Source organism: Melozone crissalis, unplaced genomic scaffold (assembly GCF_028551555.1).
Source record: "Melozone crissalis strain CALT ecotype California unplaced genomic scaffold, PUWL_Pcris_2 ptg000016l_1, whole genome shotgun sequence".
Taxonomy (NCBI): Eukaryota; Metazoa; Chordata; class Aves; order Passeriformes; family Passerellidae; genus Melozone; species Melozone crissalis.
Window position 1 is genome coordinate 37,614,851 of NW_026535794.1, and position 144,179 is coordinate 37,759,029.

The following is a 144,179-nucleotide window of genomic DNA, read 5'->3' on the forward strand; positions in this document are numbered from 1 at the left end:
AAGTCTAAAAACATGTCATTGAATTCACATATTGGGAAGTCAGACAGACATGAAATAGAAAAACCTGCACCAAAGCTCTGTGTATACAAACTGTTTCACAAAAGGAAGCAAAAGAATTAGGGAACTCCTGAGAAGTCACTGTGTCATAGTGATTAAATCTTCCAGGGGCTTCCTAATCAGTATGGTGATGAAAAACAAGCACCTACAAGCAGAATTTACAAGTCTTTTCAGTAATTTATCTTTTCAAGCTTCAGAGGGGTAATTTCAAACCCAAACCTGAAAGAAAATCTTTAGTCTGTGGTTACAAATATACTCACAAAAAATGAAACCATGATTTAGCAGTCTTCTTTACTCAGAACTTATTTAGCAGACTGACCAAGAACAACATTAATTCAATTTCATTGACAAAGGAAAGGATTCTACTGAAAGAGGAGTGCGAGTACTTTATGGTAGAATAAAAAAAAAGTTCACAGAATTTCAAGCTGCTGAACGAACAAAACAGATCTCATATGTATACACATACATAAATACATACACACAGATACAGTAAGTTTATTTCCATTTTCCCCCGACATGAGCTTGAGTATTTCATCTACAATCTTCTATTGAGGAGGAAAAATATTTTGTTTTTTCTAAAGTAATTCTCTCCAGAGCTTTTGAAAGTTCACTGCCACAAAGGTAAAGGATCCTTCCTTCCCACATAATATGAGCAGAAAATAAGCTTTATAGGGTTTCACTGAAGGTGGTAAAATTCTAACATTGTAAATTTGATTGTAATCAGCTGGACATGTATCTTTCTTTCATGGTTCCACTTGGGACAGTCAGTCTGCTTCCTGCATGCTTCTGAGTGCATGCAGAGAGTTCCAGAAGGATGGGGAGGCAAGGCAGTGCAGAACATTCATTCACAGCAGGAAAGAAGTTGCCTTCATCAAGCAGCATTTCCATCACCTGCTCCTTGGAGATACCAGAAAGCAAATTCTCCCTACTTGATGTAAGACAGTTGCTGTTAATGCTACAAAAATAATGTACAAAAGGGTCTGGCTTGCAGATTTCATGTAACAAGCTAGTTACATGTAAATGACAGCGCCTAGAACAGAGGCAAAAGAGGAATCTTAAACACAACAGAAGAAGGAACTAAAACATTAAGCTGGCATTACATGTGCATTTCTAGTATTTAACAAAAGAAACCTTTACTTGCGTTGTAAAACTCAGTAACGCTTTTGGCTGGCAACATTCTCCAAATCTTACTAAGGTATTTAAAACACTAATAGGTGACAAAATAGCATCCTTCTTTAAATCCTGTATATTAAGATTACATTGGGCAAGGCTCTTTCATTTGAATTTGAAAGTCTAGAAGTAATATTTCTCACTGTTAATAGCAAACAATTTCCATCTGTTTTACATCCAAGTTCCATACTGTAGTAGAAGAGTGAACATTCCCACTCACAGTTGCATGTTTTCATATTATTTTCTTTCCATTATTTATTCTTATTGGACTTTACATCTATTCATTGAGATTTGCATAATAATCTTTAATCTTTTCTATTAAGGACTCTCCCTCTTTCCAAGAAACCACACTGGTCAAAAATGAAATGAAATGAGGGCTCTCTGAAAGCCCTCACAAACTTTTCTGATATGCAGCAACGTAAGGTTTATTACACAAACACCTCTCAATATCCATACTTTTTTCCTCATTATGAAAGCTGAATACTATTAAGTAAGAGTCATAAGGTTGCATAAAGAATAGGAGCCCTCTACCACAAACTGTACATTCATTTCTGGCACTTCTTAACCTATAGGTTTTTATAGAGCCTATTTAATGACAACACTTCAGATCCCACACCTATTGCTATTTACCTTTCTTACTATTGGACTGTAAAGCACTTTCTCACATGAACGGTCAAACATCTCAAATACTTTGCCACAACCAGATCTCTGTTGACAAGAATTATGGAACATGAGAAGAAAGGGAAAATGCCATGATATGATAATAATCTTTGACAGGCCTTTAATATCTGAAACATTTATTTTTAGCACTTTTAAAAGGGTTTTTCCATTTATAAGAGAAAAAAAATAAATTTAAATAAATGAAAAATGGGATATATTTGTAAATATTGGTACTACATTTACAAGCATGGATACCAGTTCCTACCAAATGCAATGATTCATATATGTGGTGAACCCACTACTCAGAAAGACTATACACATAAATATTTTTTGTTTATTTTTTTTATTCAGCACCAGAATTATGACTAATGTTAAATAAAAGCAGTGCCCAGAGACTAGAATTCTATGCCTGATTCATGTATCTTATTCAGTATATTCCACATACTTTCTTCACAATCACAAAGCTCTTTTATCTCATGTTTTGTACACACTTGCTTCCATATTTCTTCAAACCTTTCATCTGAAGTATTCATGCCCATATTGTGGAGAATTTGTTTAATCTACAAAAATAATATAAAATAATGCAATTAATGTAATTCTAGTCAGCATTTTGTTAAACTCTACAGTGTCTGGCTTTGACAAATTTAGCAATCTCTATTTGCCAAAGAATATTTTCCCACTCTTAAGTTAAAACTACAGACCACATCCTGTATCCTAAACAAAAGAAGTTTCTATTTAAGTAAATCTGAATCTTATTGCAATGAAAGCTGTACAAAATTGTCTGTAATTAATGCAGTAATGCTGATGCACTACTTCAACGCTGGGACAAAAATCAAATGCAGAAGACTAAGGGAAAAGTAAATGTTTTTCAAAAGCCCTAAGTAAAGTTCTGTTTATCCACTCTATTTTTGCTGTCTACAGTTACCAACACAAATCAGATTCTATTATTATCTGCATTTCACAGCAACAGTACTACACACAAGGTCATCAGCTGGTATAGATAAGTGGATGAAGTGACTAAAACGAAATGGTTCACATCAACTTTGAGCCTTGCTATAATTTTACACCAAAATAATTCAGCAGAAGGGATTTTTTCCACGTTTTCTCACTTGGATGCTTCCTGTTGCATGCCTCATTACACTGACCTGTTGACTCATTAGAGGAAGGTAACTTTAGAAGAACATTTATGCACTCTGTGCTTCTATTAGTATCAGCAAACATTTGGCCTTTTCACTTGTATCATATATGTCTGTGTACATGTGTTATATTTATGCTATGGAGACTTTATGCATGCTTTGATAAAGACCTTCAATGCAGTCAAATCAGCCTTATTATACTGTCTTTTATATTTTTGTATAAATATAGGCCTGATCCCCAGTACAACAAATCTTCAGCTTCATCTTAGCCAATAAATCTATGAGTGTTTCTGCAAGGTGAAATTGCAGGAGGAAAGAAGGGACTGAATTTTGTTTCTTTAAGCATAAGTGTTGTTTCAGTTGCATCAATCATACTACCCACGAGTAAAACAAACCAGATCTGATCCATTGTCTTCAACAAGCTAGTGAAATATGGGAATTAAACTAAAAGCAATAGTCCTTCACAGGACACCACTGCAGGGAGAATAAAGGACTACATGCTCTCATAATTTGGCTTCACCAAGTTAAGAGAGAGCTCTGTCCTGACTCATCAACTGCTGTAAATTCATCACTGACCAAACCACAGACTACTGTCTGCAGACAGGATAAAACTCACTCTCACCCAAGATCAACATGCTGCATACAAATTACACACTATTCCTCAACTACATAACTTGTATCCTCTTCAACAGACTGGATGAAGAAAACAGCAAGTCCAAGAACTATTTTGTTCTTTTGTTACAAGATGAGTCACCTCACAAAACTACTTCATAGTCAGAATTTGCATTCATTTCTACCACACTATACAAAAACAGTATTAAATTACTCTGAGCTTTCATCTAATAATACCATATAATCATAGAATAACTTCATTAACCATGAAATTTTTGGAAACAGTAATTATACATATCAAAACAATAATCATAAAATTGCTAAATATCCCATTTCCTGAACATAGGGGGTTTCAACAGACTCAAAGGTGGTTCTGCCCTGAATTCTATATAGCTGGTATAGTCTACAATAGAGTATGACATCTCAGGACAATAACCTCAAAGAACAGCTCTATCTAGTGCCTGACAGATGTAATTGGCAGATGTAATTGGCTTCTCAATGAAGCATGAATTGCATTTACTGTTAGCTGTTTGCTGCATGCACTCATTTCCTGCTTTCAGAGCTAGATTATAAAGTGGTAAAAGCTCATGTACATAACATTCTAACAAGGTGTTTGATGAGCATGACACCACACCTTCTACCCCCAATCAGCAACACTATTTTTCCTAAAATATTTCAATTTCTAGATCCACTTTCAAACATGACTGCTGAATATTTAATATAATGATATAATGAGTAGAGGTCATTAATGTAATGAAGAAGAGGTTGCCACAGCTTCTTTTCTCATTTTAGACTGGAATTTCACATTTCATCACAATTGTCCAATAAACTGTTCTCTCATAATATTTTTTTCCAATGAATTGTATACAAATGTAAAAACAAAGTGGTAAACAATACTGAAGAAGAAACTGCAAAGTTATTTTAGTATTTACGTGAGAGAAATTCTGGTCTGTGAGAGAACAGAGTGGTAGGAGGCTGCAGATGTACCAGAGAAATCATGGAGTCCCCAAGTAAGTCCCTAGAGTCTCATGTCCCATCTTTGTCTTCAGAATTATGAGACAGCACAGCATTGCTGTGTGAGTCCCAATGTCCTCCATCACTACACAGACCCTTTGTAGACCTGAGCCTACAACTGTGACTCAGCAGAGCACTTAAAAGGTACTTTCAAGTGGTTTGGTGAATTTGTCATTAGCAAAACCTGCCAAGTTTGTCTGAGGAGAGACACTACCGGTAAAATTTTCCATTAAACACCCCTATGTGATAGAAATTACTTGTATAAGCCTTTAAATATCTCCTTGTGGGGCTTTTTAAGACATTTCATGGAATACCTTAGATTGGAAGAGATCCTGGAGATCATTCATCCAATCACATAATCAAAGTGGGGCTAACTTTACTATTAAACCACATTGCTTGAGACCTTGCTCAGAAATTTCAATAGCTTGGATCACAATAAAATTACTATCTACCATCTTTATTAATAATTTAGAATGTGAAGAGCACATATTTTTCAGATAGCTGAATGAATGTAAAGCAAGATGGTAATGTTGTACTATGAATTTTACAACCAGATAACTTGATGACCTCCCACTCCCATATGGCTAGCAGAATCATTATCTTGGAAGAATATTCTGAAGAAATTCACTATACCTCTGCCTTTGGTCTCTTTTTTAAAAGATGTTTTTCATATACTCCCTTTTGACTGAAGACAGAAGGGTACAGAAGCGAAAAACTACTGCCCTGGTCACCATAATTAGTTGTGTCACTGAGGCGACAAACTTGAGGAGCAGGAATATCTGAACGAATACTTGGAACACCACACAATGGATAACCTGTGAAAATCAATCAACAGGTAGCATGGATAAATAGTGCCAGGGAGGAGAAAACATTTTGTATGAATTAAGAAGAAATGTGATGCTTGTTCAATAATAAGTCACATAATTTTCTTCCTCATATCTTTTTTCACAGTTTTAGACATTCTGGCTTCAGCTACATCATGAAGTGTGAAAACAAGGAATCTTGCAGTAATATACTAGTACTTACTTAATATTCCCAGCTGAAATTATTTTTAGGTGATTATGTTATCATCATATTGCAAAGGTTTCATATTGCTGTCTCCTTAGTGTAAGAGTTTCACACCTCCTTGATGTTTCTTGTGGACATCTCCTCCAAGCACTGACTCTTTCTTCTTGCAGTAGCCAACTGACTCCAGCACCCCTCAACCAACCAATCCACTCTTTTATAACACTCTTCTTATTGGCTACAGCTGTGGCCTGTTAACATCAGGCTTGCTCCTAATCTTTAACAATTAACCCAGCTGCAACTCCTTAGGGGGTAAGATTACTTTCTATACTACCTTTATTTTCTTATATTCTATCCCCCTACATCATCGTAAGGAGATATGGTTCTCCCAAATTTACCAGCATAATTTCTCAAAGACATCTAGATTAATTTCAATGTTGAATAGGCCATCCCTTCCAACTCCTAATCATAAAAAAAACTCAGCTTAAATAAATAATTTCACTACTTTACATTAGCAGAACCTGTAACAATACTTTTTAACTTTGCTCCTGATTTTGTCTTAAATAATGCTCACAAGTGAGCAGCACAGTCCACTGTACTTACAGGATGCTGGGATACCACCAACTACAGCATTATACTGAGAAGATGATGTTTGATAATTTGTATATACACGGTCTGTTGATCTTGTAAGTGGTTTTGGCATCTTTTCCGAGCTTTCTCGTTCTTTTAACTCAAGATCTTTCTTTTCTGGCAGTGGTTCATCCTCTTTCTTTGTGTCTTTGGGAAGATATGCATCTAATTTTTCCCCTACAAAAGGGAAAAAGTTATGGGACAGCCAGATATATTATCAACATATTACAGACTAAGAGGCAAAAAACTTTGTTTGAATAACTGTAAAGGAGTTAACATAATTCATCTACATTTCTGATAATGCTTCTAGGAGATATTTTACTTTCTGTTGATCTGTATTACTAAGGAAACTTCCCAGTGTCAATCTCAGCATGCAACATAGGACTGCAGGATTCTGAAACACATCTGTACCTGAGATGCTGGTAGTTAAATCAGTCTCTAAATCCTACTCTTCTAAAGGATCACCTAGTTTACAACAGCAATGTCCTTTCAACAGCTATCCTAAGAACAAGATCATCCCCATATTTTCCCAGTATTAAGGCATCTACCTTTTGTAATTATTTTTTCTTCAAACTCTTTAACACCCATTTTATCTTTCCAGTTCAGAAAGTTTGCAAAGTCCCGGTAATTAATCAGACCATCCTTATCCAAATCACAGCAGTCAAATAAGGTTTCCAGGAGCTCATCATCCAGATTCACATTCAGCTGAGAAAAGATCTTTCGTAGCTTGTCCTTGTGTATCATTCCATCACCATTCTATTACAAAGATGGTGTAATAGTTGTTAATAACAGTTGTTAATAACAGTTGTTATATTCTATGATTCTCTAACAGCCATCATAAAGTAACTTCACCAAAAGAAACACATGCACGTGTTTATACAGGTATGTACACATATTTATACATATATATAAATAGCACCAGACACACTATTTCAAGACAAATAATATTGCTGAGTAAAAAAAAAAACCCTAAGTATTGTAGAAATCTGAAAAATGTCAAAAAGTAATTTTCAACTTAAAGAATACAGTGATTTGAGAGTAAAAGTGTGACAAGCTATTGTGACAAGACTGCAATCTAATCATAAATGTTGAGGAAAAGCAAAGATATCTTAAAAAGTAAGACATCAATCATTCTGTATACATTACAATTAATGTTACATATGAAATGTCAATTACAATTTTTTTTCTAGAGAGAAAAAAAGAAAATACCTGAAATTCTGAGGCTTGCCAACTCAGCCAAAAAGTACAGCTTGGAAGAAAATATGAACGTAACTCCTTCTACTGTTTTCTCTTTATGAAGGAATGCCAGACTTTGAAGTCCAAAAATGGTTAAGATTACTCCTGCTTGTGTGTCCCTTGCCCCCTCTAACCTGGATATTCCAAATAACATTACAAAAAGCTCCAAATACTATTGTGTCTAATTCCATAGCATATCACAGTAGATGAGACATTCAATAACTATGAAGTTATCTTCACAGTTACAGTCTTCATCCATATTTACCTTGCTATGTTTGTGTTTCTTCTCGTCTGTATCTCTACAGCAAGAAGCGCTAATATCAGACATTCCTTTACATTTATACCTTTTGAGAGCACTAACCTTATCATAATGTCTTAATGCTTCTAGTAACACATCAAAATTCCTATAGTCAGCTTTCTTCAGACTTTCTCGAACTGCCATCAAGATAACTCTTTCTCTGTCCTTCCCACAGAGGAACTCACACGGAACCCGGACATGAAGAAGATCATGAACGTCTATAAAAATGAACAATTCCTCAATTAGTTGTGCATATACCATAATCAGACATTTACAAAAAAAAAAAAGCTTGCATTCATTAGGAAAAGGAGAATTTCACTTTCAAGATGCTAACTTTCAGCACTGCTGCACAAGTGATACAGCCATTTCATTGCAAGATCAAACAGTCCACATCATTATTTCTCCACTCACACACAGTTAATATCAAAAATTTTGGAACATGATAATGTAGATTCACAAATCTATCCACTGCTTTCAAAAGCTTCTAAAAGCAGTATTTTTTACTCAATGTCCAGATAATTGAGCAAAAAAGAATATATATTATTGATCTACCACTTCTGTCACCTTCCACATACTTATGAGATATAAGTATATACCTATATACTATCAAAAATTTATATATCACAGGTTTCTAGAAAGACAAAGAAATATTTTTATGTTACTGTTCCCATTTTTCATGTACTGTTCCCATTTTTCATGTATCCTAACTTTATCAGTATTTTTAAACACTTTAGCACACTGAGCTACAATCTTCATCCAAATTCCCAAGGTGCCAATGTCACTTTCTGGAATGCAAGAAGTTCATTCACAGTACAGTAACAAACATGAGTAGCTCACCTAATCCTCCTCTAACAGCAGTGTACAAGCATTATTTCCTATTTGTTAACTATGTACTCTTTTGTTCAGTTCCTTCTGCTCTTCCTTACAGCATGAACTTTATTACACTACATAGTAAAGCATGTAAAAGATTATTCACTGTTTGAACTGAATTTCTCTGGTCCAGATTAACTGTATGACTGATCCACTTCATTTTTTTGCTTCCCAATTATTGACTGTATTCTTTAATTATGAAACACAACGCTAAAACATCATCAATCCCATTGACTATTTGAGTTGAGTAGCTTTCAAAATTTTGTCATAATGAAAATAAAGACTTTTTTTGTACTCTGCTTTCTATCTCCTTGCAACCTTCAAAACTTATTCTTATTTATTACGTGTAATTTTTACTCTTTTTAGAGAAGTGCTTGAGAAATCATTGAAAGGGAATATGCATGATTGGTTTAAATAGCCATTTTTGTTTGTCATTTTGATGTCAATAAGGGGTTCCTGCCATTTCCCATTTTGTTACATTTGGATACAAAGGCTTTAAAAAAGAAAAAAAAAAACAGCATGACAATCCTAAACCTAAAGCTTCTTTATTTTTGACATTTACTTTTTTCCCCTCTAGCAACTTTGAAATGTAAACCAAATTTACATTTCAAAAATTTACTGTCAACAAATTTTTGTACCTTGCCTCTTAAAATTTTAGGAAAATTGTATATGCAACCAACAGTTATTACTTTAGCAGAGTTTCATCAGCAAGGTAAGATTTTATTCTGCTCCTGAACTTACCATATTCATCTAGACGGGCCGCCAATCCAAATGTATGGTCTGGGGGAACATTCATAGTATCTGCTATACTGTCAAAAACAACATTTTTTTGTTAATTGCAAAACAGTTTACTAATAGCCAAAATAAAATCTCAGCTACTGTTTAAAAAAAGTGATTAATAATAGGGATGATACTCATAGTTTACCTGAAATTTGTTTATCAGGACTTTGTTCAACATTACCATTCCAGAAAAGCAACCCTTTACAAGCTGATTAGAACACTCAGTGTTTGTAACATAAAACAGCCAAATGTAAACATTAACTTTTTGAGCACTTATGCTCATTAAAAAGAAAAACACTCTATGCCATTTTTCCGAAGAAAATGATAGAAACATGCAAGAAAAGTCCTTGTAGTCAAAGAATGGGAATATTTTGACAAAATATCCAACTGAAATATCTGAAATAAACTACTTTTGCATAAAGTGGAAAAATTGAATCACATCTCTGCTTTTCCAAGTGCAATTTTTTGTCTACCAAAACCAGCAACCAAGTCCATATCCATGTGGAAAACTTTTCTCAGTTCTATTTTCCAAAAATTGAAGAATTTCCTTTTGACATTAAAGAACTGTTTCCTTTTTTTTAATTTTAAAGATACAATGCTCATTTTATTTTTGATAATTAAATAATTAAAACACTTAGCTGAATCAAAAATCCCCATCAGAATTTAAAAGATTATCAGTGCTTTGTTCCAAAGCACAAAACAAACAGACAAAAACCCACACACAGAAATGGAAATACCACAATCTAAAAACTACTATGTATATTTTTCTTTTATCATTTTCATATCATACATAGGACATGGATAGCATAAAATTCATTAAATAAGATTAAGTTTAGCCTGTATCTGTCTCGTAATATTAGTGGCGGGTTTCAGCCAGGAAACCCATCCCTGACTGATCACACTGCTTCATGCTGCTCATGCTCCAAGTCTGTCTCACAGTAAGTTGGGACACAGTGACAGGGAGAGAAGAAACTGACTTGTATTTGTGCTCACTGCTCACATTCATTTATGAGAACACTTCCCCAGATCAACCTAAACCTGCGATCTTGAGTTTAAAATTGTATTTTGCCACCAAAGTCCACGTTAGTGAGCCTTCAGACATATTTTTTGCAGAAATCTAGAGCATCTGTAAAGACAGCCTTTGGATACATTCAGGAGCCCTAGATCTGCAGCACACCTGGATCCTAACCCCACTGTACCTTATGACTTCTGTGGTGCTTCTTAAGCGCTGTTCTGTAAAATTACAAACTGTTCCAGATTGCTTCATAATCAGTCATTCTAATGATTCAACAGAGATTGGTAAATGCTGCTAGGTAATAAAATTTAGTTCCATGTCCTTTTCCAAGGAGGTAATACAGTGAGATTACAGATGATGTAACAAAGAAAGCCAAAAATTGTGTGAGAGTAAGCAAAATGGCTGAATCCCAAAACATTAGGTGATATGTGTCAGTCCTTTCAAACCTTACTAATTGCAAAATACTGGGGGAAAAAATGTCTTAAAGAGTGCTTGACCACTCAAACAGTAAGATCTAACTTCACTACGTGGACACAGTACAGCCCTTACTAGAAACTTGTGTACTTATCAGCGTAATTAGGGCAGGTAGGAGGTCCTTTTCTGTTAAATGAGTGCTGCACTGGAAGCATTAAGCACACAGTTATAATTTTTATCCAAGACATAAAAAGATATTGGAGAAAAGGCAAAAGTGAGTGAATTTTGTGCTTGATCTATTTGTAACAGAAGGTATCTTTGCTTACTTACGGATCAAAAACTTTTCCAATCAGAGGCTGGTATTTTTCCTTGAAATCATCACTTCGTTTTGACACAAGGTTTGGTCCTCTCTTCCTACAAATTACAAAAATAACTCTTGCACATAATTTTTAAAATATTCAATACTTTTTCAATAATATTTTAAAATATTATTATATATTAAAAAAAACCAGCAACTCCTTTCAACTTAGTGATTAAACTATCTTGCTACTTAAAATCAAAGGGCTTTACATAATGCTTAAGACGTGCCAAGAGTTGTTATATGGTAAAAGTTATTTGGATAAACTGTTCTGAAAATCACATCTTGCATTTTCTATTCAGTTCAATACAGCTAAGGATTGTGAGATATACAATTTTCTTCAAATATGAAGACTCACTCTTCCTGATCATTTTTAAATTAATTCATTAGTTAACTCATTGCAACTTACGAATCCAGGTCAAAGGCCCAATTGAAGGTCTTGGCTGTATTTCGCCCATCTTCATAGTGAGGGGTTTCCATTCCATAAACAAAAGACTTGTCAAAGTGTGAGTTATACTTCCTATTGACTGACTCCCCTGCAGAAAAAGCAGGCATTTCAACCTGTGTAAAACACCTAAGGAAGAAAAATGTACCCAGTATCTTCATTCTTAAGACAAAATAATGAAGAAACAAAGGCAAATAACTAAAAAACCTGTTCAAATAAAGATAAATAATTTGCATTTTCCCTGTTTATTGAGTAGTTAGGAACAATCTCATTGTCAAAGTGAAAACACAAAATAAAAAGCAAAACTGCTTCAGTTGGATGTTCTTCTATGTCTGATTAAAGACAAGCCCAACAGAATAAATTAAACCATGTAGCCTAAGTGGTGAGGGTCAAGCAAACATTGCTTTATAATATCTACACTTGAGCAGAAATGTGCACTATTTGATTTATTGTTTTCAAAAAATGCAAAAAATGTTTTTGATGTGCTGCATTTTCAGATATACTCTTGCTATGTCTTTTTGTCACAGAAAAAACAGTCATTCTTTTTCTTCAAGGTCTCTTCAATCACCTTTTAAAAAGCATGATAATTAGAACTTTCAAAAATATTATTCACTGCATGTTTTCTAATAAGGGCTCCATATGGTTGTATGGCAGCATGGCATTTTTTACACTATTAGTGGGGCACATAGTTGACTTTTTTTCTGTCAGTCTGCTTCTGACTTGGCCTCTCCATGGTGGATAGATGTTACAAGAGAAACAGAAACAGATTATGAATAATTTCACTGAAACACCCAAGAAAAGCAGAGAAGAGAGGAAATGAAGTTACAGGTCTGGTCAATTTATACCAATACTCTTTATAGAATAATTTCTCAGTGAGACAACAAAGTACTATAATTTCACATCTATGTAATAGTCTTCACATAAAATTTACATTTTCAGCCAAAGTGAAAGTCATGGAAGTGGGAAAAATAGAAGCGGCTGCAAAAAAAATTAAATGTGCTGCATTTTAGAGCGCTACTTGTCACTCTGCTCCTGTGCAGACCTGTGAAATAAAGGGTAACCATCCCTGAGCAGACCACATCACACAGGTACAGGCCCCAGGGGCTGAAGCAATGCAAGCACAGCCTACAGCCCCATGGGGAGGATTCTGTAGGCTGAGGAACCTGCATTCCAGAGAGCCATCCAGCAGCCTGAAATTCTTCACAACCAGATCTTAATGCTAAGCTCCTCATCAGAAAGTCTGCCTGCTCTGAAATTCTGATCCTGAAAAAAGACAGGAACTAGAGGAAAAAGTACTGGAATGGGTTGGGCTCACAGTGCATGACTTCAAATCTGAGATTGCTTTCAGTGCCATAGACAATGCCAAACTCAGTAAGCAACCAGGGCATCTGTGCGTTTCTAGTATCCTGGAAATATTTTGCTTTTCAAACAGCACCCAAAAGAAATCAGGCTTCCAACCCCTTCATGGAGTCCTTATACTGTTTTAAATGCCCATCTTGAAGTGATTGACAGTTCTAGAAACTGAGATCATGCTCTCTCACTTGCTTTTTGTTCACATAATTTTTAAAAGTAATATATATTGTATTAATACAGTGATTAAAATTAATAGTTTATACCTCAAAAAATAGCATACAGTAGGCACTGAACATAGAGGAACATTTTCTGTGGTTTCTTATGAGCCTTTTACCTTACCCACATAATAATCCTCATGTGAGAGAACATATAAATCATGTCCTTCTCTCGCTTCTTTATCCACTTCCTCAAAGGTTTTTGGTGGATTGACAAGCTCTCCAGCTGTTAAATCTGGAAACAAATAGAGAATGTATGTATGGGGGCGCTAAGGAGGGTGGATATCTTGTTTCATTCATTCTTAACTGTAAACAATACCTTGTTAGAGCATTTGCTAATACTGTGGAAGGATGATACTTCTTACCACATTTCTAGCCAATCTATATTGAATGGATGGTGAATGATCTAATGAATGGATGAATAAACATCTAATTCATTATTCACATAATAACATGGGACTAGGGAGAAAATCACAGAAACCCAGATGAACAGAACTTTTGCAAGAAAGCTACATGGGCAACACAGATGTGATTGCCTCCAGTCTATGGAGGAAAGCTACATATGTCAAGGAAGTTTCTTCCATGAGACCTATTAGAGTTGCTGGGAAAAGGAAGGTAAGTTGACAGCTACCCTACAGTTCTCGCAGGAAATCTATAAAGACAGAAGGGAAGAGCGCAAAAAGCCCTGGTAGTTACCCTAAGTTCTCAGTTGCTTGTTTCTGCATCAAAACTGAAAAATTTTTAGGCCTTTTGGTAGCTGTTATATAACAACTCTTCTCTTAAAATGGAGTTGTTGGAATCATAGAGCATGTGATAGATACTAAATTGCAGACCATCTTGTATTTACAGGAAATATGTTTTAATAGCACATTTTCCTACCTTTGAAGACTTTAATTCCAAATGTAGTTTTTATTATATCCAAGCCCTCAGGTAACTTCAAAGATTGATCATGTGATTTACCCAAAGGTGTTTCACGATTACTGGAGTAAATTGCTTCTTTCATGTCCTGCATCTTTTCTTGAAATTCACTTTTAGAAACTGGACTTATCAAAGAAGCTACCTGAAGACATCACAAACAACACCAGAGGCAGGAAAACAAACAAACTTTGATCATTCATGCATCACTATGACTACTCACACAAACAAAAATTTGCTCATAAGGGTTCTAATGAGATCTTCTGTGGTTACACTGACATAATTTTGTTCATTGAGTTGCAAACCAAAACTGTATCTTGAGAGAAGACCACTAATAGCCAATGCTATGCTAAATTTCCAGCTAAATAAAATACTTATTGTGAGATATTTTTATTTTTATGCGAGCTTTTCCACTTTTTAATATATACATTTTCTGACTGTAGTCTTTCTTTTCTTAGCACATATTAGAAACTATAGTCAAATTACAACGTCACCAAAACTAAAGTAATTTGATTTTTCAGGCTATTAAAGTAATGGAGATTCTAGAGGAGATTTATTGTTAGACTGTCAATATTATATAAAGAAATATTGAAAAATTAGTAGCAAATACAATTGATCCAAACCCATGCTTAGCAGACTAGGCTTCCAACCCTTCCTAGAGATAATATTTAACTAATAATGCAAAGACTTCAACAGACAGTATTCCAGTACAGATCAATCCATTCAACAAAAAACTTCTAAAGAAAGACACCAAAACTTGGTTGTCTTTCATTTTGGATAGGCCTAATAAATGTCCTACTCAACATCCTGGAATACTAGGACTTCCTTCCTAAAATACACTTTACTAACACAACTGCTATTTTTAGAGTCAGGAACACTAACTGTGTGATAAAACTACTAATGATCTCATCAGTTGTTTGATTACAGATTACAAAATTATTTCTAAAGAATACACACAAAATAGGCTGACATATGCAAGCCATCACTTTTTGGCTAAAAAATCAGTTTCTAGCCAAAGGTAAGAAAACAAACAGAATGATTACGCCAAACTGTAAACACACTTGCAGATAACAGCTCTTTTGCTAAGAGCTCAATTGGTTTTATCTCTGTAAACCACAAAAAAAAAAAAGAAAAAAAAAAGGGAAAAGAAAAAAAAAAAAGCAAGCAGCAAAATTTGTGGGCAGAAGACTGTTCATTACCTTAAATCTTGAAATGAAATTAACAATTTAATAGTCACTATGAAAAGTTACATCACAGATAACAGTCACTGAACTTCAAATAATTTCCAGGTTCAATAATGCTAAGTAAGTCCTATGATTTGACCTCAGAACTCAGATAATTCACAGCAGCGGAGAAATGCTGCAGTATAAATCACTCACCTTTATCCCTGACTATGAAGACATCAGTTGCTTTTATTAAGAACACTCTTAAGAGGTTCATTCTTAAACAAGAGTAAAGGAGTCACATTCTTACACTGCATTGGGAGGTTGACTTTATGCCATGAGTCAAGTCTGTTGCAATGTCAGGATCATCTGCACTGCCGTAGAATATTATTTTAGCACCAGGAGCTGGATCTGTTGTTTTTCGAAACTTTCGTACAGCAGTGGGAGTAACAGGCTATACGTAAGGCAAAGCAAAAACAAGTTTACACAGACATTCACAAAATGTTCATGAAAAGAAAATGCACTGCAGACATTTATATTGTTCCAGATATAAGAACAAAATATGAGGATGCTTTAAGGCTGCAGTACATGCACATGCTCCTGCAGATGCTGATACTGTGAGCATAAGCTCAACACAACCCAGACTAAATTTTATCAAATCAGCATTGCTAAGTTTCAACACTTCCCATAATTTTTATTTCTTTTTTTAATTTGGGTAACAGCTACTTCACATGTTCTTGATGAAAACTAGATGTTACAATTAGAAACCTTTAACCTGACTCAACATTCCACCATCAATGAAGCAATTTTGGAAATTATTTAGAGTGTTGGGGTGTCTTTAATTATCATTTAAAGGGAGACCTGCTGTTTACAGGATCCATTTGTGTCTCAGTAGCCTCTGTCTCTTCTGGCCATGGGTAAGGGTCAGTGAGATACCCAATTCTGGCAGGCATCCTTGGAAAGAACCTCCATCAGAAGTAATAATAATTTCCAATAATTACTTTAATTGCATTACCAGAGGGAAAAGCCACCTAAAACAATTATATTTAGTCCCAACTAAGCAAGCATGGTGACTTTTGTAAAACATGTGGAATGGAAATTAACTGCCAGAAGTGTTTTCCAATCTTGCCAGCTAGTCTCTCTAATTCCATGTGATAAAAAACAACACTGAAATAAACGGTAGTTTCAAAAGTGAAGGTATGTAGAAAAAAAAACAAAACAGGAGACTCTACAAAACCAACTCACCTTGGGTGTCTCTTTGAGACAACTCGCAACCGTGTTGCCCGCTGGACTCAACTTTCCAGCCTAAACAATCAAAAAATAAATAACGTATAACGAAACTCGTAATAATACACACAACTAGTCAAACTGGGATCTGGCACTATGTACAGGACGTTGTCCAATTGTCCCCGTTTCGATGATGGTGGGTAGGAGCCACCCTCATTCTGGGAGAGAAGGAGCTCGCAGTGAGATGCGCCATCCCCTCCCACACGCTGCCCTCCTCCAGCCCCTTCCCTCGGCGAGACTCCGCCCCTGAAAGGCACAGGAGCGGGGTACAGAAGGGGGGCGCAGCTCCGGGGCATCGGTGAGACCCCTTTGGCGAAGGGACTCACGTTCGGCAGCTCTGGAGTCCCCTCTGGGAGCGTCTCTTTGGGGCATGGCGGTGGCTGCTCCGCCATGGCCACCGCTTACTCTGCTCGCTCGGTAACGGCGCCAGCGGCGGCGCCGGCAGCGCTCGTGCGAGATGCGCGGTGCGGCCGGCGCTCACAGTGCTCCGCCACCCCCTCGCACCCAGCGCCCTCCATCCTGCCCCTCACAGCGCTCCGCCGTCCCCTCGTACTGAGCGCCCTCCATCCTGCCCCTCACAGCGCTCCGCCATCTCCTCGCTCCCCTCTCCTGCCCTCACAGCGCTCCGCCATCCCCTCGCTCCCCTCTCCTGCCCTCACAGCGCTCCGCCATCCCCTCGTACCCACCGCCCTCCATCCTGCCCTTCACAGCGCTCCGCCATCCCCTCGCACCAGCGCCCACCTCTTCTCCCCTCACAACCCTCCCTCTACCGCCCTCAGCACCCGCCACCCCCCTTACATCTCACATCCTTCCCGAAAAGTCAGGAAATAAATCACATTGGGCTGTTTTGTAAATGTCATGATCTAGAAAAATAACTAAGGCCCGGCCGCAGAGGTCGCACATTCCTTACACGGACTGTTAAATCTTTGAAAATCTACCAGCTTTCAGACAGGCGGGTTGACTCCTGAGTTTGAAATGAGGTCTTACATGGTCAAAAGTTTGATCAAATTTTCAATCTTTATTACTGTAATAAAAAATACTGCCCCTTTCACAAGTGTTGTCACATGCTATTAAAATATTGGGGCTGTTCCTCTAGAGAAAACTGCAGCTCACCCACCCACAGCTTGGAGGTGGGTGAGAGAAGCCACCCAGCACTACCCCATGTATCAGCCACGTGAGTGCTCTCACTGTTTGTCTTAAATGAGTCAACACCTCGTATATCTAACCCACTGTACTTGCCTTTTAGAAACAGATGTGGATTTTTTTCAGAAAAGCAGCATGGGTAAAACTGAACAAGTTTCACCGCTGTTTAACAGACCCTCAGTTCTTACAAAGACTTATTCTCAGATGACATGTAGCAAACCATCCTATTCTTCCCAGCAAAATATCTCAATTTAATCACATCCTGCTCCATTCTCTATAGTCCTTCAGTGGCAAAACCAATGTTAGATAAATATACAGACCTTAACCGTAATTAATCAAACATTACCAGGGGTCACCATTTTATTCTCTGTTCTAACATTTGTTTGGTAAGGACTTTAGATGAATGATGCTAAGTTAAAACTAAATTTCTTTTCTACAAATGGAAGGTGAGAGGCTCAGGCAGTCCCTGCTGTCTAATGATGTGCTCCAGCTGTCCAAGTCACCCGCAGTACTTGTCGGTGAACTCCATGAACTTCCAGCACATACACACAAATGTATCTTGGTGTTCACCAGGCAAGAAGCATCATGTATTGCATCAACTATGATCTAGCTGTGGCAATGCTGGTGCCCTTTTTCAAAAGACATTATGTGTTTTTCTGCTGTAGATGTGGCTGCACCACATCCCTAATATGGAACATCCATGTCCACTTGGGAACTAAAGAAGATCTTGTAAAGTCTTAGTGTGTTCAGTTCTTTCCACATTTCAGTCATATTTGTTGTTGCTTGAAGTTTAGAGTTAATCCTGCAAAATAAAGCAATATTTTTGGTAGTTTAATAAATAAAATGATTGGTTATGTCTTGCCTTGTGATCCATTCATCTGTAAAGTTAAATTTCTATCTAGTAAAGTTGACAGAAGGGAGAACTATTTATAGAGAAGAAAAGCAAAGTACAGTAATGTAAAAATTAGATGGTAATAATAGGGCACAGGAAACTGGGAATTATTTTTTATCCCGGGATAAAATTCAGGAAATGGAATTTTTGTTCTAGTGTTTGTTGTATGTGATGGTTCTCTACCTGTGCTCAAGGTGGTATCATTTTTATACAGTCTGTGCATTGCTGATTTATTTTTACCTTGTTTTTTCCCCAGTAGGTGGCCACACTTGCTAATTGAAACCATCCCCTCAGCCCGATGGAGTGGGTTGTGTCAAAGGCATAAAAATAGGACTTGGACATGTAAGAAGAGTGCCTATGGCAGAAACAAGTAGAGCAGAAGTCCTTTTTTTTTTTTTGCCTCTCTGTGCTCCTTTACTTTTTTTGCAGAAACATGGGTCCCTATAAATCAATTTGAAACCTACTGACAATACATTCTTTCCTATAATTCCTCTAATTCTGGAACCAGTGTCATATCCATTCTTTCCTATACAGAAAGTTATTTTGGCCACAAAAAGTATTTGTGGAGTGGGAAAGACCTGTAATTTTAAAGGTAAGATGATGAATTAAGAAAAAACAATTGAACTCACTTTTAAGGAAAAAAGGATTAAAACTTTCTTTACTTCAGCATGAATTTGTCATCTCCTATGTCAAAGGTAGAATCTCTAGAGAAAACTATTTGGAAAAAGTTGAAAATTTTCCATTCCACAGCAGCACTTTTTTTCCTCAACAGTACTTGACATTTCACTAGTTTCTGACATCCAATTCCCACAACCTAATGCCTTTTTCTGTCTTGATTAGGCTAAAACAGGAATGGAAACTGTCCAAAACCCTGCATTTTACTTTCTTTATGAAGTGCAAGCGCCCCATGTTCTGCAACACAGCTCTCACTCTGACTATGGTGCTGGCACAGACTGGAGCCAAAGCACTTAAGTTTGTATATTCCTGAAGGTCTGTGAAGGCCAGAGAACTCCGTGTAAAACACTCAAAATGTTGTGAAATGTCTTAATTATGTCAGCCATGCTGATGCACTTTGCTGTTACTGCATGGTTGCTTTCATGGTTTTTTATTCAGTTCATTTATGGATAGGAAATTACTGTTTTCTATGCACTGCACACTTTCTATGTGCTATGGTACAACCAAGCCAATGTAGGTACAGAGAAAATGTACACAAGTAGAGATGGAGACAGAAAAAAAGAATGTTATAGCAAAAAAAAAAAAAAAAAGGGAAGTTCAAGCACAATAAAGAGATTCTGCACATTCTCTAAAGTCAACTTCCACTTGTTATTACCCATCTAGCATTAAATTTAAACACAAAAAGGCTGAGCAGAACATAATATTAAAACTCTACAGAGAAATGCTAAAATAGATGGAATGCCACCTGGTGAAACCATGACCCACTAATATAAATTTGTTAATATCAGCCAGCAGTTTCACTTTTGGTATATGATCTATGAACCACGATGAAATAAAATATGAAAACATGACCACTGGTAGGGGCTATCTGTGTGATTTCAGAGCTTTCCTTCCCCATCTTTTTGAACAGACTACAACAGAAGAAACTTGTCTTCACCACTAGAACCCACAGAGACTTGTCAAGCCTGAAATACAGAAAAACAGTAAATACAGGAACTTGGTAATTTGATTACTGCCACATTCTCTCGTGCCTCTATTTCACACATTCACAGTGAACCCTTGGTGTTTGCTGTCCCACTCTGTCAGCCTCAGCCAGCTGTGAACAATTTGGGCATTTCACAAAGCAAGAGAGATGTGCTGCAGCTCTGCCTTGCACTCAGAGAGTTAAGTTAGCCAGCAGGAACCTCCTGCATATAAAACAGGCTTCCTAACAGCAACTATACAATGTGAATAGAGTTCCTGCATCAAAAATTCCATTTAGCCTTGAACTTCAGATACATCTGCTAATCTGAAAGATTATTTCAATTTTATGAAGTATTTATTTATATCAGAAGCATAGATAATGATCCTTACATATGGAATAGTATGGTTCTTTATTAGATAAGAGGAAGTGAAACACGAAATGTCACATATGACGTGTTAAATCTCTAAATTGAATTCAGTTCAAGTAATTCTAAAGTGTGTAAATTCTAAAGATTTGATGTAATATTTTTCCACATAAATACTTGATGTAATATTTTTCCACTACTCATGTGTGTACTGTGTCTTACTCAGGTGGAGGTAATTTTCTTCATAGCAACCTGAATAGTGCTGTGTTGTGCATTTGTGATTAAACTACTGTTGATAACACAGAAATACTTCAGCTACTGCTGAACTGTGCTTGGATAGGGTGAGGACTTTCTCTTTTTCCCCACTTTGTCATCAGCCCCACCTAGGGAGAAATGCTGCTGATGGTCCAGAAAAATTGGAGTGGAATACAGCCAGGACAGCCGACCCCAACTGATCAAAGGGATATTCCATCTCACACAGCATTATGCTCAGCAATAGAAACTGGAGGTACACAAAGGAGATGTCTTCCAAGTTGGCTGCTGCTTGGAGACTGCCTGACACTGGCCTGTTTATGGGAGGTAGCCAGTGATTTCCTCTGTATTGCCTTTTCGCTTCCACTTTCCTTCATCTATTACATTGTCTTTATCTTAACCCACAAGTTCTCCTGCTTTTGTTCTTCCTGTTATGTTCTCTGTCTTGCTGCAGGGAGGTGAGTGAGTGAGTGAGTGAGTGAGCAGCTGCCAGGTTGACTGGATGCTGTCTGGTGCTCCAGTGCATGCCTGTCAGGTGTGTAGTAAAACACATTTGGTTATCAGGAATCTGCTGTTTGCTCAGTAAATCCTGCAATCTAGTTGAACATATTGAGACCAGTCAGAGGGTTATGGCGAATAAGCAGTGTATTAGGGCAGGATTACATGATTTAAAGGACAACTCTTACAATTAGAAAACTCATAGCTCAAAAAAGTTTGTATACTTTACTTACACAAACATGTTTCTCTGGAGCTAGTCTGGCATTCTACATCACTGATGAATGCAAAGACTATTTTCCTTTTTTTGAAGTTACATATTGGCCTACATATTCACAAAGCACTTATGTAAGTGATTAACTTCAACTTAATAAAGCAGAAAGGGGAAATTGTTTTTTTAATCTTCATCAGTTCTTTTTTCCATACACTTTTCCATTGGTACCAATTTGGTCTCAGAGTAACAATCTGTTTTCACTCCATTCACTTCATTACGTTCAAGTATTGATAAATCATACTAAGGAAGGGGAAAGTAGCATAGCACTGACCACAGGCTTTATATAACTTGATTTTTGCCTCATTTAAATGTATGTGGTTGAAACAAAAAATGTATTTTGAGAATGCAACTGCATCAACTTGATTATTTCCTGTGATGGAGTATCCAAACAATCTTCATTAAATTGTACCAATTACTAAATACCATTATTGATACACTTACTGTCTTACCAGTTTGTTTGTTTCTTTCTTTCAAATGCCAACTCTTAGACCTTGTTGAAGCTGCTATACTGAAGAAACACTTATCATGATTGTTCTGTTTCCGCTGCAACCCACTTACAGCCTGTGGCCAACTGGCCTTTATCCTGCTCTCTCGCAAGGCCATGCTTTGTGTTATGAAGCAATTGAGACTTGTTCTGAGCTTTATCAGTGGCTGTTCAAAAAAGGCAAATTCCCGATGGCAATTCAAGTTTTCCCATGTAGTTCCTCCTTTCAATTCATTTGACTAATACCTTTGAAACTGGTTCTTTTAAATGATTAAACCAAGACTTGTCTGTGTGTGCAATGCCCAGCTCTCCTCCCTGGCTCCTCAGAGGCCTCCTCAGGCTGCAATGCAGTCCCTAGAGGACTGGCAGAGAATCACGGAAGAGTTTAGGGTGGGAGGGACCTTAAAGATCATCCAGTCCCAACTCCCCTGCCTTGAGCAGGGATACCTCCTACTACAGCAGGTTGCTCGGAGCCCCACCCAGCCTGGCCGTGAACACTGTCAGGGATGGGGCATCCTGAATTTCTCTGAGCAACCCATCCCAGTGCCTCACCACCCCCACCGTAAATAGAAGCTGGAAGACGCGCGGGTCGCTCGCAGGGACTGTTCCCCCGGGCGCAGGAGAGAAGCGGGAGGTCGGGAACAAACACCCTGCAGCCGAGAGCGGCTCGGCCGCGGTGGGAGCGGCCGGCAGGGAGGGGAGGGAGCGGGAACAAAAGGAGGAGGGGAAAAGGTGGGAAAGAAAGGGAGCCACGTGACGGCCGGCGCGGGCGAACCGGAAGGGCACGGCGCGTGCGGGCGTGACGTGGCGGCGGCGGAAGTGCGTGTTGTGTGTGTGTGAGTGTGTTTTGGTCGGGGCAGAGGCGGCGGCGGAAGTCGGCGGCGGGGCTGGGTGAGGCACGGCTGCGCCCCCGCCCCTCGCCCCCACCGAGGAGCCGCCTCCCCTCTTACCCCTCCTCCGCCCACCCTGCCCCGGCGCGCCCGCCAGCCCCGACCGACCGACGGACGGACGGACGGACAGCGCTGCGCCGCCGCCCCGGCTCCCCCACCCCGGCCAGGTGAGGAGGCGGTGGCGGCGCGGGGGGGTCCGGCGGCGGCGGGACGCGCCTTGTCCGCGCTCCTGGCGGCGGCCGCTCCCCCGGCGCCGCGGGAGCGTCGTGCCGCGGCACGGGCGGCCGAGGTGGGCAGCCCGGCGTGCGGGGAGGAGACGCTGCTCTCTCCTTTCCCGGCTCAAAATGGCGCCCCCGGTTTTCCCACTTCCCCTTATTCCTGTGCCTGGAAGGGAGCCGCGGGGGAGGGGAGGTGGCGGCGGGGGTTGGAGGGGCTGGGCCCCGGAGAGCGGGGATCCTCCCCTGCGTGCGGGCGCTCCTGCAGAGCGGTATTGCTGCCCGGGGCCGGCCGGGAGGGCTGTGCCCCGCGAGCTGCTTGTGGGATATGGAAGGGGCGGCCGGGTGATGGGTCCCTCGCTTTCCCTTTCGCTTGCGTCTGGAAGAAGGACGGTGAACTAGGTGGGAAGTAAAACGCTCCCGACAATGCGTCGCCATCGGGGGGATCGCGACAGGCCTAGTGTGCTGGTATCTTCTGCATCGCACGGAATTGGAGCTAGACACAAAGCTGGGGTAGGGTAGAGGAACAAACCTAAGCTTTTTGTGTTTTAGAGGAGAGCTGACTTGCATAAGAACTATCAAAATCTTCCAAACAGGGCCATGAAAGGCTGTTCTCTCGGCATTTTTAATGACTTTTTTTTTCTACCTTACTCCTTTTTCAGAGCTTGCGGGTGGCAATGAGAGGCTAAACAGCTATTTAAGCAGCAGAAATTAATCAGTTTCTTTCATGTAACGTTCAGGCAAAGTAAAATTCATGGATTTTTAAATTTTTTTTCCAGTTTTATAGTGTCTCTTCAGAGTTACAGTCATGCTTACCTACGGATTGCATGTAGGTATTGTTCTTCCATAATGGGAAAATTGGAAAAGGTAGATGTTGGCTGAAGTGAGGTGGCTAGAGACAATGGTATTGTAGTCATCACTTACATTTCCTGTTTGATAAACCAGTTTATCTGAAAGCAATTGGTACCATTCATCATTCGGATGAGCTTATGAGGTGGCTATTACCTTTAATTGTAGGGCTATGATTTTTTTGCAGCAACTGTGTTGATTCACTTGTTTAACTTACAGTCTCATTGTGTTTCAATATGGCTTACATATGATGATCATTTTGCTGATTATCTCTGTCACTGTCTGGAACACTGCAGTAAGGTGCCACACTAATTCTGATGAACCTGGAAGGAAAATTGAGTTAGTAGGAGTGGCTAATATATAAGCCTTTGTAGTTACTGCCTTTTAAAACGTTCAAGAAAGTCCAGTATCAAGAAATTTCAAGTAGATAATAGTTCAGCCTTAGCACTGTATGCTTTGTGTCCGTTGATGCAGCATACAAAAGTTTATTAGTAAGAAACAGTGTTGTTTGCTGTGAGATATAAAAGTGGTGGAATGTTCCAGTTTTAAATTTATCGTGAATTTTTTTGTGTAGCCTTTCCATTTGATAATACACTTAATCACATTAATTGTAGGAACAGTGCTCACTGTCTTAATCTCTTCAGTAGGCTGGCTTTTGTCATCAGTGTTACTTTGATACTTCTGTATTAGCTGTATTGTAGTTGAAAATAGTCCAGTGCTTATGCTTACATGACTGAATTATGCCATTAAATTGAGAGTTTGTAGGTATTGGTATTTTGTACACAGACTCAAGCATAATACGACTTGTGTTTGATCTGTTAAAATACTTAGGACCCTTTCATAAATAAAACTCAGGACTATCCAACAGCATACAAATTTCTCTTCTGGAGTGAGGAGAATACCCAGCATCCAGTAAATTAGTTGGTGGGATTTCCAGGAGTACTTGGCTAATAATATACTCCAGGCTTTGTGTTCTGGCATTTCAGCATGGATCTGCTCTGACATGGGGGGAATATTCAGAAGAGTGCAAGTTCCTACTTAGCAGAGTGACATATGTATTTGTACTGCCCAAGACTGCAAAGTGGAGTTTTTATGTTGAACTCGACAAAAGTAAGAAAATCTCCCTCATTTCCATCCATGTGAAGCCATACATCTCAAAAAATTTTATAGTGTTTTCTTTAGCAGATTTTTACATTAGTAGGTCACTTCTGTAACTCCCATATGTATCAGTTTAAGAGCTTGTTTCAAGTCAAGCAGTTGAGTACTTGCCTTCGTGTAGCTGAATGAAAATGTCTTACCCAGGTTTTCTTTCTTTACGTATTCCAAACTTATTGATTAGATTGCATACAAAATTGGAAGGGGAGCAGAAAGGGAGCCCTATCTGTGGATTTTTTTCCCAGGAAATTTTCACCAGATCTGGGTTTGCAGTGTATGTGTAGGGTATTGAGTGTACTATTCCTCCTGGGTTCTCCAGGTTTGTATTTTACTGATGAATTAAGAAATAGTAGAATGAATGTGACCTGAGACTTGGAGTGTGCACAGGGGACTGTAGTATTGAAATCTACTTCTGAGTCTTGGTGAGGCACTGTGTGCTCAGCTCACAGATGTGAAAAGACCAGGCCAAAACCATTCTACAGGGGCTGTGTCAAACTGCAGTGCTGCTTCTCTTCACATCAAGCAGGTGCTTCTCTTGTTTTTTGTGTAAGTATGCTGCCATTGGTATCATCTGAAACCTCAAAAGATTATGATTTCCATATACACTGATAGAAGGTGTTAGTGACTTTTTTAATATGTCACAATCATCTAGATGTGCTCTATCATCAGGTTTTCAGTCTTGCATTTTCTTTTATCCTGAGCTGTTGAAAAGTGGGTGGTATGACTAGTAGGATTCATTATTAATTTATTAGGTGTATTGATGTGACTGTTGAATGAATGAGGTTTGCAGTATGTTTCTTAGATGGCCTTCCTGTCAGGTCCTGTGGTCTGCTATCAGCTTGAGAGCTGGTTGTCTTTGTACATGATATCTGACTGTCTAGAATGATTTCAGAGGAGGGATGCTGTAAGAATGTAAACTTTGAAGGTCTCTGATAACTACAGCTTCTGTAGCTTGGACATCTATAAAAATAAAACTAGATATTCTTCTTGACAACCTGTGTCAACTTTGTAGTTTTGAAGTAGTTTTGCCAGGGGTAGTAGTTACTGTTTCATGAGTGCTAAAAATCTGAAATAACTACCAGCCATAAATGCTCAGGTGAAATTGATAAATATTATGCAAGTTAAATGTTCTTTTTTTATACCTCATTTTGCTCTCAGTATGGGAAACAACAAGCAAAAACATCAGTCATAGGGAGTAACCTGTGCAGTGACTTGATTTCCTCACTGTGTGTCATCTAGAAGTCACTTGCTCCCAGGAGTACCAAGTCACACAGTCATTGGATGCTGTCCTTATGTTTTTATGAATGCTGCAGTCTGGAAGAATATGGGACATATTAAGATTAAAGGGTTTTAAATTATTTCATGGTTGTCCAAACACACTGGAATGCTACAGCAAACAGATGGGTTTTTTTCCGTTTTAAAACAAAAATAACTTAATTGTCTTCATTACTTTTCCAGAGGAAAAGATAAACAAATGGCTGACAGTATTCTGAACCACCTATATTTTGGTTATGCCTTGCTGCATTCTCTATTGTAGTACAATTAGGGAGAGATCCATTTTTATCCAAATCACTCCACAACTTCTGAAGCATATTTCCACAGCTTGGAGGGGGGAAGAGTCCTGCCTGAGAGCCAGCACACTAGTAGTGCAAAATCGTTTTATGGTTTAAGGATGAAAGGTCTGATATTTTTAAAATAACTGGATCCATTCCCATATTCTGAAATACTACCAAAATTAGTTTAATGAATAAGAGTTGTAGTATAGAATTAATGTGGTAGTTAATACAAACAATTGTAAGATTTGCAGGGGCTTTTTTGCTTCATTCTTTCACTGTGGAATACTTTCACATGTTTCCAAGAATATACAGCTAAAAGGTAATACTTGATAGATTATGCTGCACAACTGAAATTTTTAAAATATGTATTTTTTAGTGTAATGTAATAGTGAAATGGAACACCAACTCAGGACAGAATGCCAAGTCGTTATATTCTACCTCAAAGAAAGGCAGTTATTTTGAGAGAGATGAGAAAAGGAGGAGCATGAACAAATAAGTGTCTCTAAGATGCTGAAAATATTTTTTAAAACCTGTGTTCTGGATACAATTGGAAATAAAGTACCTGTTTTTCAGGTGTTACGTTTTTCCGTAAATAATGCTAAGATTTTTGTTCTTATTTATTCCATGAATATTAGCTTGCAAGGGAGTATCTTCCTGAAGGGTAGGGTTCTGCTAGACTGCTGAAACACTTTCCGGGAAAGAAGGTTCTTCAGGACTTGGGCTGAGGGAAGGGGAGAGTCAGGAAGGAGAAGGGAGGCTTGGCATCTGAGCTAGGCCTGTAGCAAAATGGAATGCTCAAGTGCCTGATCTGTGTTTGAAACAGGAAGGTGGTTAAAGAATACTGCTTGGTTTAAAATGTAGTTGCTTTATCACAAGGAATGAAGAACAGGAAGTGATTTGAAAGTATTATGTTTGCTTACTTTTTTGCAACATATGAATTTATGCCATTTTTTGCATTAGGAGCACATACTCCAACCTAACTCACATCCTAGATGTTAGAAAAGCTGTATCCCTGCAAAGTGTGCTTAATTCAAATAAATTATCAGCTGGAGCAGGACAAAATTATGAGCTAATTTTGAGAGGTCTTTTGTTTTGTATCTACTGTTAAGTGTGTAAAAGCATAAATATCAGGGTCAGAAGTGGTACCAGCAGAGTCTAAAGTATTTCCTTTCTATGTGAATAAGTACTGTGGGTGGGGTTAATTTAAGCAGCTGGAAAGAAGAGTAAGCAGACTAAGCAATACACTGTTCATACTTGTCTTTACCAAAATCTCTGTTGTTTATGCTGATCTAGGACATGTGTAACTATTGGAAATAGAAATTTATCATTGTACAGTAGTTGTCTGGTAGTTTGTGCAAAGTGGCCTGGAATTCCTACTGGTCAATTGGTTTTCATATGGAAGGGTTCACTTTTGCTTCCCAGTACAGTTGTTAATTAGAGAGGATATTAATGGTTTGCGTGTGAAGATCTGTACTTTTATGTAAGGAAATTGTATTTGATAGGCGGGCTAGAAGTGAATTGATGAGCTACACTTGCTAAGAGGCTGCTGTGGTGTCTGAGTTTTCCCAAATTGCTCAGTTTTTTAGCATCCTTGAGCAGTGCTGACTTTGGAATATTGGTTAGCAATAGTATAATTATGAAAAGTTATTCCTGCTTGTCATTTGTTATTTTACTGACAATTTGAAAGTCTAAACCTGTTGTGTTATACATCAGTCCTGATTTGTTAAGAAGTAACAGGAGACTGAGGTCTTGCAAAAAGCAGCATAATTGAATTTTAATGTGCTGATTTGAAGCTTTGACGGGAAGACTAGGTGTTGAAGAAGATAACTGGTTCATGTATCATAAATTCTGGCTATAGTTGACAACTTACAAATGATAGTACCTGTAGTCTGGACTGCTGAATTTGGTAAATACTAGGTGAAGTTAAACATAATACATTTCATTAGTGAATGAGACTTGTCTTACTTGGTATGTAAATCTAATGCACCCACTGTCTTTTCACAAAATAGGTTGTTACTGGCAGAAGAACCAGGATTCAGATCTCAGTGGAACTTGCTTTCAAAGGCTGTTGAAACAAAGGACTGCTTTCTAATTTGGACATGGCTAATCGAGGAGCGACAAGGCCCAACGGGCCAAATGCTGGAAATAAAATTTGCCAATTTAAACTAGTACTTTTAGGAGAGTCTGCAGTTGGCAAATCAAGTTTGGTGCTTCGTTTTGTAAAAGGACAGTTTCATGAATTTCAAGAAAGTACAATTGGAGGTGAGAAAATTACCCTGTTAATTGCTTCATGTTATGTGTTTATATCGTCCTTGCCCTTGAAAGCCTTTAATGTAATGGCACTTCTAGAGTGATCCTTGACAGCAAGGCTCAAACCTGTGTCAGTAATTGAGAACTGTAACTTTGAGTTAAACATAAACATCCTTTTCAAATGGAGGTAGTAAAGGTGTCTTGAACTGCATAGTTTTGAAACCTGGCCTAATTGTTACATTTTGTTTGTAAGTGGGTGTGTGGCTCTTTTAATTGTGCTGCATGCTTAATGCATAACATAATTGCTTAGTAAGAATTGAGCTTAGTTTCTATGAAAAAAACCGAGCATTGCATCTTGCATAAAGCTTGTGTTTGTCACTTAGGCATTCTGACTTTGATTTTGGAGAACTTGCTACATCTTTGGATATATTTCTGTGTTAGCAATCACAGAATTTATTGTGCTGTTTTTCCATTTTGTGACTTCAAGCAAAACAGGTGCTGGCTACCAGAATTTTTTAAAAAGATCTGTTTAGCTTTAAACAGCTTTTATCACACTCTTTCCCTTGACAGATTTCTTAAGTTATATTGTGTTTTGGAGTTACTTGTGCTTTGAGCTGTATTCCTCCTTGGATAGATTTAAATGTATCCTAAAACTGCCTAAGAGCATACAGACTCTACAAAGTTTGGATTTTGTGTATTGATAAATACTCTCCAGTAGCTGCTGTTGCAGCTTGCATGAGTCAGCCTGTTCCATTGTAATATTTATGTGAAGGCCTTTCAGTGGTCTGTATGTGTCTTCACACACCAACAGTTGTTGAAATGTAAAAACGCTGGAAAGCTTACAAAATAAATGCAAGCTGAATTTCATTGCATTCTTCTTTTGCCCTATTTCTAGCTGTTACATGTGTTTATTTTTTCTATCTGTCAGCATAAATAGACAGCCACATATTTTCTGCTTTAGCAGTCTTGCTAGTGCACACTTTTGGCTTAGTGCATTTTATCGTGGCTTGAGGGTAGGTGTTGGTATGAAAGTTTCTGTATGCTCTGATAAACAGCTGTGTGGTAATACAGAGAACTTTCTCAAAGATGTGTTGTGAATTAACTTTCCAATATCACCAAGGTCTTTAGTTTAGAAAAACAGTTAAAATTTAAGTAAAATTCATTGTTCCATTTCAATGATCTCAAAATTCATTTAACCTCTGTTTAATTTTTTCTTGTTTTAGTGTTTGGAATAGCCCAAACCCTGTTACACTGATCAAAATCTAAGCAAAGGTTAAACAAGAGCTAAGTTCAAGTTCAGATATATAAAGTTTAGCGTAATCTGTGTTAACTTGTGCTTCTTCTATATCAAATAGAAACAAGGAAATGCTATATAATACAGCTGAGAGCTATTACATGCAGCAATGTTGGGATTCAGAAAAGTTTTCTATAGAGAAAGCTGTCTAACTCTGTGGCTTGTAGTTGCCTAAGGCATAATTTTCTTTGTATACAGAAGGGCCTTTTAACAAAGAGAGGCTTATGTGCATTGTGAATCTGGATAAAAACATCTGAAAGGGGTTGCAGTGAAAGGCAGACATGTTGGATGGTGGTGGTGTGGTTTTGCCACTTCAGACTAGTGTAGCAAGGCCTGTTAGTTGCTTAAGACAAATGTATGGCTGTTAAAGAAGATAGATTTTCAGATAATTAACAGATGATTAATTGTCAATTTACTATGGCCTTGGCAAGGTCGAAGAAAGTTATCTTTTTTGCAGAAATTAACTTTTATTTTAAAGTGGTTGAAATGTTACTTTTGACAAAAACAAGAGGATTACAAAAAATAAACCTCTTGTTTAATTCTCTTTCCAAGTACATACCTTCATTTATGCAATGTAGGTGCATTTTTTTTTGTTAGGAGAATAAAGTCTGTGAGAACTTGAAAATCAGCTTGCTTAACATCTTGTCTCTGCCTTGGAGAAATATAATATTGAGCTGGTTCTGGGGAGAAAGCACTTAGTTTAGTGCAGGATGCATGGTGTTTTTCCACTCTGTTTTGGTTCTGGGCTGCTTAGGGAGCTGCCAAGTGGAGCCTGTTCTACCAGTGTTCAGATATGTAGCATTTAGAGAGATTTATGTTGATTTAACACTGGAACATCAAAGCTTTTACCTTCTCCAGCCTGCCTGCTCATCTGTGATGGATGCTAATACCCCTGAAGCAGGAGCACCTGACCACTTAAGGAGTCAGCTTCTGGTCACGGTTTAACCCCAGCCAGCAGCTAAGTACCATGCAGCTGCTGCTTACAGCTGAGACAGGGACACTTCTGTATGCTAGTTACAATGTCCTTTACAGAGCAAGAGTGGCTTCATTTTGGTTTCTGTAATGAGATGAGTTGAAGGTTGGAGCAGTTTTGGAATGATTCATACACTCTCAGAGTATGTAGGACAGGATGCAATCCCAGGTATGCAAGTGTTAGGGATCAGTGTCTCTTCATCCATTTGATTTAAATTGATCACAGTCCATCACTGTGCCTAGTGATCAGAGCTCCTGCTTCAGCTAAGTAGTGGGCCTTTCCTTAGTTTAATTTTTAATATGGATTTCTATGCTGTGTGGGCACTCACCTCCATACTTCTGATTGCACCTTAATCTGAATGGAAAAATTTTACTAGTAGTAACTCTTTGAAGACTTGGAATGAGTTAGTATTTTCTCTAACTGGAAGACCATTATTTATGGTAATGCATTCAGCTGTAGTAGCAATGGCTGCAAGTTTTCCTGAAACTGCAGGCTGTTGAAATTGTGCTGAAATTAATTCTTGAGATCACTTGCTAAGTCAAAAATACAGCTGCTTTGAGAACAGGAACTTTAAAGAAGTGCCTCTTTCTTCCAGACCTGTTAGCTAAGGCAAAGTTGTTAGGAGCTGAAAATCACAGTTTTAAATTGCAAATCAAGTAATACAAACATGTAGAATTAAAAATATCTGAACTTTAGGATTATAGCATGATGAGATGCTGTTATTGGTACTCTAGTATCCATCCTGCTTCAGCAGACCATATCTAGAAGCTTTAAGAGAAGGCTTATGGTTACTCAGACTCACTATAATGAAAAAGGGAATTCTTTCCAATTTTTGCTTTTTTATGTCTAACTTGAGGAAAGTCCAGTTGTTTAAATAACTCCTCTGTGTTGATCAGAGTCAGACTGTCAGCATTTTGTTTGAATAGATAGTAAATAATGATTGCATCAAACCTGTTGTATTTTAATAGTAGGCTACAAATGTTTTGCATCTCTGTCAGCATAGCTATATATGAATAGAGAGATACAAGCAAACTTCTGGTTTCAGCACCTCTGTCTTTTTTGTAGCTGCTTTTCTAACCCAGACTGTATGTCTGGATGATACAACGGTAAAATTTGAAATTTGGGATACAGCTGGGCAAGAGCGGTACCACAGTTTAGCACCCATGTACTACAGAGGAGCACAAGCAGCTATAGTGGTATACGACATCACAAACGAGGTAAGTGCTGGAGCAGGGATGCACGAGGGGGATTGGGGAGTTCCCAGTCTTGCACTGATCTTTACGTGTTTTTTTCCTCACTGACTTGTGTAAATCAGTTCATCATTTTGTAGAATCATAGAATGGTTTGGATGGGAAGAAGCCTTTAAAGGTCATCTAGTCTGACACTGCTGCCGTGGGCAGGGATGCCTTCTGCTGGACCAGATTGCTCATTTCATACTGCACTATGTAATGTCAATTTGTGTCTAAACTTTTCTGGCTAAAAGACTGTTTCTAGAGTTGGGGTTTTGTTTGTTGTTATTTTTTTTTTTTGTTTTGGGGATTTTGTTGTTGTTGTGTTTTGGTTTGTTTGTTTGTTTTGGGGTGGTTTTTTTGTTAAAAAGAGGGAAAAGAAGATGAGAAATCCTCTTGTAAAAATGTTTCTAACCCACCCTTAAATCAGTTCATGGAGTTTGCGCTTTTACTCTCATCACATTGCTGGTGGCACCTTTATTTCTGATAATGCAGCCATTATTTTAATATAGTATTTTTGCAAATTTTGATTAAGGATTGGAAAGGTAGCACAAGCTATTGAGACCAAAACCAAAGGTTATTAGATTTCTTTTTATTTGAACTTGGATGAGATAAGCTTCACTAGTTTCTGATAAAATTAGACTTAAAACCCAAGTCTCTCAAAAAAACCACAGAAATCATGTACCATAATGAACAGTCCTCAGTAAATAAAAAGTAATTTTGAGGCCTTCTCAATGTAGCTGTTCATACACTTGAATCTTCCAGAGAAACTGAATTTCCCGTTTTCTCTCTTAACCACTTCTTTCTTTACTCTGTCTACACAAAGATCTTCCTACCTATTTACTTCATCATTATCCCAGCTAAGCACAGTTGAGAGCTAAGGTAGGAATGTTTCATTTTAAAAGCTCAGTTGGCAATTTGGAGTGTGCCTTTGGACTAAGGTAGCAGCCTTACATTGGCATTTTGTGCTTGAAGTGTGGGTAACAGAGATGGGGATAATAGGTGAGTACAAAAGGATGATAAAACTCAGTTGCATCATTTATAATCATTAACAGGAATCCTTTGCCAGAGCGAAAAATTGGGTCAAAGAACTTCAGCGACAAGCAAGTCCTAACATTGTAATAGCTTTAGCAGGAAACAAAGCTGATCTAGCTAACAAGAGAGCTGTGGATTTCCAGGTATGTACATAATTTTGTTCATAGAAATTGCATTTTGTTTGAACAGATAGTAAATAAACCTACGGGGAGCTTATATGCATAGCCTAGCTAGTTATTATGGAGGTCATGCTGTTAAATATAAATGTCAAGTGAGACTAATTAAATTATACATGCTACCAAAAAACCTATTTCTGTATAAGTAATATGGAGGAATAGGCTTTTTGGAATAATTAATTTGACTTTGAGGAATAATTAATTTATTTGCTTATCTTTAAGGCTAATTGAGTATCTGTTCTTTGATGTGACCTCTTTCTTTCTCCTACCCAAAATTACCAGTAACTAGAGTTTCAGTGGATGAGATAGGAGTAACTTCTGTCTGGCTTGTCAGCCAGAGAATTTTGATTATCGTGTGATACAAAGCTGATTGATGTGCCTAACTTGCTTAGGCTGTACTGTTGAAGCAGTGTTGAAATTTTAATTGAGTTTTTCCTGGCATTTCTTTTGGTTTAGTGATTACAGCTGTGCTCTTACTGGTGTATTTTATCTTCTAGAAAGTTTAATCAAGCCATCAGAAAATAGCCTTTAAACTGAATTAAACTAACAGCAGGTAGTTTTGGTCCATTCACGATTGACTGAATATGAATTAAGATAGTATTTGTTAGTCAGTAATTGATGGTTTTTAATCTGTGTTTGGGGTCACTGTTTGAGATACAGCTGCGTATAGTAATGAATCCTTTTGTAATAGAGAGTTGAATTAAAAGGTTAGCAGTGGTTTAGGTGTTTTTCTGCTAGTTTTTAATTTTATACTTCTGTGACAGTTGACAGATGGCTTTGGTGTTTTTTGAAAAATTGTGGTATTTAGCAAAAATTTCATACATGACTGCAGTCAATAAGGCAATCACATTTAACTAACAAAGTAGACCTTCCTGTACTATTTCTTGAACAATTACAGTCTTAATGTTTTTCAAATGTTAGGGGGTTTGCTACTGTGTATTTGTGGGCTCCTTGTGGGCTTGACAGGCCTTTCTCATTGTGAATCAAATATTAATTTCTAAGTATTTGTTAATGTGTTGTTTCAGATAGAATTACATAGATCTTAGCAGGTGTCACTTAATTATAGAGTCGTCGATTATTCTTATGATCATCAAAGGTGTTCTGTAGTTCAGCTTTTTCATGGATTTCTTATTGAATGCAAAGGTAGTTACATAATCATAAGAAGCTGCAGATTCTCAGCTGAACTGACTAATAAGAAGTGGCAGAAATAATATGGTTCTTAAGAGCAGTGTATCAGATTAAAATTCATACTGAAAAGGGAGGTAACATGGCAAATTACTGATTACTGCTTATTTGCTGTAATTGTGAATTTATATCAGGATAATAAAACTGTTCTGATCCATCTGCCTCAGTGGTTGAAAGATTCAAGATAGTTCACAGACTCCCTTTTTCCAGGGTAGTAATGGACTTGCTGACATTTGATGGCACTTTTGAAGCTTATTTGTTCTTACTATCAGAGCTAATGTTCTGCATCTCTTTCATAAATAGTTTCATTTATGATTTGGTTTTTTCTGAGATTTTTCCACCTGGATATTTTTAAGATTAGTAGGGATCTTTAAGATTCCACTTATAATTGTTTAACTGATTGGTGAAATTGTAACTTCTTCATAACTGGTGTATAAATTTGTGAGATGAGTGTTTCCACAAACTGTCTTTCTTTCAAAATGCTGTAGAGATTGTTTTTCTGTAGCAATTAAAAGTACAGTCTGTAGTGATTGTATGAGTTTACTTCATAAGAAAAAAATAGAAATGTATTCTTATTTTAACTTTCAGGAAGCACAGGCTTATGCAGATGACAACAGCCTATTGTTCATGGAGACGTCTGCCAAAACATCTATGAACGTAAATGAAATATTCATGGCAATTGGTGAGTTTATGAACAAAATGAGAACTTTAAAGGGAATGGTTTTCATGCGATTCAGACCGTGGCAATCTTGCTAACCTCTTTGTCTTTCATGTGAATGAAAAATGTGAATTATTTTTGGTGTTGAAGTGTTCTTACTCCCTTTCATTTGTTTAATTTTATTTAAGCTTTTATCTGAAATCCAAAAGCTGTGCCAAAGATGGCAATGTGTGCTTAAATTCAGTGTCCAAGTTAGAAGTAAAGGACCCTGCATGTGAAAAGTAAATCTACTCATATATTTTTAATTTAACATAATCGTAGGGATTTCTGTAAAGATGCTAGCATGTAGTAGTAAGTATAAACCAAGAACTTTTGTGTTCCATTGATACCCAAAATTCTATTTAATTGTTAATAGACTTATGAAAGTGGAGGAAAAAGAACTCATTTTTAGGCTGGCCACTAATCTATTTAGTAGTTATCTTAATTATAGTAGATCCTTTGATAGTGAGTAGTAGTAATGTATAGCATCAAATAACCTCACTCAATCTGTTTTGTCTGTTGCACCTCTCTAACCTGCTTTTTGTGAAAAAACATCATTCATGTTAAAGTTAAATGTTTTTTTAAAAGGTCTTGATCTTCTGCTTTCCAAGCCAGGGGAGCAGGAGGTAGTTTTTGGCGTCTTTCAAACTTCCAGCAGATGCAAATTAAATTATCAGCATAGCAACACTTTATAATAAGTACTTGCTTCATATTAACTGTAAATAATTGAAAAGGGGGATAGACACAGACACTTAACTGTCAGACAGGAAAGTATATTTTTGTCATAAATGTTCAAGATAGGCCTGCATTTAATGATACAGAAATGCTCAACTGTACTATTCGGGTGAAATGTCAAGATTATGTTTAATAGTGCAGGTTGCTTCCTGTTCAAAAAAATCCCCAAAATCTGATTTTTTAAAAAATTTGATATATCAACGATAATTCTTGCCTCCATATTTTAATGAAGCCTATAAATTAAATTTGAGGGAAAAAATGCCCAGTTAGTAACTGCGTGTTTTGTCTGCAATGTTTTTTGAAAATTTTACATCAGTGGGGTGAAATTCAGTTTTGTTCGTGCATCAGAACAAGATCTGTGCAGCAGTAGACTCTGAATGGAAATTCTGATGAGGTTATCAGTATTGCATGTAATTTGGAATGGCCTGCAAAATATGGATGCAATTTTCAGGACCGTGTATAAATATGATCTTAAAGCTGAGAGAAAATTAATAATGAGAATGTTGAAAGAATTGTTGGATGCAAGCTGCAGCTGCTTCTAAATTGACTGCTTCAGCACTCATTCAGAACTCCCAGTTAAAAAAATCCCAATGCTAATTCAGTTCTAGATACAGTTCTAGAATCCAAAACATTGCTCTGAAGACATTTTTCTGTTGGTGCATTGACCCTTTGTACTGGCTCAGCAGCTTAGTACCATGTGGATCCTTGGGTTTTACCGCAGAACTGTAGAACAACCCAAGTTGGAGGAGATATCAGAGGATCCCTGTGGCCCACCCTTTTGCCCAGCACCCTGAGGTTATCTGGCACCACAACATGTTGATATCTGCTCTGTGGGGTTTTTTTTGGCTAGATTTCATTCATTTTAGAAAAAGTTCTTTTAAACACTGACAGAAGTAATTACTTTGGAGTGAAACCATTCAGCCAAACTATAGAACAAGGGTGGTTGTTGGGCCCTGGTAAGATAGGCCCATGGAAGTCCTTTTGTGTAGAACTTAGCAATTTTCTGATGGAGAGAAATCCAGGAGAAGCTACTGCTCAGAAGGGTGACAGCTTTCACCCTTATTTTTTGTGTTAAGACTGAGGAGGAACCTTGGAGCTACAAGGGCAACAAAGAAATTACCAGTCAATTGACTGATAAGAACTGGAGAGAAAAGATAGCTTGAAAAAAAACAGGAGTAGCTTGGTCTGTTGTTGAGGGTCATTTTATATGTTGTCTGCAAACACTTATTCTGGCTGCATATCTGGGAACTGTTTGACCCATTTCTGTCTGTGTTTTGTGCCTTTTCAATGTTTCTGTATCTTTTTGCACTAACATCCTGATCTTAAAGCCTGTTCTGTGTGGGTGGATTCCCACAAGAGCTGTCATTTACTGGCATAGCACACCTGTGCAGATACATTTTACTGCTCAGGTTACCAATGCCATTTCACTCCTGGAAATCATCAAGTAGCTAATCATTAAGAAGTGTCTTCACTTCTTTTATTACCAGTGCATCAAATCAAATCAGATTATACAATGAGTACACTGATATGCCTATAATGTGTTGTTCTGTTTACTCAGGTGATTTAATCTTAGTAAAATCTCAGGTTTAACTCTTACTTCCTGTTCACCTTACAGCAAAAAAATTGCCCAAGAATGAACCACAGAATGCAGGAGCCAGCTCTGCCAGAGGAAGAGGAGTAGACCTTACTGAACCCACACAACCACCCAAGAGTCAATGTTGTAGTAACTAAAAGATCAATTGCTTTAAACTGTTCTGAATATTCTTCTGCTTCCTAACTGTTAATAACCATGGAATTGGAGTGCTTAACCTGGTCCAGTACAGCTTCCAAACAGCGAAGAGACTTACAATAATAGTCAAGTTCATGATACAGAGTTTTCTTTTCACCTAAAATTTTAACATGCATGTATCCACCACTGGCTGTAATGTTTCAGCAGTAGAGGAGAGATGGAGGTGGAATAAACTTCCTTCAGTTGAAAGGTTTTAAAAATCAGTTGTTATTATTAGAGGTGTAGAAGAACTACTTTCTGTGGACCTAATTGGCCAGTTCCTGTAGCCTCAATACTGATCACTGTTATAATAAATAGAATTGGGTCTTTTCATAATTCTCAATTGTGCTTTAAAACCTCCTTAGAAACAGGGTCTAAAAATTACTTAAACTTATTTGCAGTATTGATGCAACCAGTTGTTTCTGCAGGTATCCATTGTTCAGTTATACATTCCATAGGTTAATAATTTTATTACAAATAATACTTGCATTAACAATTTTAAGAATCCTATGCTTGCCAGAAAGTGGAGTTTTAGTTGGTACACTGTATGTAAATTATATCAACCCAGTTAGTTATCTTAATGAATTAGTGATGAATCAAGTCTAACTTTATTTCTAATCTGTTCAGAGGGTACAGACCAGTAAATTCAACTCTACAACTTAGGATATGGGGTTTTTTGTCCTCTACAAACTGTAAGAGCTCTTCAAGTAAAACCACAACAAACTCGGTGTCTGTGACTTCTTTCTTGTTTCTGATCATTGCTGGCCATTACAGTTTGTTTTTCCCCTAAGGAAAAAAAATAGTGCACTAACGATTATGTACATCCAACTTGATTTTAAATTTGGATATTAATGTACTGTAAATAGGTACTCTGCATTGTAGTCTACATTTGTTTAATACTTTCTGTAATATTTAAGAGTTGCTTAAAGGTATACAGAATGTACAGTTACTTAAAGCTAACTTTTTTCCTCTCTAATCAAAGGGGGTTCTGAGTTCTTCCTTTATGGCTAGAACAGTAATAAATGATGCTCCTGTATCTGTAACATAAGTACTGCTGTCTGTCAGTAATGAACTTCGCAACTTTGTTTTCCAAAGTACATTTTATTTTGATCAGTCCAGTATATTGCACTAATTCTTTTAGTTATTTTCATTATATGAAATCTACAAAGTGTGTCAGAAGAGATGAATTAGTCTATTTAAATGTTGAACTGATAGAAACTTACTTGTGCAGATTTTAAATTTGCGGTAATCTGGGTTTAGCAAGAAAAATGACAGTTCACCAGTGTTTAGTTTTATATTGAGGTGCTCAGGTTTGAATAAAGTGGTTTAAAAAAATTTTGATTACTGGTTCTTATTCAGAGTTTCAGGAGGTTTTACTGCATTTGTACAGTTCCAGACAAGATGTCTGATTCACTGTATGGGTCAGCATTTAAGATGCTTACAATAAATTCATGGCACAGCTAAATATAAGCTTGTCCTATATATATTGTGGCACTCCAGTTATCCTGTGATAAATCTTTAAATGTTGAGGTAATTGGGTATCTTATCACATCCATTTAGAAGTATGATCAAAATAGTAATATTGTCTCTTGAACCTGCAGCTAATGCAGTCTTTGCCAGTTGTTCACAAGGTGACTTGTTGCATTGCAGTGTCTCTGAGCTGACTCTGTCTCCTCTGCAGCTTGTGATTTGCAATTGATTGGCTACATTTTTGTGTCTTTTTCAAACTGTGGTGGTGGTTTGGAACCCAGTGGTGATACAGTCTTTAGCAGTTCTTGACCAACGTCACCTGCAGTTTGTCACAAAATGAATTTGAGTCCATTTTTTTTCTGCCAGCTGTGTATTTGAGTCAGAATTAGATGGCATGGTTTTGTCTATTTTGAGGGCATTTTCATTGCTTTAGACCTTGATGCCAGCACATTCTCTTGCAGCTGTTTATAGCTGTGACTTGGACCTGTTGCACAGAAAGTGTTGGTTTCTTCCTGCTCTGAAATCTCACTGTGGATGAAAACTTGGATAAAATTTTCTGTCGTCAAACTGAGTTCTTCAGAGTCACCTTGTGTGTTAGAATTGGAGCAGTGTATCTCTATTCTTTGAATTTACTTCATTGTTACTAAAAAGAGACAGTTCTGGATTAGGTTGATTTTTGTGATCATTGGTTTCCTTATTAAGAATTCAATTTTTGCTATGCCTGTAATTCTTCCTGGAACATTTTCACTGATTTTGTTTCAGGTTGCCTTTTTTAGTCACTCTGAAAAATATTTTGGTTGGAATAAAATAGCTGTATTCTATCTTGCAGATGATTAATAGTGTTTGAGTCAGTTAAGTTGCCTCCAGTGAGGGATTCTAGATACTGACACACGGTGTCCTCTTTTGTTGAACAGCATTCATGCGTTCTCAAGTAATGAGTGGATGTTAAGAGTTGGTGCAAGTACTTTAGGTAATCCAGAACCCCTCAAAGCCCATTAGAAGTCAAAATAAGAAACTGGCAAGTAACATTGATAGGGACAGATGCAGTATGAAGTACAGATATAACACACGTTCTTTGTACTGGAGCTCTGTCATGTCCAAGAGCCCTTGTAGTTCTCTACAAATCTGGTTTATTAGTGCTGATGTTTCCACCATTCTGAAGTGTTTTCTCTCACATTAGAAGTGCTGTGCTCTTGAGAGACCTGGCTCCATTTTTATGTAAGACTGCACATACATCATCTGAAGTTTAAATAGTATTTATAGCATGCTGGGTGTTTTAAAGATACTGCTGTTACAGTATCAGCCTTTTGTTAAGGACTGGGAAGAAACCTGAGATCATAGTTAATAATCTGCTTCACATGCAACAATATGACCATCATCGAATCTGTTTCTGGTTTTACAGCAGAGTTGTCTGTGGATTTTCCCCTTCCATTCTTAGAAGACTGTTCTGGAATCTTCATCTCTTGACTGCGAATAAACTCTTACGAGGAGACTTAGGTGACATTTCATTCAGCTTAAAGTGCAGTCTAATATGAAAAATATGCACTCTAGTTTAAAAGCCAGTCAATGTGCAACTTCTCTATTTTTCTCAAATACTTTTTCTTCTATGAGAACATGTGCTTTCAAGTGTCTGAGCTCAACAAGAAGTTTCAGCTCAGACTGTTTCTGGCAGCCTACAAATTCTAGTACTTGAAAATACTTTGTACATGATGTAGGATTTACTGTTTACTTACAGGATGCCTTAAATCTCTTGGTTGAGGCACCCAACGGAGCAAGAATTCTTAGTCATTGTGGGAAGTTGAGGACTAATTTCTTGGCTTTAGTAGGAAGAGGTATTTTCCCTGTCCCTCAACATTTCTGAAATCTGAGAATTAAAAGTGTTAGTAATTGCAGCACTGCAGGAGGCTGGTCATGTCAGATTTGAATGCAGAGCATAAAGGAAGGAGCTCTGAACCCAAGTGCTGTGTTGTTTGAGATCCTCTGTGGCTGCCCTGGGAGACCATTTCTTGTATTAGAGGAGTTGTTCAGTTCCCTCCAATGTGTTGGCATTAGGGGAAAAGCAATGCCAGGCAGAAGGAACTTCCTTGCGATGTGGTGACTTTCTAGGCATGAAGCTGGCTGTAGTATGTTCATTTATATTGTATTTTTAATATCATCTGGCTAGACTGGGGCCCAGACCTCTGGAAAGGGTGTATGAGTAGGCATTGCTTGCACAGTAGTTGGGTTTCTTGGGCAGCATTGGCATCATCAAGTGTAGGAGACAGCTGTGTGTAGTCTGTGAAGGCAGATTTCTTCTGCCCTAAATCAGAAAGTGATTCAAAATACCAAACTGAAGGATGCACCTTTTTAATTAATTATAAATTCTAGATGCCTTAAGTTTTGCTCTGTATGTTTCCTTGTGCTTGTTTCCCCCTCCTTCCTCTGATTTCCATGGAGAGCTAGAAGAATGTGTAAAATATCCTTTAAACCCTTGGAGCCAGACCACCAACTGTAAGCCTGACCAAAGCCATAATATAACCCATGTGGAACAATCTGACTGCAAGAAAGAGTAAAATCCATTTCCCTTTTGGATGCAAGTCTCTCTTGTCTGCAAACCAGAGACAGGGCAAAAGAATCAACAAAACTTAGCTGACCTGTCAATGTGGGACTAAATGAAGAAGATAGCCCATGTTACCAGCTCCTGCTCCTTGTATCTGACCATCCTCTTTAGTTGCTTACCTGGAGCTGAAGAAACATGTCTGTACTTCTGTAAGAATGCACTCCTTGGGGAAAAATGAGAGTTCATGTTGTGTGAATGCTTTCCTTTGATGTGGTACATTTGGTGGAAAATTAATTGTATTAGATTAAATAAATGTGTATTTAGCAGTGATTCAGAAATGTGAACTTGAATCATAAAAGATTTAAAGTACCTCTGATGAACTCCAAACCTTAACTTGTTAATAGAGCTTGAATTTATGTTATCCTTAAGTGCAGCCCGCATGAAACCCTCTCTGTAAGGAATGGATGAGGCAGGTAACCAGACCCAGAAGCAATTTTGGTAAAGAATTCACCCAGCCTCAGTTCTTGCCTTAATCAATCTCTTTGAAATAAAATGTATTTCCAATAAGGTGGAAACAAATTCCTCTGAAAACACTGCAGCCTTTTTTGTGAGTTAATGCTGTATTCCAGTAAAGGTGTGACTGCATTTCCTGAAAGAACAGCTGAGCTAGTGCTGAACTACCTGTTTTGATACCTGTACCAGTCAAGGTCACATAGCTGCAGAAAGCTTATTTGAAGTCCAGCTGTAGCAGCAAGTGTTGAAGAATGGAGGTGATGAGATATACCACAGTTACCTAGGGCAGTGTCAGTGCATGATAAAGTTGGTTTACAGTGTTTCTCAGGCTGGCAGATGACTGCAAGTTGTTGTTAAGGAAAAGTATTTTTTCAATATCTGGAATTGTTTTTTTCAAATGTAGAATTTTTTTTTTTTTTTTTTTTGTCTTGACCACAATGAAGTCTCTCAAATGGTTCTCCCTTTTTCTACTGATATTTGACCCTCTTCATTAATTTTGGTCAAATTCCATATGGAGAAATATGAAGAAGTCTTACAAGTTGTGTGAATGCACACATCACAGAAGAAAGAGTGCCTCTGATGTCAGCTGCAGTGTCAGGCCACTCCTTACTAATGCCAGGGAGAGTAAGAGAGAAGTGGTGTGGTGCTGGGCATGTGCTTCAGGCAGAGGCTGGAAGAGAACGTAGCTGCAGACACAAATCCATTTGGAACTCTTCCCTCGCCTGCTTTTTTTATACACTGCTTTTTTTTTTTACCCACTCTGCTTGTGTACTTCTTTGTGGGAAAACAAGTATCTTGCTTGTAATCTCACAGCTGTTTTACCTATAGGAGAGGGCTTTACTGGTAACAAAAATCACCAGGTGGGAAGATAAAATGACTGGAGTTGCCAGTCTGCAAAAGCTTTTGTAGTGTCCCTTGTAGCAGAAGTGGGTGAAGAATCATTAAGAATGTATCATTGTTTCTGATTGTAATAAATTACTGATTCTGCACTAAAGAAAAGCAAGGTTCTACTTCATAAGGAAACAGGTCTGAATAGTTCTTTCATAAGAGTAAAATACAACAGATTCCTATTTCAGAAAGTAATAATTCAGATTATTCCTTCAAATCGTGTTTTCAATTTGCTGGTAGCAAAATGTGGTGACACTTAGTCCAATGAAACAGATTAATTTAACTAATATCTTGACCTTGTTTCATTGACACAAGGACTTGGACACATCAAAAATCAGAAGCCTATCCTAAAGTGATGACACTTTAAACCTCTTGATTAAAAAAAAAAAACAAAAAACATACTATTCTTAAAGAGGTCACTTGTGTATTATGGAATGTTTCCTAACTCTGTCTTTTACATTAGTAAATTGAATTAAATGCTTTAATTCAAATATTGTGCTTAGGCTACTTATCTAATAAGCTGAATACTATGGTCTGATAGCAGTATCAGTTCTGAGGGAATTTATCCTGTACCCTTCACATTGTCAAGCTAAAGGAATTGCTGCTTTTTATCTCCAGATACCAACTGCCAACAAATCTCTAGATTAATTTAGGCTTGCCTTTTTTTTTTTTTTCTTTTTACTTAATTGGATGATGGGAAAAAAAATCCTGGTATGGAATATACTTACCTGTAATAGCAACATGCACGAGCCCAGCAACACCACCTTTGACTGTCCTGGCTAATGGGCTGTGTGTGTTGTTTTCAGGATGTTTTCTTTGGTGCCATCCATCTCTTCTCTAGGAATTCTTTTTCCAGCTGAACCACCACTCCAGTGAACTTTGGAAACCTCATTCCTTCCCAGCTGTAAAAATCTGCATTTTCCAGAAGGACTTAGCATACACTTTCACAATAGACTGGTCTTGTTGGTCTCCTCATTGCTTGGTTCTTCTCTTTTTTCCTGTAATCTGCCTTGATTAGTCTGGCAAAAAATTCTAGAATTTGCTCTTTGTCATTTTTATTTTTGTGGGAGGAATCTATGTGAGAAAGCTGTTCAAGAAATAGAAGTGGAAGCTTTGCTACAATTGTTTCTGTAGCTGTCACACCGTGACAACCATCATGAATCTCCAGAAAGCATGTATCTGACCTACTTTTATGGTTGTCCAGCACAATAAACCTGTCTTCCATGTCTCTCTGCCATGTGGAATTTTTATCTTAGCAAATCAGTAATGCTTTTATTAAAGAATCATTTACTTTCTGAGAAGTACCGGGATTGTTGATATTGGCAAGATCACAAAATGGTGTGGGAGTGGGATTATCCACAAGGAATTCAAGTGAGTATGAGTCTCAGGGAATTTAGCGGTGTAGAATTTCAGGTACTGCAAGGACCTGACTCTAGTCAGCACCAGCTCCTCTGCCTGTCCTCCAGGCAGAGCTTGTGGCTTCCCCCTGCCCCTGTACCTCCAGTTCTTCCACTGCAGCTCCTTGCTCCAGTCTCCCCCATCAGCTCAGTCTCTCTCGCCTCACTGTGCACCCCCAGTGCTGTTCCAGGCCTGGCACCTGATGCTGCAGAGCCAAGGGCCAGAGCTGGAGAGCCTCTGAGCAAGGTGTTTCCTGACAGAGCCCTGCTGGCACAGAGGGACCTGTCTGAATTCACTACCTGCACATTGGCATGGCTCTACCTGGCATAGGCAAACTGATGCTGCTTTCTAAATATTGTAACTTGCTCTGGTTTGGGCAAATTGACAAGAATGAAAAGAAGCACTGCTGATGCCATTTCAGCCAAATTGCCAAGTGGTAGTTTAAAACCTGACCGTCTTGGAGCTTCTCTAGAAAAAAAACCTTTTAGCTTAATACATTCAAAACAACGTATTTTCCAAATCCTATTCTCAGGAACAGCTAAGCCATTTTACCTAGAATTTTTTCCCAAGTGATTTCTGCTTCAGGCTTGGAAAATTTCAGTATGAACTGCTGCTTGCATAACATCCTCTCCCCCTAAACCAGCACGTGACGTACATGCACAGACGCCAAAACACAAAATCCTGACACCATGTGAGCAGCTAAGCTTGCCAGCCTATACTTCATGTATCTACTAAGTACGAAAACACAGTCTTTATATTCAAGTTGATTATGTTTTTTTTTTTTTAGTATCTAGCATTTATGGATGAGAAAAATCAGACAAAAATGCATGTGCTGTTGTATTCTCTGAGATTTCTGTTTCAGTTAATCTTTGTTAATTGCTGATAATTCATCACCAGGGCAAGGGAAGGTAGTTTAGCAGCAGTAGTACCCCACAGCCACATTACAAGAGCAGCCTTTGGGAATTTCATTCTACTTCAACATCATTCCTTTGCTGGGACTCTCTCTTTGCATTCCATACAGCCACACCTGAATAAACTATTTTGCACCTGCTTTTTCCTGCAGGATTTCAGCTAGGAAGTACTTTTAGTACTTTTTTTTTTTTTTGGTCTTACTACTTCTCTCCATCACCGGTGTATTATAAGGATTTCTGCAATTTGTATTTCAATGCGTGCCTCTTTTCTGTCATGGCAGTTAGATAAAATGTTAAAGTCAAAGCCCTAACCTCGTCCAGCTGAAATTAATCCTAATACATCTTAATGAATCAAGTACCTCTGATCAGCTGAGGTAGATCAATTACAACATATCTTCTGCAAAGGCTGATATTAAGCAGAGCCACTTGAAAACCCCTTATGACAGTTTAGATAGCTTATCCTTTCAGAGGTGGCTTGCAGCTGGCTACAACTCTCAATCTGCTGTAGGACCAGTTTGTGGGAAAGTCTGTCTCTCTACAAGAGGTGAACATCAGACTCCTGTGAAGATGCTGCACCACTCCAGCAGGGAAAGGTAAGGAGGTGCATGGGTAAAGCTGCTTGTGCAGATCCCTTTTCCTTTATTCTGCATAATTTGAATTTGAGACAGATATGTCACAAGCCTTTTCAGTGCTTTCATTACAATGATGCATTCAAGCCTGAGAAGAATTAGGACTAATGTATACAAAACACCTGGTAAGCTATTTTTTGTCAGTCTTTTAAATAGTAACCCATTTTATGTGTCGTGTATATAAAAGCCCCTTGGATTAGAGACAGGAAATTGATAACTTTCAGCAAAATGTTAGTTTGATCTCAGCAAACTGAATTCTTAACACTCACATACGTTTTACATGGGTTTGTATCACCATAAGTGGCTGTAAGTGCTAAGAAATCACATTTTCAAAGCACCAAAACAGTCCCAGTTAATTACAATGTGTAAATAACCAGGAGAATATACATAATAATTCATGTAGCAGGATAGGCTGTAACTCTTTAGTTGCAATAACTTTGCTCATAATTATTAAAAGGGCAGCCCTGATGTTCATTTTTATGCTATGCATAAATTGCTTATGTTAATAGCAAAAAACCTTGTAAAAATATAAAAAAAGAAACATTTGCTTTGCTGATCTCTAATGAAGTAAAAAGATTCGTCTGGATGTCCTTCTCTCCTTGTATTTCTCCTGTTTCATCAGGAACAAATTTGTTCCTGTTTCATCAGGAACAAATACGGACTGGGAGGTTTTTTTGCTGTCACGTTAAAGGATAACAGTGAGATACTGACAGCACAATACAGCAAGCTAAGGCACTGCCAGCCTCACAGTGAAAGATAAAATTCAGCTTTCTAGCTCACTGCAGTTTCCCTGTGCCTATTTAGGGAGCCAAAACCCAACACAGTTTAATGTTCTGAGATGAAAATAGAAGCAGATAAAAAGAAATTAGATGTAGAAGAATGGGGAGTGAACCACAGCTTGAGATTATGCATGTTTTCAAGGGCAAAAAAATTGTATTTACTGTGTGTCATAACAAGGAGCCTCCTGGTCAGTGCTTAGTCTGCCATACACTGGCCTGTCTAAAAGGGACAGAATGATGCAGAGCATGAGGCTCATATGGGAGATGATACCATTGTCTCAGTAAATCTCATATTTCTGGAAAACCTTTCTAGCTATGACACTCAGAGCTGCTTGCTGTTAATAAGGTAAGGCAAGATTATTTTCTGTTTCTGCAGTTTGGCACTACAACCATCATTTTTTTAATTACCAAAGATGGAAGATGTTCCTGAGCTTGGAGGATGGAGGATCTGAGCTGTATCTGAGCAGACAAGTCCCATATGCAGTTATCTCTCTTTGACACATGTTGTTCCTATCTCCACCCAGAGAGAACTTCTTCCTCACTTCCCTTTGACACAGTCAGAACTTAGCTTGCACAATCTCCAGGCCTGAACTCCTTCCTCTCTTAGGTTTGGGGGTTTTATTATTTGCTATATACTTGTGGTCTTAGAAGATGGTGACTGTTACTGATGCTGAAACCAGTGCTGGAAAGATGCCTGCCTGTGGGTGATGGGACAAGGCAGGGAAGGACTGTGGGATGTAAAATGGAGGTCATGGTCTCCCTGAGTTTCTCAAAATATTATCAGCTAGTACGTATAAACAAATTCTTGCTGAATGAGCACCAGCTTCCTTGCCTGTCTTTTCCTGCTTCCCTAATGTACCTATTTACTTATTGCTCATGTCTCAGGTTGTGCTTCCCTCTCAGTCCTCTCCTTCCCATGAGCCTGTGACACTAGGGCATGGCTTCATTGCATGTCACCTTCAGCACAGTTCCTGCAGCAGCTGGAAAACTGTGAATGCATCACACCCACATGCAGCAACCACGGCAGAGACTCTCGGCATGGCCAGGACTGTCCCTGAGCTGCAGGGTTCCTGATGCCACCAGCATGAGTCAAGGAGCCACCCAGGGTGGGCAGCGAGGCATTGGCTCTGGTCTGGTGCAGTGTGGCTGTGCTGTGCAGCTCATGCCCTGCTCACAGCTGCAGCCAGCCTCTGCTGGGGGTGCTGCCTTAACATGTCCCAGGTCCACGTGGTCACCTTTGGCCAAAGCAGCAAAGACCAAATATCTTCTGTGAAAACCCGTACAAAGCCTTCCTTAAACTCATATAAGGCCTCTGAAAAAGTCTTCACCTGAAAAAACAAACTAATTTGCTAACCCAGGAGCCATGTCCTATACCTTCCATTATTTTTTTATCAGAGCTGATCCTCTCATTCTCTAAAACCATCTGCAGAGGGAATGGTGCAGAAGGAGCAAGACATCTTCTCCCAAGTGAGTCAACTTGGGTGTGCATGTATAGCCTACTTACTGCATCCCCAGAAGCAGTGATGCAGCTTCAAGAAAGTCTAGTTATGATAGGTGTGGGAAGAGATAAAGACAAACTTGTGAGTCAGAGGAGAATGCCAGGGGCAGAGCCTGCATTCGGGACTTGGAATCCTGTACTCCCACCTGTAAACCTGATAATAGGTAAGAAAGAAGGAAGCGATTGATAATTAAAATAATTATGGAATAAATTAAGATAATTAGTCTCCTTATTTATCTCCTAAAGTGTTGTCCAAAACTGGAATCCCGGGATTCCAGGCCCTCTGGTTTTGTGCCACCCTATAAAATAAGAGTCCCCATCATTAGGTCTTCTTGGGCAAGAGTTATAATTTGTGACACTGTCCGCTTGTGCAGAGCTGCAGCTCCTCAGCTGGGAGGAAGCATCAAAATGAGAAATGGGAGTAGTGAAACAACGACAAACCAGCTCTTTCTACACTCCAGATATTTTGCAGCTCTTCCTCATAGATGGGTCAGTCTCAGTGAGGCAGAAGTAGCAGTTTGCTATTCCCCAAGGGCCTGTGTGGGGCAGAGAGGCTGTGAAACAATGAGTGAGGATGGTGAGCCTGCCAGCCTTGGCACAGGAGGTGAGGGATGTGAGGGTTTGGGGACCCACAAAGAAAGCTGTGGCAGAAGGTAGAAGATGGGTGGTGATAACATAACTGTGCCTTCTGCAGTCCCAGTGACATCCTGCCTCCCTCACCCCACAGATCCCATCTGGGGTTGGTGCTGCACTCCTGGGGTTCCTCTGCATTTGTCAGCTGTACACACCACTGTTACAGTCGGCCCAAATGGAAGGTTTTAGCCTGTCTAGTTTCTGCTTCTTGGCTGAGGGGTTAGCAGTGGTGCCTGTGGTTGTGTCTCTAGTTCCAGGAAAATCCAGGATTTCCAGGTGGTCCCCCACACAGATATGTGGAAGGCTCATGACTGAGTTTGCACAAGTAGATGTGCTTAGGCCACTGAAACTTCATCTTACAGAAATAATATCCATGTCAGTGTTGTATCAAGGGTGCTGGCTGGCACCTGGGGAAAGGAGAAAGGAGGCCCTTTCTCTCCCATCCCTGCCAGCACTGCCTGGGCCAGTATCCCAGGGGTATTTCAGGCTTCCAGCACCAAATGACCTGCCCTACATGGCACAAGCAGTCAAAATGCACCCAGTGGAGTCCCAGAGGTTTGCAGGGATCTCTGCCACGAATTAAGGAATAGAAAGAACAGAAAAATACATTAAAGAAAGGAATAAACTAAAGAATTGTGAGGAGTCAAAGAGAAGGTAAGGGAAAAATAGGTGTTACATCCCATGTTTGTGAGAAGAGATCCAGAGCTATGACTGCCACAAAATAATACACTGTAAGCCTGTGCAGTGACTGCTGATGGCTAAATAACTTCAACAAACAACTGGACCTCACACACACAGCTCAAATGGTGCAAAGGCAGGAGTGACTCCAGCCTTTGGTTTTCTCACTTGGTTTGGATTAAATCAAAACTCTGCAGTCAAGAAGAGCATCCTCTGGGTAAGAAGCATATAAAAACTGCTAAATGGTCTATCACCAACGAGAAATTTGTGCGACTGGAGCAGCCATGGGTGTTGCAAATGACATTTTATCCATTTATTTTTCTGCATTTTTTCCTTTAGAAACTGGGTAATTGGGGTGTGAGGTTTCCTATCAAAGCAAAAACCTGATGGGAAGGTCTGTGCTGTTGGAGTCACATGTGAGCACCATGGGAAGCTGACGAGATGCTGGAGGCGGCCTAATGAGAAAAACTTTACTATTGTTAATACTTCCAGTGATTCATAAATTATTGATAGCACTCCTGAATGCCTGCTGGCCAGAAGGGAGGCCACTTCACCCACAAGGAATGCACTAATGAAAGGACACAATAGGATTTCATACTCAGTTCCCTGGAAGAGCAAGAGCTATGCTTTTCCTATTGGAATTGAAAGTAAAAACAGGTGGGAGCACTGGAAGAAAATCTCACTTGAACAAAAGGAGGGAGACAAGGCTGGGTTGGGCATGCTGGGTCAGACTGGGCTGTGAGACAGGGATGAGGGTTAGGGGTAGACTCCCAGAGCTCAGCTGTGGGCTGGGTGGTCCCTGTCAGAGCAGTAGCACTCAGCATTAGGCTGCTATTAACTGAGTCATTCTTTAATTTATGGGAGCAAGATAGGCCCCAAAAGCCCTAAATGACAACTTGGTAATAACCAGGAGTCCGGCACGCCCTGAACTGTATTTTGATTTCCTCTTTTGTGACTCAAGAATGCAGCTGCCTCCTTTGCCTCCTTGGAATAATAGTAACACAAAGGTTCTTGCATTTAAGCCTGTCAGGTGTTCACGGTGAATTCAGGCAGGAGCAACAAATGTGAAATGCATGTCTGACCTGCTGGGAGCATGGGCTCTGGGCAGGGATCTGCTCGGGGCTATCAGCAGCCTGAGAGAGACCTGAGACCCACATGAGCTGGCACCTGTGTCTCACCTGGCTCCTGGCTTCCCTAATTTGATGCAGACCAGTAGCATTCCTGAAGTCACCTGGCCACTCACCTGAGCTTGTGAGCTGAGCAGCACAGGCAGGATCATCTGCTCCCACCTGGGCTTCCTAACTCGGGTTTCAGAGTCAGCTCCACTTGTGCAAACCCACTGACACGCCCCAAAGGACAGAAACTGAAAAATGTGGTGAGGGTTTTTCAGACAATACTGTGAGTTTGAATCTAATTTAATATATTCATGTTTAATGATGAAAACCAAGCAACAGAGGGGTTACATGGTGCTCAGATTTATGCATGCATTATAATTGGAAAATTAATATGTGCTGCACTTCTGAATTCAGCCAACAGAAGAAACCAGCTTGGATATATACAACAATGACATGAGTCCACTCCTATCTCAAAGCATAAGGCGTTTGTTTTTTGTCTTTTTGCTCCTTAGTCTTGTTAAAATTTTAAATGTAATATTTTTCTTTTCACTACAGGAGTTTCAGACAAAGTAAAGCTTTTTTTCATTTTGTTTTTAACAACATATTTGCATAAAGTTAGAATGTGAGCAATGATCAGGCTTAATGTTAAAAAAAAGAAGAGGAAAACTTACTTATTCACAATTAGAGTGGTTTCTTCCTAAGCAGCTTCTAGCAGGCAGCAGTTCTGCAAGTGTGGTGAAATTAGTGTTTATAAATGTTACTATAGTAACTGTATCTGTAGCCACAAGCTGGTAGACTTGCATTTCTGGTTATCTGGCGAGCATCAAGGTATAATGGAAAAAAAGAGACGTGGCATTGTAAGCCAGCCATGCTCTTGAGGATTCGAGAAGGAACTGCAGTAAAATTATTTGCTTCCTGACAACTTTCATCTTTGATTTTACTTTAATGGAAGTAACAAGTTTTCAGGCTTTTAAGGTTCCTAAAGAATAAGGTTGTTCACCTAGGCTGTGATCCTGTGAGCATTCACCTGTGCGGCTTCAGACATAAATGCCCACCGAGTGGCCTCGATGCACATCGGTGGAGTTATTCATCTGTGTGAAAGCACTAAACGTATTTTCAGTACCAAAACTGTAATTCATTACATGCAAGTGTGCAAACTTAATGCTGGGTTAAATATCATTATCTACCTGGTTAAAGGAGAACCTGGTATTTGGGGGAAAAAAAACCAAAAAAGGAAAAACATACAGGGGCATGTAAAGGTACATCTACTCCCGGGAAAACTAGGAGTCGATGTTCAGGCGGGGATATTAAGTGGTCCATTGCAGCCAGCGTGTTGTTCCAGATGTGCTCTTTGCTCGTAACATTTGCTCTGCCGAGGAGGAGTCGTGGGAAAGCTGAAAGCGAAACTAAGCAAGAACAGTTTCATTTTCAAGTCCGAAAGAAGAAACCTAACCGGCATAAAGAAAATGCAAGCAAAGAGCTTCTTAGGGGCCGCTAATACACACCGGCTATTTGTTATTTTAAAACGTGATTCGGACACTTACAACAAAAATTTAAAAATAAAAGACGAAAATAATTCTCTCCTAAATTACAGAGAAACTGGATTTTCGTATCACGTTTAATTTCCTATTAATCTTGAGGCTGCTGCCGCCAAGGGCAGCGGCTCCTCCACCTTAACCAGTCCGTCTTAAACCGGCGGGGATGGCAGCAGCCATCTTACGGGTCGCTGTCACCGCTGCGGGAAGCCCGAAGCCCGCCCGGCTGCTCCCGCACGGCCCGGGTACCCCGGCTCGGATGGCAGCGCTGACCCCATCCCCATCAACACCCTGCCCATTTTAAAACCTCACCTCAAAATAAAAATATAAATAAGCAAATAGAGAAAACCAACAGATCTCCCTGCTTCATTAAATGCTTCATTTTATTCCATTCTGGTTTCCTGTAATTTCGTGAATATGCCAACTCGCTGTGTAACACCACGCTTGAAAATATCCCCAGGAGCTGCGAAGGGAAGAAGGACGCCGCAGGGTTTTGTCATCCACCTTTCCCCCCAAATATTACTTCGCACAAACCGAGAGTTATTTTTGCTTTCCCCATGCAAGCTGCCAAGGCCCTGTGCCTGCAAAGCCCTCTCTGTGCGCTGGGACTACCCTCCAAACTCACACTGCTTTTTTGATAGTTTAGCTTCACACATCAAAGAACCGTAAATCCCACGCAAACGCCCAGCCTCAATGCCAACCCTTCAAGCCGTGGTGCCGTAGTACGGAATTGCCATTTGTGGTTTCTCACGGCTCAACCACGGTTTTACATACGTGCAGCGGGGCAGAACCGCCTCGCAGCCGCTGCACTTGCTGCTGTGCACGGAGCGCGCTCGCTCTCTGGAGCAGGGCCATTTCCTTAATTTAACTTTCAATTAAAGGGTAATCCCTTTAAGGTATAAACTGACCCGCTCTCAACGCTTGTTTCTGGACACAACAAAAAACCAAGCCCCAGAACCGTGACACGAGAAACTGAGCAGAGAGTTTTTGAATTAGCCAGTATTTGAAATTGACCCATACTTTTACATTCAATTAGAAATGATCTGGGGAAGAAGACGGAACCCTTCAAGGGTGGCCGCAGAGGACACAGTGTGGGAAGGCAATGGTTAAGCCAAACAAAGTAGCGGCGCTCCGAGGGGCCACGGCGGCTGTGGCAGCACCGCGGGCTCGCCGGGCTTCGGGACCGTGCGACACCGCCAGCGATGCCGCCTCTTTTCAGGGCAACTTTCCGCGCAGCCTCCCGGAGGGCCGGGATGGCTCCGTAGCGGCTCCGCACGCCGCGGGTGCCGCCGCCCTTCCCGCGGGGGCGCCGCCCGCCCGCGCAGCCCCCGCGCAGCGAGCAGGGAGGGCGGGCGGGAGGCGGGCGCGCCCTTGCGGTGCGCAGCGGCGGGAGGCGGGTGCCGGCCCCCACCCCCGCCGGCGGGGCAGGAGCCGCCCGCGGAGCGGCGGGTCCCTCCTCCCGCCCCCCCGGGAGCAGCCGCCGCCGGCGGAGCGGCGAAGGGGAGGGTCCAGGGCCGGGCGCTCCGCGCCGCGCCGGCGGGCCGGACGGACGGGCGGCTGCCGCCGCGCCGCGGGCATGGCGGAGCCTGGCGGCGGCGGGGCCGGGGCGGCGGGCGGCGGCGGGCCGCAGCAGGGCTCCCCGGCTGCCGCGGGGGTGGCCGCCGGGGGGCCGGTCCGCAGCGCCGCCGAGAACCCCGGCGGGGCTGGCTCGGCGCGCACCGCGGGGAAGAAGGCGCAGCTGCGCGCCGCGCCGCGGGCCAAGAAGCTGGAGAAGCTGGGCGTCTACTCCGCCTGCAAGGTACCCGGCCGGGCGGCCGCGGGAGCCCCCCCGCCCACGGAGGGTGGGGATTGACGGGAGGGGAGGGGAGGGGAGGGAGGAGGTGGTGGGGAAGGGCCGTGCCCTGCCGGGGGCGGGGGCGGCCCGGCTGCCGCCCGGCGCTGCCCGAGGAAGTGGTGGCTACGGTGGTGCCGGTGGATCCTGCTCTTCTCGGAGCTTTTCGGCCGGTGGCCACAAGAATTAAACCCGTGCGCACCGAATACGGGACCGCGCGGGTAGCGCCGCCTTCCTCCCTCCCGCTCGCCGATCCCGCTGCCCGTCCCGCTCGCCCGTCCCTCTGCCCGCCGCTCCCGCCGCTCCGGCCGTCCCTCCGCGGGAGGCGGCGGCGGGCGGGGCGGCTCCCGGTGCCGGCGGTGAGCGCTGGGTGAGCGACGCTGCTGCAGCGCTCTCCGCGTAAACATCCCGGGCGGGGAGCGCCGCTTCTCTGCTCCGCCCGCAGGTCCCGGCCCCGGGCAGAGGCTGCTCCCGCCCGCCCTGGCCGCGGTCTCGCAGCGCGGAGCTGTTGTCACCGCTGAGGCCGCTGCTCCGGGCGGGAGCTGACACTGTCGCTGGCAGAGGGGCGAAGGGGCGCGGCCTCCGCGCTTGGGAAAGTTGTGTCCCCGGCGGTCACGTAGCGCCGGGCCGGTGTGTGGTGCCCGAGCGCACGGCGGGGTCCCCTGTCCGCCTGTGCCCTGCCCCAGCGGAGCTCTCTGCTCCGTGTCTGCCGGCGCTCCCGTTCAGGAGTGCTGCTCCTGGTTTCCCATCACAAGCACTTTCTGTCCACCTGCGATTTTCTTCTTGGTGGGAGAAGCAGGACTGGCCTGTTTATTATAGAGGGAGGGAGCTGGGTCAGAGCTGTCGCTCCCGCCTCTAGAGCTCAGGCCGCGGGCATTGTCGCCTGTGCTCAGAGCACGGGCCGCTGGCTGCGCTGCCGCTGTCAAGGCAATTTGTGGATGCACAGCGGGGCTGACATATTTAGATTGGCAGTGCTGATGTCAGATCCCCTAGTAACGCTTTCAGCTTTGAGAGTGGCTGTTTGTGAAAAAAGTGCATCTTATTTTCTCTGTTCTCCTACTTCGGCAGATGTTAAGTGAAAGGCCAAGCTGACAAACGAGACGAGGCATCATTGCACCACGGCTCTGTAGTCCTGGCTGGCCGTGCGAGGAGGTTTAGCTGTAGGCAGAGGGCATGGCGCAATGCTGCCATGGGAGGGCAAATTACGGCAGCCACACATTGCAATGCCTTAGCTGTTCCCACATGTGCAGGCACCCACACTTCAGCTTTGCAGCATGCACGGGACAGTGTGAGATTACACCGGTGCCAATAAGGTTAAAGAGCAGCTGCTGTACTTGAACTTTGCAGCACTAACTGTGGGCAGAATGATATGGCTTGAAGCTTTCCCAGTGATAATTCCCCTTTGCACCCCCATATTTTAATGTTACCAACACTTGCTAATAAATGAAGCTGGTTGTGAAGTGGGTAAATTTTTCGTGGGCTGTTAAAGAAGTGTGTGTGTGTATTTAAATTGTTTTTTTCTTCCTTGGTTGGTGCTTTTTTTTTTTTAGTTTTCCTCTGATGCACCTCCAGAAGATGTTTTTGAGGGTGAAAGCCTTCTCCTGTAGTGCTCTGTCCCGCAGAGGTTGCTGTGCTATAGAGAAGCCTTGTCTCCTCTGAAACTCTTTGCTTTTTTGGGGGCTCACCAGCCTCTCTCTTGCAGGTGCTTTGTGGTAAGCACCATTTGGAGGGGAGGAGGGCACACTCTGGCCTGCTGTCAGCTCCTCTTTCCCTCTTGCAGGACTCTGGTGATGGGGTACAGAGCAGGAACAGCTCCTCTTGTCAGTGCTCTGCTGGGTGTCCTTCGTCTGTGACAAATCTTGGATGTGTGTCTTGGTACTGATAAATGGAGCAGGACCCATGGTCAGGGGGTCTCCCTCCTGCCAGGATGTAGGCACAGTTCCAGCACTAAACACTGCACTGTATTCAGGTTAAAATTGCTGTTTGACTTCTCTACAGTGGCATCTACATACTCATAGCAAAAACAAGTAAGCAGACTGGAAGCTCCTTGCAAGCTTCTATGAGATAAGGTGGGAAGGATGGTGCAGGGTGGAAGAATGTTTTATTTTTTCTCCTGAGCACCTGGCAGGTGCTTCAGAAGGACACTTTTTGGCTTCTAACATCGCTGGAAACTGTAGCCTGGAGAAGCTGGTTTGCCAACTGTAGCAGTGCAGTGTGTAACTTTAAACTTTTTCTTACTTTGGGTTGCAACTTCTCTTTCATTGATTTTGCATTTGTGTGTGTGAGTGCAAAAGAGTGAGAGGAGGCAAACACACCATCTCCAAAGGGGACATCTGTTCTCATTCAACTAGTGACTGTACATGGATCTTATGTAAATCTATATGGAGCTGTGCAAGTTGGAGTGCTAAAATATGTAACAGCATCCTTAACGCCAGTCACCTTCTCCCCCAGGAGTTTCATTGCAAAATTCAGCACGCAGAATTCATTAGGAGCTCAGCCTCAGGCATGTTTGGAGTAACAGCCAGGGAGCACCTGTCTGCTGGGGATAAAGTCAGAACACAAGCAGGTGGAGAGGTCAGTGGCTGTGCAGAGGGTGTCTCACTGGTGACAGCAGAAATGCTGAGCAGAGAGTCAAGGGCACTGCTCTAGGGCAGGGTGCTTGGTCCTCAGGAAGGATCTCCTGGTCCCTCTCTACAACCCATCCCTTTTCATCATGGGAAACATGGATAAAGACTGCTGGTAAATACATATTTGGTGTGCCCGTATCCTGAGCAGAATGAGCCTGAAGTTTAGGGAGCTGAGACTAGACAAATGTGGAGTTTGGGTTTTTTCCTGATAAAAGAACTGGACCAGGAGAGTTGTAGCTGTTGAGCTGCTCCACTTGACTTGTTCCTCTGTGAGAAAAGTCTGGGTGGAAGGCACAGAACAGGCTCTTCTTAGTAAAAACCTTCTTAAAAGCCCAAGTCTGAAGGAGGAGGGTGGCATTCTGAACAAGATATATGAGAGGAGTTGGCACAGTTTTCATGACTTTTGGAGGTACACAGTAGTGCTGTGTGCTGTGGGGGGTTTTGTATTTGGTACTTGCTGTGTCTGTATGTGTATGAATGGCTGCATACATCGTTTTGGTTTTGTCCACTGTGAAATTGAGCATTAGGCATGTGAGCTTGCAGCATTTTATATAAAAGCAGCACTGTGTGACTTACACATATAAATATATTTAATGAAGATGTAGGAGGAAGCCTCCTCTGCAATTTTTTCCCCCTATTGGTTTACAATATGTGAAAATACAACTCTCTCTCCTGTCTCACTGGGAGCTTTTTTTGTAAATAAGGTGAAATATGAACTATTTTAGTACACTAAGTTTTCTGTAAACTCATTTAGTTTTCATTATACATGTCTTACAGTAATGCCTGGGTGTTTACAGATATAATTAGAACCCAGTAGTCTAAAGCACGTGCACAAAGAATAATGCCTCCTTGAAGAAAACCTTTTTGCTTTAGATAAGCACAGTAGAGGGAGTGAGAAGGGTTGTGGTGAGATGGCTTGGCCAAGGCCCTGCAGCAGGTGAGCAATGGGCAGATGTGGAAGTAAAATCCCAGCCCCAGGCTCCAGACCAGCTGCTTATCCTTTCTGGAAGCACTTCTTCCCACTTCTCATTCTAGAGCGGCCTCTAGTTTTCCCACACATAAAAAAAAAAAAAAAAAAAAGAGTTCATAAGGTAAACTTGTACCACCTTTTCCATAAGAAAATATTTTATTTCCTGATTTTTATAAGGCAGATTAAGAGGAGGCCAATTTGGCCATGTTACCGCTGGGCTCTTTATACGGAGAGTACAGCTCCTTGAAGCTCAACTTGAAATGTGTTATTTTCTGCAGAAGTGTTTAGGAGACAAAGAAGTCATCTAAAGCTTTCTTATCTTATCCACTTTCATTGTGGAGTGAATCTGTTTTATAATGTCTTACAGGGCCAATTAAAGCATCTTCCTTTAAATAGGAAATCTACCATTAACTTTACAAGGTAGGAAGTGGTTGCTTATTATTGATAAAAGATTTATATGGTAACCTACTTCTCTTCTGTAAGTGAAACTGGAAAGTACAGGGAATAAAATAATTGGATCAATCAATAAATTAAGAACATGCCCTTTAAGCTGCCCATTAAACTGCTTATTTTGTATTGTTAAAGTTAAATGGGTCAGCTAATTTCCTGATACGTATGAGTGGCTCTTTGAGTAGTGTCCAGCTGTCTGGTTCTGGGGTACTGGACATATGAGTAGGAAAAATACATGTTTTAAATTCATCAGTGTATTTATTATAGTTTATGTGATACTTTTTGATAAAGTTATCATTTTGAGCTTGCTGCCAGCAGGAAAAAGCTTATAAGGTATTTTGGTCTGCTTTTGTGTTGAGAGGAAGAAGATGTTTTCTAGAGTAATTATGCTTGCTGGAAATAGAGAAGATCTGTAATGTTTGTGCATAATCTGTTGAGCCTGTTTTGCATCTCAATTACCAAACAGGGTAACCTGTATGATTTTTAGCTGGAAAGAAAAATCCTGCACAACAGCTATTTGAAACTCAGATTTAGAACTGTTGGGGTCTTTTGCCTTATTATTAAGTTAGCTTGAAGTTTGCACCTTCACTATCCAAAAGGGGGAGGGATATTTTAGTCAATAGGTTATTGTAACTTTCTTATTTGTTCTTATTTGCAGAGCTGAAACTCACCTAAAAGGGGCTGAGATATGTACAATATTGTAACTTTCAGGTGCTTCCTTTTTTAATACAGTACTGACAATTTGTGTTAAAATGTGCTGTATTTTTTATGGTCTATTCCTATCAGTGCATTCTTATTCAGTATTCTAAGGGAAATGATCACTTTAGTTTTCCTAGAGATATAGTTTTCACTGCCCAGAGTTACTGGACAGTTTGATTTCTCCCATTGTAACACTCCACCAAACATGGAAGGAGTTAAAAAGAAAATTGAAATTGTGTCATGCAGTGCAAAATGTACATAATTTCTGCATTTTTTTTTTTGCTTGTTTTGTGGTTGGCTTCTTTTGTTTGTTTGTTTGCTGGGGGGGGGGGGGAGGCAACAGCATGTAGTTGTTGTGTTTTATTTTATTGCACTCCTCCAATTTAATTAAAAACCACCAATGAAGGTGTGGTGTTCATGATCCCTGCAAAGATGATGGTCATTATTTTTCAGGCCTCATTTAGGCACAAGATCTACAGGGGATTTATCAGAGCTCTGCAGATGTCCCAGAAAATAGGGCTTCAAGGAGTGGATGTGCTACTTCAAATACTTTTCCTTCCTTCCCTCAAAACTGTTTTGATCTTACATTAAGTTTTTGCAGAGGTGAAGTCATACTTTATTTTCTAATGAAAAGCAGATGAGTGACATTAAAAAAAAAGGAAGAAAGGAAAAAGCTGAAGATAGTCAAAGAAAGGATTGAACGAGCAAAATGCTGTGGAACATTTAAAACAACTCAGCAATTTAAGCCACTGAGGAATGCACATTGCATATTCACTGCAAAATACTTGCACTGTTAACGTCTACAATAAATGCTAAGTTTTAAAGAGGACCTTTTTAGGTTCTGTTTTGCATTGGTTAACAGAACATTAATGCTGATTCTGGTATTTTATTGAGATTAACCAAAAAAACCCCACCCTAGTGGTTGGTTGGTTAAGGTCTCAAGAATAATTTGAACAATACCAATTAACAGCTGTTGCAAAAAGATCTGGAGAGGAAATACCAGCAAGAGGAGAAAAAGATTTGTCATCGAGCATGCTGGTTTTGTTCTTCTGTGGGTGGGTTGATATTTATTTTTGTCAGTTTAACTGAGCTGTTATCACGATTCGTGCATCTGTTTGCATCTTTGCTGTTAATTATGGTGTGGCACTAAAGTTTGCATAGTTACTCACTGTTTATGGTTTTTTGGCTTGATAGTAAACATTGTTTGGTGAGCTTCTGTGACATACTGCTTCCACTCAGAGAAAAAAAAATCTCGAAAAGCTTGTGCCTATTTTTAGGAAGGAGTTCTGGATATGCTTCGTTGTGGCATGATTTAAGGCAATAAATAATAAGCATGGTGATATGTCAGTAATTTACAGTGCTGAACATTTGTCCAGACAGCTGCATGGGAAGGGTCAAATCTTACTTCCCTAAAACAATATTCAATCTTTTTTTTTGTTTGACAACTCCTTCAAAATTGCTTCTTGCGTTTTCTTTGTCAATAATCTCATTTTCAGACTTTTTTTTGTTGACAGTTTCTGTAGCCTTATGTTAAATGCAAAAACTTTCATGGGAACATTGCCTTTCTCACAAAACAAATGTGCACAGTTTATTTGGCATTGGTTTTGCATTGGAAGCTAGTTGAAAATTAGGGGTTTGTGTCATCTCCCAGGTGTCCAGAGTCCTTGCAGTCTGTGCTTCACAGGTATCCCCCAGTCTCTGATCCCTCAAGTCCATTTAGCTTGGAGGGCCTGTAGGGCTGGATGAAAACACAACTGGCTCAATGCCTGTGAAAGTGCAAGTGACGGCTTCTGCCATAAAATTACACTTCAGTTCTCTGCCAATCACATTACTCACAGAAAACACGATAGGAAAAGAACATAAACTTCACCATAAATGTTCTCAGATTGCATTTTATGAGACTTAGAAAAAAAATTTGTTTTCATCTTCCCCTCATTTCATCCTGAAGCCTCGCTGATCTCACTTTATAAATGCACGGGTTGGCAGGCGGTCTGCACCCACTCAGGGAGTTTGGAGAGCCAGGAGGTTCAGGCCATGCAGGCTGTCCCTTTTTCAAGGGAAATAATGCAGAGATGGTTTTGCTGGGCACTTGCAGGTGGATTTCTGAGTCACCCCGGTGCCTGCAGAAAATGCTGCTCACTGGCCTTGGTGCCAGCCAGACTGCCCTGGGACAGGCCGTGGCACCCAGGGCCAGGAGCCCAGCTGGGTAAATGCTTAAGCCTCAGAGATGGTAAAAACATCATGTGGTGCTCAGCATACTGCAGGCAGCAGTTTTCTTGGTTCTCAGGTTACTGAATATTGAAATGAGTTTAAAAGAACAATTTACCAGCCATTTACAAAGCTGTCAGTGCTAGGAGCTGTCAAGCTGTGATCCTTTCTGCTTCTCCTTCGTTCTTCTTCCTTCGGTAGGATGGGATTTGGAAACTTAAAAGGAAAATGAAATAGGTTCCTGAAATAGATCACACTAAATGCATGCAGAATCAGTTTTGAAAAATGATACATTAGTGCTGCATATATTACCATCACAATTTTTCCTACTAAGATTGTTTCAGCCATAAATATTATGCAGCAATTGGCATACTTTCCTCACTGAGGTCTCGGCAGTGCAATTTCGTGAGTATCTTTTTACAACCCGGTGCACAGATATCTCTGAAGAGTAGAAAAGCAGGCTTTCTTTCCAATTAGATCTTCAAATAGGAGTACTAATGATGTTAGAATAACCAAGATCTTTTGGATGTGCAGAAGAAAATCCCCCCTGTGAAGCTGCTCTTTAGATAACTGGAATTGGTACTTTGATCTTCTGAATGATTTGAGACACGATTACCAAAGTCACAACCTCTCCCTTCATGGTCTTCCCTTTTAGCTGCATTCTCTTGCTGGTTGTTTCACACTCAGTGAGTGTAAGTAAACTTCCTAGGGAAAGCAGCAGGTTGCAGTGGAAGTGTCACTGTCTTTGGCATCTGTTGCTTCAGGAGCCAAGCATTCCTTGCCTTAAACAGCCCTCTCCAATAGTGCATTTATTGCTTGGCTATTTCAGCATTGGTTAGCCCTGCCTTTGTTGACATGGGCTTGGTTTCAGCTGTGTGAGATTCCTTGGTGCCAGCGCAGCTGATGGGGCAGTGACAAACGTGCTGCCTGTTGGGTGACCCGTTTATGTTTAAATAATTAAATCTGTCTCGGTAGCAGTGATAAAAATGAGAGCAAGCTCCTGGTACTAAGCGATTTCAGCTTTTATTATAAGAAAAATAAAGGTTTAAAGCATGGGGGCCCGAGGGCCGAGCAGGAGCGGTCCCGTCGAGGATGCTGCAGCGCCGGCGCTGGGTCTTCTTTTCAGCAGCGATGTCCCCGATGTCCCAGGTAGAGCAACAGACGTTCACTGGGTCAGATGCCCCTTTTTATCCTGTTTTTTGTCCCTTTGGATTGGTTTCTGTTTGGATCCTTCATTTGCATGAAGATTTAAGGCGCTTGAGAGGCCCATTACAGTTCTGTCCAGGCTGGCTCGTTTCGCTTGGGGGTGGTGCACTTTCCTTCGGTATACGATGGTACATTGAGTACCCTATTTCTTAAAAGTACCCTTTTAACCCCTTTTACAGTATAATAACCAAACGAACAGAACATGCTAATGATCTATCAACGATTTTACAGCAGTTTCTAAACTATTTTTAACAGCAGGATCTGCAAATGTTGGTTTACTAGTAAATATTCGAATACATTTTTCAGTAGAGTGAGGGCTGTCTGTAAAGGAGCTAGGCAGGGTTGGTTATGTATGCTGTGTTAATTGCTCTGTTTGAGACAATATTCTGTTTCTGATAATTTCCAGAAAAGAAGGAAATAAGTAATGTGGGAGATAAAAATGCTAATGAAACAACAGCAAAACTCCCCGAGTCCCCTCTTCTCATCCTCCCCCTCCAAAAAAAAAAAAAAAAAAAAAAAGATTATTCCTTTTGAAATAACACAGTTCCAGCAAGTTCCTATGTTCTGTGGCGTTGATTGATATCCCTTTGCTTTGATTTCAGGCCGAGGAGTCCTGTAAATGCAATGGCTGGAAGAACCCGAACCCGCCTCCCACGCCGCCGCGAGCCGAGCTGCAGCAGGCAGCGGTGAGCCTGGCCGAGCCCTGCCGCAGCTGCAGCCACGCGCTGGGTGAGCTTCTGCTTCTTCTTCTTCTTCCTCCTCCTCCTCCTCCTCTTCCCGCGCTCCGGGCACCTGAGCCCCAACATTTCACGTCAAGGCCTAGAAATGGGAGTTACGATTAGGCGTAAATGTCAATAGCTTCGATTGGAATATGTTCGATATTTTAATAATATGGTTAATGTGGAAATAATCCTAAAATTAGTTTTAAAGAAATACAGCTAAGTTGCAACTCCTAACCTTCAAAAGTTGTTGAAGTGCAAAAGCACCATTAAGCTACCCGCCACAATTTTAATACTTTGTGTTACATATGCCTTAACCTTACACAGCTCTATCTGCCTTTGTTACAAGGTGAATGACTCTCTCCTGTAGGCTGTATTATGTTTCCTTACTTTAGAACAAAGTATAAAATATTCTTTAGCATCACTAAAACAGGTAATCCTACCTGCAAAAAAAACTGTGTCTTTTCTGAGTCACAGAAAATAAAACTAGGTTTGTACATCTTAGGATGGTCTGAGTTGTTGTGCAGACAGCTTGCATGTCTTGGAAGCAACTGCTCAAAATCCATTGTTAAATGCTGTTGCGGTTTTTGATTTTGTTTTTCAGACTTAGAATAAATAACAATTTGTTACCCACAGAGCCTGAAAAGCAGTGCTGAATCACTGTATTATTATTTTAAGAATTTATACTTATCCAAAATAAAAGCTGATGGCTGTTTCTGCATATATCAGAATCACAGTTTGATTTGGGAGGGACCTTTTAATGATCATGTAGTCCAGCCACCCTGGAGTCAGCAGGGATACTTTCTGTTAGATCACATTGCTCTGAGCCCCAGCCAGCTCTAATTTGGATGTTTCCAGGGATGGGGCATCCATCACCTCTCTGGGCAACTTGTTCTGGTATTCCACGATCCTCAAAGTAAAAAAACCCTTTTTCTGAAATCTAATTTGAACCAGTCTAAAGCCACCACCCCTTGTGCTGTCACTACATGTCCTTGGAAAAGACCCCCTTTGGTTTTCTTGGGGCCACCTCTGGGTCCTGGAAGGCTGCCTTAAGATCTCCCTGGAGCCTTCTCCAGTCTGAACAACCCCACACTCTCAGCCTGACTTCATAGGAGAGGTGCTCGAGCTCTCAGATCACCTTCATTGCCCTCCTCTCAACTTGCTCCATCATAGATCCTCGTCCTTCTTAACAAATACTGAATAAAAATTCAGCTAAAATAAAATTCAGAACTAATTTAAAAGAAGCACTTAATATTTAATTTTTGTTGCTGCCCAAAACTTAGGGCAATAAAAAAAAAAAGAGAAATTTAAAACCTTCACAATAGATATTTTATTATTTTACTTTAGAAAAAGATATTGTGCTTTGAATTGAATACTTTTTCTTTTTTTGCATGGGATTTATTTCTATTTCTTCCCTCCTCTTTTTATGGTCTCATTACATGTCATTTATTTCTAGGCTTTTCAGCAGGATTTTTTCCTGGAATTCCAAATCTCTGGGTTTGCTTTCAGGAGAAGATTAACAAATGCATAGTATCACAGAAAATTCAGTCACTTTAGCCAAGTTAGTTTCAATTTTTCATCACACAGCTTCTCTGTGCTGCTTCTGTTTGTGCAATTAGGGTGGCTTATGTTACCTGTCCCTTTCAATCCTGGCCTTTGAAGAAAGAGCTATTTCTTTCTTTTTTTTTTTAACTTGCAAGATGTGCCTGTCAGTTCTCTGTTGTCCAGCAGAACTTATGGATGCTTTGTATTTTGTAGAAAAACTCAGCTCTTCTAAAAGCTAGGCCTGGTTTTGGTCTATTAAATAGTATTAAATAATTCTTTAGGCAGGGAACCAGAGAAAACCAGAACTGTAAAACCAGCAAAAGTATTCTATGAGGAAACTGTATTTTTATTTACTGTTTTTTTAAGAAAAACTGACTGCAGCTAATGAGGAAGATGTTTAATTTAAAATAACTCAAATTAGTTGCTCTGTGCTTCCTCATACTACTGGAAAAATATGTCTTTCAGCTGTGTTTTCCTAGATAATTTTCCTATTCATCTCTTCTAAATTAGTGTGTTTCTGCTGAATACCTTTAAAACCAGATTTACCACAAGGTGTGTGGGTTTCACATTAGCTGTGCTGCTTTTCCTTTTCAGAAAGCCATTGAAGTAGCAATACAGATATGTACTGCTTAAAGCTGTACCTGATGTAAAAATGGAGGATTTTTTTTCCTTTTTTCTTTTCTGAATTTATTTATTTCATCTAGAGGTGAATTCAATCCTACGTACTATCTTTCTTGAGATGTCTCTTTTTGAGGATGTTGTTTTATCTTCAAGCCAGTGCAGCTTTTGGTGCATAAATCTATTTGATTGTGTGTATTATTGTCTACTTATCTACAACATAATAGATTCATCCTTTTGGTGCTCAGCCCCACAGTTTGGCTCAATGTGGTTGTTTTAATGAATATTTCTTTTATTTGGGTGATATATTTTCTGACACTGTGGCTGGATTAGATGCTGGGACAAGTCACTGTCCACCAGCCACAAGACCAGGTGTTGCATGGTCAGAGACTCTTTTCTATTTTATTATTTCTCCTGTGTTGCAGGGTGCATTTTTAAATTGGTAAATGCTGTCAGTCTTGAATCACTTTTAAAACTAGATGATTAATGTGCTAATACACCTTATAGGCATTCAGTCTCTTTTTTTTTTTCTCCCATCACTGTCTTTGGTTCCTGCTGTTGTTGGTTTCTCTGGGTCTGGATTGAAGGCACTTGAGACAGTAGTTCATGTTTGGACTCAGCTGTTTATTATTTCTTATCAGTAAAACAATCTCACCGCTGTGAGTTCGGCAGCTTTTCATTAAAAGGCACAAAATGGCCAACAATCTCTTGTTCCAAGGTCTTTTAAGACTAAACTGACACCTAGATTACTTTCCCTTTTAACCCAATAACTGATCCCACAGAGCCCACCATGCAGACTTTTCTGCCCAAATACAAAATGCCACCCAAACCCACGAAGAAGAAGGAAGAGGAAGCATGAAGAAGAAACCCAGGACAATACCCTGTGCCCTCCATCTTTCTTCCATCCGCTACATACTAAAAATCACAAAACCTAAATTTCTCACCAAGTGATACACCTACACTGCTCTCTATAATCTATTTCACACTTTTGTGCGTTCTAGTCTATCTTGAAGTCCAGGAAACTTTCTCCATGAATGAGGGTCAAAGTCAGTGCTCCCCTGGGGATCAGGGCACCCCAGAGCAGACAGAGAAATATTCCCACTGCCCTGGGTTTCCACGTGCTGTGCACCTTCACACAGCATATTTGGGTATTTCTTGGTTGTAGTGTTTTGAGATAGGCTGGACACATTCCTTGTTAATCTGTGTTTTCACTGTTCCTAATTTGTGCACTCCAGTGCTTCCTTCCTGAAGTTGCAGGTCTTCCTGTCACTGAGCCTGCTTCTTTCTGCTTGCTTTTCTGTGCATGCCCTAGCAACCGATACATGAGATATTTAATTTTTTTATCAGGCAGAGCAGCAACTGAGGAAGGGCATACCAGTTGGGCAGGGCATGTGATTGGGACTTGTAACTCTAGTCAAGAGTGATGCAGTATTTGATGTCGGTGTACCAAAGCTTTAATTTTAATAAACTACTTACTAACAGCCACAGAGTTTGGGAATGGGCAGTGAACATCTGAGTAAAGATAGTTTGTTGGCCTGGAGTATAAACATTGGTGTCCCTTTGGCAAACACATGCTGGTAATACACTTAACTTTTAGATTTACAGAATAGGTAATAATTCTCTAGTTTAATAAAATGTTTAAACACCACTAAGTAGTCAAGGTTCAGTATTGTTATGGAAACTGCATAGAAATGTCTTCTTATGCTGATGTTTTATTCATTTGTTGAAGGCAAGGTTTCTTTGGTATGTTATCAGTTTCTAATGCAAAGCTCCTCTAGAAGGATATTTATTACTTGCAAATGATCAAGACAGACTGCTGGGGTTATTAACCCTTCATACCTGTCTTAAAGACAGAAGTTAAATGATTTTTTTTTATTTTTTTATTCTGCCCAGAATATTTATCCTCAAAGGAAGCTGATGATGGCCATGTGCCTGAGACACTATATTATAAATTTTCATTTAAGTGGAAACAGTTGCTGTCATATTTTTAAGGTTCTGCATTGCAGTGTACTTTGTACTTGAAGCCAAATAAAAGTATTGAATTTAAACGTTTTGGTATCACACTAAACTTCTCAAAACAAACCATCTTTGCTGCATGGCAAATAAATGCGATCGTTTTCAAGTCAAGTGTTATTTTTCCTCACCAGCTCCCCAACTAAAGAGTCAGATTTCTATTGAAAAAATATGTTAATCTTAAGAAGTAAATATAGATAAAATTTATTAAAATATAAAAAGCTAATATACCTGAAACTAAAAGTATTTTTCTCTTTCTTTGTAAGGATATTTTCTCGTACTTTCAGAGGAAAGGATAAGCATACTATCTACATTGGCCTGGAGTCAGCTAAAATCATTGCTTTTTGTAATGCAAATATCTTCTTTCTGGGAGTTGACTTTTTGTTTTACACTGCCTTCCTTCTTCCCGGGGCCAATTCTTCAAACGAGCTCGAAATGAATGTCCCATTTTACAGGGAAAACCTCAAGCTTTTGAACATTACAGATGTGGAACTGTATTTACCTTTGGAGATGATAAAAGGGAGTTTGTCACTTGGAAATGAACAAATGAGCACGTACAGTCTGCAAAATCTCTGTTAATATAGTGTGCACAAAGCACAGTTTGATCTTACATGATATGAAAGCAAGGGACTTAGCCAATAATGCCCAGTTTAAAACAAAAAGGCATATTTTTGGAACTGGGTTTTTTTCATTCTTACTGAAATAAGGTGCTGGTTACATCTGGATTACATAATTTATGGAAATTCTGGATTTATTTTCTTAAGTCAAGAAACCTTGTCTCAAATGCATAGCTCTAGGACAAAAATGTATGTAGTTAGTTATATAGTGCAACATATTCATACAAGCAGGACTTGTGTAGTCAGCCTTAAGTGTTAACAGATGATGTGATTCCAAGCAGCTGCCATTCCTCTGCTGTGGAAGTTGCCTCCCCTGGTCAACCTTTACAAACTGCTGTGATGTGACACAGGTTTCAGGTACCTCTGATAAGATGTGTTCTGTTTAAGTGGGTTATTACAGGGTCAATGCCTTTACAGTTAAGGCTTAGGTGGAGATCTCTTGGGGTACAGTTGTGCTATGGGTCCTCTCAGTAGCCTTTTACAAGTTTGGGTTTTTATTTTGTTTAGCTGCTCATGTTTCTCACCTGGAGAATGTGTCTGAAGAAGAAATGAACAGGCTCCTGGGGATTGTATTGGATGTGGAATATCTGTTCACCTGTGTCCACAAAGAAGAAGATGCAGACACCAAGCAAGTTTATTTCTACCTGTTCAAAGTAAGCTGAACTTGTGGGGTATCTTCTCAGATTTTTCACTTTCTCACATATAAGCCAATTTCATTGCTATTCAGGCATGCATTGACTTTATCTGCTGAGACAGTTTTTCTCTAGGATGATTCCCTACTGAGTAACTGTGGGCTGGATGTTCTGGTTCTTGCAATGTACTGATTCTTACTCCAAAAAGCCATCCAGATGTTGAGGAATTGACCCTGAGTCCCATGTATAAACTGCAGCCTCCTTCCCTGACACACCAGGAAGAGTCAGTAGACATGAATGGTAACTTGGCTGCCTGCATTTCCTCAGAGGAGCCTCTTGTGTGCATTTCAGAGAAGGTGATTTCACAGGGAAGTTTAGTAATTACAAATTCAGGTGATTAAACAAGCAGATATATATATATGTATATATAGCCAGGAGAATTCCAACACTGCTCACAGTGTGTTGTGCCCTTGTGACTTCCATTGACTCTCTGTATGAAAATACACTAACTTTTAAAAATTTGTGTGTTTGTAACAGCTTTTGAGGAAGTGCATTTTGCAGATGGGAAAACCTGTAGTAGAAGGATCTTTGGAAAGTCCCCCATTTGAGAAACCTAGCATTGAACAGGTAAAGAGTCAAAATGTGGGTTTTGTTGGTGTGTGGTGGGTTTTTTTGTTGTTGTTTTTTTACGTATTTTAAAATCTTATTTTGGTAGGGGCTTGGAGGCTTTGCTTGTTTTGAGATTATTTTTGTGGTTTGTTTTTCTTTTTGTAAATGTAAGCACTGGTTTTGAAAACATGGCATTTTTTAAGCACTTTGCAGATGTTTCTGTGTTCTGCTCAGGACCAAATAGGGGGCTATAGGAGATTGCTCTTGGTTCTCCTTTTAGTGTTTGTACAATAGTTACATTATTTGTATTCTATTTCTCGTCATTGGTCTTAGGCTTTAATGAAAGTGACTTTTTTTTGTGGGTTTAGAGAATTAACTTGAAATGCTACTTTTGTGTGGGCAGTTCTAATCTTTCTTTGTTTCAAGTGATGAAAAATGCTGTTGAAGTTTTGAAATCCAATATTAAAATGAAGCTTGCCTTCTGTATATCAAGAAAAATGTTACAGTCCAATTCAGTGAGATCATAGCCTTCTCTTTCAAAGGGTACACAGGAAAAAAACAAAGCTGAAACCAAAGAATAATTGAGGCTTTTGTGACTCTCCGTAGATAAAGAACATATGACAAATTCAGTTTTTGGTTAAGCAAGCTCCTAAGAATGCACTCCTGGCAGAGAAGTGGGCCCATGAACTCCAGTGAGACTCCGGTGCAGAGGCTCACACACCTCGCTGAAACAGGAGCTCCATGTTTTCCCATCCCTGGATGAATGGGTGTTCTGTTGTTAAGCAGGATAATTTAAATGTGAAGACTGTTACTTGTAGCAATTATTTCTTTGCCGCTCTCACTTATCATGTAGGAAGATCAAACCACTTTATTGCAGAATTTCTGAGAAGTCTTCACTCTAATTTCTCCTTTAGTTTGACTATAAACAAAAAATGTGTATGTAATCCCCCATGGCTCCTAATCCTTAAAATACACTATTAAAAAGGTTTTGTACAATGCAATTTTTTGTCAATTTCTTCATAATGTTCAAGTTGCTTAAGAAAATAAAGCATAGAGATTAAAGGATAGTTCTTGTTACATCTTACTTTGAAATAATTTTCGCTATTAAAAAGACCAATATTTTCAATTCTGTTTTTGGCAGCTCAGCCACTCAATCAAACAAAATTATTTGCTAAGCCCCGATATTATAAGGGATTTATAAAATATATGTGTTGCAGCACTTTTAGTCACCCATTTTAATCGTGTTCAGTAGATTTTTCTTCAAACTGGACAGTGTCCAAAGTGCAATGAGGAGACATGATTGTGAGGTATTAAGACTTCTTGAAGAAATAATGTGGTTTGTAGACCTAAACTTAAGTAGAAGTCCATAAGCCCTAATCTATTATTGAAAAGCAGCTGGTGAGTTTTGAGGGTGATAGTTGATTTATGTTTGGATTAAAGCCTACCAGAGTTTTCTCTGTTTGCTGACTTTGAGAAGGAAGGAAAAAAGGAATTTCTTCTTTTCCTTCCCATCAGCTGCTGAGAGCAGGTTGAAAATACCTGGATGTACCTCCTGCTGTCTACACAGGTACCAGCCTGTGGCATCTGCATGAGTAGCTGAGCAAGGAGCTCATGGTCTCCAATATTTCTTTTCTTTCCCATGCAATGCAAGCTCATGATAAACATAAAGTGAGGAATGTTTGAGGATGCTTCTGTAAAATTTATGGCTAAATTATTAAACAGTTTTTTTTAAATTTTTTTTTACTTTTTAAGGGTGTGAATAATTTTGTGCAGTACAAATTTAGCCACTTACCCTCGAAGGAAAGGCAAACAATAGTGGAACTGGCTAAAATGTTTCTGAACCGCATTAACTACTGGCACCTGGAGACACCTTCTCAGCGAAGACTGAGATCACCCAATGATGATATTGCGGGGTATAAAGTGAATTATACCAGGTAATGCTGCTTCTGCTTGTTGGGAGACTTCCTTACAAACAGGGCATGTAAAAACTTCAGGAGTACATCAGTATCTTTATGCCATAGATGGACCTTGTGAATTCTTGCAGCCATGGATTTAACTTGACGACCTAAGGGTTTTAATGAGACTGTATCAGTTTCACATGCATCCTTGGGTCTTGAGAGATATGCTCTTATCTCTAGAGCCTCTTACTCTACTTGGAGAGTAGAGGCTGGAACACTTGGAGAGAGTGTCCCAAGTGTTCCCATACTCCAAGAATGGGGAGTAGAGGCTAGAACACTTGTATCTAACAATGCCTCTGCAAGGTTTGTATTTGTCAAGTGCTCTTGGTCTTAATATTTGAACCTCATGAAAGTTCCCTATTTATTATTCAACTTAAAAAAAAAGACAGAAGATAACATTTAGCATTGTAAAGCATCACTGTTTGAAACCAAATCACAGAGGAGTTGAAAAATCAAACTAATTTTGCAAGTGCTTGAACACTAAATGGGGAACAGATATTACTAGGTTCCTTAACATTACAGTTCTTGTTATGACCATTTAATGCATTGTTAGAATTTAAAGGAATAACTGAGTCGTTGGAGGATGAAGAGCTAGGATAAAAAAACCTGTCTCTATTTATTTTCTTTTTCTCACAGGACTAGTGCAGTGCCTTTTTCAGTGAGCAGTTCAGTGAGGGCAGTTCAGGGTCCTGCAGGTCAGGCAGCAGGTAGTTAACCTCTGTCAGCACGCTGTTCTCAGGAACGCCCCGGACATCTCTGCTGGCCCAGGGTGAGCACCACCTTCTGGCTGCTTTCCTGGCCTTTCCTCTCACACACCTCCTCTCCATGGGGGAGAGCAGCAGCAAACATGGTGTGAGTTGAGACTCTGGCTGGTGACAGAGCAGACTGCGCTGTGTCTGACTCAGATGTGCTGTCACCATAAAGGACACTTGTAATTCATGGTGCTCCTAAGACCACGTTTGGTGGGTGTTTGACCTCCACTTGTCTGTGATAAGTGGGGTCAGCCAGGGGTGGTAGGAATTAAATATTATTAGGAATTGATAGATAATTGGTTCTGGTTGGTGGTTTTTTGTTGTTAATTATTTTGTCACTTGTGTTTTCTCAAACTATCCTGCCCACAGTCCCTAAGGTCCCCCCACGACCCAAAGTGCTCTTCCCACCAAATCTCACTTGTCATTGTGAGTTCTCTCCTCTGTGTTGTCCAAGGCACTGCTCAGGGTGCTCCTGGGCACCGTGGGCACACCTGAATTTTTTGCAGTTCTAATTTCATTTGAGAACCTGAGGATTTGAATGAAACTTCATCAGAGTTTCACATGCATTCTTGTGTTTTGAGAGCTGTGCTTTATCAGCCAAGAACAGGGAGTAGAAGTCTGTGAACAGCTCTATCTCACAAGTCTTTTGCAACACATGTTTGCAAAGATTAAGGCACAAGAGTTTGGGAGAACATTTCGAGAACAGGCTGTACTTTGGGTCTGGATGAGGAAATGTGTGCAAGATCCAGCATAGTATGTTTGCATCCAATTCCTAATATTTTCCTTTCATTGCTGGAGCTTTCAGAGTGGTTGTGGTCTGATTCTGCTAAAGCTCCAGATTCCAATGACTGTTCACTTACACAGATATCAAAATCTTGTTTATAGAATTAACAGATATTGTGATGTACATAGGCAGTGTACTCCTGAGTTATCTCTTTGGTACCATAATCTCTTTTCCTAGAAGGGAAACATGACATGCTGTAATTTTCCTCAATGCAAAGTTTATTACGGATGGAGATACTGGTAATGAAAGAGTAACAAGGCAGGGTATGATGGGAAGAAGCCAACTGGTGGAAGACCAGGGCAGGAATCCAGTTGGATTGGGATGGAGCTAGTTAAAAGTGTCACCCATTTGGTCTCTATGTGGGTAAAGGTAAAAGTTTAGAGGATAAAACAGGCTGTGCTGAGGGTCTTTGGAGTCAGAGGCAGGAGATGTGTGAGGCTGAATGGATGAGCTGTGGAGAGAATCCCTGACATACCCATGAATTGTCTGTAATCTATGATTATTCTCTGGAACAAGACTACTTTGTGTAAACTCAACTGCGGAGAAAAATAATATATGGAAACTTAAAAGTACTTGGTTGTCATTTCTGTAAAAAACTGGGCAATATAAATGCTGCTTAACTCTGTCCAGCCTTGTAGTGGAACTGATTTATACACTCATATAGCTCTCAGCTGCATTATAAATTATGTGGGTAGTGGTTTTATTGCATTAAGTCCTATGTTAGGTGGTGATAAGTATCTGGCTTTTTTCCTCTTTACAGGTGGCTTTGTTACTGCAATGTCCCTCAGTTTTGTGACAGTCTACCTCGGTATGAAACCACCCAGGTGTTTGGTAGGACATTGCTTCGCTCTGTTTTTACTGTAATGAGACGACAACTGCTGGAGCAGGCCAGGCAGGAAAAGGACAAGCTTCCTCAAGAAAAACGAACACTAATCCTCACTCATTTTCCAAAGTAAGGGGTCACAGTGTGCCTGCATTCAAAGTTAACCAGCAACTTCATTGTGGAAAGGGAGAAATTACCTGCAGCTTTAAATAATTTATCTTTTTATTCAGTAGCAACTAGATACTGCAGCTTTCTTTACTGCCATAACTTAGATTAGTGTATTTTATATAGAAAATTGCTTGCTTTGTTTTGTCCTAGGGTTTACTTTATGAGAGTAAAAACATGAATATATATTGAATATATATGGATATATATATATGAATATTTATAAAAATATGAATAAAAGGATTATTGGTATTGCTGAGGGATTGTACTGTTTGCCTGTTAGCAGGTATTGTAGGTCAATTACTTTCTTTTTCTGTAGTCCTTGGAAAGAGTGGACCTCCAGAAACATGCTTACATCTGCTTTGGTGATGGAGCATTAAAAAGGGGCAGTGTTGTACAGAGTTTATAAGAATTTCAGTTTAATTTAACATTGTAATAGTGAACAAAGTAGTCACCCCACCCCCAGAAGAGATGGGGTGATTAGAGAGGAGTAAGTATAAAACTGCATCATTGAATCCTAAACTGGTAAATTTCACACTGGGTATCTTTTCCAGTACTGGAATGTTGATGACAATCTCTCACAATAAAACAGCAATAATTACCTGTAGCGGTATTGAAACTAGCTCAACTTCGATAGTTATTAATTTCAAACACTTTTACTGGTGATAAAGAGGGGTAGTGATGATGACAGGATCATTCATTGTAATGAATTCCTGTTAAAATAGTGTATCACTTTAAATATATCCTTATTTTACAAGGGTAGGTTTGTTCTCCAAGTCATACTTTAAAAGCCTGTCCCTCCTAACAACAAATGAACTGAACCTACAGAAGACTGGTGGCACTGATGCTATCTATGCAAGCTACTGTGTTGGGCCAGAAGATGGGTTAGAGCGCAGGGGAATGAAAAACAAAATGAACTTTCCTAAGCTGAGTAGAGCCAGGATTTGTTGCTCCTCCTATAATTAATAATTTATTTTACCACTTTGAAGAATGCACACTGCCTTTGGGGTAGAGCGGATACAGGCCCTGAAACAGATATAGAAAAGGATCTGACACCCCATTGATGCAAGGAGCAGACTTGTGGAGGAAGCAGGTGTGCATGTGCCCCTGATTCCACTGCCTTTTAAAGCCTTTTGCAGTAATTTAGAAAGCATTATTATTCACTGCAATTCCTTTTGATATTCTGCTGGGGGAAAAAAAGACCAATACTGTTTGCAGATGATCTGTGGGAATATGAATAACATTTTAAATCTTTCATGGGCTGCACTTATCTGAAGCATTTGTCTTTCCTCTGGCGCTGTTCTGAGTGAGCCCTGCAGAGGACCTGTGTCTCAGAGGATGGAGCCTGGCATTGGCACAGGGCTCTCCTCTGCCCTGGGTCTCCTTTTGGGCAAAAGGAGCACCCAGGGGTTGTGTCTGTGCATGCCTAGGAAGGAGTTGCTAAAGGGGCTGAAGGCAGAGCCTCTGGGCTGCCTGGAAATGGAGCTTTGGCTAAAGTTGAATTTGTCCTTCTGCTCTGTCACAGATGGTCAGGTCACTGTTACAAACTTTTTTAGCCATTATCAGCTGTACAGACAGCAGCAAACTCTGCACATTGCTTAGGTATGGCTGTCCTATATGTCCAGTACAAGAGTCTGACTGGATCCTGAAAATCCCCATCCTGTTCAAGGAAGTTTTGCTCAACAGTCCTGGACAGTTTCTATACATGAGATGACTCCAGAGAGTAGCAACGTGTACAACAGCAGTGTGCCATGTCAGCTTCTGGTCTGAAAACCCCTTTTGTGCAACGTAGGGTAAACAGCTGTCTTGCTGCTGGGAGGGAACTGTGTATTAGCCCTGAGAGGGTGAGGGTGCTGGAGAGTCTGATCTGTGGAATTCAATGATGCTAAGAGAGGTTTAACATGGTGCTGTTTCTGTAGCTGTACCAAAGTAAGGTTAAAAATACTGTGATGCAACCACAAACATGCAATTAAAATTTACAGTAGGACACTTAAAGGAATGAAAATATCTTCCTAAGAGCATTGTTAGTAACACTGGGATTCTGTCAAAGGCAGAAAGCAAATGCATCTGCAAAATACTTATTTATCAAAACAGACTTATTTGCCATCATTGTATAACATCAATCAACTCATAGCTTTCTCATTAGCGGAATTGTGTTCTGTAAAAGTAGTTTGTAACTGTCTTCCTGCACTTGCAAATTAGATTACTTGCATGTAATCAGAGGTAAGGTTTAGTAAGTGAAAGCATTCTACTGAATTACGCTACTTCATGTCTACTCTGGCTTGTGATTTTTGCATGTATGGGGTTTTTTTTAATAGCACTGGCCAACAGCATTTTCTTACTGACTTAGTAATGTTTTTTAATTTAAAAACATTGCAAGTGCTTATTTTGAAAAAGAACCTGTTTGGAATGATCCCATTAGTTGCTATTTTGCCTGGTTTTGTACCTAGGTTTCTGTCTATGCTGGAAGAAGAAGTGTACAGCCAGAATTCTCCTATTTGGGATCAGGATTTCATGGTGTCCAGTTCCAGAACTGGCCAGCTGGGAATCCAGACAGGTAATTTGCATTTAGTGATGGGTAACACAAAGGAAAAAACTGCATGATTTAGAACTAATCTGGGGCTTTTTTTAATGTATATATTAGAGAGAGATAAATGTTCATCTGTGACCTTTTAAAATAATAGTTTCATTCTCTTAATTGGTGAAACTCTCCCTTTCTTGAGTTTGATTTGTCCAACCAGTCTTAGAGCACTGTAAATAGGATAGATGGAGCTGAATGATGAGATTTAGCTTTTCAATAGAGCCCTACAAAAAACCTTTTCATGAAGCTAAGTGCCAGCAGGCTTGGCAGGTATGTGAAAGAAGTTTGTTTTCTTAGCTTCAGCTCAGCACTGTGAACTGATGAAGCCTGATGGTTGCAATCCCTGTTATCCAGCAGTCCCTCCTTAGGTAGAATTCAGTTTAGAAAAATACAGCGAGATAAAGCTTTAATGTTTCTACTTGGGAGCTGGTGGCATTGCTCTGTTGCACAGTGTTCACTGTTACTTTTTGGGTGGTAGGTGTCCATCTTTGGGACAGTCTTTCCATCAGCACCAGGATGGATTCCGTGACCTGATTTTTTCTGGGTTTGTTTTTTATGTCACTGCAGTTATCAGTCCGCCTCCTGTTGCAAGATCTGTTGCATACAGTGCAAGTCCTTCATCTCTGGAGCAATCCAACAGTGGGAATATGAGTCCAGCTTGTAAAGTTTCTTCTGCCCTTGACCCAAACTTAGGTAATGGAGAAGGAACCTTGCCTTTTGACTTCTGTTGATATTATCAGTAGTTGCAGTATATGGTAACCTTTGCCTTCACTCTACATCAGCAAACTTGAGGTGTTTTTGCTGAAAGATTTACACAGACATACCTTTTTCTCCACTATGGTAAAATTTCTGTTTCATTACTAACAGAAATCACAACTGTATTTGCAAAAAAACCCAATTGGTTTGTTTAAATTAAATTAAAATGGGGATAGGTCTGGTGGTGTCAGAGGTTTTTGAAAAATACTTTCTTTGGAGTACATCTGTTGTAAGTCATGAGGAGAGGTTTCATTTAAATGATGGTGGAGCAGAAGGAGCCATCACATTTGGGTTTTTCAATCTTTCAAGGTACTGAAAATGCATACATTTGAGCAGTGAAGAAAAACACAGACATACCAACTAGGTTAAATTTAAAATCTGAGGTTAGGTCAAAGAAAATGAGGTTAGGTCAAAGAAAAAAAAAACCCTTTTAAGGAAAAGAGTTGGTAGATGCATAAATTCTCCTAATAAATCCTTTTTCAAACATCTCAGGATTAATGAGCCTGTCAAGAGAGGTTGTTAGGTCAGAGAGATGATCCCAAGCTTATGTAAAGTGAGTCCTCAAAGAAGGAGAAAAACCAAAACCAAAGTGAATTTTGAGTCTCAGTGTTCACTACAGAGAAACGTAGGGCAGCTCCTAAACTGCAGTTTTCCTTAAGGTCATTTCTCTACTTGTCCCTCAGAAGTGGGAATGAGTAGGATAATGAGTGGGAAAATCCTGAGCTAGCAGCTGGATCTCTGTTGCTGTACCTCTGCTAGTCCTTGGTGGACTGTTCTTCTATGAATTTAACTAGTTTCTTTTGCTATATAATACATGTGGCTCTGCAGTCAGAAGGGAAGTTAATAATTAACTTGGTATATTTTGATTTGGAAATTTTATATGGATTTTTTAATATGTATGACACATCAGACTGTATGGGCTGCTTGGTTTACAGAAGAGGTGAAAGAATTTTGTGATGGATATTTAGTTCCAGTGAATTCTAAAAGGGGATTTTGTGTTATCAAGAAATAGGCACTGCAATTTGTGTATTGAGCACTGACCTTCCAAGACAGCTGCACAGAGGTTCCCTGCAGAGGATTTTGAAGCAAAAAGAAAAAGCAAATGGTTTAACTGTGAATTCACAGAGGTGTAGTGGAAGGAGAGGTGTATTTTTCCTGCTTCATGCTAATACCCCAGTGCAAAGTGGAAATTGAGAAGTGATAAATATTTTCCAGATTTCATTTATTTCTCTTTGTCTATAGAGATAAAAAACCACCAAGAAACAAACAACAACAGCAACAACAACAAACCAACAAAAACACCCCAACCTCAAACTTGTCATATAAACTACAGGATATGACAGAAGTGCTAGACTTCATAGTGCTTGTTTGTGACATTTTGGTAAATTCTAATTTGTCCGAGTTTTGTTTCATAGGGGAAAAGAGAAAAAATAATGAACCCTATTCTCTGGAGGATTCGAAGAGACCAAGGGTTGTAGGAGATATCCCCATTGAGTTAATCAATGAAGTAATGTCAACAATTACAGATCCTGCAGCAATGCTTGGGCCAGAGGTGAGATATAGGCTTGGTGTTGCAAATGGTCTGTTTGTGAATGGTCTGTTCTTAGTAAATGTTCCACATGGGTAGAATGTGATAAGCTAAGAGTCCTGTCAATAAAAATAGACTTTGAAAGGGGATGATTTGGGGAACAAAAAAAACATCATTAGCATGAAAAATTCTTCTACAGTTTTTTTAATGCTTTGTGTACAGTTAGCAAAGAGATGTGTAAACTATTGAGAGTAAGAACATAGATCTCATGTTATCCTGCAAGGTGCTTTTGTTACAGAATAGTTAAAAAAGGCAAATTTGTTCAACCTTAACAAATTTTTACAAATCAAATCAGAATATGATAATGAGAAAATAAAAACTATATCTTAAAATACCTTTGCCCCACGCCTCCCTTCTTCCCAAACTCAGCTGCATTCATGATTCTCTGCCTTCTCCCCCAAGCAGTGCTGGGGGATTGGGGATGGAGGCCGTGGTCAGTTCCCATTGTGGTGTCTGCTGCTTCTTCCTCCATAGGGAAGGACTTCCCACACTCTCTCCCTGCTCCAGTATGGGGTCCCTCCCATGACAGACAGTTCTCCATGAACTTCTCCAGCTTGGGTCCTTCCCACAGGCCGCAGTTCTTCATGAACTGCTCCACCAGTTTAACCTCAATTTTTTTTAACCTTAATTATTTTTTTTTAATTTTTAAATAAAAATTTGTTAAGGTTAAAAAAAGGTGATTTGTTAAGGTTAAATAGGGTTCAAGTATTGCAGCAGAATGAAAGATCCAAAGTTAAAACCTCTCTCTGGTGCAGGAACTGATCTAAACAGTTATTTGCTCTGTCTTCCCCAGTTGCTCTTTTTTTTTTCGGCTGGAAGAGAAAAATAAACAGAATTGCAGAATTGTGCCATGCACAGAATTGCACTTTTTTTTCCTTGGCTGGCTTTTCCTCCTTCTGTTCTCTCTGCCAGGCTATGTTTTGCCAGCACCGCATTTGCCAAGATTTAGCTAGAAACTGCTGAAGATTTGGAACCACCTACATTTCTTATTCAAACTATGCACTGTGACTGATGGCTCTGCATATTACAAATGCTGTGCCAGCCTGGCTGTTGGGGCTGGCAGTGACTAGAAACCCAGCAGCCAAACTTTGCTCAAAAAAGTAAACAGTGTGTGCATACAGAGATGTTTTGGCATTGTAAAATGATCTTGAAAAAAATAAGCTAAATACATTTTCTGTATTAATTTAATCTGCATTTAGATATGTACATGCAATTGCTAGATATGTAACAGCAAATTCTGTAGGAATTGAAATATTTTTTTAAGCTCCTAAAGTGGTGGCAGAGATAGTGGAAAGCACTAATAAAATGAAAAAGACCTACTTTTCCTGTGCTGCCATTAAAATGTGTGATTTGCAGTATGTGTAGGCGAATCCACAAGTCATGCCCAAGCTGGCTAAGAGTAAAGCAAATATGAAGACTTAGTGGCATAGGCTTCAACTGGATGTATGCTATCCCTCAAGGGGTTTTGGAACTTTTTGAGTCATAACCATTGTTGTTGTTATCTAACCTGTATCAATATAAATTCAGACTGGCCTTTGAAGACTGTAGTGCAGACTTACATCTGGCTTATTTGATGGTGTCCCTTCTGCAAAGCTACATTACAGAGGCAGTCATTGGCAGTTCTGTTGGAAAAAGAGAGTGGGGTTTATTTGTTTGTTCATTAAGGCTGCTCTGTCAGAGGATGTGAAATCCCAAAACTGTGATTCTGTTCCTCGTTTGTGTGGCACAGACCAACTTCCTCTCGGCACACTCGGCCCGGGACGAGGCCGCCAGGCTGGAGGAGCGCAGGGGGGTGATTGAATTCCACGTGGTCGGCAACTCCCTGAACCAGAAGCCCAACAAGAAGATCATGATGTGGCTGGTTGGTTTGCAGAACGTGTTCTCCCATCAGCTGCCTCGGATGCCGAAGGAATATATCACCCGCTTGGTCTTTGATCCGTGGGTATCCTTGGACAGGGGGCTGCCCTGTGAGGCAGAGGGAGTCTGGTGCTGTTTGCAGCAGAGGAGGGATGGAGAGCAGCTCTGCCTCTGCTGTGCTTTTGCCATCTTTTCAAGCCCTCATAACTCCTGGTCAATCCAATTGGGTTGTACCCAAGTGCCTTCTTTGTGGCTGTATTAATAATAAGTGGCTTCTTGTGGAACGGTGGAGGGTTGACATTGGCTGGATGCCAGATTCCCACAAAACCTGCTCCACTGCTCCCCATCTCAGCTGGACAGGGGATAGAAATTACAAAGTTCTTGGATAGAAGGACAAGGAGTGATCACTCACTGATAACTCTCACAGGCAAAATAGACTCAATTTGATGAAATTACTTTAATTTTTTACAAATCAAATCAGAATAGGATAATGAGAAAATAAAAACTGCATCTTAAAGTACCTTTGCCCCACATCTCCCTTCTTCCCAAACTCAGTTGCATTCATGATTCTCTGCCTTCTCCCCCAAGCAGTGCTGGGGGATTGGGAATGGAGGCCGTGGTCAGTTCCCATTGTGGTGTCTGCTGCTTCTTCCTGCACAGGGAAGGACTTCCCACACTCTCTCCCTGCTCCAGTATGGGGTCCCTCCCATGACAGACAGTTCTCCATGAACTTCTCCAGCTTGGGTCCTTCCCACAGGCTGCAGTTCTCCATGAACTGCTCCAGTAGCAGGTGGATGCCTGAAGGAAAGCTGTGGTCCTGTGGGAAGCCCACCCTGGAGCAGCCTCCTGGAAGATTCTGTGAAGAGAGTTGCCCACACTACCTGCTAGAGCAGCTTTGCTGGCAGGGCTTGTGTCCCTATGGAAAGGGACCTGTGCCACTGCAGTTCCTGGACCCCACACTGGGGCAGGGAAGAGCTCCTCTGCCTGAGGAAGAAACTGTGGCATAGCATGTGGTGAACTGACCATAACCCCATTCCCCTGCACTGCTTGGGAGAGAAGGTAGAGAATCAGGGAGGAGGAGGGGAAAGGTAGTTTTAGGATTTGTTTTACTTTCTGTCATCCTGCTCTGATTTTGATTGGTAATAAATTCAGCTAATTTCCCCAAGTGAAGTCTGTTTGGCCTGTGGTGGTAATTGTTGAATTATTTCTCCCTGCTCTTACCTCAACTCATGAGTCTTTCATTATATTTTGTCCCCGCTGTCCAGCCGAGGAGAGGAGTGATAGAGCAGCTTTGGTGGGCACCTGGCATCCAGCCAGGGTGAAATCACCACAAAAGCTCAAGCTGCTGCATGGCTGCTGTCATTCCACAAGTAAAAAAAAAAAGAAAAATCACTAAAATATGTACCAGAAAAAAGAATATATAATATGTATAAAATCTTTTCCAATGGTGGCGTGTATAATATAACTACTCTGAGCTTTTTGGCAGGGGGTCACTTTTGGCACCAACTGTTTTCCCCAAAATACATCATCTGTATATTGACTGTATCATTTATAAGATTTATGTGATACTGTGTATTGAATAATCTAAAGGATGGTGCACTGTTTTCACACGTTGAGGAATGTACTAAAATTCCTTATCCTTGACATAAGAGTTGAGATTGCACCTCGCTGCATCTTTCCTGGCAGTCACTCTAAGTGCAACAGAAATGGATATTTATTCTGGTCTTGATTCCCGGAGGAGTGTGTGATTAGAAATAAGAAATGTCCTCTCTTACTTCATCAGCTGTATTTGAGACTGATAGGTTAACTATGGAGATTGCATGCAAGGAAACAGGAATCCCTTAGAAACTACTTGCTCTCCTGTAACTCCATTAACTTCTAATTTACTCAGGATAAAATCACCCTGAGAATTGTGCAATGGTGTAACTATCAGCAATAGATTCAATAAAAGCAATAAAACTTTTATTTATTGGACATTACCTGAGTATCTCAGAGTACTTGGCAAGGCCAGGAGCTTGCTCTGTGATGATCACCTTTATGGTACATTGAAAGCATGATATTAAAGTAAGAATTCTTCTATAGATACAGTGGCTAACTTAGGAGGCATACAGAATTGCATTATCATCATGGAAAGAAGTGAATCAAGTTTCTGAAAAAGGAAGGTTAATGGCACTTGATGTACTATGTACATGAATTAGAGTGATTGTTATTTTTGTCTGCTCAGGAAACATAAAACCCTTGCATTAATAAAAGATGGTCGTGTTATCGGTGGTATCTGCTTCCGGATGTTCCCCTCCCAAGGATTTACAGAGATTGTTTTCTGTGCTGTGACTTCCAATGAGCAAGTCAAGGTAAAAAGAATTCTGTTTTACTACTGTTCATTAAATATATTTGAGTCCCATTCACCCACTGCATGTGCTCCTAATACTTTTAGTCATGTTGAATACCCTGCTGAGTTGCCAGACAGAAATAGATTTTGAAAGATACAGCAATTCTGAAAACAATACACAAAACCCCAACTAAAATGTGCAGATTTAGCATCATCATCGTAATAGTAGGATTATCTGTATTTAATTAATTAAATAAAATTTTTCTCAGCAGAGCAATAGTGGCCTGCCATTCTTGGTATTTTCATGCCTCTGTCCCCAGTAGTTGTGTCTCAGTCTAGTGTAACATTTTGTGGTTGACTGAAATATGTATTGCTTGTGTGGGGCAGTACTTTGTGTTCAAGCACTTTGTGACATTACATAACTTCAATCCAAATGAGATATAATAAAAAATTTAGGTGTAGTTTTACATCTCAAAATAAGCTCTGGATCAATTCTCTACACTCTTTTTTGAGTTAATGCCACATTTTCTCAAAATTTTGAGAATTAGCATCTGTGTTGAAAGGATGCAGAGCAGTATGAATACATGAGATTCCTCCAGCTTTTCTAGCTGCTCAGTATTTGGTTCAGGGTTTTGCCTTTAGATGGTGCTCTAGCTTCATGATTTTAATTTCAAGAAACAAGAACTGAGATGTGGGTTAATTCAGGGTGTATAGCAGTTAACATGCAAAAATTGTACACCCTGGTGCAAAAGAGTAACACAGGGGGATTGAAAGTCTGTAACAACTGTTAATACTCAGGTTATATTTGATTTTATTCAAGTCTGGTGTTAGAGAGGAGCATTTCTCTGCATTAAGCAATGACCTGTCAGCATTCAGAGTGTTTTACCAAATGCAAATCCTTACAGAATATGCCTAAGTTGTGCTTAACTGCGCTACACAGGTGAGGCTGCCAAAGGTGTGTTGTGATTTTATAGGAATAATCTTTCAGAATAATAGAGCAGATAATTCTGACCCATCAGATTGTCCTCAGGGCTGCATAGCACACTATTTATTCTTTTATCCTCTGGGTGCTTTGAGTGCAGTTGAGTGTTTCTGAAAATTTGCCTTCCCATTTCTTGCTCTGAGTGAGCTGACCCTGTCAACAGGTAACTGAGAAAAAAAAAATGTTCACACATGGGTGACCTGCCAGGTCTTTGGAAAAATATATTCCTATTTTAATTCAGTTTGAGGCTGGAGTAAAAAAATATAGGAATTGTTTTCCCATACAAATTGAATTGGTTTTTAGGTAGTTTGGTCCCCCGTTACAAAATAATTTTAAGTATTACTGTATGTGGCTTAGTTTCCTATCTGGCACTTGCCATATTTGGGTCTATGAAATCATAAATTAAATCAGAAGTTTGTATTTTCTAAGTAATTTTTTCTGGCTTTTTTACATAAGTAAAAATTTTCCCAGTTTTGAAGAGCAGAGTACCCAAAAGGAATCTGTGTATGTTTCTCTAAGTGTCCTGTTAGTCTGCATTTTGAGAAAATGGAAACATTTGCAGGAACAAAACATTATTATGGGATTACCTATCTATTTTACATTTCTTCATATCACAGCAGAAGGAGATGACTATAGCTTCCTTGGCAATGTGAATAAATGCAACCTGTTGTTTACTTTGGGGCTGAATTTAAATGGAAATCATACCTGTGTGCAGTCAGAAGGCGTAGCTGTTTATTTGATTGTGGACTCTATAATTTTCTGCTCCTTATTATGGTAATTGTTCACTGTTCCTTTTTATGCTTATGATAAGCTTAGATAATAAATCCTTTGAGGCTTTTTTGCTACAGCTGCACAGAACACTGGAATAATTTCAGTATTGTTACTGCTTTGTAGTTTTGAAGTGATATGGCTCAGAAAGGATGCTCTATTGTTACAGTATGTGCAGTTTTGTTATGGGTGAAGTATGTGATTTTAATGGTTGAGATCTAATTTAAAAGAGGAACAAAAAAAAAAAAAAGAGGTGGGCACCTTGAATTACAACTTCCATGCTGGGTCACAAAGGTACCCCTACAAGGCTCAAAAGAGTTTGCTCTTGAGTGTGCAACACCCACTTAATTAAGAGAAAGTCTTTTAAACAGGATCTGAAGGAAAGTTTGCATTTTGAAAAACAGTGTGTAATAACCCAGGGTCCACAGGTTCTAATATGTGCAGTCCCCAGAGGCTTTGTCATGGCTTTTTCCTGCTATGTTTCACCCAGGGTTATGGGACTCACCTAATGAACCATCTGAAGGAATACCACATCAAACACAACATTCTCAACTTTCTCACGTATGCAGATGAATATGCTATCGGCTACTTCAAAAAACAAGTAAGTTCAATGCAAGAAATTACTTCGTGCAAGAAGTTTTATATCTAGCAGGTTGAACTAAATAATTAAGCATCACAAAATAATTGGATAAAATGTATTGTACAATTTTATATGTGTATTTTTTATCTATAAAATCTGCTCTGTGTTCATCTCATGTAATGTTTTTGGCTTCTAATACATTTGACTTTGCTAGAATCATCTGAACATAAGTATATGGTATAGTCTATAATTTGTCTAGTCTAAAAACTAGTAAAATGTCAGTTCATTCACTGATTCTATAAGAAGTATAAATAAGGACTAGGCATACCTGTGATAGATGAAAACTTACCTGACCTGCGCTTACAGCTCCTCCTGATCTGAAGCATGAGGGTCCAATTCAGGAAAGATGGCAATGTCTGTTCTGTAAAATAGATTTGATAAACAGGTGTCAACTGTCTGGTCAGCAAAATGGAGTCAGATTTTTTTCAGAGGTGTACAGCATAAGGCAGTGAAGATGACCTTAACAGTGGGAAATTGCAACCAGGTAGAAGGAAATTGGTTTTTTCCTTTCCTGTCCTGAGGGTGGTGAAATACTGAAAAATGTTGCTGAAGGAGGTGGTGGAATCTCTGTCCTTTTACAATATTCAGGACTCATCATGCCCTTGATCAGCCAGATATGATGAGACCTGTTCTGAGCTGAGATGGGGCTAGATGAGCTCCTCAAGTTCCTTCCAGCCAGTTCTATGGTTTTGTACATAAAACTGGCACAATCTACTCTTCACACATTTAAACTGAGTACAATCTCCCCAGCTGCCCTTCTTAGCAATTAACTGTTCTTTTATCAAGTGCCTCCCATGAGAAGGTTCATGCAACACTGAACCATGGTATGTAACTCACTGTTGTATTTTAACATTATGATGAATTTGGTTCTCAATCCTCTTTCATTTCAGTTAAAACAAAAATGTAAAAGGAAAATGGCATAATGACAATTTAAGTTATATTTTTTTCTTCTTTTTCAGGGTTTCTCCAAAGATATTAAAGTACCAAAAGCAAAATATGTTGGCTACATCAAGGATTATGAGGGTGCCACATTAATGGGATGTGAATTAAATCCAAGGATCCCCTACACGGAATTTTCTGTCATCATCAAAAAGCAAAAAGAGGTGAAGGTTGAAATGAAATGTTGAATGTTACTCTCTATTCAGATGTTTAGAAAGAGTTCAGTGGGCGCCAGGTTAGCTCTCTTCTTTGCTTTGGTGCTTAAATTTGAGTACATACTTTTATTAGTTAGAATAATCCCTTCATTCAAGTCTCAGTGCCAAAATTTTGTAGTTGAAGCATGAAATTCTAACTTGCTGACTAAACAAGAGCAAGACTGTTAAAGTACTGGTATTTTCAGGAGTAATTCACAGTTCAATTTTGTGGTAGTTAACTAAGCAAAACCTTGCAAGATTGATTTTTTGTAATGACTTTGTCAGTTCCTTCCCTCCCATATCAGTAGTGTTCATTAGAGTGACATTTAAATGGAGTGTTTATATTGCATGGCCTATTTTACTTGAAAGAAAGAGGATTCTTTTTTTTCTGCCATTTTAAAATTATATAAATCAAGGGTGGACCGTGTTAATTTCCAGTCTGTCCCTCTTTGGATTTTATGTGGGTTGTTTTTTATTTAGTCCTTAATAATATTCTATATAATAAAGCAGTTTATTAGCAAAATAATTATGACATTCCCGATTGTTTTTAAATACTTCCCTTGGTTTTTAAAGAAATACTATTTATAATCTGTTCTTTCAAGATTGTTCAAACCTGACTTTTTAATTTTGGTAAAAAAAAGTCTGATTTTAACTTTTTTCCTCTTCTTTGAGAGGAAATACTCTGTATGAGGGAGTGAAGGTCCTTAAAAATAAAAATATGTCCATTTTTATTATTTCCAAAGAAATTATTCTATCAGACTGGCAGTGTGCATAGCTGTGCATTTGTTTACTTCAAGTTACGAAGTTTTGAAAGTCACATATCCAGGACACACAAAGCTTAGATAAGTATCTGAGTGGGTATCAAGAGCACCAAAACAAATTGCTTAGAATTTGAGGTAATAAGATTGTAAAGAAAACCAGAGTGTACCCTGGAGTGGGAAAAGCCTTTCCCTAGCATTTGCAAGAGAGAGTAGAATTTTGGTTCTGAAGAGTCAATCATTCTGACATCCTCCAGAGAAAGTCTTTGATGAGTATCTTTGATTGATACATAAACAACTCTTACAGATATATATGTGGAGATTTTGAAATGAATGGGTTTCTAATTTCTAAAATATTGGAATATGAATATGTATGTACATAAAAATACATGCATTCACTATGTGCCTTGAAATTTTTGACCAGCTGTGCTGAAGCATTTCAGAAGTTGCAGTTGTTAAAATTTTACAGCCAGTTCTCAAACCTTTTTCCAGAAAATTTCCTTCTCTGCCTCTGCTCCTGTCTTCCTAAGGGCTGTGCAGCTTGTGATCAATAGAGCCAGCAATGACTCCTTTCTTTCTAGATTTGTGCCAAAATAGCTGAGAGACTCAGTAGCTTCATTTGCAGGATCAGTGTTTGCTCAGGTAGCTCAGCCCCATTTTCAGCTTCATGGAAAAGGACTGCAAAGTTAGGATGTGCGAATGTTTCTGTTCACCACAGTTTTGCATTAATCTTCTGGGTGACTTTAGACCAAATCAATTATTTTTTGTTTTCTCTGCTGCTTTATTACAGATCATTAAAAAGCTCATAGAAAGGAAGCAAGCTCAAATCCGAAAAGTTTATCCTGGCCTTTCTTGCTTCAAAGATGGAGTACGGCAGATTCCTATAGAGAGCATTCCTGGCATTAGTATGTATCAAACTCTTTTAATGTAGAACAGAAGCAGAATAGCCCAAGAAAGGTCCAAGACTAGAAATACTAATGTAGTCACATAGTTCTTTTTGATTAGAATGTAATTGTTTTGGTCTGCTGATTTGATTTTTGTGAAGATTATTGTATTTCCATTACAACTGCTGTCTTTGAGATTTCCCCAAGGCATCCCAGGCTGATCCTCTTTTATGTATGTGTGTATAATTTTACTTACATGTGATCCCTCTTTGATTTGTATCACAGTATAGGCAGCATTTTCCCTCTGGCACCATTTTAATGCACTGTACTCCTGAACAACAATGATTTCTGTGCTAGGCATGAACATACAGGACAAAACAGAATTAAAAATAATTAAGTATCATATTTTGGGGGACTTTCTTTTGGCTATGCTTTTCTGCAATTTATTCATTGTCCCTGGGGAATCAGATTGGATAACTTTGTCATGATTATTCTTTAGAGGAGTGGGTTGTAGTAAAATATGTATTGAATTATTGAAAAGAAATGTGTTTCATATAGAAATATTGTAGAATCTTTTCAGCAGTCTGGTGGAAGAATCATGTAGGAAATTGAATGGAGCTGCGGGCTAGATGGAATAACTTTTATTAAAACCAACCCATTTTACTGCAGTAGTGCTTAAATGGCTTTTCTTCTTTGAGTTGCAATAATTCAGTTAATGTTTTGACCTACTGTAGTTCCCATATAATATCTCATGTTGTTGGTGTACAGGAGAGACTGGCTGGAAACCAAGCGGAAAAGAAAGAGGGTAAGTGCTACACAAAGTAAAGTGTTGAAGCAGTTGGGATATTCCTTTGAGAAAAGTCTTTAAACAATGTCACTTAGTATTTCCTTCCATCCACTGGAAATCAAATAATCTACAAGTGGCTTTTTGGTGGTATTTTTTATTTTATTTTTTATTATGGGCAAGAGTGGTTTGGGTAGTGGGGTTCTTTTTTGAGGATTTTTGTTTGGGTTTGGTTGCTTGTTTTGAATTTTATTTCTTCCATAAAATGCTTGAAACTTTGGAGTTGCTTTTAGGTAAGATGCAGATTGTAGGAACAAAGATAAAGGACTCAAACTAATCTTTTTGTATTTATATTTTCCTTCAAGTAAGGAGTCCAAGGATCCAGATCAACTTTACAGCACGTTAAAAACCATCCTGCAGCAAGTCAAGGTGAGTGCTAGCTCTAGTTTACTTTCTGTAAAGATTTTTAAATTATTTCCAATATCTAGTTTCCATATTAGATACCTTACTTTTTTCTTTACCAAAGAGCCATCAAAGCGCTTGGCCCTTCATGGAACCCGTGAAGAGAACAGAAGCTCCTGGATATTATGAAGTTATAAGGTTTCCCATGGGTAATGCCATTAACATTTTTTAAGTAGAGTTTAAAAATCATTATAGCTGCAGACATAGCAGATAAATTTTATATCTGATTGTTTTATGGTAAAAGATATATGTTACTTGCAGCTGAATACCTTGCAGCTGTGAAGTGTCAAGAGTGTGATGCTGTTGTTTGAAATTGATGAGTGCTCTGTGACCTCTGTGAAACCTGTGGTGTACCTATCTGAAATCTTAGTGTGCCCTAGAGAACTCTTAACAAGCTCTTAAATGGCGCAGTCAGCTGGAAGCTTTCAGGACTCAGCTGGTGTAGGTGAATTGTAAGGATATATTCCTGTGTGTGGTAACTGGTCATTGCAGATCCCACTCATTTGTTAAAAAACCTGAAGGCAAGGCAAACTTTCAGGAACAGCTGAGCATTTGAGTTGCTTTGAAATACAGATTTAAAATTTCTAAATCATATAGAGAAAATATTTTCAAAGGTCACAGGGTTTTCTAAGTAAGTCTTAATACTTTGCTCCAATTTAAGTTTAGGAAAATGCTTCATGCAACTAATTTTAAGCTAACTTTTATCTTTCTCTTTTAGATCTGCCACAGTTTTCTGAGGTGTTACATTTATTTCTTTATTTATTTTTACTTCTAAGTAACACAGCTATTGTTTGTGTAGGATTGCTTGCAAAGGGAAGTACACAACTGCTAATGTTTTTCTTTTATGACTGCTTCTCTTATGACCCAGCTTTTGACTTCTGGGACACATAATTTCAGTGATAATTCAGTGATACTCTAAAAGAATGCTTGATTTGTACTGCACCAGATTTAAAACTGAATTCTGGCACTCCTTCCTCATTTGTGCAATACTCACCTCTATCATTTTGATTACAGTTTCTGAACTCTTTAATATCATTAGATAATGAAATACAGGTTCATGGCAGGCTATTAGGTATCCGTTTCTCAAAGAATAAAAGTATTTGTTCATGTTGCTTTGTGCATGGGCTCCAAGCCCATGTCCATCAATTTAGTTTAATTATTTTTTAATATTCAAATTACCATTCCCAAATAGCAGATGTTTATATACTTTGTAAACCAATTGCTGGCTTCCTGTACCCCCAACACAAATTTATTTTCTAGCAATGAAGAAAAAGAATGTGAATCCCCTTCTGTGTCAGAAGGCAGAGTTTTCTGTGTCTGCTTTTCTCAGCAGGTCTAGCTCAGAAATCTGTTTAATCTGAACAATGGCTACAAATAACTTACCTAAGTTGGCAAACCCAAAGTAGGAATGTTGCCTGTCCTTTCCTTGTTCAGATGCATTACACTAGAGTAGGGGCAGCAGTTTACTTTGAGGATTGAGCTGAGGTCTTTGGTTTAGTTTTGCTTTGTTTTTTTCAGCTAAGGAACCCAGCATGACTAAACTGTGTCTTGATTTGTGATAAATTCAGATTTCTTTCTGCTCTCCCTGTTAGCATGCTGAAACTGTAAAAAGTTGTTGAGACAAGATAGAACAGTTGCATTTATGTTTGTATACAGACTAAATGGTACAATTTTTGAGACGTATGGCAGTAATTTTTTTTTACTACCTCCTAAGGTCAGTTCTCATGTAGAAATGCTTTTTTACCCTGTTTTAAGTGCTCTTCAGGTGCTGTATCAAGCAATACTCTTTGGGGGTTGTTTCCCCCTTTCATCTGCCATTCAAAAGCTGTATGGCTGAGTGACAGATGGAACCAAACTTTCACTGTGCTTAGAGGAGAACAGCTTAACTCTCCAGCCAGGCAACGTTTGCTTTAGGGTGAGCTGAACAGCCTTCTCAGCTGGGTGCTATAATTAGTCCATGGATATCTACTTTAGGTATAGGCACCTGAATTTCAGACTTAATGAGAGCTGAATGAGCCTTTACTTTTGCAAAATATTGTGCAAAACTAGGGAGTAGCAAGTTCTGTACCATTAGAAAAAGTATTTGAGAGCATCTGTTAAACTTTCCTTAAATAATCCCATCTTGTCAATTTGAAAGTGTTTCTTCTCCTTTAATAAATTCAAATTCCCCCTAAAAAAACCCAACCCACCCCCCAAACCCCCTGAAACCATTACCAAAACAAAAATACAACCATATTTTAAAATCTGAAGTTAAAAAGTTTAATTCCTTTGCATTGGAGGTCCTTGGTCTCTGGTGTCCTTGCAATACTCATTGACATTAAGTCTTCTTCAATTCAGCTAATCCTGTTTCAGTTTCACAAAGGTGCTGCTGATGCCTGGCTCAAGCATTGCTAAAAACTAGTTAGAGCATCTGAGGTGAGAAAAGCCAAGGCATCCAGCACACCTCCCACTACTTCTATTCCTGTACTCACTCCTAGAACACTTGTAATGTAGACAGAATTTTTAAATGCTTGATGAGAATTACTGGGAAAGTGAAAAGTGACTATGTGGAGAACACAGATGATTTACATATTTTATGGATGACTGATTTTAGTATAAAGGAGAACACTTCTTAAAGGAGAACACTTCTTAAAGAATGTTCTGTAAGTAAATGTTTTGCATGATGCTCTGAAAGCAGGGGAGATCAGTTCTCACATGGTTCTTAAAAAGGATATGCAACTATAAACTCTGAAGAGGTAATAAAAATATATGTACAGAGTAGAACAAATTTTATCTTTTTTTTTTCCAAGGCTACAAATCCTGCTTGTAGTGTAGACAAACCAATGTATCTTCTCTGCTGTGTTTGCACAGCAGTAAGGATTTTAGTTTAACATACATGTTTTGTGATGTTTGAATTCTTTGCCCATATACCCCTAAGGCCTCCTCCAGCAGAGCTGAGAACAGGTTGTCTCAGGACAGTCAGAAGAGGATTAGGGACATCTAATAACCACAGAAAACTCAGAGCTCTAAGTATGAGAACAGAACAAAAAAAGCTTTAATGTTTTAAAGAATCAAAAATAAATGCTACATAAATTCATCCTTACAGTGAGGAATTGCTTAGTTCCAGCAGCTCACTTACTTTTGAAGCTAAAATACAGACCCTGCCTGAGATGAAGGCAATTTCCATTCCAAATCCTAGCTTTGCCAGTTCATGTTAAATGGCAAATCAGTCTGAAGGGACACTGCACACAAAACGTATTTGAATCCAACGCTGTTAATCTATTTTTCTTCTGTGCAGATCTCAAAACAATGAGTGAGCGCCTCAAGAACAGGTACTACGTGTCTAAGAAATTGTTCATGGCAGACTTGCAGCGAGTCTTTACAAACTGCAGAGAGTACAACCCCCCCGAGAGTGAATACTACAAATGTGCCAATATACTGGAGAAATTCTTCTACACAAAAATTAAAGAAGCTGGATTAATTGACAAGTGACACTGTCTTTTTTACAACCAAATAGTGTGCCTATGTTATGGACAGGGAAAGCCGTTCTATATCTGAGTTGTGGACTTTTAAGAAACTTCTGTTTAATACTTAGCACTTTTAAAAACCCTTTTAGTTTTGCAAACATGTATTATACTGAAGTTACAAAAATTATTTTATTAAAATGCTTTATAATGTATTTAATTACGGAATATTTCTTTTGTGTGCCGATTACCTTATGTTCCTAATAAGTTTATCAGCTACAGCCTCAGAAACCCCACAAACATGGGGGAAGTTGCACATGTTTGGGAAGATGAAGAAAATTCCCAGACAACAGATGTTATAGCTTACCTAATGTTATAGCTTACCTAATGCAGTACCTATTTGATAAAGTTTTATTATTTTTTCCAGTAAAAAAGAAAATTGTAAGGGAAAACAACAGGTGTGGGGGGGTTCTGAAACACTTGTTTCTTTGTAAAATCTTTTTATAAGATATTATTTTTTAAAAGAAACACTCAGCTGGTTGAGAAGCTGTGAGAGAAGAGCAGTCAGTTCTGAAAAAGGACTGCCTGTGATCTTTGATAGATGCAAGTTTTTCTATTCATTTTCAGTTTTGATAAATATTTTACCTGCAGATTGTAATCTCATAACCACTCTTAAAAGAAAAAGAAAAAAGAAAAAAAAAAATCTGGCTAGATGCGCAATGTCATAGTGACTTGGCTTATGCAGGACATAAGTACCCAAAATAACTTTAGAGACTACTTCGCATCTACTAGACAATTCTAATTGGCTCAGTAGAGTTAAGGTTTTGTGCACTTCATGATCCACCCTGCTTACTACTCCTCACTGCTAAATTCTTTAGGTTGTTCAGCAGAAATAAGACTATTGTACACAAAGGAAGACAACATAGGACAGCTTCGAGCTTAGATACTTGGCTCTGTGGTAAACTGGATTTTCTACCAAGCTTTATTGTAAATGCATATTAACTGTGATTATTTAGAATCAGGAACATATTAACATTATACAACTCTTAGTATACCTTCCAAAGGAACACACACTCATATATACATAAAATATATATACATTTTGCTGCTTACACTACATTTAAGAGGTACACTTAAATCCTTAATGGAGATCAGTACAGGCCAAAAAGCTGTCCCTTGACATTTTCTAATTAGAGTTTGTAAGTTATAACTGCTTTTGTGAAAAACAGATTAAACTTTCATTCTTGGTGTTTTATATTTACAGATGTTATACTGGTAAAATTCAAGTTATGAGAGAGAAAACCAATGCTGTGCTGTGTCAAAGAATCTATTCCTGCAAAATGCCTGTGCAATGTTAGATCACAGATCAATTCAGCAAGGAGATGTCAGGAACGATCTAGAAGTAGTAAATGTGGTACCCAAGGTATTCAAAATGTTAATGCTGGACTTGCCATCGTGTTTTGTATGAATTTAGTCTGACCTACATTGGGATCTATAACAAAGGTACAGTGAGTACTTTTTCTTTAATAGCCAGAACAGGATACTATAGACCTGTTTTGTAGATTGGGCCTACAGATGCACCTGTTAAGCTTGGTAACCTGTGAATTTTTGTTATTTTCAGAGTAGATTTTCTTATCGTCTTTCAATCAGATTGTCTCTTCTATATTGAAACGTGTTTTCTAATTTAAGAATTAATATTTTCATAGATACTGTGCAATAAAGTTATGGTAGGATATGTGGTTTTGCAAATGCTTTAACAGCTGATGAACTTTACATTTGTCAAATTAATATATTGTACTGGTACAGAATAGTTTTAAATTATATATGTACAAAACCCTACTTATTTTGGTCTCTTTTTTTCATTACTTGGTACTACATCACTTCAATTTTTAAAGCTTGCTCCAGTAAGAAAAAAACTACCCAGACCCACAACACCTGCCTTGGGTTGCTCTACAATGACCCTATCTTTTTTCTCTCCCTGCTAAAACAGCTGTTGCAGATTTGTCTCCTTAAAGAGCACCTGGGGTTCACAGAACACCCTCAAGGATCATTAAGTGCACCTCTAACACGAATGGCTGATACAGGGATAGGACCCACAACCTTGGCCTTAGGACGAGGCTCTAACACTATAGTTCAAGCACTCTGCTTAAGTTCCTCTAGTCCTAGAATTCCAGCCTGAGATGGTGAGGCCTTGTGGCTAGAATTTTAGGATACAAAGGTAAAGCAAAGTTTCCATTCAAACATCCAAAGGCTGTGTTGTGAATGACTATTTTCAAAGGCTTAGTAGCTGAAGCTAGTATTAGTATTACTGAGAGCCATGGAAGAAGTTACAAATAAAATAATAAGTAATAGCTTTATTACTGAAAGGGAGAGGTCTTGCACCTATTGAAGTGGGACAGGCAGACTTACAAAACAAAGGAAGAGCATGTAGTTTTTGTGTTTTCCCATTAGATGTTTAGAATGTAGCTTTCTTTTGGGTATTCACAAACCTATTAATACTTCAGTGTGTCTCAAGCAAAGTGAAAGTAGTGTGAGTGGTGGACAGTTGAGAATACTGTTGTTCTCATATGCAGCCTAGTGTGGCACCAAATAGCACAAGCTTAAATGTGGCACTCTTCCTCTGGGAAAGGCACTGGGCAAAGCAGGGACAAAATTATTATAAACTGTTATGAATGTCCCACAACAGTTGGGATCCAAGTAGAGCCTTCTTCACCAGGAGAAATTTGCTTTGTTTCTGTCTGGTTGACACTAACTTGCACTCACTCAATGCAGGACCAACTAAGCCTAAATTGCTGCTTTTGAGAGCTGCAGCTACAGAATCAAATGGCAGCTGCAGAACTGCTTCTAAACAGTGCTTATGCCACCACAGAAGATGGGGACAGAATACACAGGCCTGTAATGCCCACTGCTGACATTATTGTCCTTGGAGCAACTACAGAAACTGCCAAAAGAGCAGCAATTCACTCAGAGCTGTTTCAAAAGACTAAGATGTTTATTGTACAATTCTACACGAAACTACAGCCATCACATAAACAAGATCTGTACAGTTATTAAAAATACTTGCTGCTCAAAAGATTTGAAGTGCCTAAAGTTCACCCATACAATGACATTCACCATCTTATCCATCAGATTTCCCATATACTCCCAGATCTGTTCAAAAGGAGCTTGAATAGAATCACTTTAGTTATAAAAGTAATCAATCTGTATCATTAAAAATAAGTCACTAGAATAAATCCAGGCCCCCTTAATCTGATGTCTTTAATACTAGACACACAAATATTTACATATTTATAGAACATATTGTGCAACAAAATACTTCATCCAGGAAAGTATGAAGTGTTTCGAAATGAAATTATTTTCTTCATGGCAGAAGCATGGTTTTGCTGAGGACCTCAAAGACAACTAACCAATTTCTCACTGGATATTTTCATAGAATCTTACGAGAATGTCGCTTAATGTCTTTTTTCAGCTTGAAAATTGGAGAACACAGGAACTTTGTATCTGTAAATGGATCTCCTCTCCTGAGTTTCCTGTTTGAAAGAAAAAAAAAGGCAAAATGAGTTCTGTTCCCTACATCACTCAAAACAATAACTTTTAGCTAGTAAGGTCCATTTCACACGAAATAGGCTGTATTATTAACTTTAGAATTTGAGTTCTTTGAGCTCATTTTTTAAGGTCTTGTTTTCAAGATCTAAATAAGCTTTTCAAATCCTCTATTGGATAGAACATAATGAACTTTATGTCAAACTGAAAAGTCAAGACACCTACGCTACAATACTTGGTTCTTTATAGTTCACAGTAACACTACAGCTTCGCCGCTTGCGTTTTGGGGACTGAAGTCCTTCACCTTCAGGGACAATTTCTGCATCCCCAGTGCTGGGGAGCACTGCAGCTGTATTGGTAACATCACAGAGATGCCCACGAGATGGCTCAGGAGGCTGCTCTGTGAAGAAATTAGGAAAAGTTCAGTTCATTCAGATAAGCAAGCTTTAAAGAAAATCTAACCATTCTTAAAACATTACTCTTTTAGTTGCTATTAAAAAACACCAAACACTAAAATAAAAAACCCTAAATCTCCTAAACAATGTTATCTTTCAAGAAAACAAAACCAATTACAAAACACTTTCTGTACTTACTAATGGACTTATCACTTGATTTGTTTTCAGTCTCTTCTTCATGACAGAGCTTCTGCTCACGCTGTGCCAAACATCTTTTAGACCTTGGCCTTGGATGGATTGGTGACATAGGGCTCTCATCCATTGAACTTTGCCTTTTCTTTGATTTACTCTTGTAAGGCTCATAGAGGCTGTCATCTGAGTCCCCTGCAGTACTGCTTGACTCAAGGGTATTGGTTTCACCTGAGTCTTCTTCATCCTCCACTTCAGTATCACTGTTGTTCACCTTGTTTTGTCGAAAAGGTGTAAGATGGACACTCTCTTCCAAATGAAAGTCATAAGCATCACTGATGCCACCCACGAAATTCTGCTTTTCTTTAGAAGCCTCTTTACCCAGTTTTCCTGGTCTTTGTTGGGAAGTAAGTGGCCATTCCAGTTTTCCTTTCTGATGCTTTTCTTTCCTTCGTTGAGGGTTTTTTCTGCTTTTACACTCTGGTTGTTTAAGATCAGAATTACGTTTCAATTTGAACTGTGCAGTTTCAGAAGTTTTCTGCCTCAACACCAGCTCTGAATCAACCTTGCTTTCATTCAAGTGAGGAACAGCTGCCTTTATATTTTCTGTAGCACACTTCTCTAGACTTTCCTCAAGCCTAATTTCATCCTGTTCAGAAAGTTCTTTTACTGAATCAGGTGCTTCTAAACAGTCCAAGACATCAGTACAAATTACATCAGGGTTCCTCATCGTCGAAAAGTGACGTCTGGTGGATACACTTTTTGGTAACACGCTATCACATCCAAACTTTACACATGAAGAAACATTTTCTAGCTCTGGCTCCGTGCTGTTCAGATGAAAATCAGATGGCTGTCCTTGTAATTGAAGGGAAAATGTCATATTAAAGGCAAACAGAAAAACCTGAAAAAATTCTGAACCTGTCAAAAATTCAGACTATTCTCTGGGTTTTCTCCACAGATTTTTATAAACTAGGACTTGGCAATTGAGATAAGCTCTGCTTAATATAGGCTCCATGCAGAAAGCAGGTAATATAACACTGGTATTTTCCTCTAAACTGTTCCTTTTGGAAAGGTTATTTACAGATCATTTATTTTCCTGAGTATTTTGCTTTGTTAACAAGTTTTATTGATTTCATAAATGCTAATGACTGTATAAAGGCAATTTTACTTGGTTGAACTGTTTGATAGATAATGAAACTGGACTGCAGCTATAGAGAAGATAAAGCAGTTTCAAATTCCTCCCCATTTTGCTGGACATCTTCATTTAAACAGTTTAGCAGTGGACAACATTAGTATTTGCCCTTTATGACAAGAAGCAGAAAGATACTTATCAGTTCCTTTAAAAGCAGCAATTTTTTAAAACTTGTAATCACACATTGTTTTCCTAATTCAAAAATAGAGCAATGTCTGATACTTTGATTTAGTTACCTTCACTTGGAATTATTTTGGTAAAGGAAATGTCACTGTCAGATTCCACACAGATCTTTGACAAAGAATTTCTGTCACCACCAGCTTCCATCCCACTTGGAAGGACAGGACTGTCTTCAAGAACACACTTTAGAGGTCCTCTAGAGAAAACACCAAAGGTAGTATTTACTGAACAGCAATGAAGTTTAACACAAGGAACAGTTTTCATTACACTGGGTTGCTTCCCTTTTTCCAGTCAGAAAATTAAACTTCCTGTAACAGATTTTTCCAAAGATAGACAGGCATTAATCAACGATACTTACATTGAATGTGTTGGTTCTGTGACACTGCAACCATTTCCAGGACCTGAAGAAAGCACTCTTTGATTCTGTCAACAAAATAAATCTTACTGTGATTATATGGCTGAAACAAGTTTGCACCATCTACAAATTTTAGACAACAGCCAAGTTACCCCAAAAGCACCAGAGACCCTTGACTCTCTTTCTGTCTAGCTAATACCAAGTGCTGTGGGCGTTAGCCAGCCAGCTTCTCAGCCTCTCTGCACATCAGCACGTTAATCCCCAGCTCAATCCTACAGCCAGCAGACAGGGGAAGGAACTGTGCATAAAACCCCAGAAAATCAGGGTGCTCCAACCACTGCCTAGCACAGCCTCAGTCCCACTTATCACTTACTGAGACACCCCCACAGTGTGCACCCCGGGATGCTGGGAACTGTGGGACTGGTCCTTGCTCTGAACTAGGGCTCAGATCTATAAGTCTACGAGCAGCTGTGGTGGAAGAAGTGAAGGCCATCAGAAAGAGAAGTCCTGCTCCTCAAGACAAAAAGGCACTTACTACATCTGTGGAACACAAGTCCTTTGCTGGGCCAAGGAGAGCGACTGAGTCCAGTAAATTCTGAGAGACTTTGGAAATTATCTCATTCAAGGCTGACAGTCGGTTCTAATGGACAAAGAAAGGACAGTAACACTGTTACTATCATCCTCTGGTATTAACTACAAACTTATCAGCATTATAACTAAAATCTGAAGAAACCTCTGTCAGGTGCCTTCACATGTGATAAGCTCCCTACAAAATTTACAGAAGATAGACTTTAATTTTTGTTAATTAAGATTTTATCGTTACTCTTTCTTATTTTAAGTAAATGAGAAAGAGTAGTGAGAAAAAAAATTCATTACCATGTGTCAAGGTACCCAAACCAGCATACCAAGTTAGGTGAAAAAAACCCCCATTGAACATACTGAGTTAATGTTTTATGAAACATTTAAGATCATAAAGATATCTATCAAGGGATTGGTACAGATTCTCATGTTCAGCTTCACCAGCTCATATAGTTATTATTAAAAATACCTCCACACGTCCTTGTTCTTGCTGGAACCTATGATTTCTTTGCAAGTCAAACATTTGAGCCTTCAAAATGTGATACTCTTTTCTTAGCTGAAGAATGGTAGCTTCAGCTTCCCTCAGTTTGAGCTTGTGTTCTTGCAAGGACAGAGCCAGATCTCTGTTGTTTGCTTGAATGATCTTCATTTGGTTGGAGGTGTTGTCTGCAACGCAACAGTGAGTGTTTCAAATGGGATTGAAAAGAAAACAAGTAAATTATAAGTCCTAAGACATTTAAGCATCTTACTTGCTCTTTTGGCCTTTACGGTGGAGAACTGGGTAGTTTTGCCCAGCCTTAACCATTTCTGAGTTCTTTTCTCTTTCATACGTTGTTTTATATCGCTCAGACTGTCTTTGAAGGACTTCCTCGAGGATTCTGCCATCTTCTACCTTTAAAAGTAGAGAGTGCGAGGAACTCGCGAAGCTGGGGTTGCACCTCCGACGCTAAAGGACAAGGCACAGGGACAGACGAGTGAAGCTCGCGGCAGTTTTAAGCGGAGGAACACAAACAGCAAAGCCCCACAGCCAGGAAAAGACACGCAGCTCTGGCCATTCTCACCGAGGCCGCTGTCCCGACCGCGCGGTGGCTGAACTGCAAAACGCTCGGTGCCCGCGGCAGGGCCGGGCAAGGGCTTTAAACAACACCGGCGCCGGAGCCAAGAGCTCGCCGGGGTCTCCTCTAAGCGCAGGCACAGCGCCCCAGCACCCCGCACGGCCGGCCGTACCTCCTCGGAAGGGCGAGGGCAGAGCCGGACCCTTCCCCCCGACCGGCTGCGGCCGCCCGAGCCCCCGGCGGAGGCGGGACGGCCCGCACGGATCCGGGCGCAGCAGCGGCCTGGATCTTCCCTCGTCCCGCAGCTCGGTGCTCCCCCTCCGCGCACGTCCAGCTCCTCTCTCCCTGCGGCCCAGCTGTGCCCGGCTGTGCCCCCGCGGCCTGGCTGTGCCGCGCTCGGCCCGCGGGACGCGCAGGAGCGACCGCTCGGCCCCGCGGGGCGGCACCACCCGCGCCTGCCCCTACGCGTCGTTCAAACGCAGCCGCCGCCGCCTCCCATTGGTGCGCCCCGAGCATGGCGTCACGCCGCGAGCGCCGCGCGCACCCGCGGCTAGCCCGGCCCACTTCCGGCAGCGGGTCAGTAACCGCGGGGCGGGCAGCTGAGGGTTAAATGGCAGGGCCGGGAGAGTATACTTCTTAATTAAACTCCTTATTTAACTCCTTAATTTGTGGTGCTTTATTGCCTGTGGCCGCTTCTTGCAGCAGTGGCAGGATGAGCCTTTCAGACTTTGGAGCTGCACTGTGAGAGTTAGCCACGGCCAGGCCGTGAAGTGTAGGAAAAGCGCGAGAGGAAAGCCAATGTCTTTACAAACGATTTGAAGGGTGAGGGTGCGGGTGTTAAAGTCTCTGAAATGGGTGTTGGTGTCTCTAACTTTGGCAGCAGGTTTGTTGCAGAGCCCAGGCAGCTTGGCTTGTGAAACAGACAAGGGGCTGCACAGCCTGAGTTTCTGAACTTTGGAATAAAATAGTAGGTTCGAGGGGGAGATATGTGGCGGGCGGTTCGGGAAGGCTGTACCCTCCTAGAGTGCCTCAGCGATGGGCAAAGCAAGAGGGCAACACGCGGCCGGGAGTGCAGGGTAAAAGGAGACTGTGCCCCCTGAAAAACCTCAGGAGAGAAAACCCTGCGTCTGTGTGCCCAACTGGACTCTCTCTTTATTAGAATAAAGTTACAGGACTGCTCTGTCTCCTTTTTGGACATAAACCTCTCTAGCATTTGTGGATTTTCCTGACAAATGTGAGGGAGCTTACATCTTCTGTGTGCTTATACACATCTTTGCCGCAGCGTGCTGAACCTTTATTAACCACTGAGAGAAATGGGAGAAAAAAAAAATCAGCTAAATTATGTCTTATTAACAGAATAAATGGTATTCTCAGTTCTATTAAATCAGCGTTTCATAGCTGCTACACTTTTTTTTCATCTTACAGCTATTCCTGATTTTATTCATTACAGCTTGGATGTGTTGCGGCAATCTGATTTCCAACTTGAAAAATTCTCATGGATCATGACACAAACCATGATGTGTATGCTTTTGTCCTTTCCCACTCCTTGCAAAGTCATGTAATTTTTGTTTTTGCAGTTCAGCCTTGAAGGCCTCATCTATGTAGTTTTACAGTAGTATAAGTGAATATTTAACCTTCCTACTTCATTAATAGATACCGCTAAAGTTGGTGTTGCATTCCTGTCAGCAAAGAAGTTCTTCTGCAAGCCCAGCCCTAAATGCAGTGTGACAATTCCCTTTGGAGACATGAAATCATGTAAAAACCCATATTTTCTTTAGGATTCAGCATGAATAATTATGAGCAATTTACACACATTATAGATCCACTTACTTATTAGTAACACACAAAACCATGCCAACCCACAATCTTAGTTTCCCACTATGTGTTTTTTCTTTTTTCTCATCTGCCTGATGAACCTAAGTAACATCAACCCACCCATCTTTCCAGCCCCAAAAAACTCTCCCAAAACAAAACACAACTGCACAGGCCTGGGCGAAGAAGAAAATAAAGATTTTTAAAAACCCGACCAAGCAACCAAAAAAACCCAAAACCACCTCAGTTTCCCTTCCCCTCGCTCCCCCCCCTGCCAAGCCAGAAGAAAAATAGAGGCATACTGGACATTAAGAACTGCATAGTCTCTAGAAACACTGGTTTTCTTCTTTTGTATGATTAGCTCCATATCCCCATCCCTCAGGCCTCTCACTGTTTTAAAGGCCATAATTGGGCACACTCCTCACTCAGCTGCAGCAAACTGTTTCACCTGGTCACCTGGAGCCTTGCAAATCTCTCTGTCTCTAAACATAGATTGAACTATCTGGTTGAATTCAGCTTCTGGGGGCTTGGAGGCTTGTTTTTCATCTTTTTTTTTTTTTTTTTTTTTTTTTTTTTTTTTTTTCCCAGCTAGGCACAGCTATTCTAACCCAAAGCAATACCTTTTCCTACAAACTTTGTCTAGCTTAAAGGCAGCAGGTGTTTTGCATTTAGCCAAGTAGCAATTGATAGTTCCCAGCAGTGCTGGTAAGGTCTTTTATCCATTAGTCATTTATTACCTTGACACAAATACACTGTTTGTGATTAAATGAACCCTGTTTTGATTAGGAAATAATGCTTTCCTCGTTATTATCTAAGTGCCACTCTTTATTAATTTTTTTTTTGTTCTGAGTACACTTATATCATCTTTTTTTCATTCTATTGTTTCCATCAATTTTGTTACAGCTCTTTCAGAAACACTTTGGAATCTTTCTGCAGATTATCTTTTATTTCCTGTATTTGAATTTCGATATCCTGATAATCACATTTTCACTGGTACTGAGGTGTGCTCCTTTGTGCATTAGTCTCATCTCTATAGCCAGTTTTGTTTCTATTAGATTATTTGCAGGCTACACCCTGTGTATCATTTTACTTATTTATAGCAGAGGATTCCAAGTAGTGAATTTTTCTAGCTCTACTGAATCTTTGCTGTAAGCAATTGCACGTTTTCCTCTATAAAGATTGATGCTGTCATTGCTGCCAGAGTTGCTGTGGATTATTAGTTTATTTCTAGCGGGTGTACTCATGTGGCAAAACAGCTGCTGCTGCGACTGCAATTGCAGTATGGAAAGATTTGCTCTCATCTTAGATTTATTGTCTTGCATTACAAGGCAAGAGTTGCTTCAGATACTGACAGCAAATTACAGAAATCAGAGCTGTGATTCTGGGGACATTCTGGATACTTCTTATCAGAGTTGCCTGGGTGTGATGTTAATTACATAGTGATGTCCAATACATTCTGTTAGGCCTCAAAGTTAGAAAGTTGTTTTTCCCAACTTAGCAAACAATCAGATATCAAATATCCTGCGCAGATTTAAGTAAGTTACTTCTACTGCTACCAAAACCAATGTCTTCAAATAAATGGAATTTTAACTTTTTGAGTGGATGCTTATGAGAGGCATTGATAATCCAGTACTCGATGGAAAATATTTTTAAAACTCTTACTGGTTTCAATAACAGGATGAAGCGTATGAGTCTATAAGAGCAGATGTTTAGACTTGCTGTATTTAGTTTTTCACTCATTTTTGATGACCACTAGTAGGGCACAGAAGAGCAGCCATGATGTGGTGACTGATGGCAGGCTTTTGTTGATGCAGGCAGCTGGGTAACCTCAGGATAACCAGGTTAAATACCTCACCCATCATTTCAGCTGCTCCACGTCCAAGCCTACATCAGACAACCACAGTGGTGATGTTGGTACTGTCTGGTGTTAACCATCACTGTTGCTGAGTTAGGATGAATGTGACTTATATTTTACTACCTCTACCACAAAGAGGCGCATAGCTGGAAATCACAATGTATGGAATGCAGTGCATTCTGTGTGGACAAAAGGAAAAGTGTATACTGTTATGTGTAGTACCAAATTAATGAGTCCTGCAAGTGTCCTGTTAGAGGACATCCTTAGAATTGGCTCTTACACACCAGCAGTATTTCCTTCCCTTAGCAGAGAGAGGGACTGATTAGTGGCACACAGGACTGTCTTGCCTTCCATTACCTGTGGGATTTGGGAAGATCATTTATGTCTTGCTGAGTCAACTCTGTTCTCATGTGCTCTGACATGCACACTGATGCTGCCTCGCAGTGCTTGGCCTTTGGATGGCTCATTTGTGAGCTGCCTTCAAGCTGTTCAGCTCTGATCAGCTTGGAGGAGGATGTTTGTAGCTATTATCGTCTTGGAAGTATCATGACAGGAGTCTAAGGATATTTGACGTGTGAGAACTGCAAGATGCTGATGCACGCTCTTCTTCCTGAAAACAGAAAAGCAGCAAACGTTTTTTGAAGAAGCTGGCACAGATATATTTGAGTAAATAAGGTGTACTAGCTTGAGCAAGTTTAGCTGAAAATCCTGTAGAAATAATGACCTGGAAAGGTTTTGACAACCAGATAACTGATATTTGTCCTTCAGCAAGGTTAAAAAGAACTGTGAGCATTTTTTGGGTGTTATTTTTTTAATGTATGGCCCTATGTGCTATTTCTTTCACTTTTCAGAAAGATATATCAAATTAGAGCCATAAGTTGCTAAAGTTAAGACCATTTTTATTGTGGAATATGTTATTACATTCTCTATTCTAAGTTATCCATAACCACTTTCTAATTACAATGCTAATTTTTTTCTTTCTCAAAAATTACTTTGTTTTACTTACAAGCAAAACCACAAATAGAAGAGGAAAAGAAGCCTGAGTTAATTGAAGCATGAGGCAACATGGGTTTCATTAAGCTAAAATTAATTAGCTATAAATCAGCATTCCTGCATTAGTTGTATCAGTGTCTTTTTGATATAAATATGTATTCTAAATTGTTCTAAATGCATATATATACATAAATCTTTGTGTTCTAACTAATTCTAAAATGTTTTTAATTATTAATCAGTTTAATGTAAGTAAGGATGTGAAAGATTAATAAGTATCTTGATCTGTTTATGAGAAATATTCTAGAGACAAAAACAGTGATAATTATATGCATCAGATACAGCTGTCTTCCACTTTAGACATGCTGAATTATACATGTCTGAGTTGCCACCAAATCTTTCCTTTCAATGCCAGGGAAAATCCAGAATCCCAAAAGAATGTCTTAATCCATAGCAGTATGCAATAATGTAAGTGCCAGTCTGAAATCTTGAAACGAAATGGTCTAATGAGCAATGAGGAATAATGTGTCAAAAGTGTAAATTAAATGTTAAACATTTTCTCAACATTTCTGTTGAGTACCTACCTTAATTTATCATTGTACCACCTGTCAGTAGACCAGAACCCTGACTTTCTCCAGTACACAGCAGTTCCAATGCATGCAGTCAGAAGCAACCTCCTCCCTCTCAAATTTTCTATCCTTAAGTCTCCTACTAACCTCTGTCTCACACTATTGAAGTGAAGCTTAGCACTGCTTCAAGGTTACCAGGCAGTAAACTTTTTTCTTTTTAAGCTTTGAAGGTGTTTTTTTTTGGTTTGTTTGTTTTTTTTGGTTTTTTTTTTGTTTTTTTGTTTTTAGGTTTTTTTAGCCATTGAATATTTACTGACTATTTCTTTTCCTTCTACTGTTTGTACAAATATGTGGCTTTCCACCAGTTATTACCCGGTTTGTCCTGATGAATAAATAGCTCAGTAGTAGAATATGCCACTGGTAGAATTGTAGCATAAAGAGACAAAGGCAAAAACGACCTGTATAGTGGATCTTGATGATAATGATAATGATGATGATGATGGTGATGATGATGATGGTACTATCAGGCATAATGGAATGAAACTCATTCATGGATACAAGAATATATTTTAGTGTAGCCTTTCTTAATGCTAATATACCTGCCATAATCTGAGAGGTGAATATTAATCATATGATAATAAGTGCAGAAATCCTGGATCCTGCTGGAACAGGGTGCCACCAGTTTCCTCACTCTTGCATACCTTCTCTCTCTGGGTGCTGTAGTGTCAGTGGAGAACGTCTTGGTTTTCATGGGTAAACCTGGGGTTAAAGCTGACCTTTCTCGTTAAACACAAGTACCCTTATAAATATACATTACATGCAAGTATTTATTTGAGGCCTTGTGTGTACAATGCTTGCTAGCTCCTAAAGTCACTGGTAAAACATGATGAAAGACAGAGGACTGAAGAAATTAACAGCAGCATTTGGCATGCACATTGGCTGGGGCACACTGGTACTGGGTAGGGAAAAAATGTCTTGACAGCCAGCGTTTCCTCTAGATCAGAATATTCAGTTAAGGAGGATTTTTATGAAGTGTGGAAAAGCAATTTTCCTTCCTGCTGGGGTTGTATTGCTGCAGTCAGCTCTCAGAGGTTTGGGTCATGGATGAATGGCTTTCAAAGAGCTAATCATTGTTCATAGGTAGGAGACAAAGATATAGATTGACACTTTGTTCTCTCAGAAGAGGTCCTGCACAAACACTTTTTACTGACTATTGTCCACCACAGAGAACAAGACAGGGTAGACAGGGGAAGATAGGTTATAATAAGTTATATAACTGTAAAAGCCAAGGATAGACAAAGAAGCAAACACCATTACCCCCCAGCACTCCATTTAGTTCTGCTCTAAGTATGTTGCCCATATTAAAATAGCAGGATTGCTTTATTATTTAAATACTTTGTGGGAAATGCTGTGGGTAACACCAGACAGAAAACAAAGGCAAAAAAAGAGGGGTCAGTTCCGAAATAAAGCACTACCCTGCAACCGTCATTCAGTGCTTCTGTTGGTTACAGATCTACTCACACTGAGGCTACAGTTTCTTTTGACGAAAGGTTTGAATGAGAAACACTCATGAGGATCAACTGAAATCATAATTGTATGGACAAAATGACATTATAACATCTGACATTAAAATGTCTTCCAAGGTTTGAGGATGTTTTCTTTCTGTAGCTTAGCTTGCCACTAACTTCCTGATGTTTACTTCAACAGTTGAAGCAGATCTGTCACCAGCAAAAGCTGTAAGTGGCATGACAATGGTAAAGAGATATGGAAAGACAGCTGAACTGCTGCAGATGTGAACTTCAAACATGACAAGATTTTTGACTGACAGAAAAGTGGAACAGAGGCAGAATTCTCCAAGGTCTGTTATCTTTGCACTTCTCTCTCCTTGTGTTCCTCTGTATCTTGGTACCTTTTATCATTCTGTTATCGTGCTTTGCAACTGTACTGTAGTGTCCAGTGTTACAGCTTTTCGTTCCCACAATTTTATCTGGTTTTCTGTCTTTTCAGAATATTTTCTCTCAGTTTTATTGGAAAAATCAGAATAAAAAGATATGATATTGTTATTTTATATTTGTAGACAGATACAATAGGCATGGTAAGAGCTAGAGATTGTATTAAGAAAGAGGAAGCAAAAAACCAGTATGTTGAAAAAGGCTATGTTTTAAGGGATGTTCCATATTTCTTTTAGTTTATTTTGTGTAATTCAAATATTTAAAAATTTAAGAACATTTGAAAAACTAGATACTGTGACCAAACTTCTTTCAATCTGAACTATTCAAATCAATAGAACTAGAGCACAGCATTTGTCATGATTGTAAATAATAAGTGCTGGAATATTACTGGAAAAAAGTAATTAAACTACTATGTAACAAGTTTTAATGTAATCAGTATGTTCCCAGAAAGTTTTTCACTGTAGTTAAGCCAACAACTTCTAAAATAAAAGGCTGGAAGGAGACCTGATACAAAAATTTCAAATTACTTTAGTACAAAGCAGTTTTATAGAAATGTCATGAGATAAATTAGATTGAAGTAATTGTTTACCAAGAAATAAGCACAAATCTGAACAGAGTTGCTCAAATGACAGTTTTCTATGCAGATGCTGTAGAGAAAATGAAATTGCAGTCATGGAGCCCACTCAACATGCAGTCACATTCTTACACATCTCTTCTACCACTTTTTTGTTGGAGACTAGATGTAGACTGTTGCAGAAGATTATCAGAGTTCCTGTTATATACATTTAAATAAAGCTACTTATTTCTGGCTTTCCTAGTTTAATTCCTACAGGTACTATTGCACCTGCATCAGACACCCTGGCTGCTGCTCCAGTCAGCAAGGAATAACACACACACATATGGATACTCCTGATCAGCTTAGGCCAGCTAAGAAGTGATGGCTAACCCTAGGCCTCTCTTTTTTATGTTTTTTTTTAAAGAGGTCTAGAAACACAGAAGTTCTAGAAATAGGAGGAAAATACTGCTATGCATCAAATAGGATCTCAATGTACGCACCATATTTTATCTGATTGCCTGTAGACTGAAAAAACACATATTACCCAGCTGCAAACCCATTTTAATTCTGTTATTTTTATATAATTTGTCAGACTGTGCATTATTTGATAGCAAAGAGGTTTAGGTCTTAGTGAATGGTTTTATGTAGTCAACTGGAGTACTTACAAGTGAGCAAGGAATGAGGGAGTCTGCAGCTGCCATAATTCTTTTGCTAAAAATGTTTTCATGCGTCTGCCTTAGTACTGGTTTATTGTAGCTTATCTGTTGCCTCATGAAAACTCACTTGGGCTTTTTTTTAATCCTGAAATCTTACACCAAAGTACAATTTAAAATCAGAATCACCAGATATTTCAACTAAGTATTTATTTTCTTCAGTTCAGCCTTCAGCACAGATTTTACTAAGATCTTCACTTTCTTCTTTTAATTTGTATTGTATTCTACCTGCTTATTGCTCTCTACTCTTCCTGATTAAGCTGCTGTTTGCTGGACAGTCAGTTTACAGTTTGGGATAACTGTGATTTTTAACTCTGGAGTGGATGACTTCTTATGGGCCAGTGGAATTTGGTGTTGCTAGCTTTTGTTAGAGACAATAACACTAACACTAATTCTTCAGGATTCCAAGGATTGCATTTCTCTCTGATACTGAAGTCCATAAGTTGTAAAGGTCTGCAATTTCAAAGAAATGAAGTCCTAGAAAAAAACCCCAAGATTTTTATTTGCCCCTGATCTTTAGCATGAAGAATACATGTGATTCCCCCCCCACCATTATTTAGGTGTCAGACTAACAAGAAATCAAAGCAAAAATCTAGTTTTTAGAAGCATCTCAATGTGTTCTTCAAAAGGAGTCAGTTCAGATCCAGAGGTGATTTTCCTTGGTATTTTATTCACACCCCCAGCACTTTCTCAAAATAACACCAGGATCTAGGACACTAGCAGCTTCTATTGGTCTGCAAGGTTGTCTGTTCCCTCCTGTGACAAGATGCAGAGTGGAATACAGCTTTGATGGGAAATGCCTCAGGCTTTCATCTTATTATGAGCTCCCCCAAAAGATCCAAACAATTCTGGGCTAAAAAAAGCTAAACTTTATTTAAATAAATAGTTGCATGTCTACTTTTTTTAATATAAAGAACTCTTAAGGCAACTTGAGGTGACACACACAGAAAAAAGATTTATGGATTGTTCTCTTCTTGTCCACTAACAGTGCAGACAGACCTTAGGTTTGAGCTGCTGGGTGCTCAAATTTCTGTGTAGTCCTGTTTGCAATCTCTTTCCAGTCTTTCTAGAGCCAGACTGCTCATTCTTGTAAATGTCCTGTCTATTTCTTCTTGTGGTGCCCTCTGGTTTTCTCTTCCTTGGGCAAGCTGAGTTATCTCCTGTTACGTGGAGCAGGCTTCCTCCTCAACCAGTCTTTTCAAAGGAACACACAAATTAAATGAACACTGCATTATTGTATAGCTATGGACTATGGCAGAGAGAATGATAATCCAAAGATATTAATATATATTAAATTAATTTATAATAGTTTGTATGCCTCGTGTATGTGTACATCCATGGGCATTGGTTGATGATTCTTACCAATAGCTGTCGGCCCCTTGCATTGGTTTTTTTGTTAAGAATTAATCAAAGTAAAACTGAGTTTGCTCAGCCTTTCCATAGTCTTCCTCACCAAAAATAACTACTGCATGTAACAATGATGATAAAGGAAATCCTGCTGTTTATGGCAAAATTTACAATTGATTAACAGTGATATTTAAACCGTATCAACTGCATCATGGTAGTTTCAAAGTTCAGCAGAGCTACTTTCTCATGCCCCTGTGAGCTTGTAAAATTTAAGCCCAGGGTCTTTGGGTGGGTTCATATGGTCAATGCAGGCAGCATCCAAAGCAATTCCAGTTTCACTGTCAGGCTTTTCATAGTCTCTCCCTGGCCACCTGAAGTGCTTTAAAAACTTCCCTTTCAGAATGTGCCATTGTTCAAAATTAGTTTTGCAGAAATCATTTTATAATAATCTTCTTTACACCTGTGATTTTCATCCACTTTGTTTTGAGCTGTCCAGAGCATGTTCTCTTAGACCTTACATTAAGGACTGTGTGTGGCAAGTTCAGTCATACACATTCTTGATACTCCAGCAGGCTTTCTCTCATTATCTATCTGCACCTAGAAGGTGCAGAATGAATTTCAGGAAACTTAGTTTACTCTCCTGCCTCCCTCCTACCCTCCTACAATTATTCTCACAGGTGTTGTTGGTGGAGTTACTAATAGTAATACAATGGGTACTTTTGTAAGACAAAATTTCATCCAGGGGGACAAGTAAGTTCCTTGCATTGCTTCATTGTTTTCCCTTACCATCTACACTTCAAGATAATCTATTTAAAATGTATGATATAGTGAAGTTCAAAGCTATCCAGAAAAATCCCATGTTACCAAATTGGGTTAATATTTAGTACCCTTTTGTGTTTTCTTAGGTCCAGGTGTCGACTAGCAATCACAGCAATCGTCACTTGGTGGAGCCAGATTACTCTGCAAGTGGATGTGCTTCACAAATAGTTTGTAGAAAAGCTATCAAAGACAGAATTTATAAATAGTACTTTGGAGGAAGATAATAAAAAAATTGTGGGATTTCAATACATCCTTTTAGGATTAGAAGCTTTTCTGCTTTGCTTTTAATTACTCCAGCACAGAAGAAGTATCAAACTTGCTGGCCAAATCAAAGGCTATCTTCTTTTGCTGGAATAAAATGGAAATACAGTATATTGGAATAAAATGGAAATACAGTATATTGGTATATTTGATAATGTACATGCAAACCTGCAAGGATGAAGCCATAGCTGTCAGTCTTGGTACAATTTTTTTAAAATTCAGCATGTTAATGTTTATATATGTTTTTACATTATTTTCCCATTAATATTTTAAATTTATTCCATACTTGTATCTCTCTTCTAAATGTTCTTCATAAAATCTGGAAAGACACCTAATTTATTTCTTGTGTAGGGAACAGATTATACTTGGAGGAAAAAAGGAGGGGATACCACCCTGTAAACACCTTCTCTTTACTCTGCTAAGTAGGAAGAACTCTCAGTAACTTTTCCTCACAACTTGTTTCTTTTCTATCCATATGAATGGGACACTATTTAAAGAAGTGTCAACAGCAGAAGCACCTACTCATTAATGTTCTGCACTGTACTGTGCACACTGTAACAAAGAACTTAGGGAATTTATCTCTCTCTCTGCCATTGTGATAATCAGCAATCAGAGGTTACTACTGGCAGTGTGTGTATTTTTATGGGGTTTGGTGTGTTTTGTTTTTTTTTTCCCTATTATTCTCATTTTTTACTGTTTTTAGCATGCATTGAATTCCTCTGAGATGGATAAGGATGGGTCTTTTTAAGGAGTTGTTCTGACTACCATGTGAATAAAATCTTACACTTCCAATACATTCTTTAGACTTTTCAGATCTCATTTACTGGGAATAGACTCTGTCATTTGAGCTCAAGCTTCACATTTTATTGTGTATTATATTGAGCACATGTCTCTTTCCTGTTTGGTGACCCTCTGTGCCAAAAAAGAGCCAGTTCTTCCAATCAGCCATCTGTTGACAGATATATCTGGCAACCAGGGTAATGGAACAGGAGAGAAGCTACAGCACTGGGGAGAAGCTTAAGATTGGCCTGCTAGAGGGGTTTATGCTCTGAAATCCAAGTTAAAAGACAAAATTCTCAGTGACATAATGTCATCACAGTCCCACACATTGCATGCCTTCGCTCCCAGCTCCCGTGTGTGTTTTTAGAAGTACATCTGCTTCCCTGACCTGTCAAGTCAAATGACAGTTGAGATTTTCAAGCCTTTGAGATATTGGCAAACCTGGCACAGAGTGTTCTTATGACTTCTCCTATCCTAGTATAAAAAACAAGAAACTTCTTGAAAATCTCACGTTGCAGCTTCCTAGACTGTACATGCAAAATCATACTAGGGACATTATTCAGAACCACTTTGATTTCCTGAATAATTAGATTTCCTTAATTATTTTTGCATGCAAAAGAACATGTTCTTTCTCAGTGAATAAAAATATGAATCATGAAAACAAAGCACATTTCTAGAACATCTTAATTTATAACTGTGGGCAGCAACAAGATATATGTTAAGGACAATTAAAAATGACTATTTCTCCCTTGCAAGAGAGGAGGAAAAAAAGGTGTATTAAACCTTCTTGTAAAGAACAGATCACATTTTATGGAAAGACAGCAATGACATTACTGGTGAAAAAAAGGAAAGGTCAAGCAGAAGAAAAACTTTAAATACTGAAGTGACTTTCCCACTTACAGAAGGGCAGGATGTGCTCTGTTAATGTTGGAAGATGAATAGGGGCAGGATGGATGTGGGGTGTTGGTTTTGCACATCCAGAATATCTGGAAAGGGCCCTTGTGGTGTCCTCTTTCTGAGTCACTGTCCAGAACTTCTATCCAGGCAAAATAAAGGCAAGTGTTAAATTTTGGAGTGCTTTTCCAGATGATGAAATCTGTGGAGGTTTGGGGGGATTTTTTTTTTTTGTTTTTGTTTTTGTTTGTTTCTAACTGGATAGCTCTATTTCTCTTTTATACTTTTGGTTACACTTTGGCAATTTGCATTTGGTTTCTCTGCCTTTTCTTAGGGTAAGCAGTACTTATTGCAAGTTACACAGGATTTTTGACATTCTTGAGCAGGGAAGGAAATTTTTGAAATTTCTTTTTCTGATTTTCTGCTTTCCCTCTGTGATATGATTTGAACAGCTGTATCTAGCTCTGCCAACAAGGGAGAGAGGTTCTCAGCTGAAGGGTTTTAAAAGTTCATTAATTTAATTTATTCTGCCTCTCCAAAGGAGATTTGCATTGTCATTGGAATAGCAGCTCTTACTGGTTTTTTCCCTCTTCCTTCCTCCCCAGTTGAATTGGAGATTTACAAACAAAATCCCTGATTTTATGCATTTTCTAACTGGCATGTCTAGTTTCATTCCTTTTATATAAACTACTTGATTTTATGTGCTCTTATTTTCATTCAGTTTATTGCTCTTTTCTTTTTTTCTATTCTCCCTGTGGTTTTGTATCATCAGGAAATTTCACTTCTTCCTGAACACATCTTCATCCAGGTTAAAAGGGAGAGACAGTCAATCAGTCAGTAAATCCCTACTCCCTGAAAACACAGTCAGCACCAGCTGTAGCTCAATTAAACTCAACACTTGAATAGTTCACAAGAGAACCCACACTTGTACACACACATTAATCAAATAAATCCATTTTAACCTGTAGTCATATTCCAAACTTTCAGTTAATAGCTTGGACAGTAAAGTGTGGGCTGGAAATACGTGATGCAAGTGGCAGATAATTAAACCTTCTCAGCATAATGTTTAAACTTATGATGTCCTGACTTACAAAGGAAACAAGGTATGCTAAAGGAACCTTAAATATACAGAGTTTACATGCCTAAATGTTGATGAACACTTCCCCTAAGTAATACAAGCAACTCAGCTGTTCAGAACCGCTTGACATCTTTCTAGTTTGAAAACAGAGAAAAATATTTTAGGTTTTACTTTTTTTTTCCCTAGGATTGTGGATGCAACACTTTGTAGAAAGACTATTTCTATACATGTTCTTAAGTCAACTTAAAAAACATTGTAAATAAAGTTATGCTTATGTTATTGAGACAGAATGTCTGTCTGCATTTCTTAATTCTGCAGATATTAAGAATAATTCCCAAGGATCAATGATTTCACAATCCATATTTAGAACAACTTGCATGTAACAATATGTGCTTAAATCCTGCTGACTCAGTGTTAATGACCCATACTGCCTTGACCATGGGACTGTACTTTGGAGCCAGCAGACCCCTACTAAAGGGCACTCCAGCTAAAAAGCACCCCAGTCTGTGGAGAACACAGGCCACGTCAGACTCTATTCTAGCTTTCTAGTCTCATTAAGTAAATGTCTTCTGAGCAGATTTCAGACAAGGTCAGGCTGGCCATGCTGATTGCTATTTAGAATGTGTTCCAAAAGGAGCATTACTGACACTGGTTGGGAATATTTTACTGGAATTACTTTTGTCATTAAGTGACTGGTTGTCAAACTGAAGTATATTTAGCTTAGTTTGGGACAGCTATCTCGACCCCATGCTGGGGAGAGATAAAGATGGACAAGCAATTGTCCCAAACCACAGCAATCAAGTTCACAAACACTACTGGGATCACGTCCTGGCTGCAGTAAAATGTTTGAGTGTTTATATCCACCCCCAGGAAACCTGGTGCTCATGCTATGTTAGAAAAAGGCTTAAACTCACACCCCTTGTTTAGACCAGGTTGTAGATCACAGTGAATCTGATCTGGAAGTGTCAGGGAAAGTGTGCTTTCTCATGGTGAAAACCTTCAAGAAGCTTTAGTTTCATACTCATGTGGAGTGAAAAATGTTTGAAATGTGGAATTACATGAGAAAACACTTTTTTTTTTCCACAGCTGTATTTAAAATCCCCTTTTCTCTAAAGTGATGGGGAACATTTTTTGGTGATAGACTAGTAGACATAGCTGTGAAAATGTTTTGCTTGTCACAGGCCATCAGCAGACATCCTCCCTTGGGCTGACAGCAGTGATACAGACAGATCACTTCCCACACCCTCTGCAGTAATTGAGTTGGGTTGCTTGAAATGAAATCATGTGTTCTTTGGCTGGCTGTTTCACCTTGCACCCAAACATCCCCAGTTCCAAGTAGAAAAAGCCCTAACCTGGAAACCTGGGAAGTTATTAGAGACACCATGTGAAAATTGTACCACTGTTCTTTCTTTTACCTAGTGGCCTGTGTTCTGACACTGAGAGCACTGAAGTTAGCTCCAGACCGTGCTTAAATCAGTGGGATCCTTTGGATTGGCTTTGTTGTCTATGGATCAAGTCCCATCAGAACCCTGAAAATAAAACTTCAGCACTTTACAAAATATTATTAATTTAGTGATGAAAAGATTTGCTATATAATTGATAAATAATAGGAAATTTTCCAACCCTATCTTAAAATCTTTACCTCACTGACACTTCCTAGCTCCAAAATAGTTTTTATAGAGGATTATAGTAGTGCTCTATGTTCTGAAATCACTGGTGTATTCTTTCAGACATTTCTAGGTATCTGCTTGCATTTGAAAGGCACAGACAGTTCTGAACTCTGATTAAGGAATGATTTATGGTATGAAAAACTTGAACATCTTTTGGTAAAAGGAAAAAAGAAACCCTGGCTTCAAAAGCTGCTCCAGTTCTGAAACTTTAATATATTTTACCCATTTTAATTCAGTATAATTTTAAACAGAAGCACTGAAAACAGTGCCATAGGCTACATGGTGGCACAGCTTTAAGGTGGCAAGTGAAGTAACTTGTGGATATTTAGAAGTGCTCAACAAAGCAGAAATTACAACAAGGATCGGAAGACAGGAAAAACTCATATGCCTACAAATAACTGAATGTTTCCCTAGGGCATAAACATTAATGACTTTAATTAGATTATAATTGCTCGTGGAAGCATAGTCTTGCACAAGATAAAAATACCTGACATTGCATTTGCAGCTAGGCAACTGCATGAGAAGCACAGGGAGGTTTAATGTTAAACAGAAGTTATTTACTAAATATGAGGTGATGCACAGTATATGCTCTGTTCTCAGGATATACTCATGTTTTTCACATGGCAGCACTGCTTCATATATTTGGCACTGAGTTGTAGCTGTTGGAGTAGGAGATTGTAATAACTGAAAGGATAACAGATGGCAACAGTGTTTGTTTAACTGAGGGTCTTTTTATTTTCATCAGTACACTTACAAAAAGATGCCTCAGTGACAATGCTTGGAATACCCTATCCTTGTGTTGAGTGAAGATCTAGATATTCCCCCAATATTTATAGCTCCAAAAATTAAAATCCTGATTTAGGTCCATGAACTGCATTTCAGCTAAAATACACATTTCAGCTAAAATACAAATTCAGCTAAATGTCACATTTCAGGAGGTTTGTTACACCAAGTTATCAGGCATGTGTGCAACATGGCCACATGATGACTAAGTCCTTTTGCCCATTCTGGAAGTCTGCTGGTTGCCAACCTGTAAAAGTTACAATAGGGAAGTACAGTTGATTTTAAAAAGTGAATTTATTCTCAGTATGGGAGCTGATGAGCTTTAACCCTCAGGTACAGTCTTGCTGAAACATTGCCTCTCATGGAATCTTTGTTCTCTTGGCTATATGGCAGCGTAACCACACCAAGAAGAGTGCAGATAATCTCCTGCCCTCTTAACTTAGAATCAAGTGATTGAGTTTCCTGTCAAAATAAGTTTTAAACCACTGAGGTAAAGGAAAAATGAGTTCTACTCTCTTACACACTGTTTAAACATACTAGCCACTAAGCAATTACGTATAGAAGAAAAGGGCCACGACGAAAACACTTTCACTGAAAGGATGCAGCTGCTGCAGATTGGTTCAAAACCCTGTGCAAATCAGAGAATCCCTGCTGTCTTAGCACGGGGCAGAAATGTATCAGGTGTCCTACTGCTAGTTTCTCATATGGATGGATCATCTGTCCAGCAATGCCTGCTCTGTTAGAGGTAGAAGGATCCACCGTTACTGGCATCTGTTCACACTATTAACAAGATAAAAGGGTTTTTGTTGTTATTGGTTTTCACAGGAAGTGGTTACATGAGGACTTCACAATTATGAAATGTTGTGAGGGAATCAAAATGGTTAAAATATATTAATCTCTCGATTATGTGTTTGTATTGGTGTTAAAAACTTTCAAGAAAAGTTTGAAAATATAATACAAATATATAATACATAAAAAACCAAACACTGGATCTGACTTTAATCTGAAACATGGCCTGAGGCAGCAGGAGTTTTGTCACTGAGAGCATTTGATCATTGACTAGCATCAAGGTATTAGCTCTGCCACAGACTCCGTTCACGACTGAGATCAACTATTACATGGACTGTTTCAAAAGCATTTAGACGCTGTCTGGGGGAGAGAGCCTGTGCTCTGATCAGATCCAGCAGACCTGTGAACAAACCTGTGTGGACACTGCCTGCAGTATAAACTTGCAACAGTGTACACTTGTATATTTGACATGGTTGAACACATCCAACCCCACTAAAATGAAATTTAAAGGAATCAATGTAGATGAAAAAGCACCATGGAAGGTACTGATCCCATGATGTTGATTTTACAGCTGAATCATTATTTAAAAGATATTAGCTATGCTAAAATATTGTAGGGTGGTGGGAGGGGGGTGGGTTTTAAAAAATTCCTTATCTTTAAAACCAGCAGGATTACTTAACTGACAAGGTCTTTACTTTCATATCATTGCTTCCCAGGTTAGGTTAGTGTCATTGACCATTGGATCTCAGGAATAGCTGCAGGTGTTCTCAACTAGCACAAACACTGCTACAATTAATTTACTTCTGCAAGACTTTGACCTTGCTCCTATAGCAAATAAAGTGTTTCAAACAATTGTAAGACCATTAGTTACTCCTAATGAGAACACTATTGACTAAGATTACACAGATGCTTTACCTTTCTAACATAAAGATGTAGCTTGTTAGTCATGAAAAATAGGTCAGGTGAAAATAACTCTGTGATCCTTATTTCATTTTTATGCACTTTTTTCTCCTTTTTATTCTGGATGGATCAAACTTTTGACAGAGAGATCAGTTAGGAAATTGGGAGAGAAAAATAGTCTTTAGCTCAATACTCTTCACTGATTTACATTTAGGTAGTGGTATTTCCTTAAAGGATGGTAGGTCTTTTAATCTTCTCATACGCTCTGCACTATAGCTCTTTTCATTTCCTTCATCTCATTATTTTTATCCTACTTTCTTCTTTTATACGTTTTTGACTGTTTTAACCCTATATCTGCCATAATTCTGGACTTCACCTCCATGACCGTCAAATAAAACAAATCCAAGATGACAGTTACTGTCGTACCTGTAGTGATCCACTGACATATTATCTCACTTTCCCTAGCCCTCAGTTATCTTCAAAGCTGAAAGCTCCTAAAGTAGGATTTGTCTCCCTCCATTTGACTCTATGGAGTCCCAAGGAAATTTTGGCTCCTGCACTGTATGAGTGAATGCCAATTTAGTGGGGTAGGGTCCAAAATTTTAAAGCTTCTTCCCCTTTTCTCTGTAAGTGGTGACTCACAAGCTTGGTGTATCCTGACTTGTAGGTAATATGCTTGTGTTGACTGCACAGCCCATTCTTCCTCCCTCTCACCCTACTGGCTGGAGCTGTCCCTATCCCAACCCATGACACATGACCACTAGAATAATTTTGTTGTTTTAGCCACTGTATTCTTTCTGTATATTGTATGCAAGACAACAGCTTAAGTAACAGAAAAAATAGGTCATCAAGATTCACACAGTGCAGAACAGTCACTGTAAGTACTGTGTGTTTTGGATATGGTAGAGTTGATACTGGAGGAGTCACATATTTCTGGGAATACCTTAGATTCCTAGATCTTGATTCATTAATACATGTCAGTGTTATTTACTGTATTTTTTTAAAAAAAGGTACTTAAAAATGTGATACAGCCACACTTATTGTATACTAAAACAGACTTAAAGTCAGGGACATTATTGATAATTGATTAGCTTAAAGTAGAGCAGCATTAACTCATCCCTTATTTCAGGGACAATTTAAACAAATGTGTGACTTTAAATGCTCATAAGTTTACAATTACTGAACCATTTTTCATTAGCCATGAATAATTTTTCCTTCCTCTGTGAGGATTTATAAAACAACCTGGAATGACGTGTGGAGAATTAGCCATTTTTAAGATTTCCATGCTTGAAAATTTCAATCAGCACATATGGCGAAAGCGGAGCTTATTTTTCATGCTGGCTTAACTCAAGTGACTGAATTGATTTTACTCATGCTTTCCAAAATAATTCATCACTGGACTGAGAACAGGCGCAGACATTTTTGGCTTGACAGAATTTGCATGAGAAAGTTAGGAGCCACTGATGCAGGGGAGGGCTGAGCAGTGGATGGAATTCCTCTTTAATGACAGGGGTCACTACCAGTTGGATCCTGAAGAAGCTTGATCTGCACACTCAAGTGAGCAATAATGGAGGATTCCAGCAGAAAATTAATAGACTGACAAATACTTTTTGTGCTTGATGAACTGTAATTACATAGGAAGGCCAAACGCTAATGGTAAAACATAGCCTAACAAAAAAAGATTTATGCCATGGATATGGGGATCGTTATTTGACTGTCTGCTCAAAGCAGCAGTTATAATTGGGGGGAAAAAGCCTCTGTCAATCCCTTAAAAAAAAATAACCATTATGAAAAATGAACCACTGCTCTCTTTTCCTCTTCTTCCAACATCTATTAAACTACAAACAGAAAATTACAACTAGTAAAAGTAAAGCAAGTAAAACCTTGGGAATTTAGTTTCTGGACAGACTCTGACATATATATAAATAGCATTGATATGACGTTGATGAATCAAGATTTAGGATTTTGGTGCAATCCACCTTGAAATTGTGCACAGTTCAGTCATCAGTACCTCAAGTGGTAAAAGATATCTTGGCTTATCTGTGCTCAGTATCTGCTTCTGTTCTGTCCTTTATAGTTTCACAGAGATGTATTGCTTTTCCTGATGCATTGTTAGCCAAATGAGACTTCTGGCAAGATCTATGGAAATTACATCATCCAAAGAAAAAAAGTAGGGACTTGTTGGCAGATCCCAGAAACATCCAGAACAAAAGGGTCCATCACCAAGAGTGGCCCTGGCCCCAAAAGCAGTGTCCAGTGATATTAGCCAGTCTGGGGCAGCATGGGTGTGTTAACTGAATCCCTGGGCTAAGAGGTGTTGTTTCTCAGCAGGGCAATTTGCTTCAGCTGTAAAACCACCTTGATGCACTTACATTGTTTGGGGAAAGCTCTTGCCAAGGTAATGATTTTGGACAACCTGGTGTTCTTGTTTAGTAAAACAAACAAGAGATGGGGACAAGCTTCTGAGTCCAGATACACCACAGAGGAGAGGAAGGAAAAAAAAGGGAAAGAATGGCAAGTGCTGGCCTTGATATGAAGGGAAATAAGTCAATTCTGACCATAAGGAAAAACAGGCTTAGACTTTACAAAGGCTTCTAGCTAGATTTATAAGCAGTTTTTAGAACAAAATGCTTATGATAGTAGGGCAAAAAACCTACAGGTGCCTTGAAGTGGATCTCCTTAGATCTAAAAAAAAATTATTTATGAAGTTGTTAGTGAGTTTAAGCATCTAGACTTTAAGAATACAGTCCTGAAAACCTCCCTAAATTTTTGTAATATTTCTCTAAGAGTAAGTAAGGCAACCAATTGTAATTCAGACAATTTTGTTGCTTGTATTCCTCACAGCTTTTCCCTAGCTGATAACTATTCAGAGCCTTGCTTAGTTCTTTCCTTTCTTCCTGAAGAGCAGTTAATTCAGATTCATACCTTCTGCTTGTTTGTACAGGAAATAAAGCAAAACTCTTGCTGGTTTGCACTGCAAAAAAAAAATCTCCCTGAATTTCAATTAATGAACAGGTTCATTGAAAACTCTTCACTAGCTGGTGAAGCATAATTATCCCTGCAATAGTTAGGGCCAGCTCACCTTGCCCCTGAAAAGAGCAGTGTCTATCTCTTCTGAAGCCTTCTGAATTCAGCCCTCAGCTATATCATTGTTACAGGATAGATAAATTAGAGGAGAAATGAGCAATATAGGTGAAGTTTATTATCATTTTTGGGTTATGGATTGTTCTTCTGTTTCCTGTCTTTTTCTTTCCTAATCTACCATAACTGTGCCAAAGTATATGAAATGGTGTTTTTTTTCCTTGTCTGAGAACAGTAAAGCCTGCTGGAATTAATAAGTGAATGAAGGGTAAATGAACTCCGAAAGCGAATAATGAGAAAAATCTCAGGATAACAAACCTTTTTATATGCCCATCAAGAAGACCTGAAACTTTTAAATTAGTTGCCTTTAAATGCATACAATGTATCAAAGAAATTTTAATACCTACTTTATGCCTTAAAACATTATAGTGCCTCATTAATACACTTGATCAGCCAGGTTGTTAAATGTCCATCACCAAAGAGTGATAGAATGCAAGAAATTGCCTTCTGTACCAATAAAGTGTCCCCTAAATCTGGTTTAGAACTGGTGTTTTAAGGTTAGCAAGATAGAAATTGCCAAAGAAATTTTGCTTTTATTAAATGTTGTTAATTTTTATTCTTTCTGAGCCCTCAAAGTTGCTCAAGTGTGTAATATGACTCAGATTAGATGTCCAAAATAGTGCTTAAAAATTTCTTTCTGTCTTCTGAGGACATTCTTCTGTCTTAAGGACCATTCTTAAAACTCTAATTTGTTCATATTTTCCCTACAGATATAGAACATGCAAGTTGCAGTTGGCTTCCAAGTACCATGACCAATGTTTTGATGTTGTCTGTGCAAACAGGACCAAGAGAAGTTATGCTACCACATGGACAGCCATATCAACAAGAGTTTCCTCTGAGCTGATGAAAAAGCCTGTTTGGTTGGGCTTGCAGACTTTGTCTGAGCTGCCCAACAAATTATTTGTGCCAGCCAAAGGTAGAGTGCAATTGAATCAGTGCAAAGTGCTTTAGTCCCAGGCCTGCTGACCAAGGGTGTTTTGGCATCATATTAATAACTGGGCCTTAAATTTGAAATTCCAGCTGAATTGCATGCTGCAAAATATAGGCAGACCTTAATGTTGGTAGAATTCACCACCGCATAGGAAGAATGTGTTTTATGATGACTTGAAATAATTTCTGTGCTATGTAAATTGTGTTCTAATTAGAATTGATTGCTGACAATTTCCCTGTGGTTGAAAGTTCACCCTGGTGATTGTCAAACATCATTCAGTTCTGACTGGTCTCCTTTGCTAAGTTTACTTTGTATTTATTGAGTATGATATTAATGATATATTCATGTTTCAGTTCCAATGCCAACAGCTTGACAAGTCAAAATTTCTATGCAGTTTTCATTCTAAGATTTGTTAATAATTTTTTACTTCTGTATGCCTCTACTTATGTTGAGCTACTTGAATAGCCCTTCAATTTTAAGGATCTTACATTTACCACCATTAAAAGAATGTATGTTTCAGATGTTTGACTGAGAGCTAGGTAGTTGACTTTTTAATGTGAGCTTTTTTGATCAGTTTTTACTCACATTATTAGTCCATTGCACTGCAAAGTGATTCTGGGATCACTCTCCTCACTGCTGTTAAGAAACAGGACATAAATTAGGGGCATTGGGATGATGTACATGATTGATGCTTGAGGGATTGTGGGCATAGTCTAAGAGTGTTGCAAATTTTTTTTTCATATTCTTATAGATGGGTTCTACCTGTCTTGCTGTAGAGTTGAATATGTGTTGGGACATGTGTAAGGAGACCAGGAAAAGGAAAAGACTTGTCTAATCTGTAGTCTCTGATGCTTGGTTACTCTGCTTACAGAATCAGAAAACTATTTTATAAGTCTTTTCTGTTAAATTACTTTTTTTTCTTGTTTCCCTTGGAGACTTGCATTGCTATCCATTTTAATAGACTTGATTAAATATTTAATATTGATTGCATTGAACTGGGAGGCTTATGATATTTCTGCTGTGTTCCCATTCTGTTTACTGTTAACAGACTGCTACTCCACTAGGAAAACCCCTGAAAGCAGCAGCCTAAACCCCAATAGTAACAGCCTCAAGACTCAGCTCTTTGGCTAGGAGGACCAAACTATCTCTAGTGTCTCCTTTATTTTGTGTCTTCTTCTTCCCTGATATAGCATAGAGAACAAAAGTGACTTTCAGAGGCCCTTTTCTTCTCCTAGTTACCTCCATGTTCTGCAAAAAACTATTTGGCCTGAGCTAAAGGTATGGTAGAGGAAACTGTTTGTTTGTTTGTTTGTTTGTTTGTTTGCCTGTTTTTCCTATTATGCCAGGGCTATATTCATGTTTATAGATGGTTGCTACATCAATCCATGGAATACAAAAACCAGCACAATAGGTCTGGAACAAAAAGAAGTAAATTAACCATACAGTGGAATTCTGGAGACTGCAGATTTAGCAGGGACAGTTTAATTCATCTAATTATGCCTTATGAAAAGCCTGCTGAAGGAGAACTTTTCTCCTCATACAGATACTGGGCAAGTATCATCAGCATAGTGGTTACTGTTGACCATGTATGAAGATGGGTATGTGGTATGTATTACTAGTAGCAAAAAAAATCAGTCTTTCTTGGATCTTCTCACTGTTTTTAAAATCCAGGATAGGGATCTAGGGACTAATTGGCCTATTACACACAAATCTCTTAGGAAGACTCTCTTGCTACTTGATGCACTCAGGACTTACATAACTATGTATCTAAATTATAGTGTGGTGAACTTGCTCTCATAAAAGGAGAGCAGTGTCCATTCCTCAATGTTTGCCTATTTTTAAAGTCAAATTTGAACTTCCAAAGTACCTTCTATGGAGGTTATGTTCCTAAGGACTGCGTACCTTAGCAGAACAAGGTGCTGATCCCCCATGTGACTAAATGTTGTGACAATTTGAGGACTAATTTAAGCCGCAGCCAGAGCGGGAGGTTAAATGGCTCTTTCCCAGTGCCTTATCCAGGCAGAGAGAGTGCAATCCAGCAGGAGTCTGGTAGCAGTGTAATGCACCATGTTCTTGGTCTGCTAACGCCTGCCATGCATCTGCCCCAGACGTTGCCTTGATGGAGTGTGAGCTGCTATTCAAATGGATGAGGGTAGAAAAGTATTGGAACTAATAAACTCTCCAGAAGAGATTCTTCACTGTTTTTTTTTTTCCCTGTTTAGACCAGTTGGTATAACCTCATTAGGGTATCCACATGGCCCTCTATCTAACCAAGAATGTTTTTAAAGTAAATGAATGAGTCAACTTGAAAAGAAGTATGGAATCACCATGTAAATTTGTGACAGGATGGGGGAGGGAAGTGGGAAGAAAGCAGCAGTCAAAACCTATTTTGATACTTCCAAAAGTCATCCTCTGGCATGACAATTTCTGTCTAGACCTAACAGGGCATCCTTCACGTTGGAGTGATCCAGCCGCTGCGGTCAGAGGATTGGGAGCAAAAAAAATAAGGATCTGTGTGTGCTAACTTGTGGTATGATGTCTCAGTCACATAGGGATTGTAGAGGGATACAAAAAAAACAAGAGCACCCACATTTCCAGCAAGATGGGGGTGCAAGTAGGGAAACTGTAACCCCAGAAGAGAATGGTAAGGGCTTATTGCCCTCAAGCCTTGTGAGAGAGTGGTGTATATGCAACTGTGAACCTGGGGGATGCTGTAACTCTTGGGATTAGTTACAGTGTGCTTAGAAATTTATAGGTATTAATTAACATTTCATTCTAATATTGTGGTTTCTGTGTTGTGATACTGATCCTGAATGTTTACCCACTGCCAGCTAATCACATCAATATTAAATCACTGCTTTCTTTGTTCATAGTTTGATTTAGATCATGTGAACTGAGCAGTTTTTTCTTGTAATGTACCCTAAGACATCATTTGTGCAGCAGCAAGGTTATTGCTCCTCAGTCACTGCCTTCAGGTGGCTATCTTCAGCTTTGAGTAGGGAGTGGGCTGTCTTAAAATGTCCAGGTTCTGAGGGAAAAGACAGGCCTTCTTGCTGTCTCCCCATGGTAGTTTTCTATTTATGCTGAATGGCATATCTTTAAGTGAACACAAGATATGTCTTACAAATAGTTACTTGGGCTCTTCATCCAATTATCTGTTTTGGATTTTAGTCTTCCAGACTAAAAAGGGAGAGACTTCATCTCCCTCAAGCAAAGACTAGCTTATACTAGCAAAGAAAGCAGCTTCTGAAAGTGACAGTCAAGTGGATTTAAAATCACAAACCAACCAAACAAAAAGACCCCTAGTACACTTCCCTGTGTAAAATGGTTTCCTCTAAAATATATGCACCAGAAAAATAATTAATTAACAATTATATGAAATATTATTTTATTTGGAGCCTTGTTGTTGCTTTTATAGGTTCTTGAAGGTAATTCAAATTGTATGGTTTTTAAAATTATTTTTTTAACCTCCTACAAAATCCTTTTCCAAAATGAACAAGTGTAGGAAGTTAGTATTGCAGGAGGAGTGTGCTGCAGGTTTGAGTACAGATGAAGAAAGCCACTGAATAGGTACAAAATGTGATGCGAGGAAGAATTATAAATAATTGTCCTGGTTGGTTTTGTGCATTTCCAGTGGCATGCTCTCCAGGCTAGTTCCTAGGTTTCCGGATGGTCTGTGGCAGAGCAATTAAAGATGTGGATCAGAACTGTAATAGCAGGTGGAGGACATCTAATTAAAATAAGACAGGCAGGCCGTGTGATACTTGTCTCTATTCCAGGCCTAATATTAGCATGAGATGAATCGTCTCATATAATTACATACTTCCTGATGTTCTTCCAAAGTAGTGCTTCACCCACACAACGTTGTAGTTGCAAGTACCACCTCTTTAAAAGAGGCAAATGCAAATAATCTTTGTAAAAATTATCTTTGGAGGAATTACTTCTTTGCTATGACAGCTTGGTTGTCAGCTGCTGAATTCATCCAGATCCATGTGCCTCGCATGGTAAGAGGTCTCACCAGCAGGGAGGAGGTGTAGGAATGAAACTCTGATTTCTAATGGTAGCAGCACCCCATGTGATGAAAAGGTGAAGATTGTAAATATTTACAAGGGAAAACCTGTATTGTGGTTTGTTCTTAGTTTCAAGCAACCCACTGATTAATCAACACATACTTAATGTTTACACCTCATTAGGTGTAGCAGTAGTCAGTGCTTTTGTTTCATGTAGACCCTGACATATCATTTGGTGGAAGTCTAATGTTACTCACTTCATGGCTCTTTTCTTTTCCTTTTTAAATTTCCAATGAAATTTCTAGTGAATAAATTAGTAAATTTATCATTTTCTCTATAATAGTGTCACATGGACAGTTTGATGAAATAGCTCATTACAGTCAATGAAGTGAAATATGAGTTCCATCAGCACATTTTCATCAAACGGAGTTACAGAAATTAGCTTGCTGTTATCAAGGACTGTGGAATACAAAAATAAAATTAAGCAAGCTATTAGAGGATAGATTTAGGGAGGGTCCCAATTGAGTTGGAACGCAACTGCCACTGTGGAAAACAGAAGACTGCTGTATGCTTAAATGAATTGTGAAGCATCAGTATTAATTGTAAATGATGTACTTTAGGGACAAAATTAAATTCAGAACCACCTGAGTGTACATGAATATCACACACTGCACAGCCACTCAACCAGGAATGAATGAAAAGCGAGTGCTTGCTGTTCTGCAATCACTGTCAAAGTTTGTAACTGAGCTAAACTGTCTTCACCAGTGTTACTTCTGTGACACCTTAACAGGCCGAATAGATGGAAATTCTCTACTGTTACATTTATCCTTTTACCAAATATTTTCCAAAGTCAGAACGGAGAAAGAATCTGACTCTGAAGAATTTGCTGTACTCAACCTGGGAGAATTAAGTACTGAAATAAACCCTTCCATAGTGGGGTGCAGCTCTCTCCTGCCAAACTGAGAAGCTGTTGACAGACAATGAGTTTATTCTTTAAGCACTGATTTTTAAGTCAGTCAATAATCTGTGATCAAGTGAGATGTACTTAGGGCTTTTCATTCATGGAATACTACTCCCAATATTTAACTTTAACCTTGGATCTTCAGCTGACATTTAACATTTTGTTTTAATAAATTATTATTAGACTTTATTTGCTGTGTGCAGAGAGAATTATTTCAGCTGTTTCTACTTATTCATGTTATTTTTGTATGTGGTCCCTTTCTAATTTTACTCCTTAACTAGACAGGGAATAAATTCTTAGTGTCTTGATAATGATGTTACACAGACTAAACACTCCGGGCAGCCAAATGCCAGTTTCATGTGACATTTTTTGCAGGTGTCATATGTGGTAAAGTTCTTATATATGAAAGAAGAGGAGGCAGCCTAAATCCTGCCAGGCAGGAACTTGAAGGGATTAGCACACTTGAGGAAGCTTGGAGGCTGCCTGACTTCTTGCTGAAATGAGAACTGGCTCACTGTCATACTTATTTTCTCTTGAAGGTTATTGTCCTAAGTAAATTCAGTTTCACAATTATGACTCAGTCTCTAATGAATTCTAATAGACTAAACTGCCCGCTCCATTTAGAAGCATGCATGTGTAACATTCTCTCCTCCACTGAGTCATAGGACTTGCCTAATTTTGGAGACTAAAATTAAGTTTAATTTTGGGATGGCATTTCCCAAAAGGGACATGAAGCTATAAATAATGGAAAGCCGTAACCAGTAAAAACTGTTTGCATTTTGATTGCCCTGTTATGTCTATTATGCAATAGTTTCAAACTGTAGAAACTCAGGCAGTCTTGTAGTTGGGGAATATTGCATGGACCGCCAAATTTAGTAAAATACTCAATTTATCTGTACATGTAGCATCACTTGCTTACAAAAGTAGGATGGTATTTTGTCATTTTCACAGGTCTGCTTGAGCTATCCACAGAAAGCATTCCCACAGCCATTTCTCACATGTTTCTTTCCACCCTACTGATGGACTAGAAAAGCGAGAGAGGATTTGGGAGATGTGATACCACTTTTGCTCTTCCCCTGCCACCCTGCTCCCACATTAAAGGAAATGTTACTATCCCTTTCAAAGGGGTCTGACTTCTTCCAGGAAGAAGTCAAGGTAGAGGAGGATTAAGATATGTAGTCATTAGGCTAAGGTGTAATACAGTAAGAAATCCCTATACTTCCACTTGAGACCTTTTTTTCCATCCAATTTAGTGACAAATTTTTAGAATCAACTGAAGTAAGGTAAGACTTAGAAGCTGAGAACAAGATATTAGAGGTCTGTTGCAGATATACAGGCCTAGAAAATAGAGATTTCTGATAGGCCATAGGACTGGGCAAAAAGTGAAGATAGGCTCAGGCAGAGGAGAAATCAGTGGAAAAGTGTGACTGGTACTTGGTAGGTGTGGATGACTGAGACTGAAACACTGTTATGGTCATTGCCTCTTGAGAACCCTGTAATGGGAGATGGCAGAGGAGACTTATACCCCAGCTGCTGCCCTCATGCCTGAATAAACATTTATATTTATATTTGTCACTTTGTCCTGCTGACATGTGGCATGAGACAAAGTTAATAACTTTCTGTGTAAGGGGATATGTATAGTGTATACTTGTATGTAGACAAAATGAAATTTAGTGTTGAAAAATTTTAAGAATATCTGCCACCATGGAATCCTAGAGTGGTTTGGGTTGGAGGTACCTTAAAGATCATTCAATTCCAACCTTCCTGCCATGGGCAGGGACACCTTCCACTAGAACACATTGCTCAAAGCCCCATCCAACCTGGCCTTAAACACTTCCAGGTACCATGCATCCACAACTTCTCTGGGCAACTTGTTCCAGTGCCTCACCACCCTCACAGTAAAGAATTTCTTCCTCATATCTAATCTAAACCTATCCACTTCCAGTTTGAAGCCATCATCCCTTGTCTTGTCACTGAATGTCCTTGTAAAAGGTCCCTCCCCAGCTCTCTTGTGAGCCCCCTTTAGGCACTGGATGGTGCTCTAAGGTCTCCCTGGAGTCATCTCTTCTGCAGGCTGAACAATCCAAATTCTCTCCATCTGTCCTCATAGGAGAGTTGCTCCAGCCTCTTGATCAGCCTTATGGTGCTCTTCTGGACAAATTCACATTTTTGTTCCTATTAAGGCTGCTGATGTCATGGATCTGCATTATAGTTCCCTGAAGGTTATTCTAATGAACAAATCTAGATTCAATTATTCAAAAGTGCTGGAATTCTGCCTGTACAATTTTCACTTCACTAATGGGCTGGGCAGATTCTGATTTTTCTCAAACAGTTCACAAATGAAGCTTAACATCATGTTGTTAAGTGCTTTTATTATATTTCCCATAACATGAAGCAAAACATAAATTTTAAATGCAGGAAAATGAAAAAGCCAAATGAATTCAAGTCTGAGGTTTTGTTCGAAGTATTCTGGTGTCATTATTGGCTTTTTTTCATTTCAGTTCACATCAGCTTAACACATTTGCATTCTGTCTGTTTATATGACTGACAGCTTAGGAGAATGCAGGGTAGGAGTTAACCTGATTGACTTCTATTTACCTTCAGAAAGCCAAGCTCTGGTAAGTGAGTCATATGTGATCATGCAGAATTTCTGGTTCTCAGCTTATTTGTATTTCACGTTGCTACCTCTATCAAAGCATAGTATGCACAAAGACGCTATTATCAGTATTATTTTTTGCTTCCACTTCATGGTGTCAACATACTTGCAGTTTGGCCCAAGTGGCATGTAATGTGTGTCACAGCCTTCTACACTCTGCTCCATCATCCTTTTTTCCAGCTCAAACCCTCCAACAGATCAGGAGAACTTTAAAGAAGGGTGCTCGAACTTTTCTTCAGTTTGCATAGCCTCAGCTTACAATTTCATTCTCACACGTTACAAGCCAAGTGTTCCACTCCTGTCCTCTGTGTCTGAGGATCCTTCACAGCCTGGAAATCACAGCTGAAATTGTAGCACACCTTCAAGCTTGAGCCTGCAAACGCTGCAGCCAGAGACTTGAATTCCATAAGATCTCTTTTGGATAAATCCATTTGCCCACTGTGGACCAGAGGCAAGCTTTAGGAGCAGGCTGATCTATCAGTGAGTAAGCCGCTAGTAAAACTGAAAATAAACCTTTTTAAGACCTGTGGTAAATTGTTTAAATTTCACTGGCTTAATCCCTCAAGTATTAAGCAAACAGTCATGAATTGGGACTTGAGGAGGAATCTGAGCAAGATGAGGGTTAGGGTAAATGTTCGTAAAATTAGAATGGTAAAATTAGAATAATAAAACAAATCCAAACTGTTAAGTGGGCTGATTAAACAGTAAGAGCTCATTTTCCCCTTCTGCTATTCTAGTAATGTTATGTTCATTTTAATGACTCCTATATCTTTCAGGGCTGTAAAAAGTTCTGTACATCTTTCTGACAGCAGTAAGAAGTGAAGGGCATGCAGCAGAGGCCTAAATGACCATATAACAAATTGAAGCAAATCTGGATCTGCTAGACTGGTGAGGCATGACTTAGGACTAGGATGAGAAGCTGGTGTCACTGCTGGAAAATGGCATCGAGGACAGATACCTCACTGCTCTTCCTTTTTGCTCCCTGCATCTGGAAAAGAGGGTGATCACAGCATTGTACAAAAGGGAAATTCAAATTGTGAGTTCATTTTGGATGTTGTGGGTTTCTCCCCTCGTAGGAGCTTTTCTGTCTCCATTGACTCATAGAAAGCCTATGATATTAATTGATTAAAATTGGTGCCTAGGACTGATTAATGCAGATGCTTTTTTTGAGTAGCATAGAACCATAATTTCACTGGAGAATTTAAAGATTTGGAGAGCTCAGGTGCTATTCGGTTTTACCTTTATCTGAATAAAATTTAAAGGTCATTACATCAACCAACCACATACCGTAATCTCTGTGGAAGGACCCATAGTGTGTTTGGATTGTGCAAGTTTAAAGCAAGCCATGGTATTTGGTATTTCCATCATGAGAAATCTGTAATACTGCCACAGGAATCTGGTTTACAACTTTCCTGGGTTTCCATGGGTTTGAGGCACTTTCCTTAAACAGGACTGTCCTGAAACACTTCCATGCATTACGCATCCACAACTTCTCTGGGCAACCTGTTCAATTGCCTCACCACCTTCACAGTAAAGAATTTCTTCCAAATATCAAATCTAAACCTACCCTCTTTCAGTTTGAAACCACTCCCTATTTTCCTGTCACTACAGGTCCTTGTAAAAAGTTACTCTCCATCTTTCTTGTGGACTTCCTTTAGGAAGGCTGCAATCAGGCTACCCTGGAGCATTCTCTTCTCCAGGCTGAACAATCCCGATTCTCTCAGAATTCCCTTGTAGAAGAGGCGCTCCAGTCTCTAAGCATATTTGGCGGTCCTCCTCTGGACTTGCTCCAACAGGTTCCTGTCCTTCCTGTGCTGGGGATACCAGAGTTGGATGCAGCACTGAAGCTGAGTGTCACCAGAGCAGAGCAGAGCAGAGGGGCAGAATCCCTCCTTGCCCTGCTGGCCACACTCCTTTTGATGCAGCCCAGGACAGGTTTTGCTTTCTGGGCTGTGAGTGCTGGGTCATGTCTGGCCTCTCACCCACCAGCACCCCCAAGTCCTTCTCTCCAGGGCTGCTTTTGATCTGTTCATCCCCCAGGCTGTGCTGATACCAGGAGTTGTTCTGGCCTGGGTGCAGCACTTGAATTTGGTCCTGTTGAACTGCATGAGGTTCCCATGGCTCCACTTCTTGATCTCATCCAGGTCCCTCTGGATGGCTTCCCAGCCTTCAGGTGTTCCAACTGCACCATTCAACTTGGTGTCATCTGGAAATTTGCTGAAAGTGCGCTTGATTTCTTCATCTTAATATCTTCTTTGCAAAGCTATTGAAGAAATTTCCTGTGGTGTCCTTAAATCTCAGCTGTTCATTAAATCATGTTATGTGTCTGTTCATCTTATAGAAAGGATAATATGATTCTGGTATGGAAATAGCTCAGTTTTTTCTCCGGTAACTTCAGGAACTAATTGAAATTTCCTTTCCTTTAAATCCTCCTTGAACACTTGAATTGCTCTATTTATACACATTTGTAACAATATGTTTAATAAATGTAACATGTTAATTAATTCAACAGCATGGTTATTCAGCCTGTTAATTTTGTAGTGCAATTGTTCAAAGAAAGACTTATAGTCAGGGAAATAGCCAATGACTAATCCAACATCCTGAATGGGATTTTTATTTACTTGAGAGTTAGGGCTGAATCACATCACCCCCCACAAAAATCCCCACCATTTCCCCCCTAACTTTATGTGGTATATGTTTGCTTACATGGAAATAAATAACAAGAAATCTTGGATTTTTTTTCAGAGAATTGTCCTTAACATAACTACAAAAATATATGGTAAAAAAATTAAAAATATATAAAATCATTCAGTAATGAGACTCTGTTGAATTGGAGATGGGTAAGAGTGAGCGAGAGGAGCCTAAAAGAATATTAAAGGAATGAAAGATACACACATCCTACCTGAAAAACTATAACAAGCAAAAGGGGTATATTCTTTTTTTATCCTGAAAGAAAAATAAGTATTTGAGAAGAGTGATGAAAAAATCTCTCGGAGAACCGATGGAAAACCTGCTAGATTTCATTAGCAGGCTTGGATCCTAAGATTGTAACTTCTTCAATATCTTTCAAATGAAACGTAAGAAATTGTAAATAATGTAATTGTAAATAAAAAATGTAAGAAATTTTTTGAACCAGGGTTGTTGAAGTCAACCAGTTTTGCTTTTTAGGAACAACTGATTACTCCAAGAAAGCTCCTTCTTTATACCTGAGATTGTTCTGTCTTGTGGGTCAGGTGCAGACATACGTGCCATTCCAGCAAGGGATGCCTTTGACTTTTCCCAATTGTGACTTCTGTTTTGGAAAAATAGAAGAGTTTTCCTAAAACCTGAAACCAAACCAATAAGATTTTCTGATCTCATGTTTCCTTAAGAAAGGTCCTTGAACTTCTAAAGAGCCATGTGGGATTTTGACCCAGAGGGGACACAACTAGATATTTATCCATAGTCTGCTTGGGGTCTTTCTTACAGGTTAGGAGCTAGCAAATACTAGGTTTCCACCAGAAACAAAGTTAAAACCACAGCAGATCATTTGATGTAAATTTGATCAGCACAAAAATATGCAGATCTTGAACTGGCCTGTTTAGGAATAAAATTATCTTATGGCCCCTTCTTGGAGTCTTCTGCTCTGCTCTGCATTTAGATGGTCTTACTTTTGAAACACATGCAGAAATAAATGAGAGATTCAGAAAAGAGAAAAAGAATTGGTTATGTGTGTCACTTGGGATTGATTCTTAAACTTCTTTGAGATGTAAATAATTGAGTACCAGCAGTATCAGGGAGGGTGGGGATGGTGGGTAGTATAATCTTTCAGTGGAGACAGGAGCATTGCTGTCCCATTTGCATATGATATTAAGTGTAACACAACAGAAGAGAATGGATATCCTGGGATAGACTGTTCTAATGGTCTGGTAATTAGGGCATCCCTGTGGTAAATATGAGTGTCTTGATTAAGATACCAGATATGATATGGGCAGCTGGAAAAAGAGAATTTCATTTCATCTCTCAAGAAATTATTATTCAGAAAACTGAATTACAGGATCTCACAGAAAGTACAAAGGCAAGAGAAAGGGGATAAAAATTGATTGATGTATTTTCTATTTATTTTTTTTTAAACTTGACTGGGAGCATTTGCTAGTTTATAAGCATTTCTATCAGTAATGTTAACTGAATAAACACTTTGGGGAAATTAATTAGTTACTAAAAACATCCAGTTACTCTGGTATACAAAACAGGTCAAGTTTGCTGACAGCCCTGTCAGTAAACTGATCCCATTCTATATAAAAATTTTCTTTCCGGAAAATCTTAAGCAGTTTTATTGCTGCAATCTCATCTGATTTCCCTGGTATCTACTAATTAATTAATTATTTTTTTAATGTCAAAGAAATATTTTTAAGCTTCTCATTATGTGGGTCTACTATTGAATATCAAGTGTTTTGGCTTTTAGCTAAGTGTCAGTAAGCAGATCAGAAAGTATCAGGAAAGGCTGGATTAATTAAACACAAGCTTTGATCTCTTTCTCTTTTCTCTGCTATGTTTTTAAGTAGTCCTTTGGGTTTTGGTTCATTACTAGGTTTTGTTTGTAGATAAGGTTAAGGGCTAATGTGCAAGGTATTTGTGCAAAAAATAGTTGTGCTCTCGCCAAGTGCATTAAGTGCTTTGGAGGATTTACAAAATGTTTTGTTACGGTGCCCATAGCTAGACACATTTGAACAGCTATGTGTAAAGTGCTCTACAGACAGTTAGTGAATGATAGTTTTTGCCTCAGCTCACAACAAAAAGTATAACTTTTGAGCTTCATCTTTATTTTTAAAGGTGTCTGAGATATGCTAGTATACATTGCTGTGCTATACTTGAAAAAATAACACATGAAGATAGTAGCATACAGTGATATTTTGTTTGCTTTTAAACAATATTTTCCCCCAGAAATAATCGTTTAGAATCTTGGAGTGCTGGAAAGCCCTTAGGTTGGAAAGGCTCTCTGGAGATCATCTGGTACAAGCTCTAGCTGAAAGCAGGCCATTGGACTGGATTAAACAGGGCCCTGTCCAGCCAAGCCTTTAATACCTCCAGCAAAGGCGATTCCACCACTTCTCTGAAAACCTCGTCCAACGTTTAACTGCTCTCACAGTAAATAACTTTATGTAATACCCCAGGTTCTGCATGTCGCTTTTTGCTCTGTGACTTTCCTTCCTTTGGGAGAGAGTGCTTACATCCTCTATGTGACTGCCTCTCTTAGGTACTAGAAGGATAATTTATACTGCTCCAGTCCCATTTCAGCTGTTGGCTTTTTAACATTTTGTTTTAACATCTGGCATAGTTTAGTTTAATCTTAATCAAGTAGATTATTAATTATTGCAATGCTCACTAAAACCAAAACTATTAAATGGAGAGAAGAGCCAGTATCCCCTTTGCCATTTATAGGAATAATTCGTTTCTTTTCCCAGGGAATAAAACCAAAAGAGATCAGAAGGGTGTTCTCCACTATATCATCTGCTTTCTGGAAAGAAAAGGAAAAGTTCATTGTAAGGTATCCTTACTTTAGCTCTGAAATTAAGCAAATTCTAGCTCATAGAAATTCTTGCAGACATAACAGTGTGACAGGTGACTCTGGCTTAGTGCTGCCCATGTCACTTTGCATTAGAAAATACAATGTGACAGACATGAGCGATATAAAATGTCAAGTAAGACACTTGTCAAAAATGAAATTTGGACCTTTTCTGTTTAAATGTAACAAAAGAAACTATGTCTTAAAACCAATTTAGGCAGCCTGGATTTTGTTTGGTTCTCCTTTTCCCCCCACTAAAGGTGACCTAAGAATATTAACTCCTAAATAGTTACAAAGGTTTTTGTAAATTTATACTGACAAGCTCTATCACTGATGATCAGGAGCAGTCTTCATCAAGAGGCAAGGGGACTTTTAGTCACATTTCTTGCTCTGTGTACACCTGAAATCACACTTTCCTGCTCTGGAGGTAACAATTCCTGCATTCCTAATGCTGCTCTATATATTGTCTCCAGCTCATTCCTATGTGAAAGCAACAGAACTGTGCAACCGCCTTAATTTCCCACTTTTCTCATCCCTACTGTTCCTATAAGCAGGAAAGCCTCCAACTTGGATAAGATGCATAACAGTGTTTCTGTGCCTTACAGTGTGATTCTCTGTATAAACCCTGGGACCAGTTTCATCCTTATCTCTGAGATAAGGATGCTCAGCAAGTGACAGCACTTGATCTTACACAGTGTTATAGTCATAGTTTACAAAATCAGATTGTGGTCCTGTCAGGTGCACTTTTAGCCCTGTGGGAGAAAAATTGTGTCCTGGACTTTAGGGTATATAAGAAGTAGATTGTATAAAAATAATGTAAAATCATAGTTATAAAATACAAGTAAAAGAAAATTCTTGAAGTGATCCACAAGTAAGATTTTTATTATCTGAAAAATATTTATTGGCTGAACAACTCTCAGAGGGTTTTATTGTTGACTTTGGGAAGCTGGACTATGGCAAAGGTGCATGTCTACAAGGAAGTTTCCCTTTAGATATTCTGGAAAAGAGCTTTCCATGGCTGCTCTTGCTGTGCAGTGCAGCTTCATTCTTCAGTGCATCCTGCATTTCTGCCCTAATTGGCTCTGAGAGATCTAGCACAGACACAGAAATTCCTCCATAAACTCTGGTTTTGATAGAATCGTGGACAGACTTGTTGACTTCCCAAAAAGCAGTAGAAATTGTTGCTATGTATTAGACCACGTGCACTTGCACTCCTCTTTACATGAAAACATTCTTTATCATTTTCATTTATGAATAATTTTAATACCACATAAAATGAATTTTTGAAATATATATTTTGTTTGTTAGCTGAGTGCAAGTAAAAACAGTGATTTAAAACAAAGCCACCTGCTTCTCCTGGTGTTTATGAACATGAATGCAATTAAATTAATTTCTGGGATGTTTTCTAGATAGTAATGCCTTTGTGCCATGATATAGCTACATAGATTTAGATGTCAAATTTAGTGTGAGGGAAGGTAGTCTGTGACAATAAGGCACTTAAACTATTATGTGGCACTTAAACTATTTTGGTTAATTCTGCAGCAGATGTAAAGTGATGACAAGGAATACATATAGATCTCAACCCCTCCTCTGGTTATTTCTCCTGCCTGCTAAGAACTCATCTCAAAAAAACAAAGGAAGCCAGATTTGCCAAAATCAGTGAAATAAGACATTTTATGAATTGTGCTGCCATCCCAAAGCTTATTACAAGTATGGCATAGGCTGGCTCATCCTGCCTAAAGATAAAATGGACAAGTACAAATTAGGGGGTGATGTAGCCAAGAGTGGTCTAGGTTAGGAGGCAGAACTCTTTCAGCTATGAAATACAAACTGTGTAATATGAAAGGACCTTTGACTTCTGGCTCAAAAAACCCAACCAAAAATCTTGGGGGAAGGAGAAGATTTTGAAAATACAAACGCTACCTCCTTCATTTGGGTTGGAGCTGTTGGACTGACATCAACATCCTGACCCATTTCATATACCAGATATTGAAGCTTGATTCTTCACTGCAGCTCCTTTCTTTCTTGTGTTCCTTATGTCTTGAATATTATAATTTTCAGCAAGCATTCACATAGCTCTTTTTGCTCTTCCTTACTTCCTCTGTGCAAGGATTCTTTTATAGGTCAAGCAACATAATGTATTGTGGTGCTTCAGCAATGCCAGCTGTGGCTCCATGTGTTCCATACCCTAAATAAAACACGTAAGGCAAGTCCTTAGGTCACACAGTTGAATATCTGTGATCAATCTTTGCCATGCTGGCTGTATCAGTCATATACAGTGTTACAGACCATGGTAACAGCCAGCATCTTTCAGCTAGGATTATGCAGCGAGAATAACAAAATATACAAATTCATAATTTTTGCGCTTCTTGCCACAAACACATAAATCTTCTAAGGACACTAATGTATTTCCATGACCTGATATATGGAGTAACTTGTAAAGTATGATATCTAGAGGAAAAAAACCATTATTTTTTTCTTAACACATGAATGGATGCTGTTGCTAGCAATTTTAAAGAGACAACAAATCTTCTCAGATCTGGAGCAAAAAGACCCAGTGTTCTGGCTGCAAAATCTTCATTCTCTGCAAATGCATTTTATTTGAAGAGATTGTGGGATAGTAAAGGGGATGGCACTCAAAAAGTTATTTAGAGAAAGGGGAGTAAAATGTAAGCAATTTACATTATGTCACAAAATAGGCTTTTACAAACAGGTTCAAGAAATTACATAGTGCTCATGCAATTGGTTTCATCAACTTCCAAAAACTGTTCACTAACCATGAGTGAAAAAGGGAAAGATACTCAGTTGAAGGAAAATGCCAACACATTTCTCAGTTGTTTCAGATGTTAAATAACTACATGTTTTTGCAGCATATGTTCTCATGACCTTTATAGCATGGATTGAAGGATATTTTCATAGGATGTCAGAATACTTCTCATAAAGGAAGAAATTACATATTTTCAGGCTGCCCACCTTCTGAATTGTGAAGCAGCATATAATTGGAGGGCTAACAGCACAGGCTGTACCCTGTATAGCAGAAGTACAAATCCTATTTCTCATGAGCCTCTACACTATGGAAAATAGGTCATCCTTAAGCATTAGGATTAGGGTTCTACAGACCTGTTTTTATCCTTGATTCTGCACCTGACTTAGTCCTTAATTTTTCAGCAAGTCATTTTTATTCCTCTGTGTTCAGAAGTCTAAAGCCATGGTGTTTGGTCACCCCTTAATGTAGTTCAAACCTGAGGCCATCTTCTGCTGTTTGGAGAGGATCTGGCACAGTGTGCCCCTGATTCTGTGTGGGTCACATAAGTGCTACTGCATTGTCATACAGTATTGTTTCTGGATCTGTCTTTTCTGAAAGGACAGGCATTGGCTTGAAGCACACATGGTAAGCTTCATGTATATAAAAAATGAAGGAAGTTCTGTGTATGTGAAAATAATTAAGCAATTACATGTGAAAGATGAGGAAGATACAGCAGAGTGAATAAAGAAGTCAGGAGCTTGAAGGCACAGGCATAGGAGTCATTCTTACCCAGTATCCAAGCACCAGGTGAGTTTCAGTAGCTGGTCACATGTATGCTGGAGAAGTAAATCCTTCTTTTGGCTGTTGGGATTCTCTCTAACAATACAACAGAGTAAAATTTGATCCCAAACTACCAAATCAATTAAAAAAAAAAAGAAAAGTAGCGATATTTAGATTAATAAAAGTTGATGTAATAAGGAGGTATAGAAATACCTTCCTTTTTCTTAGGCTTTAGAATTCAGAACTGGAGACTCTCAAGCTTTTGGTGTATGCAGTCAGCACATGGAAGCATTGCTTATATATTTATACATTGAATAATTTACACATTTATCTTCTGTGTCATGCCAGTAAAGGAAATGAAGAACACATATTCTGTGAAATCATACAAGAAGCAGTTTTGTCCTAGACCAGATGAAAACATTTTTTTCTAATATAAACCTAAAGAAAAATAATACTTTTGTGGAAGTAGAAGGGGAAAGAGGAGGTATTCAATCGTTTACTTCTGGCAATATCTTCTGCACATCCCATTCAAGGCAATATAAACTGTGCTTTTGTCTTCAGAATCGTGATGGCAATAAGCTGTGATTAATACACCTTTAATGTCACACACAGGAAGACAAATTCTTCAGTTTGAAATCTATCAGCCTACAGATGGGCTGACAGTCTGAAATGCAAATTTCCTCAAAATTCTCTGCTTTGCTTAACCTTATCTCTAACTTTTCTGATTAAAACCCTTTTTTTTTCTTTTAATTACATGAGGTTTTCACCTAATTTATAATTGTATAAAGGTGGATGTGGTTTTTCCAGATAGGTTCTGGAGCCCAACTGCTTTCCATTTTAGACAGAGTAGTTGGTTATCTCTGGGGTTCGAGACCAGAATAAGTATTTTTTCTATGTTACTTTGCAAAACTATATGGTTTCTGATTAGAATAATATGCATGTTCTCATAGTATTTTTCTTGATGCCTCTGAGTTTCCAATGAAAATAATTTTACCATACATGATTGTAGATAATTCTTAGATTTAGTCAGAGAGTACTCACCACTGTATGTGAGGCAGCACTTACAGAGTACCCAAAGAGGTGAAAATTTTTGTTAGGGGGAGAAGCAAGCAAACAGGCAAAATCCCCCCAAATAACCCCCAGCCTAATTTTAAACTGGATACTTCACTAGATTGCAATATATTTGGTCTCTTTGCTATTTTTGTGCAAGTCTGGGACACTGAGAGACAGTTTCTGGCAATATCAAGAATGGATCTGTGAATGAGAGGGATTAATGCCCAGCATGGAATGACAAGTTTCTAGAGTCTTCCCAAGATTAATTTCACACTTCATAATTTCTTGTGGAAGAGTTGTCCAGAAAAGGCTGAATCAATGTAGTGAGATAGGTTGCTTGGTTGAATAGGAACTTGTTCTTACTCTTGACCAAAATGAACCAACATCTGCTTTGATGTAGTCTTGCTAACTTTACAATGGTGCATGTAACTCCCCATGAAATTAGGTTGGGCTGAAGCTGGCCCTTAGAAAATATAGAAAGTTTGCACCTTCCCATATTTTAAAAAAATGGGCAGAAATCCATTTTCTTAGCTCCTGACGTTAACTGCTCAGTCATTATCGTTTTTTAAAATGAAATGTCAATTTTAAAAAATGGTACTATCTTCTGCATTGATACAGGAAAATGTACTTTCAATAGTAAAACTGCTTGAAAGACATCTCTGCTCCTTTTCTTACCAGCTGTGACTGTCTGCACTTTGCCTTGGTGTTTACAGCTATCACATCTGGCTAAAGATGTGACTTCTGTTAGAAGACCTATCCTGGAGAGAGGTCAGGTAATAGTTGGCAAACAGGTATGATGCAATGCCTCTGGTGTCTCTTGACAGTCATATTCAACTTCCTCCAACAGCAGATGGATCAACAGGCTGCTCCATGTGTGTCTGGATAATAGAGTAGGAGAGCAGTAAGTATCTAGTGGAGATGGCACGTTAAAGGCTATCAGCTTTTAGGACTGATGGAAGACCCTTTCAAGATGATTAGGGAAAGAAGATGTTGAACTTCTTCCTCAGTTTCTTTGTTCTATATTTTTTTTTCCTTAGTGAGTACTGAGAATAACTCTTCAAAGTCCAGTGCAGTCATGCTGTGATTCCCAGTCTGGTTCTGCACAATCTAGCTTACACCTGAGGCACTGCAACTGTATTAATGCAATGCTCTGCCCCCAGCTAATTAACTCTAAGCTAGCTCACTCTTCTCAAAATAGTGCTGTAAAGCATCTAAATATTTACTTGTGAGGAAGAAGGTGGTGTATTGGAGGGCCATGGCCCTGCTTTCCACTTTTCCCATTGGTACCATCCAATTACTTACATTTGCCCTGGCACCTGACAGGATTGCAGCTACTTAGCTGGCTTTGTTCACTTGGAAATTGTGAGGAGGAGGTTTTGGGTAAGCACTATACAAACAGTGAGCTTAGAGATAATTTGCAATGTAGATAGACATGTACCATATGGATAGACAAAACAGATGGTGGATGCGGGAGGAGGAGAGTTAGGAACAGAAGCACAGAACAGGGAACAGATTTCCTCCCAGTTGTCCTAGAGTCTAGTACAGAGTCAAAATTAGAGCCCAAATTCCTTGGCCTGAAGGCTGGTTTCTTATCAGTATTGCTTAAGTCAGGGAGCATTCTTTTCTTATTCCCTGAACTCATTTGCTCACTTTGAGTATTGCTATTACCTCCCAGAGAATTTAAACTGGAGTTTGTCTTTATGTCTGAAAAGTTTAGAGATTTTCTATTCACAGTGGTTCTCATCAGGAAAGGTCAGAATAAATGACATTTTTCATAGACAGTCTAGTTTAAAACCTGGCCATGGTTCATGCATAACAACAGCAACAATTTGCATTTATATAGCACCTTTTCCTCCCTCAGGACCTCACAGTGCTTTATAAACCATATGTGGGAATAACTTCACTGAAATAACAGTGGAAAATCCTCCTTGAAGTCCTGCAGCCTGGGGGATAGCTGAGGGGCAGCATACAGCCCAGCACTGCTGCACAACCCACAGAGGAAAGCATTGGGAAGGTGCTGTTTCTCACTACACAGTGCTGGTAAATGAAGGGAAAACACAGTTAAATTGCATAGGAGAAAATTTGACTTGAATGCACTTTGAGAGGGTATTATTCCCACAGAAAGAATTGTGATAACATTTCATGATCACTGGTCATCAGGGCTTTGTTTTTCTGCTGCTGCTGTAGGTTGATACCTCTGACAGTACAAGTCATTATTGTACTGGCTCAGGGTGAGCATATCCATATATTTCAATGCTCACACTGTCCTCAGTCAGAATATCTGTTTGGGTTATAAGCTTCCTAGCAAGCTATGTTTGGTAATATATATGGTCCCAATATCAGCTGAACCTCTCTCTGCTTCAGTCTGACAATATGAGCATGGAGGTTTTTTTGTTACACAGTGCCTTCTCCTCCAAAAAAACCCCTCCACAGCCAAACTTGTGTAGTCATATGCATTCTGCTTACTTAGAGAGCAATGATGAAGGTACTGAGAGGAAAGTATTATCTGCCAGAAGATTTACAATAAATGGGAAAAATTCTTTTAAGTGAGTTTGACTTAATCAGATAAAAAACGTGCATGGTTCTCATTACTAAATTAATCACTTCAGCTACTGAAAAATAAGTAACATACATCGCAGTGAGGGAGCAAAGAATACTATGACAGACAGGCTTTCTGTGATGGCAGCTTGTCCCAGTGCTCTTCAAGGTGAGCATGAGGTGAGTTGTTTTTTTTTTTTTTGGTTTGTTTTTTTTTTTTTTTTTTTTTTTGGTGTTACTTTCACTGAGTCATAGGAAAAAGGAGTTTAGAGATGAGTATAGCCTATCGAATATGCCATTAAGTTTGCCATTGTCCTAATCACTGGGCACACAATTCCTGTTAGGGAGCAGGCAGAGTTTAGTGCGTGGCTTGAATCAGAGGGAGGCTTGTACCCTACAGCTTTCAGTGAGCCCAGCAGTGGCACAGCTCTTCTTTCACATCTCAGTCATCTCTGAGGGCATTCCTCACGCTGTCCTCAAGGACTGCTGGGGCAGTGCCTGATGCTTCGGCAGGAGCTGGGGGTGCTCACCCTGCGCTCTGAGTGAGCCCCCGGCAGGGCTGACTCAGCGCTGCCGCCTTTGTCACGGCACTCACAGAGCTGAGGACACACGTTTCTTCAGGGAACCATCGAGTTATTAAAACCCATAGTGATGATATAAAAATAATATCCCCCTGAGGATATAATTTGTTTTACATGAGAGGAGGGCTGACAAATGCCCCTGAGAAAGACTGTTATTGTTACTGCTAGAGTGCAAAATGTTGTGATAACAGTCTGAGAGGAAACTGGCTGCTTAAATGACAGGTTACCAAACCTTCTCCCAGTCATAAAGTGCCTCCTTTTTTCCATAGTATTTTATATTTTACTACTATGACCAGGGGAACTCTTTGTAATAAGGTGTCTAGTTCTTGTGACTAATTTGCTCAAAGAAAAACAAATGCCTGTAACCTATTGTTATTCACCACTGTTTTACTTAAACCATATTTCACTTAAGAAACACCTGAAAAACATTTTTACCTCCAGCTCTGCCTTTAAATAAATATTTTTTAGTACTAGTGTGTACTAGTGTGTGTATAGGTCGCTAAGTTGTGTGGTTTTGTTTCAGTTACTTGGCTGGATGATTAAAAATGAGTAAAATGTAAAAAGAGAAGACTTCAGTATAGAAAGGGAGATAAGAGAGAAGATAGATGTCTATAAAATGGTAAGTGGCACACAGAAAAATAGAGAATAAAGTGATGGAAGTCTTTTCCATAGGGTGTTGCATAAAATGAAAATTCCTATGGGTGCCTAAAGTAAATGTGTAAGCTCATGGGAGTAAGAAAACGACAAAATGCGTATCCCCATACATGGTTGTGTTTCCTTCATTTCATGAGGTCCCTGATCTATAAAACATTGGGTGTGAGGGCACAGTCTGAGGTTGTCACTTCAAACTTTTACTGTTCTTGTCCTCTCCCCTTGACTTTGCTGCTGGTCAGCTGGAGAGAGGTTACTGGGCTAGTTGGATCTTTGGTGTGGCCAAGTGTCTTGTTCTTCATTTACTGAATTTCAAGTTGTCCAGACAAATCATTCCTGCCTGTCAAATTTGCAGGTGGATGTTGTATGA

At 39.3% G+C, this 144,179-nt stretch overlaps 5 protein-coding genes across 6 annotated transcripts; 2 read left to right on the top strand and 3 right to left on the bottom strand.

Moving 5' to 3' along the window:
• Window positions 1-229: 229 nt before the first annotated feature.
• EFHB (EF-hand domain family member B) lies at window positions 230-17,025 on the bottom strand. Its single transcript, XM_054274057.1, has 13 exons — window positions 16,741-17,025; window positions 16,592-16,651; window positions 15,657-15,800; window positions 14,148-14,328; window positions 13,393-13,503; window positions 11,665-11,791; window positions 11,228-11,311; window positions 9,430-9,497; window positions 7,882-8,036; window positions 6,833-7,040; window positions 6,258-6,461; window positions 5,283-5,464; window positions 230-2,447 (listed from the first exon to the last, which is right to left on the bottom strand). The coding sequence occupies exons 1-13, from the start codon at window positions 17,023-17,025 to the stop codon at window positions 2,283-2,285; spliced, it is 1,974 nt and encodes a 657-aa protein (XP_054130032.1). The 3' UTR covers window positions 230-2,282.
• Window positions 17,026-23,043: 6,018 nt separating this feature from the next.
• On the top strand, window positions 23,044-38,911 carry RAB5A (RAB5A, member RAS oncogene family). 2 transcript variants are annotated; one of them, XM_054273474.1, is made up of 6 exons: window positions 23,044-23,233; window positions 28,851-29,103; window positions 32,424-32,575; window positions 33,643-33,765; window positions 35,572-35,665; window positions 38,031-38,911. In XM_054273474.1, exons 2-6 carry the CDS (start codon window positions 28,941-28,943, stop codon window positions 38,144-38,146), a joined length of 648 nt encoding a protein of 215 aa, XP_054129449.1. In that variant the 5' UTR covers window positions 23,044-23,233; window positions 28,851-28,940; the 3' UTR covers window positions 38,147-38,911. The 2 variants fall into 2 exon arrangements, with proteins under 2 accessions (XP_054129449.1, XP_054129450.1); XM_054273475.1 differs by lacking the exon at window positions 23,044-23,233 and adding an exon at window positions 25,164-25,240.
• Window positions 38,912-39,382: 471 nt separating this feature from the next.
• On the bottom strand, window positions 39,383-53,624 carry PP2D1 (protein phosphatase 2C like domain containing 1). The gene is given in 12 exon segments (XM_054274058.1): window positions 39,383-39,811; window positions 39,814-39,972; window positions 40,250-40,393; window positions 40,428-40,816; window positions 40,818-40,855; window positions 44,296-44,411; window positions 44,414-44,508; window positions 44,510-44,551; window positions 44,553-44,887; window positions 52,480-52,640; window positions 52,955-53,060; window positions 53,544-53,624. Coding segments are annotated over 12 exon segments (1,776 nt in total). The 3' UTR covers window positions 39,383-39,701.
• Window positions 53,625-54,345: 721 nt separating this feature from the next.
• KAT2B (lysine acetyltransferase 2B) lies at window positions 54,346-94,803 on the top strand. Its single transcript, XM_054273903.1, has 18 exons — window positions 54,346-54,567; window positions 63,363-63,489; window positions 68,780-68,925; window positions 69,442-69,531; window positions 71,266-71,447; window positions 73,768-73,959; window positions 76,446-76,552; window positions 77,144-77,269; window positions 78,748-78,884; window positions 80,650-80,858; window positions 83,002-83,128; window positions 85,347-85,457; window positions 86,456-86,599; window positions 88,178-88,292; window positions 89,040-89,076; window positions 89,421-89,484; window positions 89,582-89,666; window positions 92,795-94,803. The coding sequence occupies exons 1-18, from the start codon at window positions 54,346-54,348 to the stop codon at window positions 92,986-92,988; spliced, it is 2,415 nt and encodes an 804-aa protein (XP_054129878.1). The 3' UTR covers window positions 92,989-94,803.
• A 1,580-nt stretch (window positions 94,804-96,383) lies between these two features.
• On the bottom strand, window positions 96,384-100,278 carry SGO1 (shugoshin 1). Its single transcript, XM_054274221.1, has 8 exons — window positions 100,143-100,278; window positions 99,863-100,059; window positions 99,350-99,454; window positions 98,818-98,882; window positions 98,516-98,655; window positions 97,097-97,942; window positions 96,729-96,903; window positions 96,384-96,490 (listed from the first exon to the last, which is right to left on the bottom strand). The coding sequence occupies exons 1-8, from the start codon at window positions 100,276-100,278 to the stop codon at window positions 96,388-96,390; spliced, it is 1,767 nt and encodes a 588-aa protein (XP_054130196.1). The 3' UTR covers window positions 96,384-96,387.
• Between the last annotated feature and the right edge of the window lie 43,901 nt (window positions 100,279-144,179).

What these genes read in the sequence shown, in the direction of transcription:
- RAB5A (XM_054273474.1), top strand. Translation starts at nt 28,941, where the DNA reads ATGGCTAATCGAGGAGCGACAAGGCCCAACGGGCCAAATGCTGGAAAT. An exon ending in TCAAGAAAGTACAATTGGAG is followed by an intron (nt 29,104 to 32,423) that starts GTGAGAAAATTA and finishes TCTTTTTTGTAG; the next exon opens with CTGCTTTTCTAACCCAGACT. An exon ending in TATACGACATCACAAACGAG is followed by an intron (nt 32,576 to 33,642) that starts GTAAGTGCTGGA and finishes AATCATTAACAG; the next exon opens with GAATCCTTTGCCAGAGCGAA.
- KAT2B (XM_054273903.1), top strand. Translation starts at nt 54,346, where the DNA reads ATGGCGGAGCCTGGCGGCGGCGGGGCCGGGGCGGCGGGCGGCGGCGGG. An exon ending in AGAAACCTAGCATTGAACAG is followed by an intron (nt 69,532 to 71,265) that starts GTAAAGAGTCAA and finishes TTACTTTTTAAG; the next exon opens with GGTGTGAATAATTTTGTGCA. An exon ending in CTTCCAATGAGCAAGTCAAG is followed by an intron (nt 83,129 to 85,346) that starts GTAAAAAGAATT and finishes TGTTTCACCCAG; the next exon opens with GGTTATGGGACTCACCTAAT.
- EFHB (XM_054274057.1), bottom strand. Translation starts at nt 17,025, where the DNA reads ATGGCGGAGCAGCCACCGCCATGCCCCAAAGAGACGCTCCCAGAGGGG. An exon ending in AACGGGGACAATTGGACAAC is followed by an intron (nt 16,652 to 16,740) that starts GTCCTGTACATA and finishes TTGATTGTTTAG; the next exon opens with GCTGGAAAGTTGAGTCCAGC. An exon ending in TGGTGGTATCCCAGCATCCT is followed by an intron (nt 5,465 to 6,257) that starts GTAAGTACAGTG and finishes TGATTTTCACAG; the next exon opens with GTTATCCATTGTGTGGTGTT.
- SGO1 (XM_054274221.1), bottom strand. Translation starts at nt 100,278, where the DNA reads ATGGCAGAATCCTCGAGGAAGTCCTTCAAAGACAGTCTGAGCGATATA. An exon ending in CGTAAAGGCCAAAAGAGCAA is followed by an intron (nt 100,060 to 100,142) that starts GTAAGATGCTTA and finishes GTTGCGTTGCAG; the next exon opens with ACAACACCTCCAACCAAATG. An exon ending in AAAGAACCAAGTATTGTAGC is followed by an intron (nt 96,491 to 96,728) that starts GTAGGTGTCTTG and finishes TCTTTCAAACAG; the next exon opens with GAAACTCAGGAGAGGAGATC.